Source organism: Plecotus auritus (assembly GCF_963455305.1).
Source record: "Plecotus auritus genome assembly, chromosome: 5".
NCBI lineage: Eukaryota > Metazoa > Chordata > Mammalia > Chiroptera > Vespertilionidae > Plecotus > Plecotus auritus.
The window spans coordinates 151868516-152012694 of record NC_137776.1 but is presented as its reverse complement, the minus strand read 5'-3'; the positions used below and the strand labels follow the sequence as shown (position 1 = coordinate 152012694).

Here is a 144179-nt window from a genome sequence, read left to right as displayed (position 1 = left end):
CCAACCAAATGCTTAGATGGGGGTCTCTACATGGTCTTGAGACACGCCCTCCGTCTCGCCAGCATCGCCCTCTATTCCCATATGCTCGGTACTGACCTTCTTCCCACCGTTTCCCAGAAACCTGGGCTGATTCCTTGGCATCCCAAGGCCTGCTGCTAAATGCTGCAACCCTAAGGCCTTCCTGGTCCTCAGCAGCCCTGAGCACCAACCCGTGTGGTGAGCCAGGCCAAGTTAGCCTCAGCTGCCCTAACCGTCCAGGCGACCCTGCAGCATGAGAAATGTAGGCAGGATGGACACAAAGAAGACCTTTTAATGGGCAAAATCATTACAGTCCTGAACGGGGTGGCCCAGTGAACTAACAGAACCTCCTCTGAAGATCTTTACAATTGATTTAAGTTACAAAAGAATGCTGTGTGTAATAATGAATCTATAATGCCATAAAACCCGAGGGAAAACACATAATAAGAGAGCCCGAGACTCTCTTTCCAACATGCACTGATTGTGTGCATTTTCCTATGCATGTTTTATCCATTCATATAAATGTGCATACGTTACACACCTATTTGGGTGAACTATATGTGCCGTACTTTACACTGCTTTTACCACAACACTAACTCAAAGTTATCAGACAAAATATTTACATTTCTATTTCATGAAGAAAGGAACCCAAATATTAGTAGGTGTTTTTTTTTCTTAATTGATAGTTTCATAAATAATTGGGTCCATTGCAAGTTTTGGCTTTTTGGCTTGTTATATAATGGATCATTTTTAAATCAACCAAAGAATTACCCATTTTTTATGATGTGAAAATGGAAGTAATGTTAGTTGGCAGCATTTGATTTTAAGGAATCTCAAACCATTGTGTTTTAGAAAAATGGAAAAGCCCAAGCATGTACAAGGAAGAAAGTTAGGACTGTGGGATGTTAGAGCTGGTATCTGAGATGTGAAATCCCAATGTAACATTTGTAAGATGGGAAAACCGAGGCACGGGTTGCTGAAGTGACTTGCTCAGGGCTCCTCACTCATGTCTCACAGTGTCTCTGAGTTCTCAATCTCTCTCAGCATCTCCCTGGCTGTGAAATCCCAGAGCATCATCTACTCCCTCGAAGCCTCAGTTCCCATCAGTAATATGAAGAGTTTGGACAAGAGGGTGTCTATGATGCACATACAACTAAACATTAAACATGCATGAATCTGCGTACACGTATCTGCAACATCACCTGTAAAACAGAAACCAGCCACAGCCCCGCGGCATTCGTTTTCAGCAGGGCCCCTCCCATCCCACACACTCTGTTTCCCATCAGCAGGCTGCAGTTGTAACGCAATTTCCTCCAGAGCTGTGCCTGGCCCACCCTCCTTCCCACCAACAAGACCAGGTTAGGGCTAAGGGGCATGATTCTCTGTAGCAGGCTGGGTCGTCCTTCTCAAGTAACTTGCTTCTGGAGATATTTTGGAAATACTTTCTGAAGCCCCTGATGTCAAGCAGAGAGACTAACCCATCATGTGGATCCCAGCTGCTTCAATCAGGGGTCAAGAGGGATCCCACAGCTCATGAAAGAACTCAGGGGTGCTGGCATGCCACCGGGCGGGTCCTAGCCCCCACGAGGTCAATGTCCTCTTTTCTCCTGTGACAGCCAGAAAGGTTTGGGGGAAGTTTAACCTCTGCCTAAGCCTGTCTGTGATATGGATACCTGGTAAGCTCCCAAGGAGGGAACGGGTGTGTGTGTTACCAGCTTCCTGGCCTGCTACATGTAAGCAAACAGCCCTAAGTAACTCTGAGAGAGCCTGTTCCTTCTCACTCTCAGCAGCTGAAGTGCCTTCCTCCCAGCTTCCACCACTTCCAACCAACTCCCCGCCCCCCACTTCCCCCCCTGCACATGCACCTCTTTCTCCCAGGTATGACTACCAGCCCCATCTTCTAGTATTTCTGTTGAAGTTGCCAATAAACAGTTGAGAGCCTTAAATGCCTGAATCAGTGCCTGAATGACAGGGGTTTCTAGAAACAACCGGCAAAAATGAATGGGTGCTTCAGGCAGAACCCACCTTCTATCAGCCCAGCCAGGGCTATCAAAGGCCTCCAGTTTCCCTGCAAAAACAGGTACTTCGAGGTACTGAGTCCTTCCCAAGTTCTGAACGAGCCCACAGAATGTTGCCGGAAGTGGATGGCCATCCAGGAGGTGAAAAGCAGGAGAATGTGTTCCGCCAAGCGTGCGCCTGCAGAGCGTGAGGGTGTGCAACCAGCCGGCTCAGCTCGCAGCCCTGGGCCCTGGCCCGGGGAGTGGACCTTTCAGGGGAGGCGCCAACTTTGCTCTGCACAAAACTGACTTTGGCTCCGAAGCTACATATCCCAGAGCTGCAGTCACCTTTTTCCAGTCATTCATCAGAAAGGGACACTTTATCCCAAAATGTAAACACAGAGGCCAGCAGGGGCCCTCACTCCCTAGAGCCCTCCTTCCCCCAAACCCCAGTTGTGCCCCACCCCACCCCTCTGCAGCCCTCACCGAGCACTTTCTCTCTTTTTTTCTTTTGTTGAATATATGGGGGTGCCATTGGCTCACAAAACCATACACGTTTCAAGTGTACAGCTCAACAGAACATCATCCGCACACTGCATCGTGTGCCCATCGCCCCAAGTGAAGCGTCTTTCCGTCCCCATACGTACCTCGTGGCGTTGTGCAAATTAAGCAAAGGTATACTTGCACCGCACTCAGAGCAATGCTGAGCACACAGTATTAGTCCCAGGGCTATAGGTATGTGTCATCTAAAATTATTCTTCACCTGTCCTAACTGGTTTGGCTCAGTGGATAGAGCGTCGGCCTTCAGACTGAATGGTCCCAGGTTCGATTCCGGTCAAGGGCATGTACCTTGGTTGCGGGCACATCCCCAGTGGGAGGTGTGCAGGAGGCAGCTGATTGATACGTCTCTCTCATTGATGTTTCTAACACTCTCTCCCTCTCCCTTCCTCTCTGTAAAAAATCAATAAAATATATTAAAATAAATAAATAAAAGAAAAAAAAAAACACCAAAAAAATTTTAAATAAATAAATAAATAAATAAAATAAAATTATTCTTCACCTGAGAAGGTTGGTCAGCATTTGAAGACCCCTCATCAGGAATCCATACTCCAGAGGTGTTCAATTAGCAATAATCACAAGACTGCAATCATCAATCCTCCCTCCTGTTCAAGGAAAACCGAGCACCAGCTCATGAAAGGTAGAGGAGTGATTGCTTCACGTTTTACAGTGGGCTGGAGCGTTTCCCAGGAAGCCCGCCTGACCCTCACCTGACACGCCCACGGTCTGTCACAGCAGACCAGGCGAACAGCCCCCAGTAAGGTTGCAGGGAGTTTTAGCCCTATAAGCTTAGAAGCTAACCTGCAGAAATTGGTAAGTTGTTCTGACTGCATGACCTGGTAGGAAAGTGACCCCCAATGCTGTTGCAGTTGTCCTGTGCTGTAGAAAGTTAGCCATGTGTCTGACTTGGCCATCCTGTTGGGCACCCACTTCCCCAAGGACCTCACAAATCCCTCTCCTTCAAATGCTCGGCACCTGCGCTGTGGTCTCCCTGCTGGCTCCCTCATTACACAGTTAAATCAAACCTGATGCCCGGCTGCTATCAATGTTTAGGAGAATTATGTTCCTAACACTCCAAAGGGAGCCAATCTGTGTCAGGGGTTCATGATTTCCCGTAAGAGATGTCTGAAATGTTTTTATGGATGAAAAAAGTGCCACCCAAGAAATGTGATTGGCACAGTGTTTCTCAACCTTTTTATATATATATATATTATTGTCCCCTTTAACGAATCTTCCCCTGATCATCCCCCTGTCATGAAAGTTTAGTATAACAGATATCCTGTGTATCTGTTGATATACTGTGGCCCTTTGGAGGGCCCCAAACCATTGTAATAGCTAATAGTTTTTCACACTGCCTTCAAGAACCCATGTGTTCTTGCCCTGGCTGGTGTGCTCAATGGATAGAGCTTCAGCCCATGCCCAGAAGGGTCTCAGGTTCAATTCCTGGTCAAGGACATGTACCTCGGTTGCAAGTTTAATCCCCAGTCCTAGTCAGGGATCGTGTGGGAGGCAACAATCAATGGGAGAGAAACACATCAATGTTTCTTCTTCTCTGTCTCTCCCCATCCCTTCCACTCTCTCTAAAAATCAATGGAAAAATATCCTTGGGCGAGGATTCACAAAAACAAAAGAACCCATGTATTCTTAATGGGAGTATATGGCCCACAGGGGAATTTCAAGCTCTACCCTTTAACCTATTTGATTTTGAGGAAGTGACTTCCTTTTCTGATAGGGCAGTTGTGGAGCTTAGGGGTTGGGGAATCATGGGGATCACTCTTCCCTGGTGGATCTGTCTGGGCAAAATAATTAGACTCTAACCCCCTTTCCTCCAACACCATTCTATTCACCTACATGTACATACACCCATCCCACCCAGCTTTAGTGTTTTGTTTTTTGGGGGGTTGGGGTTTTTGGCAGGAGGGGGTTGTTTTTTGTTCTGGGGGGGATTTTTGTTTTGTTGTTTTTTGGGGGGTTGGCCCTGGGGGTCACAATGCCTCAAAGCTCTCCTTTTATTTTCCTCTATTAAAAGTATTGCTAACTATAAACTGCTTGTTGATTATTTCAATTTAACTCTATGCTCCTTACAAATGTGAAGCTGGAAGAATACCCAAGTGGTCTCTCCAGTGACCCAGCTTCTGTGTGCACTCCCCATAACCCACTCTGGGAGTGAGAACTTCCATGGGAGACACCATTTCTGTCCCACAGGGGAATGCACCAGAAAGACTGGAAGACCTTCTACTAAAATAATACTTCTATTTAATACTTCTACTAAGATGATAATGGTAGTGATTGAAGTCACCACATCAATGATAATCCTCATATAACTTAGTCAAAGTTACTTAAAAGTCCTGTGATTCTGTCCTTAACATGTAAGATATTTTCTCATTCCAGATTCAGAGCCCCTGACTTCCCAGGGCTAGAAGGACTGGAGCCTCGCTGGGTCCAGGTCCCAGCTCTGCAGAGCCCTGGTTAGCACAAGACTTAAAGGTGAAACCATCTCAGGGAAGGTTCCTAGCCTGGAAATGGAAGGGCAGGCCTGGAAAATGTGACAGGTGCTATCTGCCAAACGAACAAAGGAGGAATGCAGCTCCTTGCTTATGCTCAGGTCATCAGAGGCATGCCCTTTCCCTTCTAGAGATTAAATCTCTAAAATGTGACAAGGAAAGCAGGCAAGCCTGGCCAGCGTGCTCAGTGGTTGAGCGTCAACCTATGAACCAGGAGGTCACCGTTCGATTCCCTGCAGGTCATGTGCCTAGGTTACAGGCTGGATCAATCCCCAGTGTGAAGCATGCAGGAAGCAGCCAATCAATGATTCTCTCTCATCATCGATGTTTCTATCTCTCTCTCCTCTCCCTTCCTCTCTGAAATCAGTAAAAATACGTTTAAAAAAAGAAAAAGAAAAGAAAAGCAAGCAAAAGTTTCCAACAGGCCATGAGTCAATCAATCATCCAACCAGAAAGGAGCAAGAGCATGACTAGTACAGCCAGCAGAGTGGTTTAAATGACACTGAAAGGGGAAAAGTACCTTTTCTTGACGTTTCAGGCTAACCCCAGGGGAAGAGGACAAAGAAGTCCATCCTGGTTCCTCAGACCAGTCTACCTGGTTTTCTTCCCGCTTCTGTAGTCCTTCACACCTGGGCATCTTCCAAATGCTTTGCCATCCATGTGTGTCCCCCACATGATGGAATTTAAATCAGATTCACTTCAATACAGAGAATTTTCCTGAGCATCTAAGTCCACCAGTAACCTACACAGGTTTCCAGCACAAAGAGGAAACTGGAATTGGATTTCTACAATCAGTAGACTATTCCTCCTAAGCATGAGCAAAAGAAAATATATAATGAGTGAAAAATCACGAATACTATCTAGGGTCCAGTCCCAGAAAGCAAAGTTATCCCTGACTATTTATGGCACTCACAGAAATGCACCAAATTTGTCAGCACACTTTCCCTTCGGGTGCAGCAGATCTGTAAGCCTCCCCTACCGCCGTTGAAAATGTATGTTTTTCAGCTTAAGGCTTAAATGCAGTCAATTCATGTTATTTGTGGTAGTTATGTTCTATAAACTCACCACAAACACTGAAGTAGCAAATATTAAACCATTGCTTCTACAGGAAATGTAAGTTTTTGTTTCTGTAAGTTTCTAGTCCCAAACTTTTGGTCAAATGTTCAATCTATAACTTTGTTTTATATGGGTTTCTGTTTAAAGATGCCTTATTTAACATTACTGTTGATTTATTAGCATTGAATGGACAGCCAACAGCACTAGAACTCATGCCTGAAGGCAGCTTATCTAACACACACATCTTCTCCACAAGGTACATCACCACCCTCATGCCCTTAGGGACACTAGCTGCATTTTAGTACTGTGCTTGAGGGCCATTTTAAAAAGCGAAATCATGTGGGATATAAAACTGAAAGCTGTGAACTTGAACAACAGTGTGGTGATTACCAGAGGGAAGGGGGTTGGCGAGAAGGGGGTTCTAATATAAGGTGACAGGAGAAGATTTGACTTTGGGTGGTGGACACATAGTGCAATATACTAGTACAGATCTTGTGACATAAAAATCCACACCTGAAACCTATATGGTCCTATTGATCAATGTCATCCCAATCAACTTAATAACTAAATATTTAAAAATAAAATGAGTGAAAAAAATAAACAAAAGGAGTGTAGAAAACCTCCCTTACAGGTGTAAACAATGTAGAGCTCACTGAAACACTAAAACAAGACTTGTATTGAAGCATCCATCTTATATAAATACTGCTGTTTGAAATTTTGACCCTGCTATTTGGCTTCTGTAAATTCTTGCTTGCTAAGACTACTCCCACTTCAGAGAGGCCATTAAACCTTCCCCAGACAAGGTTATCAGTGCTGGCACCAGGCCAGGCCTCTGGGTGAGGTCTCAAGGCCCCAGCACATACGGGCTCTTTAAGAACTTGCAAAAGGGGCCAGAAACACCCCATATTTGGGAGACAAAGAAGGTAAAAACATATAAATAGGGAAAATTCCTGCATGTTGGGGCCCAGAATTTGAGAGACATTTTCCTCTGGACCTGCGCGTAATAAATGTAACTCCATCTTTCTAAGTATTGCTTTGTTCTTCTTCGGTTTTCTCTAACAGTATCAACAGACTTTGCTGAAGCATGTACAAATGTATTGATTATAGGTTATGTCATAGACCCGTGGTCGGCAAACTGCGGCACGTGAGCCACATGCGGCTCTTTGTCCCCTTGAGTGTGGCTCTTCCACAAAATACCAAGGCCTGGGCGAGTCTATTTTGAAGAAGTGGCGTTAGAAGAAGTTTAAGTTTAAAGAATTTGGCTCTCCAAAGAAATTTCAATCGTTGTACTGTTGATATTTGGCTCTGTTGACTAATGAGTTTGCCGACCACTGTCATAGACTAATACTTGCATTATCTATTTGAATATGTTTCAAACTTTGAACATATACACAGGTGAATTAATATGCAGAATGCTCATATCTTCTGTGAAGTATTTAATATGCTGCCATTTACTGAAGGAGCATAGTAGAACATCCTATCTAATAAATGAGTAATAAGCAAATTGACTGTCACTCCCACACACAAGATGGCTGCCCCCATGTGGTCAAAGATGGATGCCCCCATGTGGACACAAGATGGCTGACACAAGATGGCCTGCAGGGGAGGGCAGTTAGGGGTGACCAGGCCTGCAGGGGAGGGCAGTTAGGGGTGACCAGGCCTGCAGGGGAGGGCAGTTAGGGGCAATCAGGCTGGCAGGGGAGCAGTTAGGCATCGATCAGGCTGGCAGGGGAGTAGTTAGGGAGTGATTAGGCTGGCAGGCAGAAGCGGTTAGGGGCAATCAGGCAGGCAGGCAGGCAAGCGGTTGGGAGCCAGTAGTCCTGGATTGTGAGAGGGATGTCCAACTGCCCGTTTAGGCCCGATCCCGGTAGGATCGGGCCTAAACGGGCAGTTGGACATCCCTCGAGGCGTCCCAGATTGGAGAGGGTGCAGGCTGGGCTGAGGGACACACAACCCCCACACCTCCCGTGCACAAATTTCATGCACCAGGCCTGTAGTTCATGATATAGTAGTGGAAGTGTTAGGGGAAAAAATAGAATATTGGGGACTAGCTGTGATTATGGGAAATATTAATCATGCTCTCTTAACCATGATTGCCTTGTGTTAATTAAAGAAAGGACATTCTGACCTGGGAGTTCTATGTCTGCTCCTCCCCTGCACCCTCAGACCTCAAGCATGAAACAACAGTGCTGCCCAAACAATGGAGTCCCACCCCATCCTGCATAGCCTACTTTCCCATGACTGTAATCCCTATTTCCCCATGTAATCGTTGTCTTACCCCATATAAGCAGCTGGCTTATGGGGGGCTGCAGAGCAGATTTTTGTGGATGACCTGCTGCTCTCCCATCCTGCCAGCAGTATAGGAACAAACACCCATATATGATTCCACCCTGTCTCTGCTTCATTGGCTCAAGTAATGACAGGCAGCATGGATCCATTGATTGTCCAGTTATAGGAGTTTCATTTAAGAACTACAGTTTGTTCTAAAAGTAGTGTTTCCAACCCTAGCTGGGTTGGCTCAGTGGATAGAGTGTAGGCCTGATGGATGTGTCTCTCTTTCTTTAATGTTTCTTTCTTGCTGTTTCTCCCCATCCCTTCCACTATTTCTAAAAATCAATGGAACAATATCATCGGGAAAGGTGAACAACAATGATGGTCCAAAATTAAAATCGTTTTTCTTTTGTTAAGCTGTCTTGTATCAATTTAATTATTAGATCAATCAAAGAACCTCGAAAGTGTTAATGTAAATACATTCAAACCTGTGAAGAAGTTTTGTGAGTTTATTTGAGCCAAACTGCCGACAATTGCAGGAAGCAGAATCTCAACAGATTGGGATAGTGCTCCAGAGAATGGTGGTTTTTTCACCTATTTTTATACATTTCAATCAAAAGATAAGATGTAATTGGGTTACATGAAGGCCATTGGTGATAGATTAGAAAGGCGGGAGAAAGCAAAGCAGGAAAACGTCTGGGATTGGATAAAAAGTAAAATGATAGGAGAGAAACCAAGATGGTGGCATAGGTAAACACCTAAACTGCTGCCTCGCACAACAATTTCAAAACTATAGCTAAAAGACAAAACATCTATCACCCAGAACCACAGGAAAGCTGGCTGAGTGGAAGTTCTACAACTAGAAGAAAAAAGAGCACTGAGACGTGCACAAGCACTGAAAAGCTGAGGTACGGAGGCACGCAAATCGGGCTGGTGGCGGGCGACTGGGTGCACTGCTTTTATCAACCCGAAGGGAGACAAGCTCCTGATTACTCTGAACTCCAGTTTCTGGGGAGACGCTGGGGACCCAAACTCCTACGGGGAGAAGCTGGACTGTCTGCCATCGGGTTGGAAAGTGAGGGTGACTTTCTTGCAGAGGTGCGCCCAGCAATCATTGTTTACTGCCCTGGGGTACAGGACGCGGGGACTTCGAAACACGGAAACGCAGAGACAGCTGACTGGCAGCCATCGCTGTTTGCCACGCACTAGCCTAGTGACTCCCTGAGACCCCGCCCTGCACAATCTACAAACCCACCCAATCTCCACACAGTGGCTTTTGAATATAAATGGCCTGCCCTATCGCAGCTTAACCTAACAAACTGCAGCTCTGGTCAGTCAGCTCCAAAACCTCCAAACCCCAAGCAAAGAGGATAAAACTGTAGTCCTTGCTGTACTCCTGCTGGGTGGCCTCAGACAGTAGCTGAACTGCACCCCATTGGAGTTCCAGAAGCTAGTGTATCTAATGGTCAGTGTGAGACGACACCAGGTTTGAACTGCTCACATCCATAAGTGACACATTCAAGAGGCAGACTCAGTGAGCACCAAAGCCCCACTGAAACAAGTCCTGCCCCATAAGCGTGTCTCCAGCACAGCAGTTCTTCCATTATAGACACAGCGGGTCCTCAAGCCAATTGGCCTGGAGGTCAATTCCTCCCAGAGACACCAACAACAATCAAGACTTAACTACAACAAGGCTGTACACACGGTCCACAAAGGGGTGCACCAAGAGTGTCCACCTCAGGTAACTGGGAGGCCAATCCACTGGGCCATATAGGAAACCTAGCACACAAAACCACCCTACCAACTCAGGGAAGAAGCGAAAATGCAGAGACAAAGAAACAGATCACAAACAAAAGAAATGGAGGAAAACAAACGACTGGATATAGAGTTCAAAACCACGGTTATAAGGTTTTTCAAGAATTTCCTAGAAAAGGCGGATAAATTTAATGAGACCCTCAAGGATATGAAAAAGGACCAACTAGAAATTAAACATACACTGACTGAAATAAAAAATATTACACAGAGACCCAACAGCAGACTAGAGGAACGCAAGAATCAAGTCAAAGATTTGAAATACAAAGAAGCAAAAAAAACTCAACCGGAAAAGCAGAAAGAAAAAAGAATCCAAAAATTTGAAGATAGTGTAAGAAGCCTCTGGGACAACTTCAAGCGTACCAACATCAGAATTACGGGGGTGCCAGAAGAAGAGAGAGAGCAAGATACTGAAAACCTATTTGAAGAAATGACTGAAAACTTCCCCCACCTGGTAAAAGAAATAGACTTACAAGTCCAGGAAGCGCACAGAACCCCAAACAAAAGGAATCCAAAGAGGACCACACCAAGACACATCATAATTAAAATGCCAAGGGCAAAAGACAAAGAGAGAATATTAGAAGCAGCAAGAGAAAAATAGTTAATTACCTACAAGGGAGCACCCATACAATTGTCAGCTGATTTCTCAACAGAAGCTATGCAGGCCAGATGGGAGTGGCAAGAAATATTCAAAGTGATGAATAGCAAGAACCTACAACCAAGATTACTCTACCCAGCAAAGTCATCATTCAGAAATGAAGGTCAGATAAAGAGCTTCACAGATAAGAAAAAGCTAAAGGAGTTCATCACCACCAAACCAGTATTATATGAAATGCTGAAAGGTATTCTTTAAGAAGAGGAAGAAGAAGAAGAAAGTAAAGAGAAAAATTATGAACAACAAATACATATCTATCAACAAGTGAATCTAAAAATCAAGTGAATAAAAAATCTGAGGAACAAAATAAACTGGTGAATATAATAGAATCAGGGGCATAAAATTGGAGTGGATTGATATTTCTCAGGGGGAAAGGGGTGTGGGGTGTACGGGAAGAGACTGGACAAAAAGCGTACACCTATGGATGAGGACAGTGGAGGGGGGTAAGGGCAGAGGGTGGGGTAGGAACCAGGTGGAGGGGAGCTGTGGGGGGGGAAAGGAGAAACAATTGTAATAATCTGAACAATAAAGATTTATTAAATTTTAAAAAATAAAAATAAATTTGAAAAAAATAAAAATTAAAAATTAAAAAGTAAAATGATAAACACATACTTCTTTTACTTAGTGGGGTACAGGATAGTTAACAGTCAACAATTAACATGATAATAATAACAATGAAGGAATTTGTGGTATCTGTCCTGGTGCCCAGGGCATTTGGTTGTGCCCTGAGGGGTCCAGAAAAAAAAGGGAAGTTACAAGTCACCCTGACATTTCAATGATATGTTATCTAGATATGTTGTCTATGTTATCATAGATGCAAAAAGACCATAGGCTCAGGTAATAAAGATTGACCTTGTCAAAGAAGATATCAGCCTAAGACTCCACTACCCACAATAACTGCTTTTAGTTCAAGTTTTAATTTCAGACTATCCTTGTGGTTACTTTAGGTCTCTGAGTTTGCAAGACTGTCATGCAGGCCTTCCCTGAGCTTGTCAGGCTAGCAGTGGCCCCTTTTGTCCACAAAGGGAAGAGAGAAATAAATAAAAATTAAAAAGTGAAATTACCAACAAATAGCACAAAAGATGCTCCAGCTAGCACAGTTTCCCCAGTAATAAAATGAAAAACAAAATTCCATAAGCTGCTGTTGAATCTTGAGTCTGTTTATGGCAGTGGTTCTCAACTAGGTGTGATTTACCTGGGAAGGGGCACTTGGCAATGTCTGGAGATATTTCTGGTTGTCACTAGGTGGGACAGAGGTGATATTACTGGCATCTAGAGGAGAGAGGCCAGGGATGCTGTTAGCAATGGACAATGCACAGGAAAGCCCCACTACACAATTCTCCAGGCCAAACTTCCACTGATGTCAAATTTGAGGAAGTCTGGTTTCCCTTAAAAGCACAGTTCTCCAGGAATGCGGGAGGAAAGAGACTACCGGCCTTGCATGGTGTCTGGTCACAGCCTGTGACTTCCTGCCAACTCTGAGATGGTGAGACCTGTAGCATTACTGCCTACTTGAACCCCCACAAGGCTTAATCCTGCCCTAAACCCCTGTTCCAATGACCAGACTTTTTCCTACAGTGAGATCCAATTAAACAATATTGTTAAAACCAAAAACTAGAAACACTTTGGATTTGGTTGTCACAGACCTTCCACCTCAGTGGAAATAATTACACGGGACTACTTTATCCTAGTAAGGAACTAGCACCTGGTGGGGGACAGGAATGCTGGAAGCTGGAGTAGCTTCAATATGAATATCAGGTTTTTGCGCCATCACACTCACTCTTTCACACTTCTGGCAGGGAGAGAGGGAAAGGAACCATTTATAACTACAAGAGAGCACCGTGTTCTTCTTAACAGGCCCTCAGGAGAAACTGCTTCACCAGAGCTTAACCTACTGGGGTTCTATTAGAGCCTAACTGACCCAGGGAAAGGGCAATACCCAACTCCAGCCCCCTCTGGCCTTGCATGTGAAGGAAAGGAAACACAGAACCCCAGGTCGTTCTAACCATCCTGTCCTTCCCAAGGGAAGGAACACTGAGAAGCACCTGAGAAGGTCACAGTCTAGGGACATAGGGTCATTCAAAGACTGAGAGCTCATCAGAGGACAGTAGAATTCTTCCCCTCCCCCCACATCTTACCACCAAGTTACTCTAAGTCATTTATAACAGTTCCTTTTACCCACTACATCATGTCTGGCTATGAAGAAGAAAACACAGTTTACAGAAACAGAGCATCCCTGGCTGGGTAGCTCAGTTGGTTAGAGCATCACTTTGATAGGCCAAGGTTGCAGGTTCAATCCCCAGTCAGGGTACAGACTGGGAGATAATACTTGCAAAAGACTCATCTGATAAAGGACTATTATCCAAAATATCCACACACAAAAAAAATCTCTTAAAACTCAACAATAAAAACAAACAATCTGATTATAAATAGGCCAAAAACCTTAACAGTCACCTCACCAAAGAGGATATATACATTGCAAGTAAGCACATGAAAAGATGCTCCATATCATATGTTGTCAGAGAAATGCAAAATAAAACAATGAGATACTCAAGTACATCATGTACACGCCTATTACAATGGCAAAAATCCAGACACTGACAACATTAAATGCTGGTGAGGATGTGGAGCAACAGGAACTCTCATTCATTGTTGTGTGAATGCAAAATGGTAGAGCCACTTTAGAATACACACTGGCAATTTCTTACAAAACTAAACTTACTCTACTCTTATCAGGTAGTCACACTCCTTGATATTGACTTAACAAAGTTAAAAACCTATGACTAGCCAAGGCCAGGTGGCTCAATTGGTTGGAACACCAAAAGGTTGTGGGTTCAATTCCTGGTCAAGGCACATACCTAGATTGTGGGTTTGATCCCCAGCCAGGGTGCATACTGGAGGCAACTAATTGATGTTTCTCTCTCACATCAATATCTCTCTCCCTTTCTTTCTCTTTCCCTTTCTCTCTCTCTCCCTCTCTCTCTCTCTCTAATCAATAAAACATATCCTCAGGTAAGGATAAATGAAAAATAAAATAAGAGAAACCAAGATGGAGGCATAGGTAAGCACCTAAACTGCTGCCTCGCACAACAATTTCAAAACTACAACTAAAAGACAGAATGGACATCATCCAGAACCACAGGAAAGCTGGCTGAGTGGAAATTCTACAACTAGAAGGAAAGAGAAAAGCTCACGGAGAATCAGAGGAGCGGCAAAGGGCTGAGGTACGGAGACACGTGCGCAGAGAGGAAGGGCGGCTGAGTGCCTGGCTGACTTTCTCTGGTGGGAGGGGGAAGGAAGCTCCTGACTGCACTGAACCCCAGTTCCGACTGCACTGAACTCCACTTCCGGGCGAGCCCCTGGGAACCCACGCTCTTACGGGGGGAATCTGGACTGTCAGGTGGAAACTCAGGGGAGCCGCAGAAGGCAGAGGTCTGGAGGCACGCACGCAAGGGCAGGGCTGACAGGAAGCCAAGACTGTCTGCTCTGCCCTGAGACTCCACCCCATCCAAGCTGAGCACAGAGGCTTTTGCAATTTTGCAAGTCTGATCCTATAAGGCTGTCTCTAGCACCGAACTTCTCCCAGCGTAGACACAGCTGATCCTCACAGCCAACTGGCCTGGAGGTCAATTCCTCCCAGTGATACCAACAACAATCAAGACTTAACTACAACAAGGCTGTACACACAGTCCACAAAGGGGTACACCAAGAGTGTCCACCTCAGGTAACTGGGGAGGCTGACCTACTGGGCCATATAGGAAACCTAGCACACAAAACCACCCTACCAACTCAGGGAAGAAGCAAAAATGTGGAGACAAAGAAACAGATCACAAATGAAAGAAATGGAGGAAAACAAACGACTGGATATAGAATTCAAAACCACGGTTATAAGGCTTTTCAAGAATATCCTAGAAAAGGCCAATAAATTTAGCGAGACCCTTGAAGATATGAAAAAGGACCAACTAGAAATTAAACATACACTGACTGAAATAAAAAATATTATACAGAGACCCAACAGCAGACTAGAGGAACACAAGAATCAAGTCAAAGGTTTGAAATACAAAGAAGTAAAAAACACCCAACCGGAAAAAAAAAAAAAGAATCCAAAAAGTTGAAGATAGTGTAAGAAGCCTCTGGGACAACTTCAAGCGTACCAACATCAGAATTACGGGGGTGCCAGAAGAAGAGAGAGAGCAAGATACTGAAAACCTATTTGAAGAAATAATGACTGAAAACTTCCCCCACCTGGTGAAAGAAATAGACTTACAAGTCCAGGAAGTGCACAGAACCCCAAACAAAAGGAATCCAAAGAGGACCACACCAAGACACATCATAATTAAAATGCCAAGGGCAAAAGACAAAGAGAGAATATTAGAAGCAGCAAGAGAAAAACAGTTAATTACCTACAAGGGAGCACCCATACAATTGTCAGCTGATTTCTCAACAGAAGCTATGCAGGCCAGATGGGAGTGACAAGAAATATTCAAAGTGATGAATAGCAAGAACCTACAACCAAGATTACTCTAACCAGCAAAGTCATCATTCAGAAATGAAGGTCAGATAAAGAGCTTCACAGATAAGAAAAAGCTAAAGATGTTCATCACCACCAAACCAGTATTATATGAAATGCTGAAAGGTATTCTTTAAGAAGAGGAAGAAGAAGAAGAAAGTAAAGAGAAAAATTATGAACAACAAATACATATCTATCAACAAGTGAATCTAAAAATCAAGTGAATAAAAAATCTGAGGAACAGAATAAACTGGTGAATATAATAGAATCGGGGGCATAGAAAGGGAGTGGACTGACAATTCTCTGGGGGAAAGGTGTGTGGGGTGTACGGGAAGAGACTGGACAAAAAGCGTACACCTATGGATGAGGACAGTTGGGGGGAGGTAAGGGCAGAAGGTGGGGTGGGAACCAGATGGAGGGGAGCTGTGGGGGGAAAAAGGAGAAACAATTGTAATAATCTGAACAATAAAGATTTATTAAATTTTAAAAAAACAAATAGCAAAAAAAATAAGAAGAAAATCTATGTCCACACAAAAACCTGCACATGGATGTTTATAGCAATGTTAATGATCATTGCTAAAACTTGAAAGCAACCAAGATGTCCTTCAGTAGGTGAATGGATGAGTAAACTATGGAATATCCAGAAAGTGGATTATTATTCAACACTAAAAAGAAATGAGTTATTAAGCCATGAAAAGACATGGAGGAATTTTGAATGCATATTACTAAGTGAAAGAAACCAATCTGAAAAAACCACACACTCTATGGTTCCAACTATATGACATTCTAGAAAAGGTAAAACTATGGAGATAATTAGAAGATCAGTAGGTGTCAAGCATTTGAGGGAGGAAAGAAGAAATACACAGAGTACAAAGGACATTTAGGGCAGTGAAATTACTCTTTATGATGGCTATATGTCAATATACATATCTGTCCAAACCCATGAAATGTACAACACCAAGAGTGAACCCTACTGTAAACTATGGATTCTGGGTGATAATGATGTGTTATTGGAGGTTTATCACGTATAACAAATATACCAGTCTGCTTTTAGGGGGGGGGGGCTGGGGGTGGTAGGTAATGGGGAGTCTGTGCATGTGTAAGGACAGGGGATGTATGGGAAATCACTGTACCTTCCACTCAATTTTGCTGTGAATCTAAAACTGCTTTAAAAATAAAGTCTATTTAAAAAAAGAAAATTCCTCTACTCCCCAGGATATACAGATATCGTCACCCTGGGGGGCTCCCCACTCCCCAACAACAGCCCCTGTTATGGCCATTTTTAGAAGCCACTGGTTTATGTGTCATTTAATAGTTCTGTGACCCTATGACCTGGGCAAATTCTTTCACCCCTGGCTTCAGTTTATTTCCCATTGAGCAGGGATAATCACTTCCTCATGGGATTCCAGGAGGGATTACATGAGGATTCCGTGTGGGGAAAGTACCTAACATTGTAATTCCTTTCCCAATCCCTAAGGAATTTGGGTTTTAGTCTAAGAGTATTTAGGAACTCAATAATTTTCAGGATGGAGGTGATATGATTAGCTATGCTTAGAAAAATCACTGTTTGAAAAAAACCATTTAGTCAGCAATGTGGAGATGGATGGAGAAAAAGAGGGCAGTCTGGAGGCCCAGAAAAATTAGCTGACAGCTTCTTACAGGGCTCCAGGAGAGAGATAGTAAGATCGGAGAGAGTGGGGTGGGAAAAAGAGAGATACAAACATACAAGAAGTTAGGAGGATTAGAAGAGCTTTTGGGATCAGAGTCAGCCTTGACCCTTGTCTTTCCTTCACAGCCCACATCTGCTCCAAGAGTAGGTCTTACCTTCTCCACCACAAAGTACCCAGATCCTCTTGCCTCTCGATGCTGCTTACTACTGTCATCGACACTGCTCAGTCCCTGTCTTGGGCTGTTACAAAAGGCTTCTGGTGCTCTTCCTGCTTCCAACCCCAATCCATTCTCTAAAAAGCCCCTAGAATGTTATTTGGAAATGAAAACCAAATCTCATCCACTCCCCACCTTAAAATCCTCAAGTTTCCCACCACACAGAATAAAACAAAACTCTTTAAAGCCCCCCCCCCACCCCCGCAACCCACCCCCAGGATCTGGCTGATTTCCTTTTCCACTTCATTGCTAATTTCCCCTCCCTCACTGTGCTCCAGCCTTTCTGTTTTCTACCAGCTAAGCTCAGCCCCACCTTAGAGTGTCTGCAACCAGCGTGTCCTCTGCCTATAATGCTCTCCATGCCTTCCCATCTACACAAATCCACCTCATCCCCTCCTCCACCTCCCCACTTCACTCCCTCCATGTTTGCTGGCTGGCTCTTAATTCAGATCTGAGCTGCAATGTGACCTCTTCAGAGAGGCCTTCCCTTCATATTTCTATTTTATACCTAGCACTTATTACTACCTATTTTTTCTTGTTCATGATTGATCATGATTGATCATTGCACTGTCTAACTCTCCCTATTGAAACGCCCCCTCTCCAAGAGCAGAAACTGTCTTGTTCCTTGTACCTGGCCCATAATAGACATGCAATAAAGATTGTTGAATGAATGAAACAAAATTATATGGGAGTGGAGACAACATTTGCAAAAATGTCTCTTGTGATCCAACCCCAACAATTACTTTCATAGCACTTTAAACTCTTGTTCAGTACTTAGCGTACTTCATTGTATTATACTAGTATCTTTTGTACATCTACCTTTCCCATTCCTTTTCAGGATAGGGACAACTCTTTTTATTTATCTTTGCATTCCCAACATGTTGCTCAACATCTGTCACATGGTAAGTGCTTAACAAGTATTCATAAAACGAATGAATGTGTGGATGAAAAAAGGGTTCTACAGAAAGTAACCTCATGGAGTGATCTTGCTATAGGCAGTTAGACAGACATGAGCAGAGCAAGGACAATGGGCCAGGTACAGAAGGTCACCAGGATGGAAAGCCCCAGGTGCCTAGCAATGGACAATCGATTGTAGGGTGGGACCTTGCCACCAACGTGACTTTTTCTCCCCTAGCATGTTCCTGACCTTTCCTCCTTAGAGATAACATCTAGGCCTCAGTTGTATTTCAGCGCCAGGCCCAGATAAGCAACAAAACCAACCACTGCTGACGTCAGAACCAGCCACATGGAATAATGACCCCCTGCCCTGGTGCTGGTCTATCAATCAGTGGAGACCACAACCCTGAATGGACACACTTGGAAAATTTCTGACAATTCTATTAAGATCTTTCCCTGGAACCTCCCCTAAAGTCTCCACCCTTAAAACCCTTAGGATGGAGGACCCAGTGGGCCCTCCCTCCAGGAAGCACACCCTTGCCTTTCCCTTCCTATACCAGGCACATTGTCATTAGCTTTCCCACTCCCAAGCTCCAAGGGCCCTTCTTTTATCTCTATAACTTGTTTCCTAAGCCCATTTCTTCTAGGAATTACTTTTTTCTACCTCTGTGATTTACACAATAAATGTTCTCTTACAGTTTTAGGTCTTCCTCTGAATTCTTTCCTAGCCACAACCCAAGTACCAAGGTTGCTGAACCCAGGTTTGGTCTGACTCCATGGGTCAGACACCTGGTGCTATTCCCACAACAATCTGATCATAAATTTCTAAATGGTCAGGTCATGGTGATAACCATGCCCCAGGCATATAACTTCTTTAGTAAAAAAATTACCTTTGCCTTAAGCAAACCCAGTTCATTGTTTCTGTGCATCTATATCAACACACCTTTGAAATAATCAACTCCAAGAGACTGCATAGTCTTGTTAACCATCCTATAAATCTAACCCCCACCCCTTGCCTTCTCCCACCTTCATGTAACCTCCCTTATGTTCACTATTTAATTTCAAATGTATACAAGAAACTGCAAAGCTGTCATTCTCTGGAGCATTTGAGATTTTGTTTCCCGGCAATTGCTATCAGTTTTTACTCAAATAAACTCTTACAAAAATTCTCTGCAGGTTTGAACATTCCTTACATTGATGAATGAGTGAATGCTTCTACGTTGAGGATTTACTTTTTGTTGAGCCAACTTTCTCATGTAGTGGCTTCCTGAGTTATCCCTCCTGGCATTGCTTTAAACTTTATCTCTTGTCCTCAAATTGCAGTTGAGACCTGCTCACCTTCAACATCCAACTGTCCTCATACTATACTAGAAAGGAAATGCCTTCTAACCCCTGCCCCCCAGACTTCTCTCTCTTTCACCAAATAACTTCTCTGGATTCTCTCACTTCCTCTCCTCCATTCTTGCCCAATTTTACCTCCCCAATGTTCCCCTATACACCCTCTGAGGCAACATTTCTCCAAGGATGGTTAGAATCAACTTAATTATTAAAAATGTGCATTGCTGGGTCCCTCCTTAGACCTAATGTATTGGACTCTCTCTGGAGTTGAGGTCAGGAAACATACATTTTTTTAATTTCTCAGATGATTCTGAAGGAAACCAGAATGTCACTCCAAAATATGCTTCTTTCACATGGAAATTATTTTAAGCTCAAGGTGATTAAGAAACAGTAAACACAGAAAAAACTCCTTTCTGTCTAAAGGCAGGAATTAAATTCTCCTTTGACTGGAGAGAGACTCTCCTCAGACCAGAACCAGCACCAGAGGAGTATGCGAACAAACCTTGTTAAACTAAACCTTATCTTCCCAGTTAAGGAAGAGAAGAACTGTCTCGCCCTAGGTGGACCAACCCCAAACCAAACCCCATTGTCTCGTCAATTCTTCACAAATGTATTACTTCTTTGCCTGTAAGGTATAAAAGCTTCCTGCTCTGGTTACTTCCTCGTGTCTTCATGCTCTTATGAAGGCTCCCCTGTACATATGAAAATTCAATAAAAATTATACGCATATCTCTTGTTAATCTGTCATTGTCCCTTTAATTTGCAGACTGAGCGAGGGCCCTAAGAGAGTCAAGGAGATATTTTCCCTTCACTATAATTCTCAAACACATAAACATTTAGGACTCCTAGTAAACTATTTTTAATTGTTTAATAGTTATGTCCATATAAAATATGTCCAAAACTGTAGAGTTTTTACAAGAGTTTATTTGAGCCAAACTGATGACATATGCCAGGGAGCAAGATTTCAAATGCTTCCCAGAATGACAGTTTTGCAGTTTCTTTTATGCATTTGAAATTAAGGAGGGCAGGGAAGGGAGATTGGAGTTAAGAAGACTGTGTGCTCCCTTGAGGGTTAATACCCCTTCAGATGGTCCCATAAAACACACAGCATTCTGCATTCTGTTTTAGATTGTTGCCATTATATTAGACTGTCTCATTCTATAACCATCTCATTGTCCTACTGAGTTGTTGAGCTTTTCCGCATTTATTTGTAGGAGCCCCTTTGAATATTTTTAAATAGCTCTTTTTCATACGCAAATACATTTTCCTCAGTTTCTCTTTTATCTCTTGATTTTGTTTATGGCATTTTTCCATGAAAAGATTTTAAGTTTTAATATTGCAAATTAATCAAACTTTTTGTGGGTTTGTTTATGGTTTTCCTCATGCTCCCAAAAGTCTTTGCCATTCTAAGATTTTTTAATATTCCTCCATTTCCTAGTGATATTTTAATGAATTCATTTTTAATATTTAATATTAAAGGATATTTTTATCCTTCTGCAATTTATTTTGGTGTTTAACATGAAACTGGGATACCATTTCTTTTTCTAGACAGTCGGGTGTTTTCTAGCACTAGGCATTCAGTAAGCCATATTGTCCCCTCTGATTTGATGTCACCTTTTTTCATGTAATAAATTCCTATATGCACTTGGGTCTGATGAATCCATGTTTCCTCATCTGCTGGACCTTGTCTGTTGTCAAACACAACCTATAGCTTTGGAACACAAAGCAAAGAAAACCTGCCCATTTTATTCCTCTTTAACGGCATTGCTAAGACAGCTACTTACAATTAGCTAATTGCTAAGATGACAAGTTAAAGGTGTTCATAAATGTTCATGAAAAGGTCACCTATAGATGGCCCAACCTTCTCCGAGCCCAGTTCACAATGACCAGAAAGCCCTTCCCAGGTTGGGTTTCAATAATGCCCAGCACAGTCTGATGCTGGACTAACAAAGCACATCCTCTCCAGACAGCCGATGTGCTGTGGCTTGCTTGCATTAGCAGCGTTTTCATCTACTGACAGGGATTTGATCTCAGCCCTATGAGAACAGGACTCAGGCGTAAGAGAGCGTTTCTCTCCTCCCTTGCCATATGACTTAGCCTCAGAACCAATCTGAAAACTCAGTTTCTTGGCAAATTTTGCTTTCATTTAAATTCTGTCACAATTATTATTAAACTATCCTTCTCCTCTGCCAAAGGATGTGAATAACCTTGAGAATTCAAAACATGATGATAGGCATTCTTAGTATCACCGACTCCATCATTCAGTTGGTACTTCTCTCCTGTGTGTAAAGGGGCTGTGCCAGGAGCTATGGCAATAACTTAAAGATAAGCATGGCCTTGTCCCATTCCTCAAATAGGCTGTAAGCCACTGGGTAAATAAATAACAGTAATACAAGTCATAACATGATCAGAACCATTCATGCAGGGATGAGGAATTGGCCAGACTCTGTATGAACTTTAGCATGTCTTTCTGGGTCTCCCTTATCTCATCTGAAAAACCATACTTATCTCATATTGTCAATGAGGGGAATGGATGAAACCATACATGTAGAGAGTAAGCTACAGTGCCTGGTGCACTGTGAGCCCTTGATACGTGAACCGTTCCTATCATTACAAAGTGCTATGGGGAAGTGACCCATTCATTATGTCTTGGGCCTTCAAGAGGAATACATTTCACAAAACTGGTCACTTAGAATTCAGGTAAAGGCAACAATTTGGAGGCCAGTTAAGGAAATCCCAAGGTGCCTGAAGGGCCCACTGCCTTCCGAGGTCTGTCTGCAAAGGCAATACAGGACCAGAGAGGACCATGAAGAACATGGTTAGGCACTCAGCCCTGATTCCATGAGCAAGGCGTCAGCTCCTGGATCCAGCCACGGAGCTCAGCAACCAGCCTTGCTGAGTAAGGGGGACCATTCTTTATCTAATGCAGTCTTTTCCCTCTGGCCCTTTATCCCTTGTATTTGAAATAGGAGCATCTCCAGGGCTCTGCCAGTCACTCCCCCATCTTCCCAGGTGCATAATGCTAAGCAGGTTCTCTTTACAAGACCATTTACCATCTTTCCATTTTTTCAATAAATACTCATATCCTCCTCCAGTCTGACATAACAAAATAAGTCACTGCCACCTCGTTCTTCCAGCCACATCAATTCTATTTTGCTTCCTCTTTGAGTGACAGAGGTTAAGACAATACAATAAAAGTATGCCTTAATTATGCTGCCAGAATGCACATTCTCCAAGGCATTAATCAGGCCTACAGGGGTGGAAGAGAACAAACCTGGGAGAAAGCTTTAAATCTTTGACTTCAAAGATTTAAAGATGCATAAAATTCATTTTTAATACAAAACAGATGTACCATAACTAATTAGAATGAAAGTTTTCTGGAAACCAGAGTCCTAACTGGAACCTACCAGCGATGTCAAGTTTAAAGTAGAAGGTGACATGGGCAAAAAATAAAGATAAATGGGGGCTACTAGGGGGAAAATTAGGATCTGACCTCACTTATAATCAGGCAAGACAGGGCCAGTATTTACAATTCATTAGGTTTCAATAACCTAATCAAAAGCAGAAGGTGGCCCTAGAAGCACACCTACTCAGAAAAGATGGGTTCAGTTAGTCTGCTCTCAGTGGACTGCCAGTGATGCTTTTAAAATGTAAATCAGATTGTGTCGTGTCCAATAGGACCCTCCCCAGTCCATTTTCGCCTTTATGATCTCTCCAGAGCTCCACCACCTTGGGCAACCTGTCCTTCTCCTGACACACCTTCATATTCCTGCCTTAGGGCATTTTTTCTAGATTTTCTCAGTCCTCTGACCACACTTCTGCCAAATACCTGCTTGCATGGTTCTCAGTGAGGCTGAACACTGAATACTCAATGCAGCTGAGTGAATGCTGAAATGAACCCTCCTGCCCTTGGCACCCAAATGCCCCTTACTCTTCTCAACTTTTTCCTTTTTTTCCCTAGCACGTAATTGCTTTCTAGCATAATGTAATTAACATATTTCCTCTAGTTGTTGTTTTTTTTTCCCACCTGCACCTTTTAGAATCTAAGACAGAAGGATAGGAATCTTTGTTGTTCATTGATTTATCCCCAGAACAGTGTATAGCATATGGTTGGTGCTCAATAAATATTGTGGGATGAATAGATGGTTTAGATATTTAAATCAGTTCAAGTGTTGCTGTTTATTTGTTTCAAAATTTTAAAAAGAAAATTAAAACCCTCATGTGTTTTTGTCACAGTTCCAAACTATAGTCAACCACTCCAGTGACCTCTTGGCCATCAATACCAGAGGTTTGGCTGATTAGCATGAGTGTCATAAGTAGATTTTCATTGGTAAAATCAGTTGGCTTGTTAATCAGCATAAGAGTTGTGAAAAGTGAGCTCTTATTTAAGGAAATTAATAGTATTCATGATATGCAGATTGGTTTAAATATTCCAGGGACTCTACCCAACCAAGGGTTGCACAAACAGCATAAAAGAATTCCGTAAAGTCTGTTGCCCACAGTCCTAGGGATAATGGCCTGGGCTAAATCCTAAGTGATCTGTGTCCCATCATGATCTCAGATTGTGTTGGTTGCCTGATGCCAGCCATCAGTCTAACAGAATCCTACCTCTACAGCATGCTTTCTCAGCTTCGGCGCTATTGTTATTTTGGCCCAGATAATTCCTTTTGGGGGAAGAGGTGTCTGTCCTACCTGTTGTAGGATGTTTAGCAGCACCCATGGCCTCCACCCACTCGTTACCAACAGCACCCAAGCCTTTCTTCTGACAACCAAAAACACCTCCAAATATTACCAAATATTCCCCAGGGCACAAAATGACTCTCTGGCACTGCTGTTCAATAGCACTTTCTGTGATGATGAAGATATTCTATATCTGCATGGATCCAACACTAGCCACTAGCCACATGTTTTTTATTGACCCTTGAAGAGTGGTTAATGTGCCTGAGGAAGTAGATTTTTAATTTTATTTCATTTTAATTCATTTACTTTAAAATCTAAATGACCACATGTAGCTAAAAGCTACCACAATGGACCACACAGGCCTAGAATATCATCATACCTGACTTCATAGAAGGTGGTGGTCAGATCGCATAAAAAGGAGAGAGCTGGGACTTCATCAAGGTGCCAGAACAAGTTATATGAACTGTGTTTATGGCAGCTTGCTACCAAATGTTCGTTTTATAGATTGAGAGGAAGAAGAAAAAAACACTCCAACCAGATCTGCCCAGTTCCTCTATTTTATGAACCTATTTCCATCCCGTCACACCCCACACATAAACAGAATTTTGTAGGGATTGCACCTTACACACACACAAATGGAACAGAAGGAGATGAGCATAGACTTTTTTGAGATTTGTCAGAACTTTTACTTAGAAATGAACCTAAATCTTACTTTTCTCTCATATTCATAATTTTTTTAATTTCACATTTAATCTATTCTTTATTATCTAGACTTGTAAAAAGTCTGTGCCCCAAAGCAGTAAAACTATGATAGCCTCTCATCTTTCATCAAAACCCCCTTTCATTATATTCAAGTCATTATAACAGACAAGCATATGTATCAAAACAGTGCCTTGGATAAAGATTCTGACTTCTCCAGGGATAGAAACTGATGAATGGATACATTTACAGCAGTTGCTCTGGGACTTTTAAACAAGTGGTTCTAAGGTAGAGAGGAGGGAGGCCAATAGAACAATGAATCATGTCTAGATAAGAATTATGACAATCCTCATACTGTGGATGAGACAAAACTGAAGTTTAAAAAGGTTAAATGACTTATCCAGAACTGGAAAATCACATCTGTAGAATGGACTTGAACTTGGATCTTCTGACCCCAGATGCAGGGTTGCTGCTGCTTCTGTTTTTTGGCATATGATGGAACCAAGGGAATGTATGTTTTGTTTTGTTTTATTTTGTTTTGTTTTGGAATGTGTACTTTCCTGCATCCTTGACAACTGGACTGAAATCATGGAAATAGTATCATTTTAGAAATGAGATTATCATAACATTCAATTATGATATTTTAGAAATGGGATTATTATATCATCCGAAGTGTGAAAGGAATACTTTGTTGATTTTATTGTAATTAATCTATGCAAAGGTAATTTTAAAATCCTGCATGGTGCTAGGTTCCAAACTTTAGTCTGTACCAGAATTACTTGTGCCATTTCTTTAAAACATAGTGGAACATGGGTACCCTGACTGCCCAGTCTGATTCACAATGCCTGGGGTGAGACCCAGTCATCTTTCTTTTTCTTTCTTTTTCTTTCTTTTTTTTTTTTTACTTTGTTAACAAGACACACAGTTCTGATGCAGTACAAAGTGAGAATTATTCAAATAGGGTATAGGTGATTGAGAAAGAGCAGTAAGGTAGGAGAGTGATGAGTCATAGAAACAAAAAAAAAGTGCTTCAAAAGGTGAGTGGACGTTTGAGACATAGTGAAGAGATACAGGAAAGTGGCCATTGAACTTGGCAACATGGAAGTCATAGAATTTTGACAAAAGCAGCTTCAGAGAAATGGGGGTGTCTGAACGTGTTTGGCATTAGATGAAGAGCATAAGGGGAGTCAGAGAAGCCAGAGTGACACTAGACTATATATATATTTGAGAAGTTGAGTTGTTGAAAAAAGCAGAAAAATAGGGTTGAAATAGAGAAAGGGGGATGTATTGGGTCAGGGAGAATATTTTAAAATTTATTTTTATTTATCTTTCAACGGACATACAATATTATTTTTAGTTTCAGGTATACAACCTACTAATGAGACATTTATATAACTTACCAAGGGATCACCCCGATAAACCCATCTGACAATCACACATAGTTATTACATTATGATTGACTATGTTCCTTATGTTGAATTTATATCTCATAACATTTTATAGCTGCCAATTTGTACTTCTTAATTGGATCAGGGAGAATTCGAGATTTTGTTTTTATTTTTCTTTTTTATGAAAGTAATGTACTAGAGAATTCACTGGTATACTGACTCACTAACAATATAAACCACAAGAGAGCAGGGCCTTTGTTGTGTTTACAACAGAGTGACTAAGACCCAGGGCTCAGCAGAAATAAACTAATACTTGAAAAGGAAGGGGGCCAAGAATACTCCATGGGGAAAGGATAGTCTCTTCAATAAATGGCACTAGGAAACTGGACACTCACATGCAAAAGCATGAAACTGGACTCCTATCGTACACTACTCACAAAAGTCAAGTCAAGATGAATTAAAATACTTAAATGTAAGACATGAAATTGTAAAACTCACAGAAGAAAACATAAGGAAAAACTCCCAGACATTGGTCTTGGCAATGATTTTATGGATATGATACTAAAGGCAAATAAAAGCAAAAATAAACAAATGGGACTACATCAAATTTGAGAGCTTCTGTACAGCAAAAGAAATAATCCATTTAAAAGGCAACCTAGGAATGGGAGAAATATTTGTAAACCATATATCTGATAAGGGGTTACGGTCCAAAATATATAAAGAACTCACATATCTCAGTAGCCCTCCCCCCCCCCAAAAAAAAAAAAATCTGATTTAAAAAAATAGGCAAAGGACTTAGATAGTCCTTGAATTTTTCCAAAAAGACATTCAAAAGGCCAACAAGCCTCAGGCCTATAACTTCTTTAAGTGAAAGGTTGTAAGCAAGCCCTGTCCATTGTTCTTGTGCATCTAGGTTACACACCTTTTAAATGTAATACCTTTCAAAACTAATGCCCTGCCCTAACAGGTTTGGCCCAGTGGATAGAGCGTCGGCCTGCGGACTCAAGGGTCCAGCTTGGTTGCGGGCACATCCCCAGTAGGGGGTGTGCAGGAGGCAGCTGATCCATGTTTCTCTCTCATCGATGTTTCTAACTCTCTCTCCCTCTCCCTTCCTCTCTGTAAAAAATCAATAAAATATATTAAAAAAAAAAAAACACTAATGCCCCTTCAAGGGAGTATTAACCCTCAAGAGAGCACAAAATCTTAACTCTCCTGTAATCCAATCCCCACCATGCTTTCTCCAATCTTCCTTACATTCCCTCCTTAATTTCAAATGCATAAAAGAAACTGCAAAACTGTTATTCTCTGGAGCATTTGAGAGCTTGCTCCTTGGCATATATCATCAATTTGGCCCAAATAAACTCTTAAAAAAATTCTCTACAAGTGTGGATGTTTCTTACATGACACACCATTTCCCTATAAGTTATTCTAATGTTTTTCTTTTATGACACTGCAATGAACATCCTTGTACCTGTCCCTGAGGATTTGTGTGTTTCCATAAAAAAGAGTTGTACAAGTTGAATGTGGGGTCATGTGAAATGTGCATTGTTTTAAATGTTCATCTGCTTTGCCCTCGCTGGTTTGGCTCAGTGGATAGAGTGCCAGCCCGAAGACCAAAGGGTTCCGAGTTCATTTTCGGTCAAGGGCACCTACTTTGATTGCAGGCTCCTCCCTGGCCAGGGCCTTGGTTAGGGTTGGTTCAGGAGGCAACCAATCCATGTGTTTCTCTCACATCGATGTTTCTCTTGGTCTTTCCCTCTCTCTTCCACTCTCTCTAAAAGATCAATGGAAAATAAATAAATAAGTTCACCTGAAAAATAAAATAAAATAAATTCATCTGCTTTGTCTGGCTGCCCTGAGCCTTTTGGTGATGGAAGTGCAGGGTAACTGCAGCCGAGGAGGGCCAAGATTCAGCATCAGAATCAAGACTGCTCAGGGTGTTTGGATTTGTAAGGAGAGGAGTCACTGGTGACCTCAGTGGGTGGGCATTCTGTAGAGGGGTCAGGAAGGCGCAGGAAGGTAACCTGCAGGTGATGAAGTGGATTCAGCCAGTGTAGCCCCTTCTCTCAGTAACAGTCCGATTAGATCGGAGGCCCTTATTCACTGATAGGCACTGAGTGCCCTGCACACTGTAGCTGCTTCTACCCGTGACAAATAACCAGTCACTACTATTTATTTAGAAATGAAAGTCAGATTTGGGATGAGAGGACTCTGAAGAAAGAGTGAGGAGATCTGAGAGGTCAGGGAGTGAAGAAGAAAAACAAAAGGCACAGAGATCTGCGTCACAGAATTATGACTTGGTCCACATGGATTCATGATTTTTTTTTTTCCCCTTTAACGACTGAAATCTGAGTTGTTTTCATATGTTATGTGTGAAATCAGAAGTTAATAAACTTGTTTGGGGGGGAGTTGTTTCACTTAGAAGCAGTATACAGATAAGAAATCATTTCCTCTCAGCAAAGAGAGCAGGAGTGCATTTGATTTATAAACTAATAAAAGCAGAAAAAAACAATCCCTCATCTTAAAAATATGCATGTGTTGAAATATTCCACATTTACAATGAGGTCAGAGTGCACACACAGGTAGGGAGGGTTCAATAGAAAGATGGATGATAAGGGCAGCAAGGAAACTATCATTTTAAAAAAAGAAAAAGTCTGATTGGATGGGCGGGTATGAAAACAGCCTTGTGTCTTGCTTTGTGGAATTCGTGCTTCCTGCACGAAAATTACGAATTCTTTCTGAAATCTTTGCCCCCCACCTGGGATGCATGCAAGCAAATGCTCTGGGCATCATGGTTTCAGGGCTTCCCTCCACTTCTCGCTCGTGATCTGGGTCTCCGCGGCGCACTCCACACACCAGGCCCGGTTCCAGGAAGTCTCTGGGCCTTGACAGAACCTCTTGCATCAAAACCGCGGGGTTTCTCTGCAGTTAGAAAATCCCACAAATCCATTTGTTGGTTAACTGACAGTGATATAACCATATTCTTAGTACTAAGAACAGCAGCCACTACTGCTTCAGTACCTGTGACTATGTGCCCAGCATAGATGCTTTCTATATAAACTCCTTCAATCTTTGTAACAACAAGAAAGGGGAGGTTGACTGAGTCATTGTCCAGGGTCACACAAGTAATAAGTGACAAAGCTGAAAATGATCCCAAGTAATCTCTTCCTACCTACCACCACTTCATTCTAATCGATATACTCACCACACACAAAACCCAAGAATCAAATCATAAACAATCACGTTGCCACCAGCCAGAATTGACAATTACCATTCAATCCAAGTTGCTCTACAACATTTTCTTTTTAAAACAGTGCTACACACAGATAAACAGCTCTGTCCTCAAGGGTCCAGGGCCACCGACCCAGCCTTCCCTCTTTTGCTCTAAAGAGGCAATCAGTGTCAGAGTTAATTCCTATTCTCCCAATCTGATCTGTAGTGATACCATTGACAGCGTCAAGGCACACGGTCTCCTGTCTGTTTCAACCCACGACACTGAAACCCATCTTTTTTCTGAACCACAGACTGTGACACAGCCCACTCTGGGGTGCAAGGGCTGCATCTGGAGAGCAGGTTCCAACGCCGAGGCCAGGGTGTGTGGAAGGTTGTTCAGGTGGGACAGGGGAGAAGCAAGAAGTTTAAAGAGCTGGACTTCTGTCTCTGCCCCCCAACACTGCCCATCATAGAGCCCCCCACCCCTCTCGGAAGACAGCAACTCCATCCAGGAGCTCAAGGCACAATTTTTAATGTGATCTTTGGCTTTTTCCAAGTCTTGTAGATCAGATCAGGGATCTTTGTTCGCTGATGATGTCTTGAACAGTGGCTAGCTCATGACAGGTGCTCAGTAAATAATTGCTTGGAAGCTGGAGATGGCAAAAGCAGACAAGGGGACGGGGGGGAGCCCAAGCCTATAAGGCAGACAGCCTGGGTGGGGTTGTCTCCCTCCAGCAGGTTCTAGCTGTGTGACCCAGGGCACAGTGTTTAACGTTTGGGGCCTGGACAGGGTGCTCCATCATGGTTCGCTGGGTGGGGCACCCTTTTTGACCAGGCAGATCTCCCTAGGATACACCCTGTGCCATCTCTTGCCAAGGCTGTGCTAAGCAGTCTCCACTCCCTGACCCCTTTTCCCCGCCCCCAATCCTGAGGACTTGAGATTCACAGCCTTGATAGGCTTCTTGTGGTTAGTCACACACATTTAGAGGAAACCAAGAGAGAGAGGGCTGGGAATCGGAATTCCTACTCACTCGGTGACTAACACAGCAGAGGGAGAGCTATGGGGAAAACCCTAAGCTATTGTGTGCAAGGACACGTATCACATATACTTAACTCAGGCCTCGCATTCAAGCTCCTCAACAGCTTTGGCAAACATTTGCTATGTGTCAGACACTGTCATCCATGCTAGGGATATGTCACTGAACAAAACAAAGATCTCTGCCTTCCGGAGCTTACAGTTTAGCAGGAGAGCCAGCCAATCAATGTAGTGATGAGTACACTGTACTGTTTATAAGGAGATAGTGCTATGGAACTTTTATTCTGGAATAAGAATTATGATCATAAAAAATGTGAAAGATTTAGTAAAACAATGTTATAGAAGGAGTGGAATTTATTTTGGAAAATTTAAGAAAAATAGGGTCAGTGTGCTGCCTCCTGTTGGGGGTAGGGGGGGCACTACATTTTATCTCATATACCTTGTGCCCTGGGATTTTAGGACATGGTCATGCTGAATAATACCTTCCTACTCTGGTCTGTATCATCTGTCTTCCTTATGTGCCACACATTTGAGGTCCCTCCACCCTGCCTACCTCTCTTTCAGGTTCATGATGAGGAAACAGGGTCAGAGGCCTTAAGGGACTAACTCAGGTCCTGTAGATGGGTTAATTATGGAAGAATCTGGAACCTGGATCCTGATACCTTTATGAGTTCTCAAGTTTCCACTGCTGGAAGGCTATGGATAAGGGAGTGGAGGAAAGATAGACATATATAGCTACTATGACTGTCATATTTATTTATTCAGGGAATAACTGGATATTTACAACAATAGCTTGTTTATTGAGTGTTGAAAGTGCCAGGTCTTGGTCCGACAATTTTACAAATATTCCTATTAGGTCCTCACAGAACCCTAAGAGTCTAGGAAACTGTGGCTCTGAGGGAGTGCATACACTACTTAAAATCTCAACCTCGAAGTGGGGGAATTCAGATTAGAATCAAACAGTCTAACTTCAGAACTCTTGGGAAAAAAAAGAAACCAAAACATACAAATGCAAAAATAAACAAACAAACAAACAGAAGTGATCATATGTGCTTCATATTGTCCCACATTGGAAGCTCATAATATCTCGTGGATGTATTGAAGCAAATTGTGCATTTGGATCAGGAGTCCTGTATAGCTATTCTCTGTGTTGCCTCCAGGACTCTATAGTTTGCGAGACAGTCAGTTCTCCACTAGAGGTGGGCTGGCAAGAGGACTGAGTGGTCTGGGAACCAAGCAATGAGAACCAGTCCAGAGGCCAGTCAAGTTCAAGTGAAAATGCTCTGAGGCAGAACAGAGCCTGGAGGGCCTGGAAGATTTGCGAGCAAGGAAGAGAGTTGGATACAATGAGGCAAGGGCCAGGCCTCTGCCCTGTTCCTCTATTAACAGAGAACAAAGGTGCACAGTATCCCAGTACCTGCCATCTCAGAAGAGGAAGCTTGGCCTGGGATTTGTTATTTTCCTTTTAGTAATTGTAATTTGAATTGAGTGAATGAATGAATGGAGTTTTGAATCCTGCTAATGAATGCTAACAAAGCAAATGATAAAGTAACAAAATGAAGTAAACAGAAAATTCAGAAACAGGGGTTTCTTCCTTAATTTTGCACAGTTTTGTGTACTTGTGATTGTTACACTGCATATGTAGGACATGGTCTTTTTCTTCTCATAAATTGTTTGTAGCTCAGTTTTTTTTTAATAGAATTAAATATAAATATTTCCCAAATATACTACATCTTCCAGATGTTCTATCATCTGGTTTAAGGGCCCTGACACTATCTCAAGCTTCCACCAGTATGTGAAATAACAGGGTAGAGATGAGTGAAGCTGAAAATATAAGTGAGCTCAAGATGTGATTTAAACATTTACTTTTAGATTTAAAGCAACTTTTAAGACCAACTTAGAACATTTGGGATACATCCTAAAGTTCTTTAAATTTAACATCACTCATAATTGTTAGGCATCCCTATAATTTTGAGCCAGTAATGGAAAATTTTATCTTTTTATGAATATGTGAGAGGAAACCTCTATACTGTACCAGAAACATTAACCCCATCAATAGCAGAATTGTTGTTATTGTTGTTAATGAATCCATCCCAATTCTAACTGAAATAATAAAATTTGCATGAAATCTGTATTTAATTACATTGGGGGAAATGTGTGGGATAATATACAATTTCAGAGATTTATAAAAGTATGAGATTTATAAAAGTATGAAAAAGTATCAATAGGTGTTGAGGAGCCTGATGAGGTTGGGCACTGAGCATACAGGGTGGCCTGGAATCTTTCTGGTCACATCTGCTTCCTCAGAGGAGGTTATGAGACCTTCTACTCAGAACATCCTGAATGTAGCATGGATGTAAAGCCCATTTCTCAAGAGAAGTTGAAACTTGAGAGAGCCTTTGTTAGCCAGGGTGAGAAACCGGTGCTCAACATCAGCTGCAGGCCATCTTCTGAGCCCTCCCATTCCTCAACCTTGGAAGTGCCAACCATGCATCCAGGTTTGAGATCCTCACCAACCTGCTCCTCATGGTCCTGCTGAGTGTCTCACTGAGGACCTCTGAGGCCTGTCTGGCCCATCTATACTACAAGTGGATCATCGCAGCTGACATTAGCTTCCACTTTTAAGCAACAATAGGCACGGTCCTGGCCCACTGTGAAGCTGGGATCTCTCATTTGCCCACCACCTGCATGGCTTACCTCATGAAGACCAAGCAGCTCCACCTGAAGGGGGCCTTCAATGACATTAAGCAGAGGAAGCATGTGATCTCGCCCAGCTTTGGCTTTTTGGACCAGTTCTTGCAACATGAATCTAAGATCCTGTCTTCCACGCCCACCTGCAGGCCCCATACTGCCCAGGGGAGGCAGCCAGCTCCTCATTCATAGCCCACATGCAGACACTGAGCCCCGGTGGGCAGGGCTCCTACTAAACATGCACAACTGCCCTACCTCCATGTGGGCGCCAGTGCCCACCCGTCCACAGTCTCAGTGCTCAGCCAGAGTCCCATGGCCACGGCCACATCCTGCAAAAACTGGGGTGAGGAACCAGCCCAGGCCCAAGAGCAACAGCAATTTTGTTTTTTAAATTGGTGGACATTTCATACCTGTGTAATACTATGCCAGTGTGACTGAGTAGTCACCAGGCTTACAGACAAAGTTCAGACTGACCTTGGGGCAGGTCTCAGGACCGAAGGAAGGAAGGCCAAGCCTGTGAGAGCACATGGAAGGCTGACTCCTGTACTTGCAGACTTCCTGCCCATTCAGGCTGCCCAGTCCTGGCATCTCAAAGTTCACCTTTTCACTTCTAGTGTAAGGCAATGAGTACCTGCAGCAACAGGGGAGAAACTCTTGCTAGGCTTGAAGAAAGGCTATTACAAAGCCAATTTGTTTGGAAGGAAACACTATTTCCACCTTATTTGTTTTTTACTTTGGTAATCTCAGTATTTGTCTCTGCTTCAGGGCCTAAGCTGATCACCAACATCTGAGGCAAGTAACCCTACAGGGTTCATCAGGACACCAGATATGTTCTGATTTGACCCCTTAAATGTTTTGGAGATTCCCTCTTGGGTCCAATGGAGGCAGTTGGTTGAAGTAGGGAGACGCTGGCCCTTCTGGGTGGCCTTTTCACTGTGGGCTCTTTCTTGAACTTCAGCATGATTCTTATTCACATTGAACCTTTCTCTCTGCACCTCTCCTCCCAGCAACTTTTGGGTCATTTGAAAGGAGTTCTTCAGACTGTAGACCGCCAATCACCCCTTCGAGGTGGTAGCAGTGGGAGGGAGTTGGAGGACAGGAAAAAGAGGTCCCTGCTATGTATTCTGGAATGAAAACTACAGATTTCCCCAGTATGCAGTCCTTACTCGTGCTTGTCTGTCTCCTGTGAGACTTGTTTTCTTCCCCACCCCCAGGGTTGTCTGTAAGCTGTTGACTTCTGGGATTTGCAGATTTCATAATGTGGTACTACTTCTTTTTTGTCTGCAGGTTATTTCTCCAGAGGAAAAGGCAGTAATTTCCTCAAATCCATACAAATGTGAAGAAAAGCACTACTACTGGTTGTTGTTCTTTATAGTGCAAAATAAAAATAGTAAGAGAAAAATGTATCTTATATAAATTAACCATTGCACTGTCCACATACATAACTGACAAAGAGTCTAAATTTATACATTTGCATAAATGTGACTAATTCAGGAAACATTTTTGTAATTTTTCACTCTGATATAATTTCAAACTTAGAGAAAAGTTACAAAAATAACAAAAACTCTCATAATTTAATCAGATTCACAAGTAACAAGCTCCCTCGTTTGCTTCCTTTATCCTCTCTCAGAGTCATTTACATTTACATGGCATTGCTTTTCTTTCTGAACCATTTGGGAATAAATTGCAGACATCATATCCCTTTATTCCTAAATTCTCCAATGTCTAACTAAGGACATTCTCTTACATGACGGAGAAAAGAAAGGATGCTTCCGTTTAATAACCAAGGGAAAACAATGAGCTGCTCTAACATTTCTTACTAAGGCACAAACCATGGGGATGGTCATATCTTGTATAGTTTCTCTTTCTTATTAACTTTTTAAATTGAATTTATGAGGGTGACATTGGTTAATAAAATTATATAGGTTTCAGGTGTACAATTCTATAATACATCATCTGTATATTCTGTTGTGTGTTCACCACCCCAATCTTTTACAGTTTCAACACAAAAGACCAATAAGTATGGAAATCAGTGCCCTGTTCTTGGTAAATCCTGATAAACATTCATCTGACAGGGGAAAAAACAACTTAAATGTATATTTGAAATAAAAAGTACTTTGGGATTTGTTTTATTTTTTGCTGTTGTTGTTTTGAATTAGACATTTTATTTTATTAAATGTCTTTATTAATTAGGGTATTACATGTGTCCTTATTCCCCCATTACCTCCCCCAGCCCCCCCATTCATGCCCTTACCCCCCCTGTTGTCTGTGTCCATTGGTTAGGCTTATATGCATGCATACAAGTCCTTTGGTTGATCTCTCCCCTTACCCCCACCCTCCCCTACCTTCCCTTGGGTTTGACATTCTGATTGATGTTTCTCTGTCTCTGGATCTGTTTTTGTTCATCAGTTTATGTTGTTGGGATTTGTTTTTCTAACAAAATGAACTTTGTGGCTAGATTTTGCTTTTCCACACTCCTCAATTAATATTGATATTTAATTCCATTCAATCTACTGTGCTCTGTGATCTGGAAATACTAGTAAACTAGTTTCAATTCAGTTTAATTACTCTCAGACCCTATCCCTGGACACCCTGACACCAGGGGCACCTTATCTTTCCTATACTATACATTCCTTCCATTTGCTGTAAAACTGTTAATCATTGAAATGTATGCACCATAATTGAAACTTCTGACGCACCAGATGTACTTTTTGCTTACTCCTCTGCCTACATAAGCACCCCTCCACTTTTCCAAAGTTGGGGCACTGTTTACAATTTCTTGAAGTTATTCTCTTGGGCCAAAGTCCTCGGCAAGGCCTAAATAAAAATCTTTCTAATACTTTCAGAGATTCAGATTCTTTTCATTGACATAACCATTGTACAATTATCATGAAGAGGAAATTTTATATTGAGACATTACTATCTCCAAAATTTAAATTTGGTCAGTTGTCCCTACAGGGTCCTTTATAACAATGGATCTACTCCAGGAGGGTGTGTTGCACTTATTTGTCATGTATCTTTGGTATCTTGCAATCTGAGATGGTGTTTGTCTTCTTTGTCTTTCATGACCTTAACAATTTTGAAAACTACAGATCTTACATTGTATTTTGGGCAAGAATACCACAGAAGCAATGTGTCTCCTTCAATGCATCATATCAAGAGGCACATTCTTGGTAGCCATTTGGTTAAGATGGTGTATCATAAAGTTGAAAGGATCTTTCACCCCATTGTGCTTGTACTATTCAAGTTTACTATCAACAGCCAAGGGGCAGAAAAATCAATGAGTTGTTACATTTTTATATTTAATCCTCACCTGAGATGTATTTTTATTGATTTTGAGAGAGAGGACGGGAGAGAGAGAGAGAGAGAGAGAGAGAGAGAGAGAGAAAGAGAGATCTGTTGCCTCCCACACACACCCTGTCACCTTTCAGTGTACATGACACCACTGAAATTAACTGCGCCACTTGGCCAGGGGGGTTGTTGTGTTTTAAAAGGTTCATGTGACAATATCTATAAGAATGTCAGGCATCTGAGTCATGTTTGTGCAGTTATGAATAACCGTAAGTGGCAGAATGAAGATTTTCCTTTTCCTCCAGAGACTAAGTTTCCTCCATAACCTTAAAGTAGATTGAGTCTTGAGTTCATCTATCTGGCTGCAACAACGCGTCTGCTCCAACAATGTTACCATGTAGTTTCCCACATTGTTTGCCTTCTGTTTCTTTGTGTCTCTCTTGATCACTTCCACGCTGACGTTTTGTATTTGGTAACACAAAGACTACTTATTTTGGAAAATCACAATTATGGGGACAGAATTGAAAAAAATTCCCAAGTCTCTTTTCATCAGGGAATCCATAAAAAAATCAATACAGAGATAAAGCATAAAGAAAGCATGGATAGTGTTGAAAAATGGGTAGGACTGGGAACAGGGGTCCAGGAACACAAAGTAAACAAGAAGTCAGGGGTCATCTTTCCCACAGTGCCAATAGGGATTTGGGGGAGATATTGACCTGACCCAATTCAGCAGAGGGTGCTATGCTTTCTTGTGTAAATGCAGCATAACACTTAGGTATACCGAGCTTCAACTAAAAAAATGTACCTAGCCTTGGCAGGGTAGCTCAATTGCTTAAAGTGCCATTCCCATACACCAAGTTACAGGTTCGATCTTCAGGTTGGGCACATACAAGAATCAACCAATGAATGTGTAAATAAGTGGAAAAACAAATCAATGTTTATCTCTCTCTCTCTCTCTCTCTCTCTCTCTCTCCCTCTCCTCTCTCTGAAATCAATCAAAAAATAAAAAGATGTACCTAAAACACATGTAAATCACTTTGTAGAGATCACTTTGCCTTTGTAGCATTTTAAGGTAAGTATTATCTTACAACAAATTTACTATATGCCAGGCATTATTCCACTTGTTTTTGAGTATATTAACACATTTGCCATCTCAATAATAGTGTAAAATGGTTACTATTATTCCCATTTTGTAGATGAATAATCTGAGGCCCAGAGAATACAGTGACTTGTCCAAGTTCACATGGCTATTAAGCACAGAATTTCTGTAAAGGGCCAGGAAGTGAACATTTTAGCCTTGAGCCATGCGGTCTCTGTCGCAACTACCCAGCCCTACATTTGTGGAGCAATAGCCATTAAAGATAATACATAAATGAATGAGTATGTTTATGTTCTAACAAAATTTCATTTATGGGCACTGAAATGTGAATTTCATATCATTTGCATGTGTCATGAAATATTTATCCTTTTGATTTTTTCAACCATTTAAAAATCTAAAAAAAGCATTCTTTTTTTAAAAAAGGATATGCATTTTATTTTTTATCATTATTATTATTATTTAATTCTCATCCAACCACATTCTTAGAGAGAGGAAGGGAGAGAGAAAGAGAGAAACATCAATTGGTTGGCCTTCTGCAGGTGAACCCACAACCCAAGTGTGTGCCCTGACCAGGAATTAAACCAGTTGGGCAACCTTTCAATGCACAGGACTACGGTCAAAGAACTGAGCAACTCTGGCCAGGCTAAAAAGCATTTTTAACTCCCAGGTGGTATAAAAATGTCAGCAGACTGGGTTTAGCTCTTGAGCTGTAGTTTCCTGCAGTAAGTGGTAGAGCCAGGACTTGAACCCAGGCAGTGTGAGTCCAGCAAGCTCTTAACCATTGTGTGTCTGTGTGTGTGTGTGTGTGTGTGTGTACACATGTGCACACATGCACATGCAGGCTATATCATGATGATAATCATACAGTGCTCTTTATTTAAAAAGCTCAGCAAAGTATATAGGAGAAACTAACAGCCATCTATAAAATCACAGCTCAGAAATAACCACTATTAATATTAGATAGTTTCTTTTATTCTTTTGTCCGCTGTATGTAGTATTCAATTTATTAATTCTGGTTTTTCACTTCTCATACGCGTTTTCTACACTTCCACATAGGCCATACAATCATCATAGTTAATAGATATGTAATAATTCATTTTAAATGTACTATTTTGAAAGAATCCTACAGCTAATAATTTCATAAAGCCAAGGATCCTTTTCTTAAGTGAGCGGTTGGTCACCTTTCATTTATCTCCCACACAGTTGCATTTCTACGAGTGGATTTGTAAAAGCAACCGGTCTGCAGACAGGGATGGAGGAAAAAAGGCTTTGGAATCCACCAGACCTGGATTTAGCTTCTCTTCGTGCCTTGATTAGCCAAACGATCCTGAGCACATGGTTAACTTCCCACACCTCCGTTTTGCCTTGCTTTGAAAATGAACCAAGACCACCATACATCAAGTACTGAGCCTCTTCCCAGCACAGCGCAAAGGTCACTTGGTTACAGCCAGCCCTTACGTTCCCTGCCACCCCCACCACTCCTAGTCCCCAACGCAGCCCACAGGAAAGAGACTATTTCACTCATGGATATAAAGAGAGTGTCCTTTTCTGTTTTGTGCAAGACATGAGTTTTCTCCCTGGAGTGAAAATGGGCTGGCAATCACGGGGAAATAGGAAGGATTAATGAGGTGGGTGTGACCTGAGTTGAAAGCCTCCACCCCACCCACCTTTCCTGCCCCGCCCCCATGAGGAGGTTACTCTTGAAATTTTCAAACTGAAGCAGTGCCGGGGTTTCTACAACAGCAGGTGGCATTCTGACATCAGCAGAGGCTGTGTTCCTTTTCCCAGGTACGGAGGACCTCCGACCAGACATCTGAAAGGACTTCAGAGACCAGCCAACTCCATGAGCAGCAAGGAGCCCATGGAGCTGAAGACTGTGACTGCCTCTGAAGCCGACGGCTACAGAAACACCGCCTTCCAGGTGAGCAGAACTTTCATCTATTTTTAAGACCAAGTAAGTGGAAATAATCCTCTTTCCATGTTCTTAACTAAAGCAGTGGAGTTATTGGAACCCAGTAAGATTTTTAATGGCACTTTTTAAACCTATTGTTTTTCCTTCTTTGGGTGGACAAACCTGAAAAGTCTCTTTTAACCAGAATCTATTTTGATTCCTGACTTGCCTTATCACTTGGAAACAAGACTCTTCTGCTTTTGTCCATCTAGCTCCAGGCAGGGACACAGTATGTACCTGCAGGCTGGGTGAGAGAGAAAGAAGAGAGAAAATTCAGATCCTGAATATAGTTCACACTTCAGGGTTTCTTTCTCTTAAACCAGGTCCCCAATCTCTGAGAGATGGTGGCCTGGGTGCCTACACCAGTGCAGCCAGGTTATACAAACCAGGCTCATGTCATCAACCAAAACGCACTGAGTGATTAATGTTGCTTGGCCCAGGGCTGGGTGCCAAAGAGACGCAGGAATCCCATCATTGGGAAACACCAGGCTGCCCCGACTGGGTCTGGCCTGGGGATTTTTCAGGGCTGTTCCTAAATGTGCTTCCTTTCCTGGGCCGACATTCAACATGGGAGCCTGCAATTCCTTGGACTTCAGAGTCACTAAACAGGCAAAACAAACTTTTAGGCATTAGCAAAAGAGGAACAAGGAAGGTAAAAGGGCTATGACACAAATCCTGACTCTTTCACTCACAAGTTATTAAAACTTCCCCGAGCCTCAGTCCAGTTGCCTGCACAGAGGTCACAGTGGTGCCCATAAGTTATAAGTGTAGGGGGAGGAAAAAAATATTTTCTCTATCCTCTTAGATTCAGTGCCTGGGGTCTGTGAATTAAACTGATAAATGATAGATTTACAGAAAAAGAGTTACACAAATTTTATTAATATTTTTAATTTTACCTGCACTGGGCTTTATAGAAAAGAAGTAAGACTCAGGGGCTTATATGCCTTTTTAATATATTTATATGTTTTTATTGATTTTTTTAGAGAGAAAGGGAGAGGAAGAGAGAGATAGCAACATCTATAGAGAAACAGGGCATCATATACCTTTTTAACAAAGAACGGGTAAATGTGAAGAAGTGTCTAAACAAAGAGAGGTTGGACTTTTAGGGCCAATATATTGTGGGAAACCGACTGGGAAGTAAATAGGGGGACTAATGGAAGATAAGGTTTGTTAGTGAGGTTTGCTTATGCAATCTTACCTCAATGCCATCTCTGTTTCCAGTGGTAAGGGGTGTTCACCTCTTTCTCATTTGGGAGAGGGGGACACATGTACAGGGGAATGTATGCCCTGTTTTAGGGCAGATAGGGGAAAAGAAAGAGCTCTTTCTGTGTCTGCTTTTTGTCAATTGCCTTTAGCTCAAAAAATTCTTATGCCCAAGTGTCATATTTGGGGTGGCATATCTTTTTTTAATATTTTTTTATTGATTTCAGAGAGGAAGGCAGAGGGAGAGAGAGAAAAACATCAGTGATGAGAGAATCATTGATTGGCTGCCTCCTGCACTCCCCCCACCAGGGACCAAGCCTGCAACCCTGGGCATGTGCCCTTGACCGGAATCGAACCCAGGACCCTTTAGTCACAAGCCAACGCTCTATCCACTGAACCAAACCAGGGCTGGGGTGGCATATCTTTATCACCTTCAGAAGGGCTAAATGAGAAGAAAAGCATAGAGCAAAGGGCCTATTATGATCCAAGAGTGTTAAAGGGATGGAATGGGATAAAGAGGTAACGTGAACACAACAGCAAGACAGAAGTGTCTGCTAAGGAGAAAGGTCCATGTCACAGCAACTGGCTGCTCCGTCAGTGAGGAGGACACACCAATGGTGGCCCTGCTGTTTTCTCTTTGTGTTGTTTTGTTGGTGGTGGTGGCGCTAATGACTGAATGCCCTGTGTTCTATCCCTCACTTTCTTCTATCAAAACAGAGCATCTCTAGGCTTCAGGGTGCACAGCAGGGCAGCTCAAACGTAGCAGATCACTGCACACCAACACCAATCAATGGTGACCAAGCTATTTCTTCCCATGCTTGCTTTTCAACAAGAATTTCCAGGGACAAGTACTCAGCAAAACCATTAACTACCCTCTAAGACATGGCCATCACTAGGAAGAGATCCCAACTCAAGAAGGAATAATACACTATTCTGGCCCTCAAGGAATAGGGCAGGCAGAAACAAATGAGCAATTGTAATTATAATATAACGTGATGGGAAACAAAAACAAAAGAAATATACCCCTAGAGGTTGGCGCCAAATACCTTGTAAATAAATGTAGGTGGAGCTGGGTGACTGAGTGTGTGACAGCACCACAGAGGGAGAGAGAATATCAGATAGGGCTTAAAGGGTAGGCAGTGGTCCCCAATTGAACAGAGCATCAAAAAGAACTGTCTGTGCACAAGCCCAGGGGCCTGAAAAAGCATGTGTGCCAGGACAAGAGGGCAGGCTGGCACTAGATCACATAGCCTCTGTGTGCGATAAGGCATTTCAGAAGGAACCAATCAGAATTAATACTATCAAATTTTTTAAAATATATATTTTATTGATTTCAGAGAGGAAAGGGGGGGGGGAGAGAGAAAGAAACATCAATGATTAGAGAGAATCATTGATCAGCGGCCTCCTGCACACCCCCTACTGGGGATCGAGCCCACAACCTAGGCATGTGCCCTTGACCAGAAATGAACCCAGGACCCTTCAGTCCGCAGGCCGATGCTCTATTCACTGAGCCAAACCAGCCAGGGCTATACTATCAAAATTTTTAAGAGTACTTTACTACCCCTGTTGAAGGTGGACAGAAACAGAAAGAGATGTGTGTGTATGTGTGTGCAGTGGGAGATTAGTATAATAATCTAAACTAGGAGATTAGTATAATAATCTAAACTAGGTTGGAGGCAGTGGAAACTGATGTCAGGTGGGGAAGCCCGATTGCTGATAAGAGGGCCTCCAGCACTAGAACTTTTTTAAATTAAATTTATTGGGGTGACATTGGTCAACATGAACATATAGGTTTCAGGTGTGAGTTTCTATGTTACAAGATCTGTGTATATTGCACCATGTTCTCACTACCCAAAGTCAAATCTTCTCCTCTCACCATGAATAATGCTGCAATGAACATAGGGCATTTGCATATATCTTTGCAAATACATGATTTTGAGGTTTTCGAGTATATGCCCAGGAGAGGAATCAGCACTGGAATTGATGGGAGTCTGGAATAAGAGCTGTTGGCTCTGAAGATTTCAGTTTTCTCCTCTGTAAGGAAGGATAATAATATCTTATATTAGGGTTGTTGAGAGAATTAAGTGAGCTAAATAAGTTTTTAAAATAATGTCATAAATATGTCATATATGTAGAAAACAAACAGTTCTGTATTATACCATTCAAGCTGTATAACAAAATATCACACAGACTGGGTGGCTTATAAACAGAAATTTATTTCTCACAGTTCTGAAGTCCAAGATTAAGGCAACAGCAGATTCCGGGTCTGGTGAGGACCCACTGACACTGAACTCAAGTTCGGCTGCCGCTTTGATAGCCAATACTCAAGAGACAGATGCTGGTGCAAGGAAAGACACGGTTTATTCAAGTGCCAGCAGCCTGAGAAGAGGGCAGACTCCTGTCCCAAAGACCATCTTAACATCTCAGTGCACACCGGGGTTTTTATTAGGAGGGAGAGAGAAAGCAGAACAAATAAATAAGTGACTAGGGGGTTGACAGTTCTCTACTGTAAGTTAGCACAGTGCATTCTGATGATTATCTCAAAACTGGTAAAGGGAAGATCCAGTTTTTATGGTTGAGAGTCAGCAAGTCTCCTGGAGCCAGAACATCCAGTTGCTGGAGTCAGCCTCCTCCCTGAAGCTAGTTCCAGCAACTCTTACACACATATGCTGCTCATCCGTGGGATACATATTAGTTAACAATTCATCTTTAACAAAAGCACTCTTAACAGAAACAATATTAAAAGAATAGAGGGGTGAGTTACCCTACCTCCTCAGAGACAGCCATCTTTTTGTTGTGTCCTCACATGGAAGAAGGATGCAAGAGCACTCTCTGGGGCCTCTTTTATAAGAGCACTTCTCCTATACACAAGGGCTCTTCCCTCAGGATGCAATCACCTCCCAAAGTGTCCACCTCCTACACCACATTGGGAATTAGGGTCTCAACATATGGATTTGTTGGGGACAGAAATATAAGACCATAGCAAGAGCCTAGCATACAGAATAAACATAATCATAGTGGCCTTTGGTGCTGGGGCAGGGTAAGGAGAGTGGCGAGTAACCATTTCTAGCTTCAGATGTCAACGTGGAAGTTTATTTAGATAGGAAATCTGGAAATAGCGTTGGAGTGAGGAAAAGAGTGAATTGGTTTTGAGGCCTGCTGGTTGAAATTCAGGTGATTTCCTACACCTGGATAAAGAAGGAGATGAAGCAGGAAATGGATGCACAGCTGCACCTGGAGCCTAGAAGGGGACATCAGCCATCTGGGGGCCATGAGCACCGAGATGGGCCACAGGCGTGGATGAGACCTCCTGGAGGGAAAGCTGGGAGGCTCCTGTGTTGAGTGAGCAGAAAAATTGGAGAAGTCAGATGGAAGGGTCAGAAGGGTCGGGGGGGGGCCAAGGGAAAAGAGAGCTACCAGGTCAACAGCAAAACCTCCTCTGGGGAACAGAGGAGCACATCGAATGAGACAAGTTCATTTGATTTGCCAATTGCTCGTGACCTGGGGGAGAGGGTAGGGGCAGTTTATGTTATGAGTGGGAGTTAAGAGACTGGAGACAATGAGGGCAGAAGGGACATCCCTGAAGGGACTGAGAGAACTGGGGAGAGAGAGAGACGGGCTCAGGGGAGACAAGGCTGGGCTTGTAGGCAGGGAGAGATTTTATTTACTAAAATTATTTTATTGTGAAATTTGACATGCAGAAATACACAGAGCCAAGTAGACAACTTATTATAAAGTGCCACCCAGGTTAAGAAACAGGATGTTGCCATCCCTCTGCTCTGAGGCCCCAACTGCGAGCCTTCTGTCATAACTGCCCCCTCCCCCAGGGTCCAGCTGCCCCAGCTTTATGGTCATTGCTTCCCTGCTTTGCTTATACTTTAACTGCTAGTGATGAATCCCCAAGCACCACCTTTTCCTGTTTTTTAACTTTTTGCAAGTAGAAACATACAAGAAAAATGCTTTGCTCACTGTAAAATGTTTATATGGAAGTAAGCAAGCTGAATCATTTTGTAACTGGCTTGTCTGGTTCAGTTTAAAATGTCTAAGATTCGGCTGCTGCAGTGTTGCATGTAACTGGAGTTCATCCAATTCCATTGATGTACTGTATTCTCCATAAATATTACACTGTTTATTTTTACTGTTAGTGGACAGTTAGATTTGGAGCTTTTGGGAGCTTTTACAAACAACAAAGCTATGAATACTGTTTTATATATCTAAGAAGTGGAATTGCTAGGTTATTAGGAATGCATATATATGTTTTCAACTTTAGTAATAAGGCCAAACTGGTTTCCTAAGTGGTTTTACCAAGTTACACTGCCATCCACAGAGTGTGAGTTCCTGTTACTCCATAGCCTCACCAATATTTATCTGGCTTTTTAATTTCAGTGATTCTGGTAGGTGTATGTATAGAAGTATATCACTGTTAAAACAAAATTATAATTGAACTTTAATTCCTGTATGTTATTGGCCATTAGATGCCTCTTTTATGAAATACTTGTTCAAGTCTCTTGCCCATTTTCCTTACTGATTTTGTCCCTTTTTTATTGATTTAAAAGAGTTCTTTAAATGTTTCAAATACAAACTCTTTCTCAGTTATATGGTTTGCAAATGTCTTCTATCACTGAAGCTGTCTTTCACTGGAATATTCTGATGAACAAAGTGAATTACATTGTGTCCCATTTATCAGGTGTTTTTCTGTTTTATATATCCTGTTTAAGACATCTTTTCCTTGGCCCTGGTGGATAGCTCAGTTGATTAGGGTATCATCCCAATATGCCAAGGTTGCAGTTTTAATCCCCAGCCAGGGCACATACAATAATCAACCAATGAATGTCTAAGTAAGTGGAACATCAAGTCAATGTTTTCTTTCTCTAAAAACCAACAGGTTTTAAAAAATATGTTTTCCTTAGAGAGAAAAAACTAATAGTTGCCAGATGGAAGGGATTGTTGGAAGACTAGATGAAAAAGGTAAAAGGAAGAAGAACAAATTGGCGGTTACAAAATAGTCACAGGAATGTCAAGTACAGCCTAGGGAATATAGTTAATAATATTGTAATAACCATGTATGGTGCCAGGTGGGTATTAGACTTACCTGGGGATTACTTCATAAATTATATAAATGTCTAACCACTTTGCTGTATATCTGAAACTAATATAAAACAATATTCAATGTGAACTGTAATTGGAAAATTTAAAAACAAATCGTTTCCTAACCCGCAAGATCATAAAGATACCCTCCCATATTTTCTGAAAGCTTGTTCTTGCTTCTACATTAAGGCTTCTAGTCCCCTGAAATTGATTTTTATGTATAGTGTAAGTGGGAGTCAAGTTTTTTGTTTTTTCTACCTGGACACCCAATTATTTCAGCATCACTTTTTTTAAAAACCCATCTTTTTCCCATTTGAAAAATACCACATTTGCCACGTGTTCATATTTGGTGCATGACTTTTTAGAATAGAGTGACTGAAAGATTTTTCCAAACTCAATGGAGGTGGATGGATCCAGAGAAGAGAGAGAGGGACAGCAAGAGAAGTCAGATAAAGTTCCAAATTTCCAAGGGTGAAAATTCAGGCAAGTTTTTGAAAGAACACCTTTATTGAAGGTGTCCCTCAGAATCCCATATCAGGTTGCCTTATGCTCATGAGGAAGTCAGATGGGTGGAAACCGCTTAGGAAAGTCTGGAGGCAAGACCAGACGGGAAATGTGCCTCCGCCCTGCTCACACACAGAGGAAGGCTGACCTGCTCCGTGAATTGTCTGGTGTGCCAGTCAGGTATGGAGAGTTTGTTCAATGGAGGTTAACATTTGAGAGGTCATATAAGCGCTAGAACATTGGCATGGACTTCTAACCCAGATTCTTTGAATATAATAGTTCTGAGGTTGGAAGAAATTATGCAAAGTGAAGAGGAAGAGTATTGTTTCTCCAGCACACTAGTCAGGGAGGTCAGTGTAATCACACTCAGGTTATTAAGTAGGTTTTCACATAGGTCAGGACAAGCGTGGCTGGAGCTATCCAGATGCTTTTTCCCCCATCAGCGAATTAAAACACAGAAAACCCATGACAATACAGCACTTTGCTTTTGTGAAGGATGTTTAAAAAATAAAAAAAAATTGCATTCTCTGTTTTTCCCCTCAGATCTGTATGATCATCCCTAGACATACTTAATTCTAAAGGAAAATAACCTAGATGACTATAACCCATGTCATTTCCATGACATCTCAGAGGGGATGTGCTTAACGATTTTGTTTTTTCCTCATTCAAGCATTCCTGAAATGATTCCCTTCAAAAAAGGTGTGTGTGTGGGGGGGGGGAGGAAAGGCACTTACTCATTAGTAATTAAGGCATTGGAATGTGGCATAATAATGTGGATAAAAGTAGATATTAACTGAAGACTAGGGCGGATCTGTCCAATACGTATGTACAAGCCACATATGTAATTTTACGTTTTTCTACAAATTCATGAAACATGTAAAATGAGCCCTCGCCATTTTGGCTCAGTGGATAGAGCGTCGGCCTGCGGACTGAAGGGTCCCGGTTTCAATTCCGTTGAAGGGCATGTACCTCAGTTGCAGGCTCCAGACCTTCGTAGGGGACATGCAGGAGGCAACCAATCGATGTGTCTCTCACATTGGTGTTTCTCTCGTTTCTACCTCTCCCTTCCACTCTCTCTAAAAATCAATGGAAAAAATATCCTTGGTTGAGGATAAAAATATTTTTTTAATTAAAAAAAAGTAAAACGAAACAGGTTTAATTAATTTTAGCAATATAGATTATTTAACCTGAAATACTGAAAATATTATCATTGCAACCTGCGATTAATGTAAAGTTATTGAGATGCTTTCTTTACATCCTTTGTTTCATACTAAGTCTTTAAAATCCAGTGTGTTTTTATACTTAACAGTACATTCCAATTTTAATGCTAAATTTTTATCAGAAATATTTAATCTGTATTTAGATTTTATAAAATGTATAGTTGCAAAAGTAGATTCATACCCAAGTTGCAAACATACTTAAATATTTTCCAATGAATGAATCTCTCACGTTCATTTTAAAATTTAAATTAGTTAAAATTTAAATAAAATTGACTTTCAGGTTCTCAGTGGCACTAGTTACTTTTCAAATACTTGGTAGCCACATGTATTGATGACTCAGGTAATATACATATTTTTTGGTTTGGGAGGATACAAAAAAAAAAATCTGATACTATTTATCACTTGATCATACAGATTCTCCCTTGTGACACATGTGACTTTTCTATTTAAATCTGAGGTTGTTGGTGACATTAACAGGATGGTGGAGTAAAGACCTGCAAAGGTCTCTTTCATAAAAGCAACAAGAATGCTGGGGAAATTGTCCAAATCACTTTTTTAAAACTCTGGAAATTAATCAAAGCCTCACAGCAATTCGGAGAGTGTCTTGTGTGTGTTGTTTTTTCCACGTAAAACAACTAAATTCCAATTAGAACAGCAAGCATTCTGGTGTCTTAATTTCCTAGTCCTATTTCACTCTCCTCTGACTCACGATAGTCTGGAAAAACAACTCTGAAATCACAGTGAAAACTAGCAGCCTAACAGCTTATGGAGGGGGCAAAATTCCCAGGTAACTGCCATTATTTGACCTGTCTTACAGTTCCTTTAGAAAATCCCACAAGGCTTATCTGTCTTAGGTCTGACTTACAGCTCACCCACCATGATTTCCCTGGAGCCAACCATTATAAAGGCGTTTACCTGAAGCAGTGATAACAGTTGGGGGGAAAAAGCTTATAACAAGTGAAAAGATTGGCTTAGTAATCACACACTTCCCAACATAAAAAGGTCCAGAAAAAAATTTTAAAAGACCAATGTGAAAAAAAAAAAAAAGAGACAGAAAAGATAAATTACTAAAAGCAGGCAAATCTGAACTTGTTACTTTACTTTTAATTTGGTGACCTCATCTTAGTGGCCAGGCCCTTAAAGGGCAGGACTAAAGCTTTCGTTCCACAGTCCCTTAATTTAAAACGAGGGTGGTGGTGCTCACTGACCCATCTCATCCAGACACTGCTGATGTTGTTGAGAAGCTGGGCCCTGCGTGCTAGCCAAACTGCTATTTGTCAGATTAAAAAAAAAAATCAAAGGTGGGAGTATTTGGAATTTTATATAGAACAGGTTATTGTGAGCATGAATCTGAAGTCCCTATTGTGCCACAGAGTATAGAATTCTTTCTTCAAATTGCAGATTTAGGCAGACAGAGTGCAGCATGATTTTCACTCTAAGCCGGGATCTGGATCTGGAGGCATCTAATTGGACTCCACACATGGGCTAACGTGTTTGACCCAGAAGCCACTTACAGCCTTGGCATGTCTAATTGTTCTTTCTTGTTACTTTAAAAGGGAGGGAGGGAGGGAGGGAGGGAGGGAGGGAGGGAGGGAGGGAGGGAGGGAGAGAGGGAGAGAGAGAGAGAGAGAGAGAGAGAGAGGAAGAAGATGCACACCATGTGTCCTTTGGCAGGAATTAAAGATAGAGGTTTCTTAAGGAAACCCTATGACTCACATGGTTAAGGAGCCTTCCAGGGTGTTCAGGAACAAAATAGATAGTAGATGATTACTAGGAATGGTTAAATCAGGAAGCAGGGCAATGTACTGGGAGACTTCTTAATATTCATTCCAGTTTCCTGGTTTTGCAAAGTCAAGGCTCTGTTTGCTTCTTTTCCTCCAAGAGCCAAAATTCTTTGACATAAACCATGACATTTATTGATTCAACAAATATGTATTGAGCTCTGACATAGTGCCAGGCATTATGCAAGGTGATGAAAACAGAGAGCCACTGTTTGGTTAAAAGCAGTTAATAGTGGCCAAGTCGTACAACGCAGAGTGAAGGTGAGCTCACCTAGGTTGTGGGTTGGAGAATATTTCCCAAATATTCCAAATGAACCCTTACAGGTCTTCATTCTTTCCCTCATTTATTCCAAATATACATTGAGCATCTACTCTGTGATAGGTGGAAGGAAATACCCAGTAGAGCAGAAATAACTCCCCAAGCTACCATGTCAAGAACCATTTTTTCCACATTGCATCGTGTGGAGAAGGCAAGGCCCTGACTGGGAAGGCATGAGAGATGTGAGCAGGGAGACAGAAAGGCTGGTGAAGACAGGCACACAGGAGTAGAGAGGCCAGTCAGGTCTGATTTACCTCAAAATCCTGGTCCGAAGGATCCAAAACCAATGATACGTTTAGGTGTAAAACTAAATTTCTATACTGTGTGGACTCAGGAACATTTCAGAAAAAAAAACTAGCCTGCCAGATTATAAGGGGTTGTAACTCCTCCATGAAACATGATCAGAAAGTAATTCATTAATGTGAGGCAAGGCTCTTCACACCATGAGGAAGTGTCGGTCATAATCCAGAAGGGGCCAGCACAGATAGACCTGCTCTCCTTCCCCACTCTCCAGTCGCCTAAACCTCCTGACCCGCTCATCTTCGGGAGCACACCAAAGTTCCTCACAGCACAACCTGCACAGTTGTGCAGTTGTCCACTGATGGGTTCTACTTCCCTGTCAGTGTCCCGCCCTTTCAATTCTATCACTTTACAACTTTGCTAGCGTTTAAAGAATTTTTATTTCTCTAATTCAAATTACTGCATCATGAGTTTCTCATCCACCCAAATCCATTGGTTCGGGAACATTTGCAGGGAGGAAGTTGGTCAGAGAGCATAGGTCTGACTTGTGCAGCCATGACGATTTAAAATAAAGAATTGCTGCCCCGCCAGCGTAGTTCAGTGATTGAGCGTCGACCTATGAACCAGGAGGTCACCGTTCAATTCTTGTGGGCTTGATCCCCAGTGTGAGGCATGCAGGAGGCAGCGGGTCAGTGATTCTCGCTCATCATGGATGTTTCTATCTCTCTCTCCTTCTCCCTTCCTCTCTGAAGCCAATATACGTATATATAATTTTTTTAAAAAAAATAAAGAATTGCTTAATTGAGGCCCAGACCCATGCAGATAAAGGAGGTGGAGAACAAAGATCCAGTCACATGGTATATTGGATCTAGCAAGGAGGGGAAAGAGATAAAGGCACACAAAGCCAACAAAGTGTTAGGCTTCCTGTTGGCCCACATGTCCACTTCCTCATTCCCCTGTAGACCACGAGGTCTTTAGGTCAGAGAATGGAAACAAAGAAATAGAGGAGGAAGAATTTAGTAATCACAGGTGGGAATAAGAGGTAGTCTGTAATGTTCCAAGCACTGACTCCACTGTATGTGGAAATGACAAGGGGGCTCTCATTAAAGAGGAAGTAGGAGAGCGAGGATAAGGGTGAGCCAGATGGGAGGCCGGGAGTGTGAGGGGGGAAGGGGAAGGGTGACAGGCCGGCACAGATGCTGAGGCTGAAAGCCACAAACTGAATGAATCATGAGGACAGCAAAATTTTGATCCCTTCAGACTACTAGAGATTTGCCTCTAAAAACAAATCAGAGGAGGAAATAAGACTAAGGAGAATTAATAGATTCAAAGTGATTATATACTTGTTTCTTTTTTATTTTCTCAACTGTAGGAAGATATTTTGCTAGTAAGAGTATTTCTAGTTCCCTCATGGCTAAATGGGTTGCATCTTTGGACTTTCAGACACAGCAAGTTTATTCCAGTTAACCAATAGAAGTAGTTAGTACCTTGAATCTTTAAATAGTCCTTACCCTGACTATTTAAATAATCAATTGTATGATTTATGGTTGATAGCTTTTTTTCTAAACTCTCTTAAGAACGGGAATCATATATGCAATGCCAACAACCAGCACAGTAGGTGCACAGTAAATATTTGTTAGAGGAATGGCTGAGAATGCCTGGGACAGAGCCTCAAGGAACTGTATGTGACAATGAAGGGTGAATGAAAAGGTTGATATGGTACAAGAAAGGGAGAAGGAGAAGTCTGGGTCGTAAGAGGAAACTAGCAAAACATGTTATCACAGAAGTCAGGGACAAAAGTATTTTAAGGAACACTTAATACAATGAAAACTGGATTTAGGGAAATGGAAACCATTGATGACTTTGACAAGGGTGATCTCCATAGCATGGTAGGGGTGAAAGCCATACTGGAATGGGTTGAAGAATGAATATGAGGCAAGATATGGACCTAGTATCTTAGCTCATTTAGGCTGCTATAACAAAATATCATAGACTCAGTAGCTTATAAACAATAAAAAATTATTTCTCACAGTTCAGGAAGCTGGAAACCTAAGATCAAGGGCACCATGGTGGCAGACTTGTGAGGGACCTCTTCCTAGTTCACAGCTAGAATCTTCTCACTGTGCCCTCACATGATAGATGGGACTAAGGGTCCCTGTAGGGTCTATTTTATAAGGGCACTAATCCTATTTATGAGGGGTCCACCCTCATAACTTAAGCAACTCCAAAAGGCCCAACCATCTAATACCATCATCTTTGGGGGTTAGAATTTCAACATAATGAATTTTGAAGGAACACAAACATTTAGACCAGTGGTTGGCAAACCGCGGCTCGTGAGCCACATGCGGCTCTTTGGCCCCTTTGAGTGTGGCTCTTCCACAAAATACCATGGCCTGGGTGAGTCTATTTTGAAGAAGTGGCATTAAAAGAAGTTTAAGTTTAAAAAATTTGGCTCTCAATAGAAACTTCAATCATTGTACTGTTGATATTTGGCTCAGTTGACTAATGAGTTTGCCGACCACTGATTTAGACCATAGCAAGCAGTAAGGGTAGAAAGAAGACTGGCTTTTAATGGGAGGAGAGAGGATCCTTATCTATGGATTCTTGGCTTCAGGGTAATAAAAAATTGATAACGATGCAAATATTAGAAAACAAGGGAAGGTAGTTCGTAGAGAAGCACAGACTGTGCCTATGCCTGGTTCAGAGTAAAAATTCCAGGCTCTTGCATATTGTTCTTGGGATTAGCTTCTCATTGGGTGTCTTGAGACTTAGTTCTGGTCTTCTCCCTCTCAAACATATAGTAGAAATCCTTACGGGAATATTTTTCTTTATTCAAACAAATCAGTCTAAGTCAAAGGAACAATAGCTGGAAATTAGAACAAGGCTTAAAGAATCACACCTTATCAAACACAAATTATCAACACAAATACCAAAAGCATAGTGAGAGTGAAAGGCAAACCAGCAGGATAAGGTCAGTGATGTCTTGGAGTGTACAATTCTATTCTTAATGTTACTTTTAGCTAGCTCCAAGCTCTAAAAACTCTGAATGTAAAAAAGAAATAAATACACATACATGCATTTGGAGGAACTTAACTCCCTCCCCTCTTGATGACTGGGACAGGGTGTGATGAGCCGACCACTTTTTTATAAAGGTATACATCTCTCTAATTAATAAGCAAATTGAGGAGGTGATACTTCAAGGCTATGTGAATATCCAGTTTCCCATGCACTTTACTCGATGGTTTTAGCAACCATGATGAACTTTCTCTGAATCAGTTATTACTTGGGATCTGTAAAATGATGATTTTTCATTTCTTCAATATTCCTTACTTCACATTCTTCTGAAAAGAATAGATTTCCCTTTTTTGTCTTGCTCTCTCTTTCTAAGTGTCATTAGAGACTAACATTCCCTTTTATTCAATATTTTATAATCAATTATCAACGATATTTGCTTCAACATTTTATTATGAAAAATTTCAAACATACAGAAAAGTTAGAAGAATTTCATAGTGAGCACCTATATATCCACTACCTGCATTCTATAATTAATATTTTGCTATAGTTGCTTTCTCACATATTTTTTCATTTATGCTACCCTCTACCCATCTATCAATCCATCTATTTTTGACACAAGTGGCAGATACTTTACTCATGTTTTTTATTTTTGGTGCTCAATTTGTACCAAACTTGGCCAGCAATCTCAGAACGCTTTTTGACAAGGATTGAATTTACTAGATATAACCATCCTAGACAATATATGAAATAAACATTTATATTATATAAAATTGAGACCATGGCTTAGCATATTAATGTTTTCTGTTGTTATTATTATTGTTAATCTTTACCAGAGGATATCTTTTCCATTGATTTTTAGAGAGAGTGCAAGGGAGGGAGGTTGAGAAGGAGGAGAGGGAAACATTGATATGAGAGAGACACATCGATTGGTTGCCTCCCAACCAGGGCTGGGGATCAAACCTGCAACCAGGTACATGCCCTTGACCAGAAATCAAACCTGAGACCCTTCCCTGCTCAGGCCAATGCTTTAACCATTGGGCAATACCGACCAGGGTGCATATTAATGCTTTTAATCAGGTACCTGCTTCCAACATACTGCTGCAATCAGAAATTGGGCCAAGCATTGGCCTTCATGGCAGCTGAATCTTACAGCCTTGGTGGAGTGGTGCCATCAAGTGGAGATTTCTTGCAGCGACCACTAGGGTCCAGCCTACATGAGCCCATCTGGTCTGGCACCTGAATTACATTAGTTAATTTGCATTTCATCTTCTAAATGGGACTCGGGACTCTGATGAAGTCAGTGGAAGTCAGCCTTACACACAATTAAGCAGAATGCTTAAACATAACTCATTTGCTGTCTATAGAATTTCAAGATTCTATGTGAAGACAATGCTAAGGCCTTTACTCCTGGGTATTATTTGATTTCCCCCACTTACATTTATGAACAGATCCATAAGTGAAACCAAGATATCCAACTACAAATAAGAAAAAAGATCCATATTCTCCCAGATGTACCCATTTATAGTTACCTCATAACTAAGAGATACTTTGGGTGAAGGAAGGGTGGGACTTCCACATAACTCTGAGGGGGAAAAGGACACATTCCATTCTATACCACAGACCAAGAGGAGGTAGAACCCCTAGTTTCAAATGAACGTTCAAGGTGCAAAAGCACCCTCACTCCATGGAGTTAATACATACAGGTAGTAAAAAGAATTCATATCTGTGGCAGATATCTCAAAATATTGAAATTATCACCTCATTATTTTAATATTTTAAAATTATCTCAAGGCATTGAAATTAAGATAGTTATTAAAACTTCTCACTGGACCTTGTTGGTTTTTTTCCTTGTTTTTAAATGTGTTGACAAAGATTCATATACACTATTCTATCACAAATTTATTTTAGTAACTACTTCAATATAACTGGTTTTCTTTGAATCCTATATGTTTAAATTTGTGTATTTTAAAACACCTAGAAAGAGATCTAGAGGCTCCACTACCTATCCTGCATGAGAACATTTCCCAGAAGTTGCCCTCAGCATCAACCACACTGGCAGAACAATATCGAAGCCACAGGGAGCTTGAGAAATGTATCTTTATTCTGGGAAATCTTACGCTCCGTAAAACTCAGAGTTCTGTTTTTAAAGGAAATGGGGAAGAATAGATTTGGGGACAACTAGCAGTCTTGGCCAGAATATATTTTCTATCCAGGTTATAGAGTTCAATGGATGTTAATTAGATTTCTATTATTCATTGTGATTTTGTCTTCCTTATCTTTGCCTTTGCCCACTTGATGTCATAGATAGAACTCTTTCTAAATGCATTTCTAGATATTTCTGTGTTTCCTTTATGTTAATCTATGCCATTTGTACATCTCAAAACGTGAGATTGTATCTCCCCGCCCCCGCCACCCCCTTGCTTCTTTTTGGACATGTTTATTGTTTGGGAGGTTTTGTCCTGTATTCAGCTTTGGTGGCTTAAAGTCATGACCACTGCATGTTTCGTCTTCTTGGATCATCTTCAGTATATGCTTGTGGTGTGTTTGCTATATGACTCAATCAAACCCAATGATTGATTTTCCAGATATATTTGTTTGCTCTTAGCTCCTCTCATCATATTTTATGTTGTGCTTTTAAAAAATCTTTTCACTGTATGTTTTGTGTCCTTTATTTTTGTTTGGTTTCTACTGAAGACTGGTGTGGTTTTTTGTTTGTTTTGTCTTAATGGTTCCTTTCATAACCAGCTTAAAACTATGAGTAATACAAAATTGGTATGTTTTCCACCTTCCATAATTTCTTTCTTTCTCTTCCACTACTTGATTTTAACTGAATATATATCATGTAGTGTTTACCTTTCTATCTTAAACACAGCTATTTATAATCTCTTTCAGCTCCCAGAAATTAACAGATGAGGAAATGGTACTTTACCTGTGTACTTCACCTTCTCCCTCTTCATTCCTTCTCCTTCAAGTAGTGTTATGATCATCTTTCTACATTGTCAGGGGTAGAATGTTTAAAATTTGTTCTGGAATCCCTGGAAATGTTTTTTATTTTACTTCACTAATTAGATCCAAAATATATTATCACTCCTTTTGCTACAATTTCTCCATCTACCATTTGTTTGGCTGAAGTTCTTCCTCTAACAGTTTTTTTTTTTTTTCAAGAAAGGTCATAGAAACCATATTCTATGAGTATATGCATACTTAAAGCTATTTATACTTTTTTTAAAATTTTTCAATTACAGTTGCCATTTGCAGCAACATGGATGGACCTAGAGGGAATTCTGTTAAGTGAAATAAGTCAGACAGAGAAAGACAAATACCATACGATTTCACTTATATGTAGAATCTAAAAAACAAAATAAATGAATAAACAAACTCATAGATTACATTTATTTTTTTTTAATCTGATGATTGTAAACCTTTCATTTTCTCCTTTCAGGACAAACCTCTGACACTTATCCCTTTTTCTTACATGGTTTCGTTTGCCCCTAGCTCGCAAAGATCACAAGGGGAGAATGTTGCACCCAATTCAAAGCTCCCTTCAGAGCATTCAGAGATGACAGGGAACTGTGGCCAGGCAAGTGTGACAGTGTGTCCCAGGCTTACCAGGTGGTTTCTGCCCACAGCACTGCTGCTCCTTTCCCAGTCTTCAAACCTCACCGACCTGCAAGAAGAACAGGAGGATCGCAGGGAGGAAGGGTCTACCAGCTGTGGGCAAACTACGGCCCGCGGGCCGGATCCGGCACGTTCGGCTGTTCTATCTGGCCCACGGAGCTGAAAGAATGGAGGGTTCTCTTGCTCTCCCCTCCGCTCCTTTACTTTGAATTTATATTAGTTCACACAAACACTCCATCCATGCTTTTGTTCCGGCCCTCTGGTCCAGTTTAAGAACCCATTGTGGTCCTCAAGTCAAAAAGTTTGCCCACCCCTGGAGTGCCCATTAACTCACTTGAAAGATTGCATAAACCCAAGACCTGTGCCAGAAGGTTACATGAGCCAGGAAGGCCAGGAGCAATAGATAAAGATCAAAGGCTTCTGGAATATTTCTCTATGTTGCCTTTGAAGGTGCAATCCTTCAAGGTATAGCCCATGCAATCAATTTAGAGGACGACGTTATAGAGAAATTGCCTTAAAATATTTGACATTTGTAGCTTTGGGAAATAAATAAATAAATAAATAAATAAATAAATAAATAAATAAGGAAGGAAGGAAGGAAGGGAAGGAATGATCTCAAACAATTTGGAGAGATCAGATTCACAAAACAGATGTTGACTTTTACAGGCCAAATCTTAATAGAGAACAAAGTGACTATATTAGTACATGACACAGAGCAAGCAAGCAAACAAGTACCAAACTAAACCATAAAATTATATAACCTAACAGTCAATGACCTCTGACTATGTGTGGCTCTGCAACAGCCACACAGCCCCACAGGCAAGTAATGAGTGCTACATTCCCATCTAACAGGGTACAGGGCCTCAAAATATTAAGGCTAAATTTGAACCATGGTATGACCATGGAACCCATGCTTTATATTGCAATGCAGAATCATTTAATATAGGTAATTTATCAATATTCCAAACAGCAGTCATATTAAGGCATATGTTGAGCCACTCCCTACAATCTCTTTACATGGCATTTTGGAATTAAGTTACTATTTGAGGCAGTTGCTCTAGTCTAGTCTCATTCAATGTTCAGAGAAATGAACACAGAGAGGTTACATCACTTGAAAAAGCTCAGAAAAACAACAGAAATTAGAGATGTATTTCTAACACTTTCATTTAGATACCTAAGGCTTAGAATATTAGAACATAAGGTAACCTTATGGAGAAATAGAGAAAGCAGTCCTATACCATTTGGTCTCTACTTAATTGTAGAGACACTGTTTCAGCTGCTACTATAATCAACTCAGCAGCCCCTGAGAATATCTTCTCCATTCATTCAAAAACAGTATCAAGCATTTCTGTGTATGGGCACATGATATTCAGCAGAGAACAGGGGACAAAGTAAAGTATCTGGCTTCTTTGCTTAACAGGTGAGTGGGTGAAATATCCCAAGTTCAACTGACATCATATTCCCATTTTGGTCCTGGGGATTGAGACTTTGACATCCATGGCAATATTTAAGGCATCACTCCCTCTCAGAATGTTCCACATTGACTGTTTCTAGGAAGATTGATTTAAAGGTATACAGAGAAGTGCAAATGATAGCTAGAGAGATACATATATACATACATATACACAAACATGTATAATACAACAAACAACTTTAACCAGCAGTCTAAATCTGTTCTGGTGGTATGCCTTCCAGCTAAGATATATTCTCAAACACCTCATAGAATTCTCTATGAAGTGTCAAGTGCTAAAACAAGTTGAAGATCTTCATAGCAACTCTTCAGGTTCCATGTCCACATTACAGTTGCCCACTGGGCCATTCCCATATTCCATAAACTTACATGATCTATGTCCCACCAAAGGTCAGGATGAAAGTCTCCCTGGGGTATCGGTTGCCATTCTTGCCCCAGGCCTCAAGCCTGGCTGTATCCCCTCAGCCATTCATACATTCAGAGCAACGCCAGGCCGTAGCATTTTCTATAGAGAAGGGGGAACAGAGGCTCTCCTGTCACAGTAGAAAAATCCTGGTCACAAAACTGAGAAATGGAAGTCACCTTGTGAATTCAGGGCCACCGTGGTGGGAGACACTGAGTGAGTGGAGCAGACATGTTGGAAGGAAAAAGAATGTCAAACTAATCACAGAGACATGACATGTCCACAAATGCAAGAGTTTGCACTCATGTCGTTTAAAGATAGAATCTACTTAAAATCAGACTGTATGGTGGGGCTTGAAAAATTCTGGCTTGAGAAATGACTTCCAGAGCCCAAATTTGTTCAAAAGTGGCCGCGAGCAATTCTGAAATCTTTCACCATCTCTCTCATTTCTACTCTTGTCTTTTAAGTTTAGGGTTCAAATCAAGTTTCCTAATCAAAAGGGGATTTACTTTGTCGGTATACCACTGTGTCTACATATCTCCAAAGCCAAAGGGCCTTGGCCCAAGGGCAAAACTCTGCAGACACAATGTGGCCTGAGATCCCATCTCAGCTATTTCTGGTTGTGCAAACCGAGTCAAGTGATTTACTTATTTTTGCTTTTGTTTCCTGATCTGTATAAAGAGGAAACTTTTTACAGACCAGGAAACCCATCTCACAGTCCTCTTAGGGTCAAATAACAAAACGTTTAAAAGGTTTAATCTAGTATATCAGTCTAGGTGCACATAAAAGCAAAACCCAAAAGAGACAAAAGGAGACGTTGTTTCCTGCAGATATAAGTCAGGAAGTGGGTAGTATAGAGCTGGGGTGGGAGCACTGCTCAAAGCTCTCAGGGACCCAAGTCCCCGCCCTCCCAACTCACCACTCGGCTATCACTAGGATGGGCCCTTGTGTTCTTGGTCCAGATGGAACCATCCACACACCAGGCAGCAGGACAGAAGACAAGATCAAGGGGATAAAGAGTACCTCCCACTTCTACTTATATTTCCTTGGCCAGATCTAGTGAAATGGGACTCTAGGAAATGTAGCCTTTATTCTGAGTGGCCATGTGTTCAGCTAAAATTCTATAGAAGGAGGCATCACAAATAGGTTAGGGGAAGGGAACGATTTCAATAATTTCCTATATTCTAGAAGTTACAATATGCTTTAGAAACTGAGTAAAAAGAAGAAATCAATAAAAAGGTCTCTGTCCATCTGTACTCCCCGTAACACCCACTGCGGATCTGTAGTTGCTCAAGCACCATGGAGAATGCAGCATCAAAGAGAAAAACCCGCCCTAACCGGTTTGGCTCAGTGGATAGAGTGTCGGCCTGCAGACTCAAGGGTCCCAGGTTCGATTCCAGTCAAGGGTATTTGGTTGTGGGCACATACCCAGTGGGGAGTGTGCAGGAGGTAGCTGGTTGATGTTTCTCTCTCATCTATGTTTCTAACTCTCTATCCCTCTCCCTTCCTCTCTGTAAAAAATCAATAAAATATATTTTTTTTTAAAAAGAGAGAAAAACCCCAGGCACATGTTCTCTTTGGTCAAGGATCTGCCCTTCAGAGGGAGCTCTATCCAGAATCATCACCTTCAGAATTCCAGCAGCGAACGTTGATTTGAGAAATTAAAAGTGTCGTGCTGCAAACTGTTTAGAAATGCTCACACACACACCCACCGTGTTGTAACTCATTCTGTGCAGTGACAGGTTTGCACTTAGAACACAGTCAGGATTGTAGGAGTCCAGGGGACTACTAAACTGCTAGTAATCTGAATTGCTAAATAGATGGGGAAAAACAAGGGGCTCAGAAGTAATTATGAGCCACCTATTACAGCCTCCCGACTCCAGTTTGAAAAGAAGCTGAGAAGCATGTGTTTTAAGGGTCATTTTTCAGGCACCAATCAACACCCACACAACACTTCCATTACTTCTGTTGGAAATCCTCAAATAGGATGCATTTTTCTTCCTGAAAACGCTAAAAAGCTAAGGTGTGCACTCTACCGGGGGTAAAACAACCCCATTGCATGTTGCAAAATACATTCAGAGGTACCCTTGTTATCATTCATGCCCACTCTGCACCCCCACCTCACACCCCACCCCCTACACACACACACACACACACACACACACACACACACACACACACACACACACACACACCTTCCTCTCTTTTTAACTCTGAAAAGGCAGGCTCCACCCTTGTTTCACAAGGAAGCTTCAGATTCTGCCACCAGGTGGCAGGAATAATCAGCATCGAGAAGCTGAAGCTCCTCATGTAACCGGAAAATGTCAGGATTCTGGAAGGAACCATGAGAACACCGAATCGAAACTGTGTGGTATAGATGAGTGGACTGAGGCTCACAAAGATATGACCTGCCCAGGATCACACTTGTAATTAGGGACCCTGAGGACCAGCCCCTTCTGTTACCTGTGTCCCATTTTTCTACCAACTCCTGCTGGATTTTATGTTTAATGTTTTGTTAAAGCAAATTTCAGCATCCATGAAAGTAAGAATAGTAAAATGAGTCCCTAAGTACACATCAGCCAGCTTCAGCAATTAGCAATATTTTGTCATCTTTCTATATTATACATATTGTCCCCACACACCTATCAGATTTGATAGGAAATTCCAAGAGATACTACATTGCTGTATCAGTTAGTGCAACATTAAAATCACTGTGGCTTATTAATGTAACAAATAATTGTTCGTGTCTGCTAAGCACAAGGAATTATGCTAAAATAAGATATAAACAACTAACACAAAAGAGCATTTTGGCAACAAGACATGCATAAGTCATGTATGTGCTGGAAGTTAGATTTTATTTATGTTTATATACTCTTCGGTTTCAAAAAATGGAAAATGCAACACAAGTTGGAGATGCAATATTTTCTAGATCCTTGGGGCCATTCAGAGATCGAAAGTTAAAATCAAAGTTGGGGACTTGTTCTTTTCTCAAAGACAAGGTCACAGCCAACAGAGCTATCAGGACATTTCCTAAAAAGACATAGGGACTTACCTGGCACTATTTATCTATCATGTGCCTTACTTGGAATGAAGTACCATATAAAAAGGCAAGTTGGGATGAGATGAAAGGAAGATTGGACCCCCCAAAAAAGGTAAAAGAGAAACGAGCCAGGTGTTTGTCACACCTGGAAACAGCACTAAAGGATCAGGAGACCCCTCCAAGAGCAAACTATACTCAGTTCCTTAAAGTAAAATCAAAAGGGCCTCACAGAAGAAGGCATTTTCTAATTCTCATTTCTACCAGAGATTGCTTTAAACCAAACAAGACACATTTTAATATCTCATAAATCAAACGTCTATGAATAAAATGATTGGTCTATGGTTTACTATATTTTGTTTTAGAAGTTGAAAGCCTGTAGGATATGATAGAAAGGGACTGAAGCCTGCACCCTCAGCCTCAGCTCTGCTTTTAGAAGTTTATATGGCCTAGAAAAGGGCAACTGTCTTCCTTTCTCTCTATCTCAAGTTGGACCACACCAATCCTTTCTATCATAACAAAACAGAACAAAACTCATCTATGTTTCTTTATTAGCCAAAATGCCCTGGTTCTTTCTTTAATCAGCTGACTCATCTAAACACTTCATCTTGGCCAACCCACCTCTAGATTGCTGTTTGTCCCCATATACAAAAATTAACTCAAAATGGATCAAAGACCTAAATAGAAGACCTGGAACAATAAATTATACACTGTGTGGCCAGATTATTATGATCTCTGAACGCATAATAATCTGGCCACTCAGTGTATATCCTATATAATAAAAGGCTAATATGCAAATTGTCCCCTCAACCAGGAGTTCAACCAGCAGGCAGGCCGGCCAACCGCCCATGTCCCCTCCCCCTGGCCAGGCTGGCCGGACTCCACCCATGCACGAATTCATGCACCAGGCCTCCAATATATATATATATATATATATATATATATATATATATATATATATATTTACTGAGTGTATAGAAGAAAACATAGATACTAAACTTACATTGGTCTTAGAGAAGATTTTATTAACTTGACCCCAAAGGCAAGGAAAGTAAAAGCAAAAAAAACAAAAAAATGAATGAGACTATGTCAAATTAAAAAACTTCTACACAGCAAAAGAAACCACCAACAAAACAAAAAGGCAACCAACCAAATGGGAGGAGATATTTGCAAACAACAGCTTTCACAAGAGGTTAATATCCAAAATATATAAAGAACTTACACAACTCAACACCAAACAAATGAACAATCTAATTAAAAAATGGGCAGAGGACCCGAAGAGACACTTCTCCCAAGAAGACATACAAATTGGCAACAGATACATGAAAAGTTGCTCCACTTCACTAGCTATTAGGGAAATTCAAATCAAAACTACAATGAGATACCACTTCACACCTGTTAGAATGGCTATTATCAACAAGATAAGTAATAACGTGTTACAGAGGCTGCAGAGAAAAAGAAGGTGGGAATGTAAACTGGTACAGCCACTCTGGAAAACAGCATGGAGGTTCCTCAAAAAATTAAGAATATGACCCAGCAACCCCTCTTCTGGGTATCTACCCAAAAATTTGAAAACATTTATTCACAAAACATATGTATCTCTACATTCATTGTAACATTATTCATAATGGCCAAGGCATAGAAACAACTCAAGTGTCCTTTGATAGATGATTGGATAAAGATGTGGTACATATATACAATGGAATACACTCACCCATAAGAAAAGAAGAAATACTGCCATTTGTGACAACATGGATGGACCTTGAGAATATCATGCCAAGCAAAATAAGTCAGAAAGAAAAAGTTAAAAACCATATGATTTCACTATATGTGGGATATAAAACTGAAAGCATGAATGAACAAATAAGAAAAACAAACAAACAAAAACATATACACTCAGACAACAGTGAAGTGGTTATCAGAGTGTAGGGGATGGAGGAGGTAGGAAAGGGTAGAGGGTATCAAATATATGGTGATGGGAGATGGTTTGACTTTGGGTGGTGGGCACACAATGCAATATGAAGATCATGTATCATAGAAATATACACTTGAAACCTATATAATCTTATTAACCAATGTCATCCCAATTCTAATAAAAAGAACATAAAGTCTTCTAGGCACCACTTATTGAAAGAACATATATTTGTTTGACTCTGAAATTTTATTTTGCAAACTGTACTTTGTTTTTAGAATGAAGAAGACATTCATGAAAACCAGAACACATCAGGAAACAACTCCATAAGGAATAGAGTTGTACAAAACAGAGAATATGTAAATGCCAAACAGGTATGGCCCAAGATTGGTTAGTAAGTATATTACTATGGTAACCACTGTGTGACAGGTACTTAGAGTGTATAAAACCAAGTCATGAAGAAAATATTCATGCCCAAACAAAGGTCTTGTTCACACACCTGTCCTCAGAGTTCTCTGATGGAGACAGTACCCAGGCTTTCTCCGACATGTCACTACTACAGATTTCAATCTCCATACTGTGCAGAAAGCATGGGCTTAAACAAAAGCATTTTAATTTTAAGGTAAAGAAGGCAGACAAGAAAGATTCTAAGAGGTGGTTCTAAAACTGTGTCCATCAAGCCCTAGGGCTCCTCAATGACACCTCAGTTACATAGCAGTCCGAGGTGCTCCATCACAATGCCACTTTTGTTTTTCTTATATATTGGATCTGGGTAGGATCTCATTTGAAGAAAGCCTTCTGCTATTAAAAGTGAGCAAATTCTCCCAGTCAGTCATCCTTTTTTCTTGTTCTTTTTAGTAATTCTGGCTCTATAGTAATTGCCTACTATGGAGCCATTTCTTGGGGGATAGTTATTCTCATGATAAAAAGAATAAGTTGTTTGAATTAGAGGAAAAAAAGGAAAATTATTGCAGCAAAATTTGGAAGACAAAAAAGTAACTCAATTTCAGAAAAAAAATCAGTGCATGGCTTAAACAAAAGCATTTCCATTTTAAGGAAAATCATCTAATAAGGCAAATACTATATATATCTACATGCACGTGTTACCTAATTGGGATCATGCTATACATATTATTACTATTTTATTTACTGTATTATAAAAAGTGTCCATTTCACTAAATATTATTCAACAAAAAAAGAGAAAACAAGACTCCTGTCCACATAAAACCTGCATATGGATGTTTATAGCAGCTTTCTTCATAATCACCAAAACTTGGAAACAACCAACATCTTTATCCAAAGTTGATGGATGTTCCCTATGAAATGTCCTTCAGTAGGTGACTGGTTCAATGAATTGTGGTCCATCCAGGCAATAAAATATTCTTCAGCACTAAAAACAAATGAGTTGTCAAGCCATGAAAAGACATGGGGGGACATTAAATGCATATTATGAAGTGAAAGAGGCCAATCTGAAATGGCTACATAGTGTATGATTCCAACTCTATGACATTCTGGAAAAGGGAAACTGTGGAGATGGTGAAAAGATCAGTGGTTGCCAAGAGGGGAAGGAGGATGAATACGAACAGGATTTTTAAGGCAGTGAAACGACTATTTATGATGGTTGATACATGCTATTAAACACTTGTCTAAGCCCATCCTATATAATAAAAGCATAGCATGCAAATTATCCCCTCGGGAGTTCCTCCAGGAGTTCGACCAGGGGGCAGGGCCAGCCAGGGGAAGGGAGGGAATACCCGGCCAGCAGCTGCTAGGGACCCTACCAGTGCATGAATTTCATGCATTGGGCCTCTAGTAGAATATAAAACACTGTTAAACAAAGACCTTTGTGGCCAAAAGATTTTCTGAAAGAAAGTGTTTATTAAGCCATGTGCCAGCCCAAAAAAGGACTGGGTCCTGGGGCACGCAGACCAAACCACCACCAGCAGAGCTAGATGGACAAGACAACATGAGCACCATCCTGAGGCCAAGGGGGCTCTTTTATACAATGAATTTGGAAAGAAAGATGTAAGTTGTTTTAAAAGAATTAACATTGGCTATAGACAGGGATAGGGTAGGAGAAGGGGAAGCAAAGAAAGTTCTGGGATAGGTGCATAGTCCATAAGGAGGAAGTGTTTGCTGCCTTTGGATTGATTGTAGGCAACAGTCCAGAAAGGTTCCATTATGCCCAAGATTCTCTTCATAGCATCTTTGTTCCAATGTTTTATTTCCAGGGTGAAGAACAGGTCACCATTGAGCAGGATTCTCTAAAAAGCGAAGAAAATGAGGAGGATGATCAAGTGATGCATCCAAAAGGGTACAGGCTTAAACCAGAGAAATAACCACACCTACCTCCTAAATAAATGGTTTTGCTCCTTTGTGGGGGTTTTTTGGGGGGGAGGGGCAGGGGCAATATGTTTTTATTGATTTTAGAGAGAGAGAGTGAGAGAAAACCATCTATGTGAGAAAGAAACATCTGGCTGCCTCCTGCACACCCCCTACTGGGGATCAAGGCCAAAACTAGGGCATGTGCCCTGACTGGGAATCGAACCAGTGACGTCTGGGTGCATTGGACGATGTCCAACCAATTGAGCCACACCAGCCAGGGCACTCCTTTGTTTATCCTCACCTAATTTTTTAACATTTATTATTTATTATTAGAGATGGTCACCACCACCAATTCTATTTCCTACCATTTTCAGAAAAATTAAATGGAGTTCTACAATAATCATTGTGGTAAATTCAAATTGCTGATGTCCTGGAAACTGAACAGAATATCCAGGACAGTCTTTTAATTACAGGTGTAAATTACCCACAAATTGCTCCAGTCCACACAAAAGTAGTTAATTCATCTTCTCAATGTTAATCAATAAGCAATTGGTTTCTCAAAACCCAATCTACTTGCTATTACTTTGAGATATCCTGAAGGTATTCCAAGTCTTTATCACCCTGTGAGGTAGGAGAGGCAAATTGTATTTTTTTTTTTTTGGCGGGGGGGGGGGGGGTGGGGAGGGCGTGCACGGAGGGGGAGAGACCAAGAAATGAAGCTCAGAGAAGTGACTTACTCAAGGGTAGTCAACTAGAGAGGAACAAAGCTAACTTACAATTTCAGCCTCTGATTCCTAGTCCAAGATTATCTGGTATTCTTTCATAAGACTCAAATATTTGTCAATTTTCTAAATTCTGATTTAAAGTTAATTTAAATTCCTAAGTGTCTGAGGAACTTTGCTTTTATGTATCAGAGGCTATCTCTGGAGTTGTTCAGAATTAGGATTGAAAGATCTTGTCACATATACCCCATCAAGATATATTTACCACCTGAGAAACCTGAGCTTAGTTCCATCCTTCCTTGCACTTCATGAATCTCTGACCCTGGGAGCTGAGAAAGTCTCCTGGGTGGTCAGATAATTCAGGTTTCACTAATGTTAATGGCACAGAAACAACCACGGGACGGTTGGAAGTGGCTCAACCCAGATAACCAAATGGCAGAAGCATCTATTTCTAGCTACTTTATTTTATGCAGTGTGAGATTGCTTTAATGGGCTACAGCTGCTACACACATTCCATGCAATTAAAAAATCTGATAAATCCAACCTAAAGTAGATGGATGTTCCCTATGAAATGTTGCCCTCCACCACTGCTACTTTTTAACACAACTGAGGATAATGTATTATCCTCGATTAGATATAAAGACTTAGGCTTTACTGTACTTCTCTTACCTCAACATCTTCTAAAATAGTGTTTCTAATTCTCAGTGCACACATTCACACACATACATAACGACAGAAGTCTCATGAAATAATACCTGTCATCACTAAAGGTGATCCACTCTGATATGTCCTATTTCTTTTAGTGATGCTTATCATTCACAACCCACTAATGGGTCCCCACCCACAGCTATAAAATACTGCTCCAGAAAAGCAATATACACTCCCATTTCATTTATCCAGTAATGTAACAAATGCCTAATGTCCAAGATGCTGGTGCTATAGGGCTCACAGAGGTCTATTCCCCAGGAAGTCAGTCAGATCAAGGCTTCATAACAAATACAATAAAAAAAGACAATAGGGCAAAGTGCAGAAGAATGCCTCTGTCCGAGCATATACAAGAAGGCCTTGTAGAAGCAAAGAACTTGAGCTGTGCCCTGAAACATGAAGGGGACTGAGGCTTGGATATGTGGGCATTACTGCTGGAAGGAAGGGAACTAGAGGCACCAACCAAGGAGAGAGATGTCCCAGCAGGGAGCTGTGTCCTTTGAGGTCCTGGAGATTGGGATCTTCTACATGGACAAGGAGTGCTTGTTTTAGAAATGCTATCCAGTGGCCTGGAAGTGGCAATGGTTAAACATGTGAGTAAATTCCTTCTGCCCGGCCTCAGGTGGGAAGAGAGGCCTCCGTTAGATGTGGCATTGAGGAAAGAGACACCTGCAGGGAAGCCAGGTTTCAGAGCAGGTGTGGAGGGACCAGGAAAAGTAGAGGACAGTTGTTGTGGGTCTGGCCCTGTGGCCTCTCCAATCTCACTCACTGGTGGCCATGATCTTCCCAAAGAAGTGATCACATGCACGCATTGCTCACACACTACCCACCACTCCACAACAAAGCCCTGAACAGAAACACACAATTCTAGAACTTTTTGAGGAAGCTGCAAAACAACCTACTGGTTAAAGCTCTCAAATCCACAGAATCCTGCTTTACATTTTGAGCACTCAGTGAAGTCTGTCAGCTTTCCACTACAAGGTGTGGTGAGCGAGGACAGGGAAGTACCACATTACTCAAACTTTGTGGAAACAGAGAGATGAGAGTTCATTGGATTTTTTTAAATCGACATTTCATAACGGTGGCTTAAAAGCTAATGGAGGCCCTCAGGGTCCAGTGAGAAACAGTCTCGTCCTATGTATTATTTCCAGCTTTTGGTTAGTTATCAATCTTCCCCACTCTGTTTCCAGGAACATGTTTTCTGTCTCTCTGGGATCTCTCAGTGCTTGGCACATCCATTCAGCAAAGGTGGATCCAAGCCATGGCTGAGTTTAGCCTACCATAAAATGAGTTCCCATTTCCATTATGTAGGACATATGCTTCATGAATTTGTTTGTTTGCTTGCTTTATTTACAAAGGCTCATCTAGCCATAGCATACGGGTTTACTTCATTTTTTGGCATTTACTTCTGCCTGCCGTTTTGTTTTTGTGTTGTTGCAGGTGTCTGGCAAGGAAGTATGGTACAGTTTGTGATTTTTGTAGAAAACACAGAAGCACCATTCGATATATCATCTGGGGCATCTTATTAGCAGGTAAATAACAAAAGGAGGTGGGATATCAGTGTCTCTCTTTGAGGGTCCCCCAAATATTATGCTGAGATTTCTGTGAAAAGAAAGTAAATCCTTCCTTTGCCCTGGACCTCATGAATCATCCAGAGAAGCAAATCAAGAAGGCCCTGAATTGCAGGTCTCAGCGTGGGGTACCTATCCGGATAGGCTCCCTTGTCTGGTTAACTTAGTTAATTTATGTCACCTACTTTGTGGCCTTTGTTAATGTGATGTGGATTTGAAAGTTGGTTAACCCAAATCCAGGTAACTGGGAAATATGGTAATCACAGGTAGGACTTTACTTGCAGGAGGAAAAGTAAGCAATGGATACTCTATGTGGATACAATGCTGGGAGCTGCCTAGGGCCATGTAGCCCACTCCTCTTGCTTGAAGGCAGAGCCATAACTGTCTACAGTTGACCCTTCTTTTTTTTTTAATGTTTTGTTTTGTTTTTCTTTTTCTTTAATTTTTGTGTGTGCGTTTTTTCTACCTTTTACAGTTGACCCTTGAACAAAGCAGGGGTTCAAGGAACGAACACTCCTCATCCTCTACCACATGGTCCAAAAATCTACATCTAATTTTTGACTCCTCAGAAACTGTACTAATAGCCTACTGACAAACCAAGGTCTTACCAATAACATAAACAGTCAATTAACACATATCTGTATGTTATATGTATTACATACTGTAAGCTAGAGGAAAGAAAATGTTATTAAGATCTTAAAGAAAAGAAACTACATTTACAGTTTATTTTTAAAAATCTGTGGATAAGTGGACCCACGCAGTTCAAACCTGTGTTGTTCAAGGGTCAATGTACACAGAAGAGCAGGTTTTTGTTTTCACTCTCTCCAAAGCAGAGGGCTCCACCCATTTAAAGAATATCCCTATCTATAAAACATGAACTCTACTGCCCAAGTCTATAGATATTAATCCAAGAATGCTGCACCCTCAAGGGCAGTGGTTTTGCTGGTGCTCACACAGCCTGAACAGGGAAGAGCAAGGTTATAAGGTTCCTCTGAACTGGGTGGGCCAGGTAGTATTTTACAGGCCATACATTGAAACCACCCATCTCTGCCTTCAGAGTACAAAAGCAAACAGACACACATGGCTGTGTTCCCAGGTGACTTTATTTATAGAATACAAATACAAATATACAAATACAACTGTACTTGCTACCTACAAAAACAAGTGGCAGGCTAAATTTACCTTGCAAACAAAACTGTGTTTGCTGACCGTTAATGGGAAACCTTATTGTTCTTATTCTAGAACAGGGGTGGGCAAACTTTTTGACTCGAGGGCCACAATGGGTTCTTAAACTGGACCGGAGGGCCGGAACAAAAGCATGGATGGAGTGTTTGTGTGAACTAATATAAATTCAAAGTAAACATCATTACATAAAAGGGTACGGTCTTTTTTTTTTTATTTCAATAGTTTTATTCATTTCAAACATTTTAACAAGAAGAATGTAAACACTAATTATTATAATTTGAAACTTCAAAAAATGGAGGAATCATAGCACAATAACATACCTTATATTGAAGATGGCAAGGCAAAATAAAATTGCCTAACAAAGGAAAGGTACAAAAGCCTTTCAAATTAAACTTAAATATAATAAAATAATTTAAAACTAAAACAAATAGAAAAGAACAAAATGTGTAAACAGTAAATTAAACATTTTCTTTAGTGCAACTTCCAAATTATGCCCGGGACGTAGATGTAGATGGCAATGTAGACTGGGTTGAAAGGTTTTTGGTCTTTAAAACATCAACTTCAGTGGGAACAGTGTTGTTGATCTCCCTTTTGAGCTAATGCATCAAAGTCTGGAGTTAGTTTTGTTGTGGCTATTCTCAGGATAGATCTGAGGTGTTCGTCAGTTAAGCTGGATCTGTGAGGGGCTTTGTTGATGTTCATGACGCTAAATGTCTGCTCACAAACATAGGTTGACCCAAACAGCACCAGTATCTTCTGTGCCATCCTCCGGATGTTTGGAAAAGTGGCTTCATTAAGTGAAGCATAAAAGTCTCTTAGTTCAAGAGAGCTGAATTTCTCCTTTAGGACAAAGTCAGACTGAAGATCGATGAGTTCCAGTTGCACCTCTTCTGGTGCTGTTTCAGGGTTTTGTGACAAAGGACAGGCCACCTGTTGAAGTGACTAAAAGCTGAAAGTCTTTGTTGTTTTATTAACAAGTCATTGTGATATACAGAATGTGGGAACAGGAAAAAATTGTGTTTGAGTAGAGCTCTTAATCTTACCTCAGAAAGGCTCTGATACTGTGCTCTCCCGGGGCGTGTCTCCCTACATCACCACGATAACGTGTCTACGCATTCCCAGGGTGATGTCGGGGGACGCGTCCGCGGGCATTACAAGGAGCCTCTGGAAGATTGAGAGGTTGTTCCTTCTACTGAATGGGCGAATATAAATCCGCCCACTCAGAAGAAGGAGCTGCGGCCGTGTTTCCCGACGTTGCCATGTTAACACTGCTGCTGGTGAAGGAGCGGAGGGGAGAGCAAGAGAACCCTCCGCTCTTTCGGCTCTGCGGGCCAGATAGAACAGCGGAACGGGCCGGATCTGGCCCGCGGGCTGTAGTTTGCCCACGGCTGTTCTAGAATCTCCTTTTCAAAAAAAAAAAAAAAAAAAATACAGCTACCTTGATTACCACCTCCACCACTTTCCTTTAGAGATTCTGTGGCACTTAGCAATTTTCCTACTCAAGCTTAGGCCAAATCTGAGCTGCAAACCAGGTGAATCAATGTCTTTTTGCCAGTGGTTGCTTCAACACCTGGGTTTTCTCTGATAGAAGTTCACCTGCTGAGTCTGGCTGGATACGAGAAAAAGGTGGTTAGTACTAAGTGGGAGACCCAATGACCAAGCAACAAGATTCAAGAACTCAGAAGGTTACATAAGGAAAAAAGACCTAGGACCCTGGTCTCGTGGCATTCATGGTGAGATTGTTCGGACCCTGGTCTCGTAGCATTCATGGTGATCAGAGGAGACAATAGCCATATCAAGAATATGAGGAGCACTCTTGTGTTCAGTGGTTTGTTCCCTGAACCTGCCCTTGGTTGAGCCAGATCAGCGCTGGAGGCTGGTATCCAGCCAGTGTTGGTGATGTTCACTGTCTGCCTTTGCTTCCTGGACAGGCTACCTGGCCATGGTGATTGCAGCCTGTGTGCTGAATTTTCACAGAGCCCTTCCTCTTTTTGTGATCACCGTGGCTGCTATCTTCTTTGTGATCTGGGATCACTTTATGGCCAAATATGAACATCAAATTGATGAGTTCCTGTCTCCTGGCAGAAGACTTCTGGACAGCCATTGGTTCTGGCTGAAGTGGTAAATGCAATTGCTTCTCTTATTACAGTTGAGAGGGGTGTTAGTTTTTCCAACACTGTTTCAAAAGTTTGTTCTGAAATTGCCTCCTCATTTATGGGATATTGCAGCTAGAAACTTAGGGGGTATCTGTTAAAATGCCTTCATTTTACAAATAGGAAATCAAAGCTTAGATAAGACAATGACTCATTTGAGATGTGTTCAAATGTCCCTATAAACTACCGTAATTTCAGGTGCTACTAAATGAAAAAAAAAAAATGGTGTCCAATATATGGGATAATTCCACTTGGGAAGGTGGCTGCCTGCTCTGGCCTCCTTGGGAGGAAAATCCTGTAAATTCCTAAAGCCAACTTTTCCCTATAGGACTCTGTGTCCTGCAGGTGACCACTCAGGGCTCTTCCCTCAGTCTCTGTCTGTGGGACCTCCTCTCCCTCCAAGTGACCCTACAGGATAGGATCCAGGACCAGTTTTCTGTGGCATGGCCCACATAGGATCTACTAGGAAACTTCACATATATCCTTGGCCTAATAAACCAGGATTGTGCAATACCAACACAGCACCCTTTCTGGCTCTGCCACCCAAGTCATGAATTAGACTTGTCATACCTGCCAGATTCCCCAGGGAGTCATAACCCAGTCTAAACCTAGCTCTCTGAGGCTCGAGTAAGTTCCCTCCACTACAGAGAACACATTTCAATTTCTTCCTTAAAAGGTATTGCCTCACCCATCTCCCAAAACAAAGGTGAGGACTCCCAGGAGATCTCTCAAAGAAATCACCAGACTTCCCTCTCCAAACATTCTTTCTCCTCTCTGACCCCTTTATAGATCCTTGAATCAGCAAAGAGCCCAAGACTTGTGGAGTGAGGGAGACATATTGCTTAATATTTTGGCTATTTGCCTTTAGAGCCACAACCAAAAAGGATCTGTTGCAATGTCTAGAAGCACTACTTCCTGGTGCCAGGGTGTGTTACTCTTGTTTTTGTTTGGTAGTTTTAGCCTGACTGAGATTTTCAAGTTAGCACAGAAAATGATGCCAATGCCTCTTTGCTGGTTCTTTTAGGGTGATTTGGAGCTCGCTGATCCTGGGGGTTATTTTCTGGCTGATCTTTGACACCGCCAGACTGGGCCAGCTGCAGCTGGTGTCCTTCGGGGGGCTCATCATGTACATTATCCTGCTATTTCTATTTTCCAAATACCCAACCAAAGTAAGTACAAAATCGACCTTTTTTTGTTTTTTTCCCCCTCATGTGTTAATTGTTCAGATTAATGAGTGTGAGCGAATTGAACTGTCATTCAATATTTATCTCACCTTACTATTATATTTTAAGTGGCCAGGGCCTTTTCCCTGAACTTCCATTGTACAGTTGCTCTCTCATTTTTCACTTTCAGAGATTTTTCAGTTACACAACCAGTAAGATGTTCTCTCCTGTCAAGTCCAATCGCTACTCATGTACCCCACCTCCCCCTGTGAAACACACATATAAAGAAAACTCATCCATTTTCATCCAGATTTCCCCAGACCAGCAAATAATCTAATAGTCTACCATTGAATTCCGCATTTTATCAAATTTCTATTTGCAATTTAGGCTGTTTTACCCCAAAACTTTGTCCTTAAACAGTTTTATTCTTATGGAATTCAATTCTCATCCTTGCCTGTAACGCATTAAATGGGCAAGAATTCTGAGACATTGAAGCTTTCGCATATGACTCATATGGGCCAACTCTGGAAGATTTTACTGGCGGAAAGATTGACCAAAGGAATAAAAAAGTCACCTAATATGATCCCACTTCTTTGCCATGTTCTGGTGAACGTCTCCACTGTGTTCTATGCCTCCAATCCCATGGTTCTTTGCAAGCCACTCATCTCTGCACCAAAAATGAAAGCAGATGATTGTCCATTACCGCTGCACTCTCTGGGTCTGCATTAGAGTTAATTGGTGCCTTTTACAGTGAAATGAGAGCCCTCAACAGGGTGGAATTTCACTTAATTCACTTACAAATTGTCAGATCAACAAACCTTGGGCACACAGAGAAGTCATGCTCTGCCTTTCCATTTTCCAGGCAGGGGAAATAATGGCACATATCTAATATGAACAGCATGGTAGGAAGGCCAGGTCCTTCCTCCTTTAATGACTCTTCTAAGCCTACTCTTGTATCTAAGTTAATTTAGCATGACATAATAGTTACATATTCTCCCAGGACTGAAGACTTCAAACTCAGGATTAGGAAGAGAGAATGCAATCCTGAGATGTTTAGGTCTGATTCTATCAAGGGATTCTCTGCTCAGGACCATTTTGGTCTCCCACAGAAAGCCAGTCATAGGCTGCATGAGAGAAGCTTCCAAGGAAATAGATCCTTTGGGCATTGATGCTGAGTTCAGTATTCACTTTCTAATGAGTTCTATCTCTTCATCTTTCTGCATAGGTTTACTGGAGGCCTGTCTTTTGGGGAATTGGCTTACAGTTTCTTCTTGGGCTCTTAATACTAAGGACTGAGCCTGGATTTATAGCCTTTGATTGGTTGGGCAAACAAGTTCAGGTAAGTTGGGTTCAAATGAACACCTTGCTTTTAGAATGCTTTTAACATTTGGATACAATTTTCAAGACATGTCAGAAATAGGTTTATTTGTCTGCATTAGTTGACCCAAATTTTAATTCTATAGCATGAGTTAGACAAATAATTTGGTTTATGTAGAATATTAACAACTGTCTAGTTTATTAATAGTATGGGTGTCCCTTACCATATCATCCACTACATCACACCCTATCCTGATTGCCCCCTTTATTCTGCCCAAAGGGTTTCACATTTTTAAAATGGTTCCACAGATAGAGAAGAAATAGGCTTTCTTTGTATCTAGTGGTAACTAGTGCCACCTATGTGATATCTGTGACTTGCTGGAACAATTTACCACACCTGACTCATTCTTGAGCATTCTGGAGCCAGATTGAATGTCAGAAATGACAGGAAATCTGTAACCATATAGAGTTCAAAAATACACTTCCAGCCCTAGCCAGTTTGGCTCAGTGAATAGAGCATTGGCTTGCGGACCAAAGGGTCCTGGGTTCAATTCTGGTCAAGGGCACGTACCTTGGTTGCAGGCTCCTCCCCAGCCCAGGTCCTGGTTGGGGCTTGTGCAAGAGGCAACCAATCAATGTGTTTCTCTCTCTGTCTTTCCCTCTCTCTCCCACCCTCCCTAAAAATCAACGGAAAAATATCCTCAGGTGAGGATTAACAACAACAAAATACACTTCCATGCCATCCACTGGAGAAGGGGGGAAGCTGAGAAATTAACTTTCCAAGTCTACCCACCAAATCCAACAAACGTGCTGGGCCCCCGCCTCTGCAGATCCTGGTCCTGTGAATTGTAACCGCCACTTCAGTGGTTGTAATGACCTTCTCTTTTCTTTTCTCAAACTCAGACGTTCTTGGAGTACACGAATGCCGGTGCTTCATTTGTCTTTGGTGAGAAATACACAGACCACTTCTTTGCATTCAAGGTAAAGCCAAGCTCCTTTTCTATGTAGCCACTTTCTTTTCAATAACTTCTCAGTCTGTGTAGCTGTTCAGGTAGAACCTAACCCACCATAAGCCAGGTGTAAGTTGTAGGTGTACAGCATATTGTTGCCCTTTTTCATTTACAATGATTTCTGAAGTCAGTGGACTGCAAACATTGTACTTTGTAACCACAGCATTAAGGAGAACATCTAGAGGAAGTCAGAAATATTAAAAGAATCCTTTGGAAAGTGGGCTTGTAGAATGCCTGAGATACTTATGAAAATCATATGGGGTAAAAGTATCTGAAATTTCAGGGAAAAGGACATTAGGTACCTGGCAGTGAATAGGCCACTAATGGTTCCAGGTCTAGGATCGGTGACAGCTCTGTGCTCAGGAAACCCTTCAGTCCCAAGCAAACCAGAACAGCTGGTTACCCACATCAACTTCGTCTTCCAGAACCATCCCCATGCTAAATTTCTCCCATCTTTCCTTGAGCACAGCTTTTGCCTATGCAGGCCTAGAGGCAGGGCCTTCTCCCAACCAAAAGAGGGATGTTATTCTACAAGAGAAAGGCCAGCTTGCTCCATGGCCTGCCCTAATAGGTTCCCTCCCAAGGCTCCCACAAGCCCCAGGAAGCTCACCTTCCTTGGGGGAATCCCTATAAATCCTTGTTGATGAGCCGGAAAGATGCATGTGGCTTTTCATTCCACTTTATTTTTTTGTGGAATGTTATTGCTCCTACACTTCTAAATTGTTTGCTCACTTAGTGACTCCAAATTTACCTCCAAAGAACCCCAGCATCAGTTAGGCCAACTGTTAACAGTGAATCTTTTTTAAACTGCTGATCTTTTAAACCGTTGATTTGATGCTTTGGTGCTGAGATAACTAAGCCATCTTGGAAAGGTCAATTGTTTATAAATTGAGACTGAAGTGTGCTCATATCATGAATTTAATTCAGAACTGGAAAAAACAAAGCCACAAGGAAGATGAAATTTGCTGTCCAGACTGTCTGAGTGTCTTCAGACCTTGTTCTCCGGGGGCAGCAACATCTATCCTTTCCACCGAAGCAGAATCCCTGTGGGAACACTGGAGAGATGAACCCCTCCAGCTCCCTGAAGCTTTCAGAAAGGCTCTGCCTTCCCATTAAAGCCAATAAAAGGACATGAGTGAGCTCTCAAGAATGGCACAGAATGTCTTTTAATATATATTATTAATAGATTTTTCTAAATTAGATCTTGTACAAATTGTCTTCAGTCATTCTGTGCCTCTGGTGGAGGCTTATCTCTAGCCATTTAGCTGGGGAGCAGAGGGCTTGAAGGGGTGCGGTGGAGTAGGAGTGGGTGCGGAGGTCGTAGACCACAGCTCGGTGTGATCTCCGCAGGGTAGAAGCTGCTCCCTGTAGACACACAGGCTGCACTGAAGGCAACAAAAGAGCATCAAGAAAATAGGATCCAGAAAAAAGACAACGTTTTGTTAGCACAGACGTTAACTAGTTTCCCAAGTTTAATCATTTCAGTGATTCAAAAATCTATAAGTAAAATAATTATTACCTTCAAAGCTAAATGAATGAGTGCTTACACTATAGGAGGCACACTATGTAAGCACTTACCACACTGTAGCTGATCTGTGTAGCCGCTATGAATAAGGATCTAAGGTTGCTCACATTTAATCTCCACCACTGGTGAATGGTGGCACCCATGTCTGCTAAATATCAGAACAAGTATATCTCCCAGTAGCACCTTCAGTTTGTTGATCTAGTTATTACAAATTCCTCTCAAACTTCATTCCTTCTCCGAGAAACTAAAGTAAAAAGAGCTCATTGTAGCAGAGAAAAAAAAAAAGTCAATTTTCCTATGAAATATACTCAAGCTTACCCGGAACAAATTAGAATAAGAGACAGTCAATGGAGAAGCTTCCCAATAAAAGTGTTGTTTTGTTCAAGAGGAGTTCCTAATATTGTTATGATGCCTCAGAGGAAGGCAGAAAGGAGACGGATCTGAAACCTACTAACACCAGGAGGGCCAACATTAACCCGTGATCACTTTCATCTCCACCCACCCAGATCCTGCCCATCGTGATTTTCTTCAGCACTGTGATGTCCATGCTCTACTACCTCGGGCTGATGCAGTGGATCATTAGAAAGGTACCTGGACTGAGAGGGATTGGGTGACAAGTGTAGAGCTGAATTATTTCAAGGACAAAGTCTTACCTGCCTTTTATCCAGGTTTTTTCAAGTACTTTTCTCTTTGTGCCAAGATGCACCACCACCACCCATATAATTTGATTGAAAATCCCCCATGTTTCCATGGAGGGAAGGCTATCTCAGGGACTTCTATTAGCCACTACTTCTTTAAGTCAAAGACTTGACGCCAACAGGTCAGACACCTGCCGGGGAAAGCAGCATTGTTCCTTCATCCTGGCTGCCCACCTGGCACCTTACACAGAGTAGGTCTATGTAAGGAGGTCACAAAAGTGGGCGCTCCTGGTCTAGGAGCTGCTAGAGAATCAAAGCAAGAAGGAGGCAGGGAAAGCTGCTTTTTTGCTCCTGGGGGTGTTTTATAAGCACACAATGTTTGCTTTAAATCTAAAAAGTTTATCTCCTTCCTGCTGCCTCAGCAACTGTCAGTCCTACACTCATATGTTTGATTTTTAAAAGTAGGAAATTTGTAACAGAGCTTGAATGCACATGAGAGTGAAAGCAGTATATACAGGGCCTTGGCATAGTCATGGCCCTCCTTTTATTTCTGTAAATAAATAAAATGGATCAAGGGAGGAAGGGAGAGAGGAGGAAGAGAGGGAGGGAGGCAGGAGGAGGGGGAGAGAGAGAACCAGAATGAATACCAGCAGATTCAGAATTTCAACAAGAGAGCCAGGGCCCATAATTATCTGCCTGTCAATTTAAACATTCAGAATTACTGTGTCTAAACAGAAAGGAGAAAAAATGCAATTGGAAGTCCTCATCCTGAGGTTGGAAGGACCAGTACAAAAACAGGACCATATGCTATGTTCATTTGAGTTAAGTAGGAAAGGCCAAACCTCAACTACATGCCACTACTTAGTAGCTGGGTGATCTTTGTCAAAACAACTAAACTGCCTGGGCCTTGGTTCCCCTTCTATAAAATGGGCATCGCCCTGGCTGGTGTGGCGCAGGTTCGATTCCAAGTCAAGGGCACGTACCTGGGTTGCAGGTTTGATCCCCAGCTCTGGGTCTGGGCACATGGGGAAAGCAACCAATCAGTGTGTCTCTCACATCGATTTCTTCTGTCTCTCTCCCCCTATCTCTCTCTCCATTCAGCTATCTCTAAAAAAAATAAAGGAAAAAGTATCCTTGGGTGAGGATTAACAAAATAATAAAATAAAATAAAAATAAATAAAATGGGTATAATTATGGGACCTCCCTCAAAGGGTTATTATGAGTATTAAATGCATTACTCGGACAAAGAGTTTTAAAAGTGCTTGGAATGCAGTAAAGCCGGCATGACTGTTTATACTATTTCAACAGAAATTCATTTGTATAATGTTCAAAGTATATACAATGACTCAGACTTATGACTCAAACGGGAGGATTTGTCAGCCTACTCTGGACTAGATATGATATACTCACATGCAGCACCATCACAGGGTGCCCAGTCACAGCATTTTCCTCCAGCTTAAAGATTCTTATCCCTGCTTTAAAGTTTTGTGTATATACAAATAGTTCTGCATTGACTTTTCCCATTTAGGTTGGATGGATCATGCTAGTTACTATGGGATCATCTCCTATTGAATCTGTAGTTGCTGCTGGCAATATATTTGTTGGACAGGTAAGTTGTAATGTTAAAAATAAAACAAAACATCTGCTCAAATGGATACTCTTCCCAGAAAGTAGGATTTTAAAACAACTATGTTTTTTCTTTCAGTGTAAGTGGAAGGGTGTCAAAATAGAAAACAGTCAGTATTGACAATGTCCAGGATTCCAGAGAAAGAGAAAAAAAAAAAAAGTGAGAGCAAGATGGGGAGGAGGGATTGAAATCCATTCCAAGAGTCTGGGGGCACTAATATAGTATTTCGGTTCTTGAACGTTCATGGACAGGAAGCAAGATTGACTCATTTACCAAATATAGCTTCTCAGTACATCTTTTCTGAATTTTTGAACTGGTGAGGTCTCTGGCTCACCCTTCCGAGGCTAGCCGCTCATCCTCTCGAAGGGAGCTCACCGTGTATCTCGAAGCTGCAAACGTGCACAGGCATCCCTAGTGTAGTGCCCGTAGTAATGAAAGAGACCAAGAAAGGCTTTCAACCAACAACCAGGCAGCTGTATGAATACTCGAGCTCATTCTCCCTTTTCTGAACTGGCCAACACGCTATCTTTGCTGAGCCTGAAGAAACATGCTGATGAACAAAAGCATTTTCATCTCTCTGACCCATCAGGCAAAGTGTCCTTTTGCTTAAAGTCCATTTAAGAAAGAAAGAAAGAAAAAAAAAGTGCTGACAGGTATCCCTCAAAACAGCAGCATTCCTGAGGGGTGGACACGTAATAAATGGTACTGATCATCTCATCACTCAGATATGTAGCTCCAGGCAGAATGGCATCACACACCACAGAAACCCCATATGAATGCTTGCTGTCAGGGCTGCCCAAGGAAACTGGATTTGAAGTGAAAATCACGTCAGCCAGGAAAGCACACGGCCCAAATCCTAGGCTTGCAACTGCTCCAGGCAGACTGGGCCTTATTGGTAAGCCCAGCTTGCTAGCCTGGAGCAGAGTCTTTAGAGTGGGGCCCATATTCCTCTGTAGGAATTGAAATTATTATAATTATAGCCATAAACTCTCTCAGGACTAATTAGGGCACCATCTTGAGTTGATTACTCCTACCTGCAGGGTAAGAGAGCTCATGTATGGAGTTTCAATTTAGTCCATAAATTGGAGCTCAACACATTCAATCTTTTAGAACAATTAGAAATAATGAGGGGAAAATTGTAAAATTGCACACATGCTTCTTTGGTGCTCAATTTGGCACTTAATATGCTAAAAGTACAGCTATTATTTATGGAGAGCCCCACGCTGCAGGCACTGGCTCTCCTTAATGGGACTCAAGCCTTTACAAGTATACCCTCTCCAATTCCTTTCCGCCCAAGAGGAAGAGGGCTGTCTCTGATTCTCAATGAGAAAAGGGCCTGTGGGCCCCTGTCCTTGTTATTGCTGGTATTTTTTTATACTTGTGTTTCTATCTCCCTGTGGTATTAGCAAAGTGACTTGGGGTCTGTCTCAAGAAGCTGGAAGACGGGAAGTTACAGAAGCTTGGGAATCACAATTCACAAGGCCAGGCCACTGGGTAGAGTTATTTGGCCAATGATGTTCCCACCTTTGAAAACTGTACACAGCCATCAGAATTCAATCCTAGGTTAGGTGGGGGCCTTAGGTGAATTGGCCTTTGCAAACAACACATGACTCTATACTGTAACTGCATTGCCCAAGAGTTCAAATGAGACAGACACTTATGGTGGGGGTCCTCAAACTCAGCATGCATCAGAGCCACCTGGAAGGCTTATCAAAACAGGCTGCTGGCCCCACCCCCAGAGTCTCTGATTCAGCATGTCTACAAAGTTCCCATGTGCTGCTGATAGAGCTGGTCTGAGATCCACTCTTAGAAATACTGCATGTAGACAATGGAAATTTCAGTAGGTTGTCATAAACTCCCAAAATTTAAAAGGGAATGTTTAATCTGGTCACACTTTCTTTCCAGTCAGAGTCCCCACTGCTGGTCCGACCATACTTACCATACATCACCAAGTCCGAACTCCATGCAATTATGACCGCTGGGTTCGCTACCATTGCCGGAAGTGTCTTGGGTGCATACATTTCTTTCGGGGTAAGAATATTTTGGGATTGACTTATGAAAATACAATCTTGTCTTTCTTTGCTATTACTATTTCTTTTTCTTTTCTCTCCCATTGCTGCTGGATAAGGAGACCAAAAGAGTATCCTTTTTGCTGTATAGTTGGTCACAATTCCTTTAGCATTTGAATGGAGTGACCTTTTGGGGGCTTCACTTTCATATCCCTGTCACCTAAATGTGGATTATATCCACCCATAATAAAATGAAATCATATTATGAGGTTACTTTTGCTGAAAATTTAAATTTTATTAAAAATTAAAGTATTACTGACATTAGTAGAGGCGATCTAGACCAGGGTCAGCAAACTAGGGCTCATGAGTCAAATCTAGATCACTCCCTTTTTTTCTAATAAAATTGAAGTTTTATTAGAAACCAGCTACTCCCATTCATTTCTGTACAGCAGCTTTCATGCTATAGCATTGAATAGTTGTGGCCCCCAAGGCCAAAATTATTTACTCCATCACCCTTTACAGAAAGTGCTGTCTGACCCCTGGCCTAGAGTAGTGGTTCTCAAACCTTACCATACATTAGAATCACCAGGCAACTTTTAGAAGCCCTCATGCCCAAACCCATAACACGGAGTAATTAAACCAGAATCTCTTGGCATGAGACCCAGGAATAAATACTTTTTAAAACTCCCCAGATTCCAATGTTCAGCCCAGTTGAGAGCTGGTGGCCTATGGTATGGGGCTGGAGAATGTTATGATAGCTGGTGCACAGAGCTGCACATAGGTGGAACCCCATATTGGAGAAATGGAATAACACATCAGCTGTGTGAACCAATGATTGGCAATTCTCACAAGACAGACATGTTTCATTCCAGGACTTGATCTGGGCCTTGGAAAGCCAGTCAATAAAAAGAAGGAAGAAGTAAAGGAGCAAGGAGACCTCAGGAATAGCAGTTTAACCAGATCCCCAGATGGGAATAGGGAGAGAGATGCTGATTCTAGAATTCTGAAACTATAAGTGAGAATGCAGAAACAATAAGGGTGAGGGGTAGGAAAGGAAAAAGAATTTAAGTAGACCAGCAGTGAGGAAAACAAACAGTTTGCAGATTAAAGGGATTCTGGGTAAATGAATATTATGTAAAGACTCAAAGGATAGCAGAAGAAAGATGGAGAGGAGTACATCCATGCCTGTAACCCCTCAGGTAGCCCCTATCTAAATTGATGACATAATGAAGTATGGGCTTTAGGGACTATTTGAACATTCAAAAGGACAACAGAAAGGTGGAGGAGCTTCTTTGAAAGTTCCTACAGCACAAGATTAATTCTCTTATGAAATGATCTGAGTCGTTTGTACTTCTCCCCAAGGATGTGATTAATTCACACAACTCCCTTTCTTCTCCCTCTGACTCTCAAGGTGATGCCGACTTGGCTAAGTGAGCTCTTCCAAGCCTCCAAAGAAACATTGTTTTCTGGCATAGAATCAATTCCTGCCCATCTTCTCCCTTAGAAGACTTTTGGGTCCTTTATTCTGAACACAACAGAAGAGCTATACCTAAGTTGGCCTTTTTTCTCCTGAAATCACAGGTTTCGTCCACCCACTTGTTGACGGCTTCAGTTATGTCAGCACCCGCATCACTGGCTGTTGCTAAACTCTTTTGGCCTGAGACAGAAACACCTAAAATAACCCTCAAGAATGCCATGAAAATGGAAAGTGGGTAAGTGGAACACGTTCACCTAGTTCAGAGGTCGGCAAACCGTGGCTCGTGAGCCACATGCGGCTCGCGAGCCGCGGTTTGCCGCTCTGTTGACTAATGAGTTTGCTGACCACTGACCTAGACTCTCGATTCTAATAATTACAGGCTGTTGTTCCTTGTGATTAAGCCCCTATCCCAGTGGCTGGCAAACTCATTAGTCAACAGAGCGGCAAACCACAGCTCGCGAGCCGCATGTGGCTCGCGAGCCGCAGTTTGCTGACCACTGACCTAGTTCATCACTACACAGCCAGAGGGGGAGGGAGGTCCAAATTCAAGATGATCATCAGAGAGCACAGTGAATTATGACAGTAAACCAAATTTAATTTCCCAGTGACTATTTAGACTTCACCCAAAAAATCTTGTTTTCACACTGGAGGAAAACCTTTCTAAATACCTGAATGTCAGTACAATTCCTTGACTGTTAAATGTAGATATTTCACTTTAAATACAGTATGGTGTTTGTTGAGCTTAAGACCATTGGAAAGCCATGGAATAAACACTTCTAGAAGTTTATTATATAACTAGAGGCCTGGTGCACGAATTCATGCACGGGTGGGGTCCCTAGGCCTGGCTGGCGATCAGAGACCATCGAGGCCGGCAGGCCACAGGGAGGGACCGCAGGAAATTGGCCGGCCGGGGGAGGGACCATGGGAGGTTGGCCAACCACAGGAGGTTGGCTGTGGGAGCACACTGACCACCAGGGGCAGCTCCTGCATTGAACATCTGCCCCTTGGTGGTTAGTGCATGTCATAGCAACCAGTCAACCAGTCGTTCAGTCTTTCGGTCACTTAGGCTTTTATATATAGAGATAGGGCAGAGACAATGTGATATAATAATCCTTAGCCCCTCATGATTCATTTTCTTTGGCTCTATGGAAAAGAAAAAATAGGTGGAAGAGACTAAGGGATTTAGGATGTTTAAGAGTGTTTCATGAAATCACAGAATTAACCAACATGTTTTTGAGATTCATCCTTTGTTTGTATTATAGGGAAAGTCCTAACCATGAGTGAAAAGCAAGTTGTTGAATGTATATATGAAATATGTGTGTTCCATTTATAAAGTTAGCAAATGTGTAAAACTATACAGCATATTATTTAGGGATACAGACAAGTAGGAAAATTGAAAAGAAAGGGAATGATAAGTGAATTTTAAGGGAGCGAGGTATTTCTGAGATTAGAGAGAAGAGGATGAGACTAAGAAAGAGCACTGCGGGGGGCAGGAAGGTGGGACTCAAAGGTGATAGTCACGTTCCATTTCTTAAGTGAGGTTATGGATATTCAGACCTTCCTTGAACTGTTAGTTCTTATATAATGAATATTTTCTAAATATTCTCTGATAGCTATTTTTAATTAGATATAATTTTTAGAAAGTTTTTTTAAAAATATATTTTATTGATTTTTTTACAGAGAGGAAGGGAGAGGGATATAGAGTTAGAAACATCGATGAGAGAGAAACATCAATCAGCTGCCTCCTGCACACCTCCTACTGGGGATGTGCCCGCAACCAAGGTACATGCCTTTGACCGGAATCGAACCTGGGACCTTTCAGTCCACAGGCCAACACTTTAACCACTGAGCCTAACCAGTTAGGGCTAGATATAATTTTTAAAACATAAAGTTTTATCTTTTCCTAATTTTTATATTATAATGACCCCATATGAAAAGAGTAATATAACACATACCCATCACCTATACTCTGCCACCATGATTTCATAGAATTCAGGTGAGTATTCTGACTCAGACATGGACCTGAGAGCTGGTCTCTCCATCCAAATGAGCTTTGATTAGGCCATTCCTATACATGTGGTATCCATCCGCGGAAAACTCGTCGGTAATTCTGGGATTACTATTTTTTGATAAAGTGATTCAAGGAATCTCCTAGAAGCCGCAACACAGGGAGCCTCCTCATCCATCTCCCTGGTGGCAAACATTGCTGTGAATCTGATTGCCTTCATAGCCCTGTTGTCTTTTATGAACTCAGCGCTGTCCTGGTTCGGAAACATGCTCGACTACCCACAACTAAGTTTCGAGGTATAATTCTACCATGATTCTCCTCCATTTTATTTCTGCCTATCTTTCTTAAAAATAAGAAAAGGTTTCTGAACAACTTTCCCTAACTGCCTATAGCACACTCTTACCTAATGTACGCACTTACCATGTAACCCCCATCTTCTCACCCTCACTTCCCTCTCTTAACATCTTCCTCCCCCCAACATTCAGTCCTTCTCTCCTGACCCCATCCCAAGAATCCAGATTACTTCAAATGACCAATTACAACCTTGATTCCTAATGGATAAAGATGGGCAAGGGCATGTGAAGGGATTTTTATGCCTCAAGGAAACATAGAAGGGGCAGGAACAATCTTGTCCAGAGGGTGAGGCAGAAGCTAATCACCACTCTAATAAAGTATCTTTTTTTGGTTTCTGTAGCTAATATGCTCCTACATCTTCATGCCCTTCTCCTTCATGATGGGAGTGGACTGGCAGGACAGCTTTATGGTTGCCAAACTCTTAGGTTATAAGACATTCTTCAATGAATTTGTGGCTTATGAACATCTCTCAAAATTGATCAATTTAAGGAAAGAGGCTGGACCCAAATTTGTGAATGGTGTGCAGCAATATATGTCGGTGAGTAAATATTTTGATGTTCAGTGCACCTTTTCAACATATACATACATTCATTAGATAGTTACTGGTGCCTCTGTGTGTCAATCAGCATGGCAGGCACTTGGGAGGCATCAAGAAAACAAAACATACCAAAATCCCGGGTCTCATGGAGCTCATTGTGTACTTAGCACCTCAAAATTTTCAGTTATGTTGAGTTAATCAGTGTGTGTGAGTGTGTGTGTGTGTATGCGTGTGTACAGAGAAACACAACTAATCCTTATCACTGTGATCATTTACTTTTGAGCACTATGGAGCTGGGACTGAAATTAATCAACCAACAAATACTTATTGAATGCCTTCTATGTGCAGCATACTTAGGTATTGAGGCCACAGCACTGAACAAGTGATGAGGCCTAAGCCCTAATGATCTTGCAGGTCCCTTCCTTCCAGCTTAAGCAATTCTATGAACTTTGAGAAACCACAACATAGTGCCTGGACATCCTATGCACAGTCACCACCCTCCAAGTGGATGAGAGAAGGTCAGGGTCTGTGGTCGGAATCTCTGAGACAAGTATCCCATAACTATGTCAGAATTTGAGGTCAATAGGCTGCAAGGAGATGCTCATTTCTGCTAGATGGGATAAGAGAACTCAGGAGAGGCCATTATTCAGGCCCTTTTTGCAGTTGAGTCTCCAACTTTTACTTCCTAGAAGGACAGAATTGTCACACAAGGAAGCTCTTAGGGAAATGGTGAACATTTCTGACCATTACTCATTGACACAATCCATTTGGAATTAATGTCCTAGGCTTTCAAAGGAAATGGGGAGGAAAAGCATGCTGCCCAAGGTTCTAATGGAGACAGACAACCCACCTGAATAACAACACCATCTCTCCCAGCCCCTCAAAGACCAAACATGCAAATTTACTCCCACATATTACACACATATAACAGCATACCCCAGGAGAGTACTTTTCTATTTTAGGTTGGGAGCATTTTGACCCACATATCTGATATGAGCAGTGGCTCTGTAAGTCTCCTGCTTCTCAAATGTTCATTCTTCAACTGGCAGCACAGTGGTGTTTGGCCCAGTGACCTCATTGCTTAGATGCCACCACTAACCAGGTTGCTCCCCTGCCAAAAGTAAACAATAGGCTAGATGAAGTGAAATGTTTTCCATCCCCAGCTGCCAGCTGCCAGGAGAAAGTGGTTCTGTTAATGAGCACAGCAAGCTCACAGTTCTGGCAATGCTGAGCAGGTTTGCCAACAGGTTATTAAGGGGATGGAGGAAAGAACAGTAGAGCTGATTTGGGTTGGGGGTGAGTCCAACCAGAGGCAGGAGCACAAAGGACATTTGGAAATATGAGCTCAATGTCTTCTACTAATGTTGAGTTGTGACGGGAAAAGGACTTTTTTATTTTCCAGATTTTATTTCCAATCAACAAAGTGGGGATGAGTCCCTGCAAATTCTTGTTTACTAACCAAGAAATGTGTGTCGGGGGACGGGGGGGGGATGGTGAGAGGGGGAACCGGGACAGGACGGCAACAGTCTCCTAGGAAAGGTATTCTGTAACTGTAGCTGGAGTGTGAGATCTGGGTGCAAGAGGCAAAAACCCAATGTAATCCATTGAATTATGGCCACTGCTGATCTCCGTTTAAGAGATCAGAACATGTATGCAGCACCCCCATACACAGAATGAGCTCTCTATTTCTCAATCATGTTCTCTTTCTTAACTATGATATCTTGCATGTTTGGTTACATGTAATACAAACTATGGTACAGAATTCAAAGGGTACAAAATGATGTAGAGGGAAAAGTAAGTCATTCTCCCTATTTCTCTGCCCCCAGCCCCTCTCCCTGTAACATATTGGGCTCTCTGTTCTTAACCTTGCTCATCATACCTAATGACATATTTCAGATGCCTTTCCATAATGTTGTCTGTGACATGGTATTCTATTGTACAAGCACACTGCAATTTATTTTAACCAGTGTTTTAATAGACACTGCTGATGAACAATATTAACAATTTTTTGCTGTTAGAGGTAATGCTGCAATGAATGTCCTTGTACATATGGCATGTTTGCAAGGAGAGCCATAGGATCTATTATTAATTTCCTAGTACAGTGGTCGGCAAACCGCGGCTCGCGAGCCGCAGTTTGCCGCTCTGTTGACTAGTGAGTTTGCCAACCACTGTCCTAGTACATGCAGCCCATTCCATCATGTAATCTTGCACATTTATGGGAAAAGGCAAAATGCAATCATCCCAGCCCCCTTTTACTCTTATTATAAAACCCTCCATAGCTACATCTGTGTACCCCCTTCCCATCACTCCCCAGAAAGGGGAAAGAGGAATTTCAGTCCTTTATGCCATTTCCCTCCCTATGGTCTCTTAATAGGCTTGCCTGTTTTTTAAAATGACTGAACTAAATGAAAAGCACTAGAGGAAGCAGGGGATGAGAATGAGCTTGTCCAGAAACATTAGACTGCTCAAATACTTGAAATATTTTTTCCTGCCTGCTATAAGCACACTGATTGAAAACCAACAAAGGAGTTCTCAGAAATCATGAACAAGAAGAGGGGCCTTATAATCAACAAAAATTGCCATGACCACTTGAGTCTTAAATATGAGCTTTGAAAAATTCCAGTTGCCCTGACCGATTTTGCTCAGTGGATAGAGCATCGGCCTGCGAACTGAAGAGTCCCGGGTTCTATTCCAGTCAAGGGCATGTTCCAGTAGGGGATGTGCAGGAGGCAGCTGATCGATGTTTCTAACTCTCTATCCCTCTCCCTTCCTCTCTGTAAAAAATCGATAAGATATATTTTTTTAAAAAATTCCAGTTAGCGCCCTGGCCAGTGTCGCTCAGTTGGTTGAGCATCGTCCCATGCACCAAAAGATCGCTGGTTCAATTCCCAGTCAGAGCACAGGCCTGAGTTGCAGGCTCAATCCTGCAGTTGGGGTGCATGCAGGGGACAACTAATTGATGCTTCTCTCTTTCTCCCTTTCTCTCTCTCTAAAATCAATAAAAACATATATATTTTTTTAAAATCTAGTGAGTGGAAAGGAAGGAAAAGACACCACCACTTTGTAGCATTGGCCTCGTTTGTTCTTTGAACGAAATCATAGATTTTTCAGGATTTTGGAAAAGAAAATTATTGCCTCATTTGGGGGGGGGTGCCTTTACCAGATGGGGTATACCTTTGGTGAACAACAAAGTCCACTGAATCTCTGAGCCTCCTTCCTACAGTAGGTCCCTCAGTCTGAAAAAGAATCATCTGGCCAGAGCAACACCTCTTGACTATCAGAATAGAGGCAGAGGGCCATGTTCATGGTTTTACAAATACACCTTCCTTCATCTCACTGCCCTGTGAGGAGGACTGTTCACTCTCCCACTTCTAAGCGGGCACCTAATATTCCCATGGGATGTTCAGAGCTGAGGAACAAAGAAAGGAAAGCAAGTACACACCACACCCATACTGAGAGGAACTCCTGAGGTATCTCTGAGCTTCCTCTTGCCTAGTATAATTAATTTTAACACATTCTTTTTACTGAAATATAGTTTACATACCAAAAAGGCCCGTTTTGGGTGTACATGAGTTTTGACAAATGTGTCCCCTGTGTAACCATGACCACAAGCAAGATATAGAACATTTCCATCACACCTAGAAAATGTCCCACATCCCACTGTAGTCAACAGCCGTCCTCCCCAATCCCAGGCAGCAATGGCCTTTCTTTCACTATTGATTACTTCTGTTTATTTTAGAATTTTATATAAATGGATTCAGTTGGCATTCATGTTGTTGCATATATTAGTTATTTTCCTTTTTATTGCAGAGTAGTGTTCTATTTTATGGATAGCCACAATTTGTCCATTTGCCTGTTGAAGGACATTTGAGTTATTTCCAGCTTGGGGCTATTATGAATAAAGTTACTACAAGTATTCATGCACAGTTTTCTTGTGGACATACATATTTCCTTATCCTGGGAAAATTCCTAGGAGTGGGATTTCTGGGTCACACAGCAATGTTATGTTAACTTGATAAGAAACTGCCGAGTATATTTGTATTTTACAAACAGGCTATGTCAGCTTACATTCCCACCAATGATGTACAAGAGTTCCAATTGCTCCACATCTTCAACAACATTTGCTATTGTCCATCTTTTTAGCCATTTTAGTGGACTCAGTGGTATCTCATTGTTTTAATTTGCATTTCCTGGTGAGTAAGGATGAACATCTCATGTGCTTATTGGCCATTCATATGTCTTTATTTTTTAAAATAAATCTTTATTGTTCAGATTATTACAATTGTTCCTCTTTTTTCCCCCCATAGCTCCCCACCCTCTGCCTTACCCACCCCCCACTGTCCTTATCCATAGGTGTACGATTTTTGTCCAGTCTCTTCCCGCACACCCCACACCCTTTTCCCCCAGAGAATTGTCAGTCCACTCCCTTTCTATGCCCCTGATTCTATTATATTCACCAGTTTATTCTGTTCATCAGATTTTTTTTTATTCACTTGAATTTTAGATTCACTTGTTGATAGATATGTATTTGTTGTTCATAATTTTTATCTTTACCTTTTTCTTCTTCTTCTTCTTCTTCTTCTTCTTAAAGAATACCTTTCAGCATTTCATATAATACTGGTTTGGTGGTGATGAACTCCTTTAGCTTTTTCTTATCTGTGAAGCTCTTTATCTGACCTTCAATTCTAAATGATAGCTTTGCTGGGTAGAGTAATCTTGGTTGTAGGTTCTTGCTATTCATCACTTTGAATATTTCTTGCCACTCCCATCTGGCCTGCATAGTTTCTGTTGAGAAATCAGCTGACAGTCGTATGGGTGCTCCCTTGTAGGTAACTAACTGTTTTTCTCTTGCTGTTTTTAATGTTCTCTCTTTGTCTTTTGCTCTTGGCATTTTAATTATGATGTGTCTTGGTATGTTCCTCTTTAGATTCCTTTTGTTTGGGGTTCTGTGCGCTTCCTGGACTTGTAAGTCTATTTCTTTCACCAGTGGGGGAAGTTTTCAGTCATTATTTCTTCAAATAGGTTTTCAGTATCTTGCTCTCTCTCTTCTTCTGGCACCCCCATAATTTGGATGTTGGTATGCTTGAAGTTGTCCCAGAGGCTCCTTACATTATCTTCATATTTTTTATTCTTTTTTCTTTTTGCTTTTCCAATTTGGTGTTTTTTGCTTCTTTGTATTTCAAATCTTTGACTTGATTTTTACGATCCTCTAGTCTGCTGTTGGATCTCTGTATATTATTTTTTATTTCAGTCAGTGTATGCTTAATTTCTAGTTGGTCCTTTTTCATATCCTCGAGGGTCTTGCTAAATTTACAGGCCTTTTCTAGGAAATTCTTGAAAAACCTTATAACCGTGGTTTTGAACTCTATATTCAGTCATTTGCTTTCCTCCATTTCTTTCATTTGTGACCTGTTTCTTTGTCTCTGCATTTTGGCTGCTTCCCTGAGTTGATAGAGTGGCTTTGTGTGCTAGGTGTCCTATAGGGCCCAGTGGCTCAGCCTCCCCAGTTACCTGAGGTGGACACTCTTGGTGCACCCCTTTGTGGGCTGTGTGCACAGTCTTGTTGTAGTTAAGCCTTGATTGTTGTTGGTATCATTGGGAGGACTTGACCTCCAGGCCAAATGGCTGTGAGGATCAGCTGTGTCTACGCTGGGAGAACTTCTGTGCTGGAGACACCCTTATGAGACAAGACTTGCAAAAGCCTCTGTGCTCAGCTTGGATGGGGCAGAGTCTCAGGGTGGAGCAATCAGCAATGGCTTTGTGGGACGGGATCTCAGGGTGGAGCAAACAGTGATGGCTTCCCATCAGCCCTGCCCTAAGAGGGCCCTGGTTCTCAGTGTCCCGCAATAATCACTGCAAGCACCTCTGAGAGAAAGCTGCCCTCGAGTTCTGCCCGCTGCCAGACAATCCAGTTTCTCCCTGAATGAGTCTGGGTCCCCAGAGTCTCTCCCAGAACTGGAGTTCAGAGCAGTCGGGAGCTTTTGTCTCCCTCCTGATTGAGAAAGCCAGACGCATACTTAGTTGCCAGTCCTTCCTGCGTGCGCGCCTCATTACCTCTACCTTCCACAGCTCCTGTGAGTCTCGGTGTGCTTTTCTCTTTCCTTCTAGTTTTAGAATTTCCACTTAGCCAGCCTTCCTCTGGTTCTGGATGATGTCCGTTTCGTTTTTTAGTTGTAGTTTTGAAATTGTTGTGCGAGGCAGCAGTTTAGGTGTTTACCTATGCCACCATCTTTGTTTCTCCCATTCATATGTCTTTTGTGAAATCTCTTTATCTGTTTTTTTTTAATTGGGTGCTTGTCTTCTTACTAATGAGTTATAATAGTTCTTCATACATTCTGAATAAGTCCTTTGTCAAATAAATGTAATGTGGATATTTTCTGGGATCAATTTTATATCTTTAGTAGTTAGTACTGTGCCTGGCACATTATAATAGGTGGCCTGGTCACATTGATGTTAGAAGCTATCATTGTAAGCAGAAAGTAGCAATTTGTAGAGGCCACAACCACCAATCTCAAATATTTTTTTTTCTTAAACAACTTTTTAAAATCTCTTTTCTATTGATTTTTAGAGAGATAAAATATTGATGTGAGAGAGAAAAATCAATCAGCCGCCTCCCATACACACCCTGACCAGGGATCAAACCCTCAACCTGGATATGTGCCCTGACCTGGAACCGAACTGGCTACCTTTCAGTGCATGGGATGATGCTCAACCAACTGAGCCACACCAGCCAGGGCAAACCTCAGGTCTTTTATAGAGTGTCTCTGAATCCACATAGTCCCTTTTCCCTCCCTCAAAATTCAAGGGGAGATGGAAAAAAAGTATCTAGGAAGCAACAAGTGTTGGACACCATGCATTGCACATTTAGTTGTCAATACTGTTTCCATAGTCACACTAGGAAGCATGGTTAGGATGTCATATTTATAAGCTGGGTCACACCTTATAGACACCTGTGTGTTTATGCTTATTTACAGATTCGTTCGGAGACCATTGCCACTTATGCTCTCTGTGGCTTTGCCAATATCAGTTCCCTAGGAATAGTGATTGGTGCACTCAGTAAGTGGAAAGAATATTATTCAACAATAGATGTGATGTAAACATGCTTCAGCTCTCCATTTTGCTCTGTGACATTATTCGTATTAGAAAAAAAAAAGCCCTGCCACAGCAGTAAATCTTTTGGAGTCTATTTTTTATCCCGGCTCTGCAATGTAGTTTTCCTGTGTATACCCAAGCTAACTTGAGCAAGAATTTGCTCCAATGGACAGGTTCTTTTCCACCTGAGGATGACACATAGGTTTCACTTTGCATGCCAGTTCCCAGAGATTTATAATGGCCACCTGGAGAAGGATGCAAGGGTTCAGTGGAAGTTCAGTGGGAAAATGCTGTGATTAAATTTTTATTTCTCTCATGGGCATAGAAGTAGATGATGATGAATGGATTGCAAATATTTGAAATGCATCCTTGCAATGCAATTGCCTTGCCATGCCCCCAACATACCAGGAGCCTTCCTGATGAAACTGAGGACTTGTTCCTTTTTGTGGACAAACTTGGTCCCTTCCTCACACACCAGAGAACTTCTCTGGTTGTGGAGCTCATCACTAAGTTCTTGAATCTTGAATTTCCCAGCTTAATTTGTTTTGTTTTGTTTTTTGGTTTTTAAGTTAGCTGACCTGAGACCCCACCCCAGAACGATTCTCAGAGGCTGGGAATTTGGAATTCTACTCAATAGTCTCAACATTAATCTCTAATTCTTGCTTCTATGTTTCCCAGCATCCATGGCTCCTTCCAGAAAGCGTGACATCACCTCAGGGGCAATGAGAGCTCTGATTTCAGGGACCACCGCCTGCTTCATGACAGCCTGTGTTGCAGGTACCACCTCCTGTCCTCTGTGTCCTGTTTCCCTGTGCCCATAGGATGGCAGCTTTCAGGGGGACAGTGCTTCCAACCTGCATATGCTGCTGCAGAAAGTTGAGAGGCAGAGCTGCCTGTAAGCATGTTGTAAAGTGAAATGTGTGGGGCACGGTGGAGAAGCTAAGGAACCAAGGAGAGTTCAGGGGCTTTGTTAATGAATACACTGAATGTTCCACTTCCAGGCATTCTCTCTGGCACTCCTGTAGACATCAACTGTCACCACATTTTAGAGAATGTCTTCAACTCAAGTTTACCTAGAAATACTACCAATGTGGTATCTTGTTGCCAGAGTCTAATGAGCAGGTATTGTATTCTTGATTATTATTTCTTTAGACCCCATTCACTTATCTTTATATCTTCATAAATCTTACTTTATTTAAATATAAGAATGTGTGTGACAATTCTAACCACCTTTCACTTTGACTTTTCTCAGCTAAGGCTAGGAATCATAATATTAAACAGTGCTGCTCAAGCATTTTATACGACTCCAGCTATGTATGAGGCACTGTGTCTGAATTAGCTCTCTTGAACTTCGAAACCACTGTTTAAGTTAGGCACTGTTGCTTGGCTAAGCATCGGTTAAAATCAGGGCTTGGAGAGGCTATGTCACTTGCCTAAGAAAAACGAGTTCATGCACAATCAAGACAGAAAGACCTAAGAAAAATTGGGTATTTCTGCCACAGAACCCACACCCTTAACTAGTATCCTAGTTTCATTACTTGGTACTGCCTGCCTTTGAAGGCGATCATGCAACGCAGGTTATCCTGACAACATGGTGATGAGGTACAGTGCATGAGGGCCCACCAGTGGCCCATGCAAGCCACCCCCATCCAGTACAGTTTCTATGTACAAAATCAATATCCCCACGCATCTGCCCTTCTTAATATGTAAGTGTTCTATAAGGATTGATTCGATTCTCCCTTTGTTTATTCTGGAGGAAATAGGGGAAGTCCTTAAGTCCAAATAGGATTTGAGAGTCAACTAATTCTCTGGGGCCTCCGTCCTTAACCTACCCTAACTAGAATGTGAGGGAGAAAATCAGCTTCCTCCCCTATGCTTTTTTCTGATGTGTCATTTTCTGCTCACCTACTGTTTCTGTTTTCTAAGGCTCAACTAACTGTTTCATTCCACTTTCCACTAGCACTGTTGTCAACAGTACCGGCAAGGTCATCCCAGGAGGAAACCACAGCCTGTATTCACTGAAGAACTGCTGCCAATTGTTGAATCCATCATCACTGAACTGCAGTTGGATCCCTAATGCATTCTGAGTTCAGTTACTTCTCCAACAGAACTCTTAAGTACAGGTGCTGAATTTTCTACTTTGGAGAGAGAGAAAAAAAAAGCTATTCTCCACAGATTGATACGTCCATCATGAAATCAGCTTTAATTGGAAAGAAGAACAGGAGTGAACCCTAGCATGTATCCTGACTGGGAATCAAACTGTGAGCTTTTGGTTCCTGAGTCAACGCTCAACCACTGAGCCACACCAACCGAGCCATCACGAGTGCTCTTCATACCACAAAGACCATTTTGTGTGAGAAAACACAAACACTAATGTCTGGACTCACAGAAAAATGAATGTGAAGAAGGTTTTGAAATACCTTAAGTAATTTATTTATATTTTCCTTTTTGTTAATGTACAAGAATAATTTTTTAAAATCTATGTGTAAATAGTTGATTTTCTTTTGTGCTGGTGTTGGTGGTGAAAGAGCAAGCTAAATACCCAAAGAACTCTTTATGTCAGAAGCATAATATACCAGGATATTTCTAGTTATTGATCATTTGTATCAAATTTTTCTTGGAACTCAATGTGCCCTTTTGGTATATGGACTTAATTTTATGGAAACATATTTATATGTCTTTTCCCTCTGTTCTTATGTTCTGGTGTCAGCCTTCATAAAAGCCTTTGGCTTAGTGTGTCATGGATGCCAATTATTCATATGTTGGTTCTCCTTTGTCTGCTATGTCTATTGTTTTTCTCTCCCTTTTTAACTCTTTGCATTTTTTTCTATTCTGCTTTATTTTAAGGAATCTCTAAGAAAATCTCTTTGCTGTTTCTAGTGTCTCTCTCTGACCAACTAATTTTCAAATTATGTCTGTTACCATTACTATTCCTTGGATGTTTGTAGCTCTTAGCTCTTCTCTGAGCTCTTTTTTAAAATTATTATTTCAAGGAAAATAATTACTGCCCTGTTTTTTGTTAAGCATTTTTCTTTTTCAAATTATAAAAAGTAATACCAATTTTAAAATGATGTAATTTTTAAATGATGATGTTACAATGGTGTTCTATCCCAATAAACTCATTGTAAGTTGAAAATGTAAGTCAAAAATGCATTTAATACACCTAACCTAAACATCATAGCTTAGCTTAGTTTAGCCTACCATAAATGTGCTTAGAACACCTACATTAGCCTATAGCTGGACAATCATCTTTAGTTTCATCTCACGAGTAATTGCCTTCCCTTTCTCGCCAGAACTAGAAGATACAGATGGGTATTTTGTAGACCTGATGGGATGGGAAAATACAAAACACAGTATCTAAAAATGCTAGCAACACAGTACACTGTAGAGTATCAGTTGTTTACCCTTGAGATTGTGTGACTGACCAGGAGCTGTGGTTCACTACCATTGCCCCGCATCAAGAGAGAGTATCTTAACATATATTACTAGCTCAGGAAAAGGTCAAAATTCAAAATTTGCAGTACAGTTTCTACTGAATGTAAGTTGCTTTCACACCATTATAAAGTTAAAAAAATCGTAAGTTTGGCACTATCTGAATACACACACACACACACACACACACACACACACACACACACGTTTCTCCTCACCCTATTGACTCCAGCTCTTTCCAGTACCACACCCCTGAGACTAATATTGTTAATTGACTGCCATATGCACCTTTCTCCAAACATATAAGAATGTGGAAGATTTGTTGGTTCTATACAAACAGAATGAGTCAATTTACATATCACCTTCAACTTCTTTTCACTTGGTAATATAACCTTGCAAATTCCTATAAGTCATTATGTATAGTTCTAGCTCTATCCTTCCCTTCCCACCATTGTGTGTGTGTGTGTGTGTGTTCAATTCTACATAAATGAGATAACAAACTACATGCTCCCACTGAAACCTCTTAATGGAGGTTTTTGGTGCATGGTAAAGTCTACACTCTTTTTTTAAAATATATTTTTATTGATTTCTGAGAGGAAGGGAGAGGAAGAGAGAAATAGAAACATCAATGATGAGAGAGAATAATTGGTTGGCTGCCTCTTGCATGCCCCCTACTAAGGATCGAGCCCGCAACCTGGGCATGTGCCCTTGACCAGAATCGAACCCAGGACACTTCAATCCGCAGGCTGACACTCTCTATCCACTGAGCTAAAGCAGCCAGGGCGTCTTCACTCTTTTTTAGTAGACATAGAAGCTGAAGGGATGTTTGCACACACACCCAGTTTATCCTTCACCCTGCTCACCAGTGTTCTAAGATGGTATGTCCATGTGTTTCCTATGTGCTTGCTCAGTTGTTCTCTGAGGTCACTCAGTGATGACAACATGTTGCTGTCAGCCTAGGTATCTGGACCTGGTTTTAAGCCAAAGCTGGGATATCTATAGGGTGTCCCCAAAATATATATATACACACTTTAACAGCTTACAGCTAAATTTTGAAAACAAAATGTGTTTTAATAGACACTGCTTTATAATTATTCAAAGTGTGTGTATACACTTTTTGGGGCAACCTATATTTTGAAAAACTCTGCACTCTGTCTTATCGGCCCACGAAATTTGAAGCACCCGGCCTTCTCTCCGAGTCTGTGTTTATACTGATACAGTTCACTACTCCGAAAGTCCTTTTCAAACACAGTATTATAAGTCCAGATATGAATGTCTCCTAATTTCAATAAAGATGGAAGTTTGCTCTACTGCTTATTACTCTCCTTATTGTTTTCCATTGGTTTGCAAAAGGAGAAGGGGGCAGACGTGGCATTTCTTTCCCCGATACAGAAACTATGGTTATAAACAAATTTTCTGACCCTATAGAAGCTTTAGGGCCTCAGCTAAAAATAAATTGCAATCATGGACTATGGGGAATTTTATTTGATCCCCCCCAACCCCCATTGGTAAAATCAGCACATCCAAGCAGTTAGACCTGAGTGGCAAAGTCTTTGCAACTACACTGCTAGCTAACATGCATTCATTTTGCAAATGCTCCCAACTAATTGTTTTTCTGTTTCTGTAGTTTATTTAGGCTGATAGGCTACTGTGAAGGGCGTAAGATGTGCACTTGTCCAGTGAAGCTGACTTCCAATTACAGAACAATTACAAAATCAGGTATGCTTTTAAAGAAGGTACTGAAGGACACAGTGTGCTAGGAAAGATTAAACTCCCCTGAATGTCCTGGAGTGGAGAGGGGAGGCAAACATTCACATTTTAAATAGGCAGGAGCACAGGACTTAAGGAAGAGATGTCTGGTACAGGCACGCCATATGGTGCTAATGAACCACCTGGTCCTGAGAATAGCTACTTTCTACAACCCGTTGCTTATTTATAAAACATTTTTTTTTGTTTTAAGCTGAAGCAGGAAGGAAAGTATATGTTTACCAATTCTTTCTCTGGGTCTAAAGATAGCACAAGCTTGTAACAATTGTTTGCCTTTATGTCACAAAGCAATGTGACTGCCTCCTGGATGTAGAGTGAGTATTTTCAACTGTAGTCATTAGTGGGACTCCTTGGCGTTTTCATTTCAAAAGACTCTAGAAAATAAACAATGAATCTGTACCAAGTCAGCCCCTCTTACTCATTATATCTTTTGCAAAATGGGAAGACAGTAACTGATGTTGAGGAGCATATAGCCAGTAGTCATGCAACGGAGGAAAGCATTCAAATTACAACCTTAAGATTTAGTCCTCCGACAACTGACAGCAACTACTTGACCATGAGAAACCAGGACTGGAATAAAACATATGTCTTACAAGCCATGTTAACATGTAAAATCAGCCCTACATTTCCCATGTACAAACATGCTTCTGGTAATATTCATAAAACTAGAGGCCCGAAGCATGAAGATTCATGCAAGAATAGGCCTTCCTTCCCCTGGCTGCTGGCACCTGGGACCCAGGCCTTTGCTCTGGCCACCGCCTTCTGCCTTTGCTCCGGCCCAGAGCTGCTTTCCACCTTCACGTGCTGCCCAGAGGCCCGGAGCAGCCGGGGTGGGGCAGAATGCCTGTGTCATTGCCATGGCGACGATGCAAGTGTCCCGGCTCAGCCGCCACCATCTTTGTCATGTCAATTTGCGTATTCCCTCCTTAATGACTGTGGGTGTCACCATCTTTGTTGCTAAGTGATGGTCAATTTGCATATTCCATCTTTATTAGGTAGGATAAGAGAATTGCAGAACCCTACATCATTCAAAAATGTTTCAACTCCCCTCAGCCCCCCTACTCCCTGCCCCCAGACATGTAGAGCCACCAAACCCATGGCTTATAGCTGAGTTGGGGCAGTATCCCTGGTATAATCTAAAGCCCTTCAACTGCAGAGTAACCACCTCATTGTTTAATTGTTTACACACATGTCTGTCTGACCACTAGACTACTAATTCCTATGTATCTCCAGTACCTAGGATCTGGCATCTAGTAGACATTTGGTAAATGTTTATTCAATGAATAAATGAAGATTGCAAAATGGCTAACCTTCACATAAGCAGACAGTTAACTGGATCACTGTTGAAAACTTTTAAAAATCTTATCAAAATTACACACTCATAAAAATTGCAATGGCTATGTAAGTGTATAATTGAGAAGTTGGAAATTGCCTCCCACTTCAATCTCATTCCTATCATAAGTCAGCCACAGTTAACATTTTGGTGTTACCGCTAATTTTTCTCTATATATAATAACCAATACTATAAGTGATAACTAGCAAACTGAAGTGGTGAGTCGTCTTTATTTCTAAATATGGAACATTTCAGGAAAAAAAATGGCGGTGGAATAGACAGATGTGTCCCAAGCCTTGTCCCGGAGCAGAAAGAAGGAACAGCTGAGGGTCGCACGGGGAGTGACTGTTGGTGAGTTAAGGGACAGCTATACTCCAGGAGAAGGTGGGGGACTGCTGGACAGGGCTCCCGACTGGGCAGCCCCCACAGCTGCTGGGTTCCCTCCTGAAGCCACCGGCTCGGACGCGGAGACCGCGCCATCTTGAAGGGGAAAGTGGATGTTAGCAGAAACCTGAAAATCTACAACTGTGGCACCCACTGAACAGCTGCAAACCCCAGAGCACCAGTCCCCAATTGGCACAAACAGGCAGATTCAGAGGAGCTCTACACTCCACCACAGAAAGATCAGATTTTGCCAGGGATAAGGTGAGATCTCTGGTCCAGGCAGGACAGAGAAACGCGTGCACTGCGGGAGCTGGAGGAACGGGGCAAGTCTGCGCCTAGAAAAATGCATGGCTGTTGGGGCTGGCGTGATCCATAAATATGGAAGGGGGTTCTCAGAGCTGCTAACAGAGGAGATCTCTAAAAAGCAACCCATTTTGATCTGACACAAAAGGGCAGCCTAAAAATTTTAAAAGTGTGCTGGCTGCTTGGATACGGGGTGGGGCGGTCAGGAAGGACTGTGCAGACTTGTGCACAGCCCTGGAGTTCACACACTCATGCTTTGTCCTCTTTAAATCCCTGATTCTGATTGCTGAGCCCAGTGCATGGGATCACCCAGTTGGGGACACCCTAGGAGACTGCAGGGGAAAGTTGTTTTTCTGGAACCTGGGGATCAGAGCTGGGAGTGACCGTCGGAGAACCAGCTCTGGGGCAGCCCACTACCACAAACCTGTATTGAGTGCCACATGGAAAGCAGGATCTAAGCACAGGCTAGAGAGGACCTATAGACCTGGAGGTCAATCCAGAAACACTGCCACCCAGGGACTGACTCACAAATTGACTCGTGTAATCACAAATAAAGGAATACAAGAGAGTAAGATACACTGCCTGCTTAAAATCAGGACTGGCTTACAACACTGAGGAGCAGTGGAATGCAGGGAACTGCAATACTGTCGTGACTGGGAAACAGGCGTGCCAAACAATAATAGAGGAAGTGAATGACCTTCACTACTGCACATTTTATTTATTTTTTTATTTTTTTATTTTTTTTTCATCTTTTACTTAAGAAACTAATGTTTTTGTTTTTTCCTCACTTGATTTTACCTTTTCAATTATTACATTTTTATTTTCAATCAGTATTATTACCACTACTATTTTACCTCTTTTTTTTAAAAGTGTCATTTTATTTTCTCTTTATTTGACTTTGAGATTAGTGTTCTACATTCTATATTCATCTTTCCTTTAGCATCATTCTACTCTATCGCAATTCTACCTTTATGCCATCACTCTCTTCCTAACTTTTCCCCTTTTGTTGTCCTGTTTCTCTTATCCTTCTCCTGCTTTAGATTCTCCCTATTCTTTCTTTTTATCCCCTGTTAAAATTTCACCCTACTTATATATCTAATTTCCAATCCCATGCTCCGAGTTTATACACACCTCTCTCTTCTCTGTCTTCACTATCCAAAAAATTGTTTTTCTCTCTGTCCTTTTGTTGTTGTTTGCTTGAATGTTGATTATATCCATTTTTTATGCTTGTTTGTGAGATTGTTTTGCTTATTCTTTTGTTTTGTTTTGTTTTTTTATTTGCTTTGTTTTTCTTTGTTTTTTGCTTCTGTTTTTCCTCACCTTGCTTGATATTAGTTGTTGTTTGTAGTTTGTATTCATCTCCAGGTACTTGTTGCTGGCATTTGCTGGGATTAGTGGCTGTTCTATTGGAGTTTTCTCCCCATATATATAGTTTGTTCCCCCTTTCTTTCTCATTCTCTTTCTTTTCTCTCTTACTTTTTTTCCCCTTTTCCCAATTTCATTTTGGCACTCCTTTCTTTTTTTTTTTCCTCTCTTCTTCTTTCTCTCCTATCCCCTAATTTGCCTTTCTCTGGTGGTCACTTTATTTGGGGTTATTAATATCATAAATACATTTCTGTTTAGTGCCTTGTGTGTTTTACCTGGTTGTGTTGTATTTTGTGCCTTTAAATCAACACAGGAGAGAGAGAACTACATAACCAGACACCTGGAGAAGAGAGACCATGGGGAGACAAAGAAACAGCCCACATATGAAAGAAAAGCAGGCATCACCAGAAAAGGAAGTAAACAAAATGAAGGCAAGCAACCTCTCAGAGAAAGAATTCAGAGAAATGGTCATAAGGTGGCTGAAAAGAATGGAAGACAAATTCGACAATATGAGTAAGAACAAAGAGGAAATGAAGAAGAACCAAGAAGAAATGAAAAATGACATCGCTGCTGTAAAGAACTCAATAGAAAGCATCAAGAGTAGACTAGAAGAAGCAGAGGATCGCATCAGTGAGCTAGAAGACAAGGTAGGAAAAAATACCCAAGTAGAGCAGCTTCTAGAAAAAAAAATTAAAAAGCAGGAGGAGAGCCTAAGGGAACTTTGGGACAACACAAAACAAAACAACATCCGCATAATATGGGGTTCCAGAAGGAGAGGAAACTGAGCAAGGAATAGAAAACCTGTCTGAAGAAATAATGACAGAAAACTTCCCTGATATAGGGAAGAAAAAAAACACACAAATGCAAGAGGCTCACAGAGTCCCAAGCAAAATGAACCCCAAAAGAATGATGCCAAGGCACATTAAAATTAAATTGGCAAACACCAATGACAAAGTAAGAATCTTAAAAGCAGCCAGAGAGAGACAGAAAGTTACCTACAAAGGAACCCCCATTAGACTAGCAACTGATTTCTCAACAGAAACTCATCAGGCCAGAAGGGAATGGGATGAAATATACAAAGTCATGCACAGGAAGGGTCTGAATCCAAGAATACTGTACCCAGCAAGGCTATCAATCAAAATTGAAGGTGAAATCAGGAGCTTCGCAGACAAAAAATGACAAAGGGAGTTTATTACTACCAAACCAGCCATGCAAGAAATGCTAAAGGGTCTGCTGTAAAAAAAAAAAAAGAAAAAAAAAAAAAAAGAAAGAAATAGGAAACGAAGAAGGAACACAGGGGTAAAGAATAAAAATGGTGACAAATAAGTACCTATCAATAATAACTTTAAATGTAAATAACTAAATGCCCTAATCAAAAGACATAGGGTAACGGATTGGATAAAAAAACATGACCCATATATCTGCGGTCTACAAGAAACCCACCTCAGAAAAAAAGATGCACACAGACTGAGGGTGAAGGGATGGAAAAAGGTTTTTCAGGCAAATGGAAATGAAATAAAAGCTGGGGTAGCAATACTTATATCTGACAAATTAGATCTCAAAGTGAAGGACATAACAAGAGATAAGGAAGGCCACTTCATAATACTAAAGGGAACAATCCAACAAGAAGAAATAACTCTGGTAAACATATACGCACCCAATACAGGAGAACCCAAATACATAAAAAAACTCCAGGAGGATATCAAGGGAGAGATAGACAGCAATACAATCATAGCAGGAGACTTTAATACCCCACTATCACCATTGGACAAATCCTCTAAACAAAAAATCAGCAAAGAAACATCAATCCTAAATGACTCACTAGACCAGATGGGATTAATTGACATCTTCAGAACATTTCACCCCAAAGCCACAGAATATACATTCTTCTCAAGTGCACATGGGTCATTTTCAAAGACAGACCATATATTGGGACATAGGCAAAGTCTCTTCAAATTCAAGAAGATAGAAATCATATCAAGCATCTTCTCAGACCACAGTGGCATAAAACTGGAAATCAACTACAATAAAAACAACCCAAAGAAATCAAACACATGGAGACTAAACAGCATGCTATTAAACAATGATTGGGTTACCAGAGAGATCAAGGAAGAAATAAAAAACATCATGGCAACAAATGACAATGAAAACACTACAATCCAAAATCTATGCGACACAGTGAAAGCAGTCTTGAGAGGGAAGTTCATAGCTCTACAAGCCTACTGAAAAAAAAAAAAAAAAAGAAACAATGGTAATAAATTACCTAACCCTACAACTCAAAGAGTTAGAAAAAGAGCAACAAGAAAAGCCCAGTGCAAGCAGAAGGAAGGAAATAATAAAGATCAGAGCGGAGATAAATGACCTAGAGACCAAAGAAACAATACAAAAGATCAACAAAACCAAGAGCTGGTTCTTTGAAAGGATAAACAAGATTGATGAACCTCTAGCCAGGCTCACCAAGAAGCAAAGAGACAAAATCAGAAATGAAAGAGGTGAAATAACAACAGATCCCACCAAAATACAAAGGATTGTTAAAAAATACTACGAACAACTCTATTCCAACAAACTGGACAACCTGGAGGAAATGGACATATTCCTAGAAAAATATAACCTTCCAAAACTCAATCAGGAAGAATCTAAACAGCTCAATATGCCAGTAACTATGGAAGAAATTGAAGCAGTCATCAAAAAGCTTCCGGCAAACAAAAGCCTGGGGCCAGATGGCTTCACAGGGGAGTTTTACCAAACATTCAAGGAAGAACTAAAACCTATCCTCCTCAGACTATTCCAAAAAATTCAAGAGGAAGGAACACTTCCAAGCTCCTTCTATGAAGCCAGCATCACCCTAATACCAAAACCAGATAAAGACAACACAATGAAGGAGAATTACAGGCCAATATCCCTCATGAACGTAGATACCAAAATCCTCAACAAAATTCTAGCAAATTGGATCCAGCAGTACATCAGAAAGATCATACACCATGACCAGGTAGGGTTTATCCCAGGAATGCAAGGATGGTACAATATCCGCAAATCAATAAATGTGATACATCACATAAACAAATTGAGAGATAAAAATCACATAGTCATATCAATTGATGCAGAAAAAGCATTTGACAAAATCCAACACCCTTTCTTGATAAAAACTCTCAATAAGGTGGGAATAGAAGGATCATACCTCAACATAATAAAAGCTATATATGATAAACCCACAGCTAATATCATACTCAATGGACAAAAACTAAAACCATTTCCCCTAAGAACAGGAACAAGACAGGGATGTCCACTCTCACCACTCCTGTTCGACATAGTACTGGAAGTATTAGCCATTGCAATTAGACAAGAAGAAGAAATAAAAGGCATCCAAATTGGAAAAGAAGAAGTAAAGCTGTCCTTATTTGCAGATGACATGATATTGTACATAAAAAACCCGAAAGACTCCATCAAAAAACTAATAGATTTAATAAATGAATTCAGCAATGTAGCAGGACACAAAATTAACACCAAGAAATCTATGGCATTTCTATACAACAATAGTGAACTTACAGAAAGAGAGACTAAAAAAGAAATCCCATTTACCATCGCACCAAAAAAATTAAGATACCTAGGAATAAACTTAACTAAGGAGGTAAAAGACCTATACACGGAAAACTACAGGACACTGAAAAAAGAGATAGAGGAAGACATAAACAGATGGAAGAACATACCATGTTCAACATCATTAAAATGTCCATACTAAACAAAGCAATCTATAGATTCAATGCACTCCCCATTAAAATACCAAGGGCATATTTCACAGACCTAGAAAGAACTCTCCAAAAATTCATCTGGAATTAAAAAAGACCCCGAATAGCCACAGCAATCCTGAGAAAGAAGAACAAAGTAGGTGGGATCTCAATACCAGATTTCAAGCTGTATTACAAAGCCACTATTCTCAAAACAGCCTGGTACTGGCACAAGAACAGACATATAGACCAATGGAATAGAATAGAAAATCCAGATATCGACCCAAACCACTATGCTCAATTAATATTTGAAAAAAGGAGGCATGAACATACAGTGGAGTCAAGATAGTCTCTTCAATAAATGGTGTTGGCAAAATTGGACAGATACATGCAAAAAAATGAAACTAGACCACCAACTTACACCATACACAAAAATAAACTCAAAATGGATACAGGACTTAAACATAAGACGGGAAACCATAAAAATACTAGAGGAATCCACAGGCAGAGAAATCTCAGACATATGCCAAAGCAATTTCTTCATTGATACTGCTCCTAGGGCAATGGAAGCTAAAGAGAAAATAAACAAATGGGACTACATCAAAATAAAAAGCTTTTGCATAGCAAAAGAAACCATCAACCAAACAACAAGAAAGCCCACTGTATGGGAGAACATATTTGCAAATGTTATCACTGATAAAGGTTTAATCTCCAACATCTACAGGGAACTTGCACAACTTAATAAAAGGAAGATAAATGATCCAATAAAAAAATGGGCAACGGACCTAAATAGAATCTTTTCGAAAGAAGACAGAAGGAAGGCCAAGAGACACATGAAAACATGCTCAAAGTCACTAATTATCTGAGAGATGCAAATCAAACAACAATGTGGTACCATCTCACACCTGTCAGAATGGCAATCATCAACAAATCAACAAACGACAAGTGCTGGCGTGGATGTGGAGAAAAAGGAACCCTCGTGCACTGCTGGTGGGAATGCAGACTGGTGCAGCCACTGTGGAGAACAGTATGGAGTTTCCTCAAAAAAACTAAAAATGGAGCTCCCATTTGACCCAGTAATCCCACTTCTAGGAATATATCCCAAGAAACTAGAAACACCAATCAGAAAGGATATATGCACCCCTATGTTCATAGCAGCACAATTCACCATAGCTAATATTTGGAAACAGCCTAAATGCCCATCAGCGATGAGTGGATTAGAAAACTATGGTACATCTACACAATGGAATACTACACTGCTATACAAAAGAAGGAATTCTTACCATTTGCAGCAGCATGGATGGACCTGGAGAGCATTATGTTAAGTGAAATAAGCCAGGCAATGAAAGAAAAATACCACATGATCTCACTCATTTATAGAAAATAAAGACCGTTATAACCTGATGAATAAAAAGATAGATACAGAGGCAGTAAAGCACCAAACAGACTGTCAAATTACAGCAGGAAGGCTGGGGAGTGTTGGGGAGGGAGGGAAATAGATCAACCAAAGGACTTGTATGCATGCATATAAGCACACCAATGGACACAAGACACTGGGGGGGTTGGGATGAGGGCATGTGACAAGGAGTAGGGGAGGCTGGGGAAGGTCAATGGGGGAAAAAAAGGAGATATATGTACTCATATATGTAATACTTTAAACAATTAAAAAAAGAAAAAGAAATAGAAAACAACCATCTGGTTGCTACTTCAGCAGCTAAGGTTTCAGCTCTGGAGTGGAACTACCAGTGTTCAAATCCTGGTCCCTTACCTTTGATATAACCTCTCTACCTACTCAGTGTCCCCATCTGTAAAATGCAAATAAACATATCTTCTCTCCTATATTTTTGTGATAATTAAATAAGTTAACTTAATGTAAAGCACTTAGAAGCATGCCTCACAGAGAAAAACTATATAATACACTTTTTTTTTCATTGAGGTATAACTTATATACAGCAACTACACAGAATTGCAGTGTACAGTCTGATGACTTTTGACAAATGTATACACTCATGTATGCGACTTCACCCCAGTTGAGATGAGTGCATTTCTGTCATTTTAGAAAGGTCCCGGTGCCCCTTCCCAGTCAATCTCGCCCCTGTCCTCCCAGTTTAGCCTGATTTATTTTCATTCCCCTGGAGATTAGCTCTGGTAGGTTCAGATGGAACTTCATATAAATGGAATCATACAGCACATGCTCTTTTGACTCTTGCTTTTCTCATTCAGCATAGTGTATTCGTTTTTTATCCAGTAGGTCTTTCTGCTTTTATTGCTGAGTATTATTTCCTTGTATGAATATAACACCATTTATGTATCCATTCTACTCTTAGTGAACATTTAGATTCTTTTCAGTTTTTGCAAAATTGTTTTTTGAAAATAACTTCTATTTACCACACATTGCTTAGGTGTTTCAGAACATCTGAAGTTTAGGAAATGTGAATTGGAAGGTAAAGAAGGTGTGGCTTCCCCACATTAGGGTTTGCTCCTTAACGCCCTTTCTCTCCCACATTATCAAACTGAATCTCTTTACTCACATGCTGTTTTTCACAGGTATTTTCAAGCTCATTGGCTTCGGGCCACAAACTGGAAGGTCAGTGATAACTGAGCCTTAAAAGAGAATAACAGGGAAGCTGGAGTACCTGTAAGGTCATGCTTGGTTGAAAAGAGTGGTGATTGATCTGTTCCTGCACACTACATAATGGCACTTTCACTGTACTGGGTTTTGAAAAAATTCACTTGGCTTTTCTAAATCTCCAATAGATCTACTTTACATTAGCATTTGACGTCATTGGGCTGTAGTACAGAAACTTGAATTTTTAAAGACAAGTAATATAAATCACTTTGTAGTTTGAAAGCATTGTGGGCAAACCTGGCGTGCACGCGAAATGAGCTCTGATCATATTATAATATTTTGGCTCCAGCAGCTCGCAAGATACAAAAGCATCCATCAGCTGAAAATTTTGTTACTTGGGAGCTACAAAAAATGTAATCCCATTTATGGGGATAGCTGGCCGGTTCTTAAAAGCACCTGTGTGAAACAAAAGACTAATTCTCAAACAGAAGGAAACACGGTGTTCTTGGGGGCTCAGGGGAAGTTCTCCTGTCAGTGTGACTTGACTATTGTTTCCATAGCAACAGACTCTGGAATTCTCAAAAGCTGCCATGTGCCCACAGGAGGCTGCAGCTGGACACTCATAAAACTTCTTTCTCAAAAGTTACTGAAGTATTCAGAAAGAATTCAATCAAAATTTCATCTAAAATTGGCCTTCTAGATGACCTGAAAGTATTTCTTAAATACTCTCTCTTCCTTCTTACCAGTAACATCAGGAATGTGCTTGAGGGGAATTGTATTCAGGGTTTAGGTATTTACCCTGAAGTGAGCACAGAGCAGAGATCCAGATAGTTCCCGCAGCAACTGGCCAGAGCCCGGAGGGCCCTGGGAGGACAAGGCAGAGATCCCTGTTCTAGGGGTGACTCCCTGCATTAGCCGCTGTAACTGGATTGGGAAAGGCTCTCAGAGGCATTTCTGTCTCTACCACTTTTATAAGATGCTTCATTGCAAAAGTAATCAATCCTTTGTTGTAGAAAAATATTCATAATGTAAAGGAGAAAATAAAAACTTTCCCATACCCCATTACAAAAATATAACTAGTACTAATAATCTGTAACATATAGTCATTCAATGTGCACGTGTGAGTGTGTGAGAGTGTGTGTGTGTGTGTGTGTGTGTGTGTGTGTGTGTAACACCATTGTAATATATTTTGAGGCCAGCTTCCCCCCCACCTCCAATGTATCATGAACACTTTTGCATGTTGTTAAATATTCTTGTACATTATTTTTAAATGGCTGCAAAGCATTCCATTATATGACTTTACTATAATTTAACCTACCTCCCATGGCTGGCCACTATGGATGTTTCCCCTTTTCTTTCATTAGTTTCTCCCATATATTTACCTTCCCACAATTTACTGCACCTAGAAGCACAGTTTACTTCCTACAATTTACCCCACTCCCTTTGTCTTGCTATTTCACAATCTTTGTTAGAATGGGATATGAGCCTCCACATCTAACCACTTCTTTGGGTTTTCACTTCTTTCTTGTGAAGCCCCCATATGCATGTAATATAAACTGTTTCTCTTGTTAATCTCTTTTGTTAATTTAATCTGTGGGCCCCAGTCCCAGAACCTAACAGGGTAGAAGAAAAGATCCTTTTTTCCCCTATAATATCTAAAATGGAGATTATCATATCTAACCCAGAGAATTAGCCTTAAACATTAAATAAATGTGGAATGTTTGGCCCATAGAAAAATTTGGTAAGTTTCAGCAATGATGACAAAGAGAAGGAAATGTCGCCTACTTCACTCTTGTGCAAAGAACAGCAGATACCCAGAGGGTTCACAGCTAAGGATAGCCTTTCCACTAGACCTGAACTAAAGACGTCTTTACATGTGGAAAATTATATCATCAATGATCTGGATAATAGGTTTGAGATTATTTTAGTGAATTTTTTCACTAATTCAGTTTGAAAGTGAAACTCAAGGGCTGTTATTCCCCCTGAAACTGGCCTGCCAAGGCAAAATGTCAGGTAAGACCACATTTGAATTCTAGTTTAGCCATTCATCTCTAAGACTCCATGTCCTTCTCATTAAAAGAGGGATAATTTTACCTCTTTCTCATTCTGACAAATAATGAGATAATAATATAAGAAAAGTGGCTAGCACTATGCTTATCATATATTATTTGTTCAGTAAATGATAATTATTTTTATTATCATCACATTCTTCACTGTATCATTAAAGATAATGGCTATGGATGGATGAGAACAAATAAAAGGAGGGGAATAAATGCCAGAACTGGAAGGAAAAAAAGAAGAAAATAATCGGAATATTAACATCAAAACTATCCAAAAAAAATAAGATATATTGATGGAGGAACAGAGGGATGTACAGATGGATAAAATGTGATCAAGTAGCTAAAAAAATATTAATGATAGAATCTAACTAGTATGTTTCACTATAAATTCTTTCAAGTTTGCTATATGTTTGAACATTTTTTTATATTAAAATGTTGGGAGAAATTCAAGGCTACCATGCTTCTCCCCCTCTAGTTCTAACTTTACCACACCTCCCTCACCCCTCACAAACACTCAGAGGCAATGGGTGATGGGTTTTCCTTGTGTCTTGATATTTCACGTAGAGTGCAGAACTTATAATTCACCTCCTGGCCTAAATTTCAAGCTGTCTTTGTGAATGTGATTCATTCCCTTCCCCTGAGATTCATACTTCTTATTTCCTGCTGGTCCAGCTGACAGCTCCAATTTACACATATCTGCCACCAATTTCGCTCATGTCCCAGAATCCCCCTCTGACCCTGTTTCTCTCAGGCCCCAATTCCCAGAGTCCAAACAGCTTCTCACCCAGAAACTGCAGAGAAGAAGTTGGGTCCTGAGATTGAAAGCCCTGTTTCCAGGACAGTTGGACCACCAAAGCCAGCTCTGCAGCTTTCTCCTGTTGCTATGACTCATGTGACCCTGTAGAGTTGTCAGCCTGGAAACTGACAGAGATCAGTGTGCACTGGTTGCCATGGTGAGGAGGAACCTAAGGATGATTTCTCCATGCACATTGCTGCCTGGCATGTCAGGTGCCCAGAGTTGCAAGAGAGTGCTAAAAGCCCCCCTCATCAAATCATTAACATGGGCAGGAATTCAATTGTACGCAATGGGTCTGAGGGTCGTGCTTCACAAAAGAGATTGGGAGGCGGAGGAAAACTGGACCCTTCAGAAACCTAGAAAATTTAGTACTGAAAGCAAATTCTGTATTTTTTTTTTTTACTGTTTCTATACCTTTTTGTGTCTTTTTAACTTTTTTAAATTACAGTTCATATTTAATGTTTTAGTAGTTTTAGGTGTACAGCATAGTGGTCAGACATTTATATAATTTACTAAGTGAACAAATTCTGTATTTTTTAATGACATGTTCTCTTTTGAAAAAATAAATGTTTAATTAACTCCATTCAGGAATGTTAAACTTTGAGCAATCAGCATCCTCCAGTACAGTATTTGTCAAAATGCTGTCCCCCAAACTATCGAATTAGAATCTCTGGGGATGAGTCCCAGGTAACTGCAATTTTAACAATGTCCCTACAGTCTTCCATACAGTTTGAAAAATATTGCTCTAGGGTAGCTATATAACCTGAAAGTCTCATGACAAAACAACAATTCTAGTCAGTAGCACCCAAACTTTTCACTATTCTGGATCCTTTTTGTCATGTTCTTCCATCCCATGGCACCACAAGAGTCACACTCTTTGGAGGATATTTGTCTACCAAACAAACTGCATGATTCACCTAGCTACAGGCCCAAATCTCAAAACTTTATCACACTGGTCTAGTTGTTACCCGCAGTGGTCCAAAGTCATCTTTTCATTCATATATTCAATTCATTTCCAAAAGGAATCTCTTATTAGGATCAGCTTTTTTTGAAATTATACAGCAAATGAGAAAATTAGAGAACATCAGTAATGGCAACTGCAAATAACTGTTAAATCATCTGGATATTTCTCTCCAAGAAGTCACTGTTCTCTTCCATTTAGGAAATAAAAATATCTTGCCTGCATTGGCAACAATCTCAACAGCATGCATAACAATAGTAACAATGATAATTTCTAAAATGTCAATCAACATCTGGGTAGATCCTTTTCAATACAAAACACTTTAGTTGCATATGCATCTTCCTTGTGTGCAGTAAAGTTGGTGTTTTTACATTATTTCACAGACACAGGACAGGGGTTCATAGTGGGGGCTCATGTCACTGGGGTTTGGATCTCAGTTCTAACACATATCACCTCAGTAACCTTGGACAAGTTACATAATGTCTCTGACCCTCAATAACCCTATAAAATGAGAATAAAAATAGTACCTGTCCCAGGCAGATGCTGTGATATGCAGTACAGACATGAAGTAACCCTGGTAAAATGCTGTCACTGTTAGTTGAGGACAGAGAAGTGAGCTGGTCTTCCCAAGGCAGAACCAGATCTGGCCTTACCTGAAGCAGAGAGGGTGCAATGCAGACATTTGATGATCAGTGGAAGAGTCTGTAATGAATAGAACCCACAGAATCTCCAAGCCTGGAAATGCCTGTCACAGACTACTTCGCCACCAGGCTCAGCCTAGAGTAGCCTGTGCACTTAGGGGACAATGCACGATGCTAAAGTCCGCAGCTGGCCACAAGGTGGCAGGATGTCACCAGCAAGGACACCCAAACCCAAATTTCACTGCGGAACAAATCTCCATTGCTCAAGTCCCAACTTCACAATCGGCCCCGGCGCTGATTGATGTCTGCTGTCCAAGATGACAAACTGAAATATCCCAGTTAACATCAGCCCTAAACCTAAATTAGTGACAAAAATTCTGAAAATGCCATTCTTCTGCCTTAATGCTCAGCTCTTATTTAAGACAGTACCATAGGCACCTCATCAGTCTACACAAAAAGGAACCTTAAGGTGACCAGGAACTTATTCCAACACAAATGACCACTTCTGTTTGCATGAATTTCAAGCATCAAATGTATAAAGGAATTGAGAAACTTTAGATATCAGCAGCAACCCTCCAGAATCTCCAGAACCTTCTTATTATAGCATTTTCTTTTTTAAAACATTTTTTATTAATATTTAGAGAGAGAGAAACATTCATGTGAGAGCGAAACATCTATTAGGTGCCTCCTGCATGCCCTCTACAGGGGATGGAGCCCACCATCTGGGCATGTGCCCTGACTAGGAATCAAATCGGCAACCTTTTGGTGCACAGGACAACGCCCAACCAACTGAGCCACACTGGTCAGGGCATTTTCTTATAAAGATGAAAATGTCTTTAAAAATAGTCACATTTAAATTATTTCCATATAACTCAATTACGATAAACATTTTAAAACCTGGCTTTTCCTACCAATCTTCCTATTTCTGAGCTATCTTCTCTTTTACTCGTTACAAAAAAAAACGAATGTCTAAGGATTATAGAATAACTTAAATAGAGCCTAATGATATCCAAGGTTTTACATAGACTCATACTGTTTTAGAGTCAGATGGTAACTGGGAGATTATCTACTTTAATGGCCTCATTTTCCCAAAGAAGAAACTAGTATTTCCAGAAGTTAGAACTTGCCTAAGATAACACAGAAAGCCAGTTCAGAACTGAGGCCCAAACTTTTGTTACCTGATTCTCAGGATAGTTTGGACTAATGTGGATCTTCTATTTAACTACGTCAGGAAAGCCGTGATTTTCTTTACCCTAAAGTGTAGAGAACCACTAGCAAGGAGATGATATCAGTCCAGCTCTGTATCAGAAATTCAATGGCAGTTAGGACAAAAACTATCTGAGAAGCATCATGATTATTCCAATAGCAAGGCCTTAAAAACAACAACAACAAACCCTGATGATCCAGGGCTAATCTCTTTGGAACATGAAAAAGAACTTGCCAGGCCACAGCCACTCAACTAGGATATGTGATTGAATAAAATCCAGATGGAAGGAACAAAGTCACTTTCCCTGGACCCTGGAGACCCTGAGCCGGTATCACAAGGTGTGACAATAAAGTAATGGGTCTGATGTTAAAATAAACACAGCCAGCACTTTCCAAGTGAGCCCTGTGCCCTTGAGGCAGAGCTTGGGAAGCTGTGTATTAGTGCCAGATACACTGCAGCAGCTCAGATATTAACTCTCCTGAGGGACTTGCCCTCAGCGCTTCAGCACATTCCCCAAATCTCTACCCCAGCATAAAGTTTGGTCACGTGAAGGTGTGCTTGTTTCTGGAAAACGTGCAGAATCAACTCTTGGGGGAAATGTGGGTGGTCAAGGCAGATAATAACATTTTCAGATAAAACTGAATTGCATATAATCATTGGGTCGATTTCCCTTGTGACTTATAAATTGAACCATATGGTTCATCAAGTGAGAAATAGATTCACCTTCATGGAGGCAGTCAGGAAAAACCTTACAGTATTCCTACCACCACATGCATTACTGGCTTCAAAATAAAAGCCTCTGAATTCCAGGTCTTAATCATATGTACCTATTGGTAAGTTAAACTTCTGTCTCCCAACTCATGTCTAAACTCCTCTAAGGGAAAGACCACTTACTAGCTTGAGTTCTATGAAATTGCTCCCATTTCACCATATTGATCTACAAAAATCATATGGTTAATTTGACATCTTAATATCTTACATTTGACACCTTATTATTTTAGCATGATAGTGAAAAGGAGTCCAACAGTGTTGATTAATATCACTGTGCTGACATGGACAATCCTGACTGTCCACACTGAACTGCCAGAGAATGGGCGAGGGATGATGCTCCACAACCGAGTAATAACCTGCAGATCATGGCCATAATCCACATGTCTGGGAGCAGGTTTGCTGGCCTGGTCCTTCTAGGTCCTGGGACTCAGCTAGACAGGCCGGATAATCTGATTTGCCCTTAACCAATTTCACTAAGGAACAAAGTGTGCTCTCGGTCTTCCCACCTCTCTCCCTCAGGGCAGATATGACCCTGCAAATGAGGGCTGAAGTCACTGTGCTGCAAGCCATCTTCTTCTTTTTTTATTTTTTTTAAATTGACTTCAGAGAAAAAAGGAGAGGAAGAAAGAGAGACATCAATGGTGAGAGAGAATCATTAATCGGCTGCTTCCTGCACACCCCACACTGGAGATACAGCTCACAACCAGGCATGTGCCCTGACCTGGAATCGGACAGTAACCTCCTGGTTCATAGGCTGATGCTCAACCACTGAACCACACCAGCTGGGCTTGCAAGCCATCTTTTCCCTCTGGTTCTTCTTGCTTTTGTTTCTCCTTATCCTTAATTTACCACCAAAGCACAATTAGAGCAGCTGCCTCACCATCCATTCATTTGCATATCCAGGAGGTGTCATCCAGCATCTCTAACCTACCTGGGAGAAAGGACTCATGGGTTAGAACACAGAACCTTCTGGCTATGATTTCAGTGCATAATGTCATTTAATGTTTGCATGGAAAACTGTGTGCCATCTATCTGCCTCTTAGAGAGTACTCTTCTCAGGGAAGGCATTTACTAAGGAAAAATGTCACTGATCAAACCTGGCCTGAGGCATTTACCAGGTGATAGGCAATGCCATCGAGATGCTCCAAGAAATGCTTCCCATCTAGAACAAAGCCTGGCCCGAGCAGAAACAGGCTGGCAGCACAGCCACAGCACACCTCTTCCCACGAGCACGCCCTGCAACTCCACCTCCACAGCCTCCACACCTCCAAAGTCATCGTCGGTGGGAAGTCACTGCACATTCCACTTACATTGTGACAGATTTTAAATTGTTCACCCGCGCCTCAAAAAGAAAAACGTGGGGTTTCATGGTTGTGAGATCATGGTCTCCACTGGGGTCTCCCTGAGAAGTCCCAGGCTCAGGGGGAGATAGTCACGCGTTCTTTGTGGCAGCCCATGAGCAGCTGGGCTGACTGGCTTCCAGGGCCCTTGGCATTGTTGCTGTCCCCAAAGATAGGTCTTGTTATTTTTAAATAATGTTTTGTGATTACAAAAGCAATATTTTTTCAATATTAAAAAGTGAAAGCATTTTGCAATATATGTGTCAAGTCATCACGCTGTATGCTTTAAACGTACACAATGTTATATGGCAATTATATCTTAATAAAACAGCTTCAGCTGCAATCCCATGGGCTGGGTATTATCAAAGCAAGTTTGCAACAGCAAGGGCCTGATCCACCTCTCACCTACTACTTTAGTCTCGCTCTCCATCCTGGGGGCAGCGACTCTGTGACAATAGCTTCATGCATTGAGGTTGGTTGTTGAATTATGGTTGCTGAGTTCACTGCTACACAGGAGGTGTGGAATGGGTCCTCTCAAGTACAGGCACCATCAGGCACCAAGGGACAGGGACCCAGAGGTGATCTGCTGGTCTTGATAGCCATGCCCAGTACATGATGTACTGCTTGCTTTTTCAAGATGAGAGTGGCACAATATTGAAAACAGCAGAAAAAACAAAAACAAAAACAAAACAGGATTTGTCAACCCTATGAGCCAGTACAACTGGAAAGCCTCAGAAGGAAGGAAGATGCCTCTGAAGACATTTGCCTCTGTGCCCCTGAGCAAAACACTCGTGCAAATCCTCAGAGCCAAGGCGGCTCTGTCTGAGACTGCCAGGATGGCCTGGTTTCCAGAATAACAACAAAGATGTGCAATTAACCTGGATGCAGCAAGTTGGCCTACACCAGTGGTCGGCAAACTGCGGCTCGTGAGCCACATGCGGCTCTTTGGCCCCTTGAGTGTGGCTCTTCCACAAAATACCACGGCCTGGGCGAGTCTATTTTGAAGAAGTAGCGTTAGAAGAAGTTTAAGTTTAAAAAATTTGGCTCTCAAAAGAAATTTCAATCGTTGTACTGTTGATATTTGGCTCTGTTGACTAATGAGTTTGCCGACCACTGGCCTAGGCCATGAAAGGAAAAAAAATAAATACCACACACGCAAAGCCCACCCTCCCCCCCACCCCCCCACCCCCGCCACATACCCAGCCAGAACTTGGCCTCAAGCCAACATTATATAGATTTAGACAGTCTGCTTCAAGTGAAACTTGTAAGTCATCGCATGGGTGACTTCCCTGCCATATAGAAAGAAGACTTGAGCCGAAACCGGTTTGGCTCGGTGGATAGAGCATCGGCCTGCGGACTCAAGGGTCCCGGGTTCGATTCCGGTCAAGGGCATGTACCTTGGTTGCGGGCACATCCCCAGTGGGGGGTGTGCAGGAGGCAGCTGATCGATGTTTCTCTCTCATCGATGTTTCTAGCTCTCTATCACTCTCCCTTCCTCTCTGTAAAATATCAATAAAAAAATATATTAAAAAAAAAAAAAAGAAAAAAGAAAGAAGACTTGAAACGGCTCCCGGGACCACTTGGTGAATATCAGACTGCAGGAGCCTTCTGAGTGCTCAGTTAACGGGGAGTCCTTTGCATGCCTGGTAGACACACGGCCTTCGGCCAAATGGAAACTCAATAACTCTGTCTAAACCATCCAACCAGGTAAATTTCCCCCTAATGGACATCAAGTTGAAAAGTTAAAGAAAAAGAGCACGGTATTTAGAAAAATGGGTCCTAGAGGCTGTTCTACCTGCTGCTTCCACTCTGGGAGGGCTCCTCCAGCCTCTGCTTTTAGTACAAGAAGCTTGTACAACCAGTTCGGCTGGAAGCGTGCCTGCTGCCCGCCAACAGCCCTCATTAGCTGCCTCTGACCTGCGGGAATGCTGAAAATAGAACCTTGGACCATTTTCTCTGCAGCTCAACTCTTATATTCCCTGTCTTTCTAAATACTAGCAGCAGCCCAGTAATACCATCATTTTTCAAAAGTACTGACACCCCCGACCACCATATAAACAGCTTTTCTTTAGAAAAAAAGCTCTTTACGTGTGAAGTGCCTTTCTTTTGTTTGTTGGTTTTTTTTCCCTGTGTAGCTAGGGATGCCACTTTTTTTTTTTCTTGATGGCTTTTATACCTGGTTAAAGTCACCTGGAAAAATTAATAGGGAAAAATGGGTTATTTCCTTAGTTACCCACTGGCCAGAGTAACTAAAGTCTATAGAAATCCACTTCCCATTTCCTATTTAAATTTTATAAACATTTAAAATATTCACTTGGATGTTGTGTGTTTTCTTTTACATCCCAGCTGAGCTTCTTTCCCACACTTAGGCCTAAAGGCTGGCTGATTTTCCTCTGTTGCTTTACTCACTTAAAATAAATTTTTTTTACTAATAAGTAAACACCCAATTCTGTTCATTAAATCAGTGACCTTTGGCTTTTCTGACATTGTTCTCCTCCTAAACTGGAGCCAGTGCTTGACAGCCCTTTGGGTGATGGGCACACACAAATTAAGCTCTCTGCCCAGGATGTATTTTTCTCCCTGACTTAGCAGGATTCTCTGCATTTGAGAACAGGCTCCCTAAACATCATAGTCAAAATTCACCACAGCTTCCCTTTCCCAGCTTTAAAGCTAACACAGACACACCCTCTCTGCCACATCAGTAGCCTGGAATTACCCAGCCCCCCACCCCCTGTCAGCACTCTCCAGATCCTTATCCTAAGGGGACCGAACCCCAATTGGACAGACTCATCTTCATCTTGTAAGTCCCTAGAGACTCTCAAAAACCAAACTTCTCAGGGATCTTATTCATATTCCCAGGCCTCACCTCCCACAGACTCTAACCCAGCCTTGGGCAAACTACAGCCTGCGAGCCAGATCCGGCTGTTCTATCCGGTTCTCTTGCTCTCCCTTTCGCTCCTTTACTTTGAATTTATATTAGTTTACACAAACACTCCATCCATGCTTTTGTTCCGGCCCTCTGGTCCAGTTTAAGAACCCATTGTGGTCCTCGAGTCAAAAAGTTTGCCCACCCCTGCTCTAACCCATGAATCTTAGAGTAGGTCTTTGTAGAATCCATGAATCTGCATTTTCAACAACCTTCTGTCTCCATCCAAACCAAGTAAAAGGGCCCCTGGAACTCACTTTGACAAGCCAGTGACCTCCAAGAGAGTGCATCTCAATGGCTTCTGATCAATGCTGTGTTCGTTCATTTATTCAACAAACTAGGGGCCCAGTGCACGAATTCATGCATCTTGAAAGGAACTGTGGGCCACAAGGCTGCAGTAGGCACAGGGGTGGGTCTCAGCCCATCCTCCGTGCCCCACCCGGCCCCTCCTGCCACAGCGCCCCCCCACCCTGTCCCGTCTGCCGGCAGCCCCGCTCCTGCTGCCGCCACTCCCATGTGCTGATGGCGCCGGCCCCGCTCGCACCTGCTGACCATGTGGAGTGTTTGGGGCGGGCGCCAGCAGCGGTGCAAGCGGCAGCTGCTGCCCCAATCGCCCCTCAGGAGCAGGGGGAGGTGGAGAAGCCCTCAGGGGCAATTGGGGCCACTCACACCCGCCAATAGTGCTGAGTGATTGGGACTGACGCCAGGCACCGGCAGCGGGTGCAAGCGACAGGTGGGATCATAGCACATGGGAGCAAATAATTTTCAGTAACCACCAGAGGCTCACCCCGATGACAGCAACCAGTGCCCCGCCTTGGTCTGGTGCCCCCGTTCACGTGCTCCACCATCCCACTGCGGCCAATGCCCGCCATGTTCCGTACACAGGCCCTGGTGGTCAGCATACGTCATAGCAACCGGTTGTTCAGTTGTTGCAGTTGCTCGGTCTATTTGCATATTAGCCTTTTATTATATAGGATAATGACTTGCTATGTATAGGATGTCACTCAGAGGGAGTAAGAGATGTGTCATGAGAGAGGAACAGAGTTCAGAAGAGGAAGAAGTAACATTGAGCCAGAGGGGGAGGGGGCACGACTTTGTGGAGAGTTGACGTATACATTAAACCTGAAAGAATGTGTAATATTCAGGCACATGGAGGGAGAAAAGAGAAGGCAACCTGAAACACAGCAGGTGTGAGTAATGGCATGGAATGGAGAAGCATGGGGCTGTGTGGGGAAGAGGGAGACATTTAACTGGCTTGGAGCCCAGGGGACAAGAAGGGGCATAAAAGCAAATGAGCTTATAGAAGAGGCTTGCAGTCAATCCTGGAGGGTTTGAATGCCAAGCACAATGCCATGGTCCCCAGAAATGCCTTGGGGTGCACCTGGCAAAGGGATGGACTATGAGCAGAGTTTCAACAGCCCCAAGCTGCCCTAAGCATGCGGCATCATGGTGGGCCTGGGAGGTGGGAAGAAACTACCCTCAACTCCGCATCCAGCCAAGAGCCTCAGACCTTATTCCTCAGACTAAGATGTCCATTGTAAGCTCACACCTTGCCTCTCAGCAGCCCATTAATGTTAGAAAAGGGCTAGAACTTTTATCAGTGGGTTTTACCACCACAGAACCTGCAAGTGCTTCTTGCGATGAAAGGATGAGGGAAAATGCAGCGTGTTCTCCATGCTCTCACACTTTTATCCTCTTGAGAACACTGCTGCCTCTCCAGCTGTGCTCCAACACACACACACACACACACACACACACACACACACACACACACACACATGTGCAAAATTGAGGGGAGCCTGAGATAGGCTCTCCTGCAGGCTAAAAAGTAGGAACACAATGGTATTGAGATTAGACTTTCCCTAGCAAAATTTCTATCCCCAGTTTAATGAGTAGGTTTTACTTCTGTGTAGAGCCCTTTGTAGACTTGCAAGGCTTTGCAGCCTGCCTGATAGCCCACCCAGGAAAAAGGTGCACCATAGCTATTAAATGTATCATGCTTTCTGTAGTCGTAATAGTGATGCCACCATCCTCAGCTAGAGTTCCTCCATCAGAGGCCGACTCATCATCTGCATATCAAAGAATCCTGTGAAAACACATAATTTAAAAGCTAATGCCTCAGAATGTATTTCTGAATCACCAACAGCATAGATTACGAGAGTAAATTGTGCCAATAAATTAGCTGCCACCCTACTTTTCACCTTAGTCTAATCAGAAATACAAAACAATATGTGCCAGAGAGAAATGAATGCAGACAATCAGAAGCAGGGACACAGAGGAAGCAGATGGGCACCAGGATTACGTGCCCAGGCAATGGGTCATTTCTTCAGGAAATCTAATCAGACGTGAGGATAACGTACTTTTTTTCTACTTGCTTCACGACAGCAGCACAACCTTTAGCAAGTGCAGCAGGTCCCTTGTATCTCTCTTGCACATCAAGTATTATAGAGAGCCATTCTAGGAAGAGAGTTAAGGGTACCGTGCCCGCTGCTCTCCGCTGGTTTTGCCAACACATAAATGTATCAGCTGCCTGGTGCTGCATCCAGGCTGGCCCATTCCTGTGTATGCAACTTCGGGAGAGGCCAGGAAGAGTGATCTGAAGACTCATGTCCCCCTTTGTATGGGTGTGCACTGACATACATATCCTCACCCATCTCCGTCTGCCGGGGTTTCAGCCACACTGTGGTGTTCCCCCACAACTTAATGAAGAACTGGCGGAAAATGCAACTTCTCAGTGAAAATCAGACCTGACAAAAATACAGTTCCCTGCCCTAACCCAGTGACACATAATAGTGCTGTCATTCTCCTCACTGTCCTACTCAGGAACTGTCACCACAGTGGTGTGTGACGCTGGGGTGGCTCCCATGCAGGTGCCAGCGAAAGCAGATCAAAACAGAATGTGGACGACAGTTAACCATACTGTACTGTATACTTCAAAGTTGCTATGAGGGTAGAGCTTTAACGTTCTCACCATAACAACAACAAAATGGTAATTACGTGAGGCAATGGGTATGTTAACTAATCTTTACAGTGGTAAACATTGACAACATATACGTCTGTCAAATCATTGTACACCTTAAACTTACACAATGTTATACATCAATTATAATCTCAATAAAGCTAGAATTTTAAAACATATATTAATAAAGTGGTATGTGGACCCTCTACAAGTAGACACTGGCCTCTGTGCAGATCGGGAATAGCTGCCTGCCAACATTGGCAGGACTGGGGCAGTGACGAGGGATCTGTAGGAGGAGATCGGTTTGCAAGCTGGTTTCTATGGGATGACCTCTAGGATCTGAAAAAACTGTCCCTTTCTCCCTGGGCATCTGGGATGTCTGCCAAGGCTGCTGGCCCTGCCCCACGGCCCACAGACACAGCATAAATGCTCATGGAGGCAACCCACTCACACACACACACTTCCTCACACAAATGCAAACTGCCACAGCTATCTGCAGTTGAGCTGAGATTAGTCAATCCTGGGCACCTCAGATTTCAGAATCCTTGGGCAACAGATCTAGAATGACGCCTTTCAGTATGGTAGTCACCAGTCACATGTGGCTTCTGAGCCCTTAAAGTGGGGCTAACCTTCAGATCTCAGAATCGAGATCTGAGCTATACTTTAAATGTAAAATACATGTGAGACTTTGAAGACTTAGTATGAAATAAAAAACATAAAATATCTCACTGATAAATTTTATATGTTCAAATGTTGAAATGAGAATGTGTTGGATTGCATTGGTTTCTTATTGCTAGTGTAACAAATTGCGACTAAACATAGTGGCTCAAAGCAATACTACTTTTTTTTTTTTTTTGAATTTTCCATCTGACTTTATTTTCAAATACACTTTCTGTTTTAAAAAACCAATACACTTTCTGTGGGGATGACAAATATCAGTATTAGGAAATCCAATTATACAAAAAATACTACATCTAGTTTGGGGTAGATATATTTATTTTTTGGTAACATACATTAAGTGGCACTAATTACACAGTAACTATAAGGTAACTAACATGAAACCACAGAACTGTAACTTTGCCGCAGCTGCATGAACTTGGCCTCTCTGGCTGAGCACACTTTGAAAAAACTGGATGCCCACTCCAGAGGCCCGACAATGAACTCTGCTCGGGAGTAAAGCTCTGAAGTGGTAGCTCACCAGAGCGCCTGGCAGCTGACAGATGACAGGCGAGGCATGTTAGTTATGAAGTAGTTACAGCCTAACTCACAAAAGTTACCATTTCTCTTTCTAGAAAGAAGCAAGAAGTTAAGGAATTCCTTGAATTAGCGCCTGGTGTCAGGTGGGAGTGCAGAGGAGGGCTGTTAGAGCGGTGTCAGAGGACCGGGCGGGTCAGGTGGGCTGGATCATTAATAATCATGGTTGGCTTCTAAATACTGGTAGCAAGATGACGTCTGATTTGTAATCGTAGGTAAATTATAGATAAATGGAAAGGCCAGGAATCATACACTAGGATTAATGAACAGCACTTCAAACGAACCGCGTTGAGGCTGTGCTGCAGCGGCTCACAACACAAGGCACCCAGATTTTTTCTTCCCGCGTCTGGCTTGCAGAGCAGCTCTCGTGGCCATTTCGAAAACCTCCCTCACTCCATCTTTGGTCTTTGCTGAACACTCCATGTACCCAAAAGCGTCGATCCTGTTTGCCATATCTCTGCCTTCCTACGGTTTTACCGGCTCCTGCTTCATCTTGGCCAGCTCCCGCCTTGTGTGCTCATCATTTCGAAGGTCCTTCTTGTTCCCAACCAGGATGATGGGCACATTGGGACAGAAATGCTTGACTTCCGGAGTCCATTCTTCTGGGATGTTTTCTAAACTATCAGGGCTGTCGATGGAGAAGCACATCAGGATGACATCCGTGTCCGGGTAGGAGAGGGGCCTCAAGCGATCATAATCCTCCTGCCCAGCTGTGTCCCACAAAGCCAGCTCTACCTGCTTTCCGTCCACTTCAATGTCTGCCACATAGTTCTCAAACACCGTAGGTACATACACCTCTGGGAACTGGTCCTTGCTAAAAACGATGAGCAAGCAAGTCTTGCCACAGGCTCCATCACCAACAATCACCAATTTCTTCCAGATGGCAGCCATTGCTTTCAAATGTGCTGCAAGACCCACGCGCGGCCTGTGGCAGAGGCTCTACAAAGTGCCTTGAACTTCTCAGACGAAAGGCACTCGGGAGACGCTCCGACTCCGGCCTCTCTGCGCCGACGACGCCGGTCCGCGTGTCCCAAGCTCGGAGACTAGGGCGGGCGGCTAAGGAGGCGGCGGACTAACGAGAGAACCGACGGAGGACGGCGGGCGGCGGGCGGGGAGCGCGAGCGAGCCAATACTACTTTTTATATTACAGTCATGGAGGTCAGAAATCTGAAATGGGTCTCACTGGACTAAAATCAAGGTATGGACGGGGCTGTGTTCCTTCCAGAGGCTCTAGAGAAGATCTGTTTTCCTGTCTTTTCCAGCAGGCTGCCATTCCTTGACTTGAGCCCCTTCCTCCATCATCAAAGCCAGCAATGCTTCATCTGTCTGACCATTCTCCTCTAGTCATGTCTTCCTCTGACCACAGCCAGAAAAGGCTCTCAACATTTAAGTATCAATGCAATTAGATCAGGCCCAAATAATCCAGAATTATCTCTCCATCTCAAGGTCCTTAACTTAATCACATCTGAAAAGTCCCTTTTGTCAAGTAGAATACAGACTGTGAAAATTACAATGTGGACCTCTTTGGAAGCCATTGTTCTACCTACCACATGGATATATTGGATTAAATATAATATATTAAGGTGAATTTCACCAGTTTCTTGTTTACTTTTTAATAAGCCTACTACAAAAAATGTTCAATTACATATGTAGTTGGCATTGCATTTCTATTGGACAGCATTCTGTAATCTAGGGTCTTTCTAATCACCGAAATTCACTAGATGGAGCATTTTATGGTGCCCAGACCCTCTCCAGGGCCCAGGGGGACAGCCCTGAAAAGACCAGTCCTAGAATACATGGCATGTACTCAGGGTTGTGTGAGTTTCCTATGCTTAAGAGTGACCATATGCCCGTTTGCCAAGACATTTCTTATTTACAATGAAGTCCCAGCAGAATTACTAATGTTCCCATTCACTCAAAATGGACTGGCTTGGCCAATACATTAAATGTTAGCCCTACTCCTGTGTTACATGTGACGATTAAGCTGCTCCCTCACCATCAGTCAAGGAGAGGTTCCAATCGATTTGCTAGTGGTGGTAATGGGATGGCATTGATCTGCACGTCCTGCCCCACTGGCCTTTCCCAGCCCTCTGTGTGAGCCACGGTTCCATCAGCAAGCACAGCTGACCCGCACATCCACCTCCAAAGGCCACGTCAAACTGATTAGCTGGAAGCTAATCGACTTCTGGGTTTTTAAATTATACTTTGTTGTCATTTCATAATTACAAAAAATAGCACACTAATTATAAAAGTAAATCATCATAATAATCCATCATGTAGAAAACAGAGTCCTCCTATAATTCTACACACACACGCACGCACACACACCATAGTTGACCACTGTTAACAGCCTGCTGAATTTTCCTTCAGGTATTCTCCTCTCTATGCAACTGGTTGTGTTATGTGAAGCTTGCTTTACTGTTCTTTGATGGGTTTTCCACGCCTATTCCACATCAGGAAGACTGAACATAGCTCAATCAGTCAAACTCAATCATCCAGTAATGATTAAATCACTTCCATCTTAAACTTTATCTCTCTCTCTAGTTAACACTCAGTGAATTTCTCCAAAACTTCCCATGCATCCTTTTTAAGGACTCTAATGAGGATGAATGCTAACAAAATAATAGCTAATATATAATCAAATGTTATTACTAATTTTCAAATATATACAGAGAAAAAGATGACTAATAAGAAGTATGGAAAAAGACTACCAACCCAAATATATGGGGTCTGACACATTCTGCATTTCCAGAATTCAGATATGTTAATGATTTTTGTATACATGGTATAATATGGAATATTATGATATTTAATAAGTTTAAAATATATAGAGTCATTAAGGACCTTTCATTTACTATAAACATATCAAGCAAATCAACTGTTCAACCCTATGCTTGTAGCTCATGGCTTTGATGTTTCTTGTGTTTAAAATTAAAAGGTAAAGTCATCATTTGGGTGTTAAGAGAGCATGTCAGGCCTAAAATTTTTCATTTAGACTTTTTTGAATTTTTCTAAATTTGCTTCTATTAAAATACACTGCTTTTCCAATAAAAAAAAGTTTCAAAGAGAGAGGGAGATGTTTTTAAGAGCTTTGGTAATGCATTTGAGTTTTAAAATTAGATTCAGACACTACTCTGATAAAAACAAAAATTTAATTAGAAAGGAAAGAATTAAAATGGAGAAATTAATTTCTTTTTTAAAGAATAGAAAGGAAAATGTTCCTGTATCATACAAGGATATTTCATTTTTCTAAGTGACTCAAACCCACCTTAGCACACACTAAAGAATTTCTTTCACATGTTTTACTGTATGGGACTCTCACCAATGTTGCTCAAAATCCTCCATTACCTTAATAGAGACTGCTCACAGTAATATAAAGTGGAAAGAAATACTGGCTGCCTCCTGCCAATGTATAATTCCAAGAAGGAAGGGAAAGAGAAGAGAGTGAAGTGATGGACAAACTCCCTGCCCTTCACACGGCTCCCCATGCATGAATCTAAGAAACCCAGAAGCATCACAAATGCCTCCTTCTCCTTCTCTAGCCCGAGGCATGGCTGTTACACAGAGGGCTGCAGGGAGTTTCAGGTCAGAAGGTGACAGAATGGAACCCTCTTCCCTCACCAGTAATTCACTTAAATGTCAAAAATCTTAACGCAGCCTGTCAACAACTCCATATAACATTTAACACGTGTGGCCTCAATTGAGTCTCTAACTCTCCTTAAGTACTTTAAAAACACATTATCATCTCATCTCAATTTACAGCAAGGCCTTAAAGAAGTGACATTTCTTGAAGTAAAATGTTACATGAATCATGGCTGCAAAGTGCTGTGACAAAGCCGACCTGAGTGCCGGCATCCCACAGTACACACAAAGGCAAGAAACCAGCTCTCAAGACAAAGAGAAGAGATGTCTGTCTGTTACAGAATGCCCTGCATCAGGGAGTAGCCTCAAAGAGATACAAAAGATTCCTGTTCAAAATAGAATGCAGCTCTAACCGGTTTGGCTCAGTGAATAGAGCGTCGGCCTGCAGACTGAAGGGTCCCAGGTTCGGTTCCGGTCAAGGGCATGTACTTGGTTGTGGGCACATCCCCAGGAGGGGGTGTGCAGGAGGCAGCTGATCAATGTTTCTCTCTTATCGATGTTTCTAACTCTCTCTCCCTCTCCTTTCTTCTCTGTAAAAAAAAATCAATAAAATACATATTTTTTTAAAAAATAGAATGCAGCCGAAACTGGTTTGGCTCAGTGGATAGAGCGTCAGCCTGCGGACTGAAGGGTCCCAGGTTCGATTCCAGTCAAGGGCATGTATCTTGGTTGCGGGCACAACCCCAGTGGGGGGTGTGCAGGAGGCAGCTGATCGATGTTTCTCTCTCATCGATGTTTCTAACTCTTTATCTCTCTCCCTTCCTCTCTGTAAAAAAACCAATAAAATATATTTTAAAAAAAAGTTTATAAAAAAAAATAAAAAATAGAATGCAGTTTCTGGATAATCCTGGTATGTTCCCCGAAACCTCCACACAGCCACTCTATCTGTGGCAGGATAGTAAGGAGCTGGGGAAATTCCTTGACAAGTGAAATAAGAAAAACTAAGACAATATAATTAAACAAGGCCAAATATTTGAGCAGTCTACAGCCAGTTAATGACTCACAAGTTTATCTTCCTTAACCAAGGACACTTAGGAGCAAATGGTTTACATATTCCAGACCTAACCAGGACAGAACGGCCTCAGGCCCAGTCCCTCTTCAATGGTGTTCTTTGAAAATATAACTAATCAGAAAATAACCCTGACCCCTTTATTCACACATTTTGATGAATCAACATATTGAAGGGCACACCTGGAAAGCTAATGAATATTCTGTTAAGCTCTCCCCTGAGATTTCTCTTGGGATTCCAGCCAGCCAAAGAAAGATTAAGAAGCCTCAAGACAAAGGACCCAAGGAGCGCTCTTGCTAGAGTCCACCCACGCCTTGCATCTTTGCTCTTTTTATCCTCAACTCTAAGGGTCCCCATGAGACTAGCAATGAGGGGAGCAGTGGGCAGCAGCAGCTCCTCCCGGGCTCACCCGCTGATCCTGTCTCCATGGGCCCCCTTTTTTCTGACTTCCCGGTGAGCCAAAGCAGCCCCACCTAGGCTCTCCCCTGTTGCTCCTTCTACCTTTAGCCCGTTCTTTGTTCCAGCTTTAATAAACACACTCTCAAAACCACCTGGACTCAAGTCGTGACATCTTTCCTGCACAAAGTCAAGAACCCACACACCACTAGCCGGCCCGAGACAGACCCACTCTGGGGCCAGTCCCCGTTTGGTAACAGCTCGAAGTGTGGGGAAACTTGGAGAATGGCCCTGGGATCTGGGATGTCTTCCAAGGCCATGAGACTGCCTGGAATAGAGGAATGGGGCTTAAAATGTCCCTAGAAAATCTGGTCCAATACTAAGAGCACTGAGCCCAGAGTACCTTGGGATAAAGTTCTGAAAAAATGACTGAACTAACCTTGAAGAAGATCCTCTAGTATCTTCAGGTAAACGTGTTCCCAGAAGGTCTGCTGTGATAACCTGCAGGGTCCCAGGGTGAGCACAGGCTCTGAGGAACCCCCAAAGGCACTGGAAGCACCCGAGCAGAGCAGTACCAGCCCTCATGACAGAAAACCATACCAGATGGTTTATGGCATCTGCTATGACAGGACTAGAATAACCTGACACTTCTTAGAATCCATACTCAGCTTTTGAACTTGTCTTCCAGTGACCACTTTCTGACCGGCTTTGATCAGCACCTTCCCCGAGTCCTGCCTATGTGCTGGGTGAAATTCAAATGTTTGCCACAGGCTTCACTCTCCCACACACTCCACCTCCATCCCTATGGCCCATTATGCTCCCGAGGAGTGTTCGATGCTCCAGCCTGGTGACCCAGCTCTCTACCAACCAGCCTCCTCCACCGCCTCTGAGACCACTTTCTAAGTTGCAGTTTGCCAAACTACAGAACAGGTTCTATCTAGTCCCCCTGGTTACATAGGGTCATACGAACTCAAAAAGAGCCTGGAGGCTTTTTCTAGAAATAACTGATAAATATATATTCAAGGGTCTTGGAGTTTGCAGGCTGAGAATACATCTAGGCAAAACCTTAGAAGTGTTCCAAACGAAGAAAAGTTAAAGGTTCTTATAGTGAAAAGTACATTCTTCGAAATAATCAGTCCTGCACTCTTAGTCCTAGGATTGGTCCAGGACCATTGTCAATCAGATGTCAGGCAGTCAGGATGACGGATGCCAGGTGGTTTGGAAGATGGGCACCAGGAGGCCTGGTCAGTCCCAGGGATCTGGATAATGGATGTCAAGTGGATGTATATGTGAGTCCTCCTGGGGTTAATCAGGTGGCCTGGATATGTGAGTCCTTCAGGTGGTACTTAGAGGGTTATTTGGAGGTCCAGATGCATAACCAGGCATTGTTGCAGGAGTGGAAAGTTCAAAAAAGTTGAAGTTCTCAGGCTAGTTAGAACAGTAATGGAGTCCTTCCTCAAGCTTCAACCTTCATAATATTAATAATTTTAGCAGCTTGCTGAAAGTGACTTCATTTTATATATTCCCTATCTTCAGTCTTTCCTCACTGGAAAGTGCTCACCCGTCCACTTTGTCCCATGCCCCATGCTCCATGCTCCATGCTCCATACAGGCGGGCAGGGGAGTGAGGCGGGGCGGGGGGGTGGGGGGGGAAGGAGGGCGAGGGAGAATGGCGTCACATATCTTTTATTGCATAACTCAAATGCAATCCCTCTCAAGCCTGACCTGATGGGAAGTTCAATGTCTGTCCCTTTTCTAATCGCATTTTCCTTCCCTCCAATCATCAGGGGCTTACAGAACCCAGAGGTGGTGGGGACTCTGGGCATCTGGTTTCCTGGTTTTCCTTGCTCCTTGCAGAGAGCAAGTGGCCTGCCATTTGGCCAGCCTCATGGTTCTGCCAGGAATGGGCTTCCTGACAGGCCCAGCCCACGCCAGAGCACTTCAGCGCGCAGGGCCTGCCATCTCCGGAGCCAGGCTCAGAGCTCTTCAGGCCTTGCCAGCCTTGCCTGAGCTCCTTCCTCTTCAGGCCCTAAAATCCAACCCCACCCTAGGGCCAACCCGCTTTTCCAATCCTGGAAATACAAGGCCTCTACTTGCTTTCTTTTCTTTAATAAAGGGGCAGAATTGCCCATGATGAGGCATTTGATAGTCCCAAGGCGGGCCTTCCTTAAACATAAAGTTGGGAGGGAGGAAGGAAAACAGAATCAGGTCAGTGCAATTTGTACATAACATTTCTATAAAATGGGATTCTTTTGGAATGCATGTGTTCATTCATCAACCATTTATGGAGTCTGTTATGGGCCCATTTGACAATGGAAATGCAGACAAGAGACGCAAAACCAACCCTCAAGGTAGCATCTGGAGAACAGCCATCAAAGAACCTCCTCCCATCCACCATGAAGAAATACTGTTTTATTATCATTTAAACAACGTATTATTACTGTTCTGTAGCACACAGCTTAAATTTTTCAAATCTTAAATTACCTGTTAGTTACTTTACGTTTTACAGAGAGGATTGTAGAGCAGATTTCCTTAGGGTACAACCCACTGGCACCAACAATTACAGGAGTTTGCTCGGACTTGGAGCCACAAGATGGATACAAAATGCCTTCACTCGCATCATTGATCCCTCTTACTGAATTACAGGTGGCAAGCCTGTCAGCCCTCTGATTACATGTTACAAAGAAAGAAAGAAAAGCTCATAGAAGTTAATTAGTTTCCAAGGAGGAGGCCAACTCTGGAGAAAGGCCCAGGTAGGTTATCTAACCAATGACTCATCTACATACATAAGCAATTCCTCATCCCACTTCCCAAAACTTTATCTTCCTCACTGGAAGCTGAAGGAGAGTGGGAGCCTGGAGCTGCTGGGATGGGGGTTTGAAAGGTCGGGGTGTGGTCACCCGAATGAGATTTACCATGAAGCTGAAAAAGCTTAAGCTTTGGGGCTCTGCTCTAGTCCAAGCTCCTTTCGAGGCTCATAATATTAAAAAGTACCCTTTCTATGCCTTCCAATTAGGAAACTGCAATTTCTCACTTGTTTTAAATTTATAATTGCTTAGGTTCTATTTTCTCATTTTAAACTTCGGGAATTTTTTTTTTCTTTTCCTTATATAAGCACCCCAAAATTGTACAAGTTCCAAATAAACTGCTTGCCCATCTGGTGGCTGGACCCACAGCCCTGTGTTTGCTCAGCAGAGGGTGGGGCTCACAGTGTACTGGGGCACAGAGAAGGCAGCTATCAGCCCCTGCAGATGTCATCCTTTACCTCACTCACCCAAGAGAGAAACCCATATGTAGGTGTGGCTCAGTCATGAAGCCACTGGTTTGATTCCCAGTGAGTCCCAGTCAGTGCACATGCCTGGGTTGTAGGCTCAATCTCCAGTAGCGGGTGTGCAGGAGGTAGCCAATCAATGTCTCTCATTGATGTTTCTATTTCTCTCCCTCTCCCTTCCTCTCACTCTAAAATTAATAAAAATATTTTAATAAATATAAATAAAATGAAACAAATAGCACTTAAATTTAATAAAAACACCTATTAATTGACTTCCTACATGCCAAAGAATGAAACAAAGACCTTCAGTGCCAGGGGGAAATTTGCTAGGCAAGGAAACACCCACTAATGAATAAATGAGCTGAGGAACTCACAGGGATTTTTAAGTGTAATGAAGGCAGTTTCACACTGGTTACTAAGGATTGAAATCTCTCTAGATGACTGAATGAGTTGGTTATAACAGCCTCATTGTTTATTGGTCAGGAAAGTCTTCAGTTAGGTCTGGGGTCCCCCAAGCCACTATGCAGGCTCATGGTCACTTATCTGCTTCATAACCAACTTTTCTTCCCAACTATCTGCCTTATGGACCTACAACCACTTCAGGCCAATCTCTAGGCAGCTCCCCTCCATGGTCCCTGGTTGGCAATTTGTCTCTGATCTTCCAACTAAACTCCTTCCAGCACTTGATTTTCTTAGCGCTTCCATAATTGTGTGAAGTCTAATCGTTATAACAAATCCCTTTCTCCACCCCACCCACCCTGGTTCTGTTCTCCTGACTGAACGCTGACTGATGTGCTACTGAGCAAGCTGATGGGGAACAGAATGACAAACTAACCCGAGAAATAGGACTCCAAATCTCAGCTTGTTAATTACTGCAGTCAAGCCAACACTCACTTGGGAACACAGGCAGAAAGCAAGTCAATGCACCTCATTCCTCACAGTCATCAAACTTCACATATTTTATACTCTCTGATATAGCCATCTCACCCCTAGGAGTTTATTTCAAGGAAATAGTTATGGATTATATAACATTTTGATAATCACTTGGTGAAACTTTCCAGGGACATATTTCAGTGAAAATAGATGCTCCAGGAATTGCTGTGTCAAGATGGGTAGTTCTGCTGACGGCAGAACTTTTTGTATTGCTGAGGAAGAGCGCAGAGATGAGTAACTCTGAACTCCAGACTTCATGGGAAATATTTGGAAACGGTGCCCAGGGAAGAAAGAGAAGAGAGAAGAGGCTGTTGTCTGGGAAGAAGAACAGAGGGTAGAAAACACAAATACCAAAGGGCTATTGAGCCTGAGTTTCCACTCTGTGCTGTGTGCTGTGTGTTTCCCCATGAAACATTCATGTCTGTTCATTCACAGTGGAGCTGGTTCTAGCTGGAGACAAGTCAAAGTGCTGAGTCCTTCAAAATGAGAAAAAGTAGAAAAAAAAAAATGAGGAAATACTGGGACCAGTCAAGTGTTGAAAATTAGGAATGATTTGAATGAATTATGTCATTTTCAGACAACAAATATTAAGCTACCCTTCAAAAAGTAATAGTTTAGTAAATGTAGTTTAGTAATATGAAAATACATCTTAAATGAAGAAAGCACATTTCAATAGAATGTAGAGTGTTCGCAAACAAAAAAGACAGAGTAAATAACAAATACTGACAGTTATGGTAGGTTAAGCTGATTTTTATTTTCTTGTACTTATTTGTAATGTCTATAATAAACATGTATTTCTTTTGTAACAAAACAAAAACAGCTCCTGCATGTGAATTTTTGTAAACTGGGTGAGTCTTATACCCAAAGCAAGGGCTTGGTAGGTAGACTTAAGCAGGTATTCATGTTCTAGAAATTGCTCATCTGATCCAGCTGTGTCCTATCACACTTCAGTAGGGACACAGATCAACACTTTCCTTCTCAACCCACACAGAGTCACACACCCCAGAAGGTGCAAAAAAGGCCAGCATAGAGGTTGAACTCCTTGTCCTCAAAGTGAGGCAATCTGAGTCTGACCTGGTCTCTGTCTGCGGCTGCCATGGACGCTGGGGAGCCCCTCTTCACAGGCCAGGGAACCTGAAGCTGCACTTCTCAATTTATGACCTGAAGAGCTATGTACCTGCATGTTCATTTCAGTACTGCATTCTTTGCATTAATGTGTTTTCTATGGGAAGTTACAAACACATACAAAAATTTACATAGAAGTTTAATAAACCCCCACATATTTGTCACTCAGCTTCAATTATAATAAATTCATAGCCAATCTCATCTCATCTACCCACTCACCACCACTCCTATATTATTTCAGAGCATATCTCAGATCATATTATCTCACCCGTAAATATTTCAGTATAGATATATCACATACACTAAATAGATGTATGTAAACAAATATAATATATACCTCAAAAATAAAAACTCTTTTAAAAATACCAAAAAACAGGGAGGGAATAATGGCGGCGGAATAGACAGACGTGTTCCGAGCCTTGTCCCGGAGCAGAAAGAAAGAACAGCTGAGGGTCGCACAAGGAGTGTTTGTTCGCCGGTTGGGAGACAGCTGAATTCCAGAAGGAGGTGGGGGACTGCTGAACTGGGTTCCCCTGACCTGGCAGCACCAACTGCGGCTGGGTCCCCTCCCGGAGCTGCGGGCTTGGAAGCGGAGTCTGCGCCATCTTGATCCGGAAAGTGGAGCTTATCTGAAGCCTGAGAATCCACAACTGCGGCACCCCAGGAACAGCTGCGAGCCCCAGAACAACGCTCCCCAACTGGCGCAAGCACACGGGTTCAGAGGAGCTCTACACTCCACCACGGAAAGGTCAGATTTCGCCTGGGATAAGGTGAGGTCTCTGGCCCCGGCGGGAGAGAGGAACGCGCGTTTTGCGGGAGCTGGAGGACCAGGGAAGTCTGTGCCTAGAAAAATCCGTGGCTGTAGGGGCTGGCGTGATCTGTGATTGTGGAAAGGGGTCCTCAGAGCTGCTAAGAGAAGGGCACTCTAAAAAGCAACCCATTTTGATCTGAAGTGCAGGGACACCCTAAGGATTTCAGGCAGTCCAGACTTACGCGCAGCCCGTGCGCTCCCTGGGTGCCTGGGCTTACGCGGAGTCCCGGAGTTCGCACAACTGGGCTTTTTCCTCTTAAAGTTCTTGCCTCTGATTACTAAGCCCAATACATAGGATCACCCAGTTGGGGACACCCTGGGAGACTGCAGGGGAAGGTTGTTTTTCTGGAACCTGGGGATCGGAGCTGGGAGTGACCATCAGAGAGTCAGCTCTGAGGCAGACCACTCCCACAGGCCAGTGGCGAGTGCGGGAAAGAAGGCTCTAACACTGCCTAGAGAGGCCATAGATAGACCCGGAAATTAATCCAGAAACACTGCCACCCAGGGGCTGAATCACAAATTGACTCTTGTGTAATCAAAAATAAAGGAATACGAGAAATTAAGACACACCGCCTGCTTAAAATCAGGACTGGCTTACAACACCGAAGAGCAGTGGATCGCAGGGAACTGCAATATTGTCTGGACTGAGAAACAGGCGTGCCAAACAGAAAAACAGAGGAAGTGAATGACCTTCACTACTTCACATTTTATTTTTACCTTTTATTTTTTTATTTTTTTATTCTTTTTTATTTTCATTTTTTGCATCTTTTAATCAAGAAACTTTTTTTTTCTTTTTTCATCACTTGATTTTACCTTTTTAATTATTACATTTTTATTTTCAATCCGTATTATTACTACTGCTATTTTATCTTTTTTTTTTTTTTTTTAAGTGTCATTTTATTTTCTCTTCATTTTATTTTGGGATTAGGGTTCTACATTCTATTTCTATCTTTCCTTTAGCATCGTTTTACTCTATCTCAACTCTACCTTTAGGCCATCACTCTCTTCCTAACCTCCCCCTTTTCAGTGTCCTGTTTATCTTACCCTTTTACTGCTTTAGATTCTCCCTATTCTTTCTGTTTACCCCTTGTTAAAATTTCACCCTACTTACATATCTAATCTCCAATCCCCTGCTCCAAGTCCACATACACCTCTCCCTTCGCTGTCTGAGCTATCCATAAACTTGTCCTTCTCTCTGTCCTTTTGTTGTTGTTTGCTTGAATGTAGATTATATCCAATTTTTATGCTTTTTTGTGAGATTGTTTTGCTTATTCTTCTTTTGTTTATTTTTTTTGTTTGTTTTGTGCTTCAGCTTTCCCTTGCCTCACTCCATATTAGTTGGTGTTGTAGTTTGTACTAATCCCCAGGCACTTGTTGCTGGCATTTGCTGGGATTAGTGATTGTTCTATTGGAGTTTTATCCCCAATATATATAGTCTGTTCCCCTATCTCTCTTAGTCACTTTCTTGTCTCTCTTACTTTTTTTTTCTTTTTCTTCTCTTTACTTTCCCTTTTCCCAATTTCATTTTCACACTCCTTTTTTTTTTCTTTCTTTCTTTCTTTTTTCCTCTTCTTCTTTCTCTCCTATCACCTAATTTGCCTTTTTCTGGTGGTCACCTTTATTGGAGGTTATTAATATCGTGAATACGTTCCTGTTCAGTGCCTTGTGAGTTGTACCTGGTAGTGCTGTATTTTGTGCCTTTAAATCAACCCAGGAGAGAGAGAACTACATAACCAGACACCCAGAGAAGAGAGACCATGGGGAGACAAAGAGGCAGCCCGCATATGAAAGAAAAGCAGGCATCACCAGAAAAGGAAGTAAACGAAATGGAGGCAAGCAACCTTCCAGAAAAAGAATTCAGAGAAATGGTCATAAGGTGGCTGAAAAGAATGGAAGACAAATTCGACAATATGAGCAAGAACCAAGAGGAAATGAAGAAGAACCAAGAAGAAATGAAAAATGACATCGCTGCTGTAAAGAACTCAATAGAAAGCATCAAGAGTAGACTAGAAGAAGCAGAGGACCGCATCAGTGAGCTAGAAGACAAGATGGAAAAAAATACCCAAGAAAAGCAACTTCTAGAAAAAAAAATTAAAAGGCAAGAGGAGAGTCTACGGGAACTTTGGGACAACACGAAACAAAACAACATCCGCATAATAGGGGTTCCAGAAGGAAAGGAAGCTGAGCAAGGAATAGAAAACCTCTTTGAAGAAATAATGACAGAAAATTTCCCAGATATAGGGAAGAAAAAACCCACACAAATCCAAGAAGCTCACAGAGTCCCAAGCAAAATGAACCCCAAAAGACCGACGCCAAGGCACATTATAATTAAATTGGCAAACACCAACGACAAAGTAAGAATCTTAAAAGCAGCAAGAGAGAGACAGAAAGTTACATACAAAGGAACCCCCATCAGACTAGCAACTGATTTCTCAACAGAAACTCATCAGGCCAGAAGGGAATGGAATGAAATATACAAAGTCATGCAAAGGAAGGGGCTGAATCCAAGAATACTGTACCCAGCAAGGCTGTCAATCAAAATTGAAGGTGAAATCAGGAGCTTCACAGACAAAAAAGGACTAAGGGAATTTATTACCACCAAACCAGCAATGCAAGAAATGCTAAAGGGTCTGCTGTAAAAAAAAAAAGAAATAGGAAGTGAAGAAGTAACACAGGGGTAAAGAATAGGAATGGCGACAAATAAGTACCTATCAATAATAACTTTAAATGTAAATGGATTAAATGCCCCAATCAAAAGACATAGGGTAACGGATTGGATAAGAAAACACGACCCATATATCTGCTGTCTACAAGAAACCCACCTCAGAAAAAAAGACGCACACAGACTGAGGGTGAAGGGATGGAAAAAGGTTTTCCAGGCAAATGGAACTGAAAAAAAAGCTGGGGTAGCAATACTTATTTCTGACAAATTAGATCTCAAACTGAAGGACATAACAAGAGATAAGGAAGGCCATTTCATAATACTAAAGGGAGCAATCCAACAAGAAGAAATAACTCTGGTAAACATATATGCACCCAATACAGGAGCACCCAAATACATAAAAAAACTCCTGGAGGATATCAAGGGAGAGATTGACAGCAATACAATCATAGTAGGAGACTTTAATACCCCACTATCACCATTGGACAAATCCTCTAAACAAAACATCAGCAAAGAAACATCAATCCTAAATGACTCACTAGACCAGATGGAATTAATTGACATCTTCAGAACATTTCACCCCAAAGCCACAGAATATACATTCTTCTCAAGTGCACATGGGTCATTTTCAAAGATAGACCATATGTTGGGACACAGGCAAAGTCTCTTCAAATTCAAGAAGATAGAAATAATATCAAGCATCTTCTCAGACCACAGTGGCATAAAACTGGAAATCAACTACAATAAAAACAACCCAAAGAAATCAAACACATGGAGACTAAACAGCATGCTATTAAACCATGACTGGGTTACCAGAGAGATCAAAGAAGAAATAAAAAACATCATGACAACAAATGACAATGAAAACACTACAATCCAAAATCTATGGGACACAGCGAAAGCAGTCTTGAGAGGGAAGTTCATAGCTCTACAAGCCTACTGCAAAAAACAAGAAACAGGGGTAATAAATTACCTAACCCAACAACTCAAAGAGTTAGAAAAAGAGCAACAAGAAAAGCCCAGTGTAAGCAGAAGGAAGGAAATAATAAAGATCAGAGCACAGATAAACGACATAGAGACCAAAGAAACAATACAAAAGATCAACAAGACCAAGAGCTGGTTCTTTGAAAGGATAAACAAGATTGATGAACCTCTAGCCAGGCTCACCAAGAAGCAAAGAGAGAGGACCCAAATAAACAAGATCAGAAATGAAAGAGGTGAAATAACAACAGATCCCGCTGAAATACAAAGGATTGTTAAAAAATACTACGAACAACTCTATTCCAACAAACTGGACAACCTGGAGGAAATGGACATATTCCTAGAAAAATATAACCTTCCAAAACTCAATCAGGAAGAATCTAAACAGCTCAACATGCCAGTAACTATGGAAGAAATTGAAGCAGTCATCAAAGAGCTTCCGGCAAACAAAAGCCCGGGGCCAGACGGCTTCACAGGAGAGTTCTACCAAACATTCAAGGAAGAACTAAAACCTATCCTCCTCAGACTATTCCAAAAAATTCAAGAGGAAGGAACACTTCCAAGCTCCTTCTATGAAGCCAGCATCACCCTAATACCAAAACCAGATAAAGACAACACAATGAAGGAGAATTACAGGCCAATATCCCTCATGAATGTAGATGCCAAAATCCTCAATAAAATTCTAGCAAATAGGATCCAGCAGTACATCAGAAAGATCATACACCATGACCAAGTAGGATTTATCCCAGGAATGCAAGGATGGTTCAATATCCGCAAATCAATAAATGTGATACATCACATAAACAAATTGAGAGATAAAAATCACATAGTCATATCAATTGATGCAGAAAAAGCATTTGACAAAATCCAACACCCTTTCTTGATAAAAACTCTCAACAAGGTGGGAATAGAAGGATCATACCTCAACATAATAAAAGCTATATATGATAAACCCACAGCTAACATCATACTCAATGGGCAAAAACTAAAACCATTTCCCCTAAGAACAGGAACAAGACAGGGATGCCCACTCTCACCACTCCTGTTTGACATAGTACTGGAAGTATTAGCCACTGCAATTAGACAAGAAGAAGAAATAAAAGGCATCCAAATTGGAAAAGAAGAAGTAAAGCTGTCCTTATTTGCAGATGACATGATATTGTACATAAAAAACCCGAAAGACTCCATAAAAAAACTAACAGACTTAATAAATGAATTCGGCAATGTAGCAGGATACAAAATTAATGCCAAGAAATCTATGGCATTTCTATACACCAACAATGAACTTACAGAAAGAGAGACTAAAAAAGCAATCCCATTTTCCATTGCACCAAAAAAATTAAGATACTTAGGAATAAACCTAACCAAGGAGGTAAAAGACCTATATGCGGAAAACTACAGGACCCTGAAAAAAGAGATAGAGGAAGATGTAAACAGATGGAAGAACATACCATGTTCATGGATTGGTAGAATCAACATCATTAAAATGTCCATACTACCCAAAGCAATCTATAGATTCAATGCACTCCCCATTAAAATACCAACGACATATTTCACAGACCTAGAAAGAACTCTCCAAAAATTCATCTGGAATAAAAAAAGACCCCGAATAGCCACAGCAATCCTGAGAAAGAAGAATAAAGTAGGAGGGATCTCAATACCAGATTTCAAGCTGTATTACAAAGCCACTGTCCTCAAAATAGCCTGGTACTGGCACAAGAACAGACATATAGATCAATGGAACAGAATAGAGAATCCAGATATCGACCCAAACCAATATGCGCATTTAATATTTGACAAAGGAGGCATGAGCATACAATGGAGTCAAGACAGTCTCTTTAATAAATGGTGTTGGGAAAATTGGACAGATACATGCAAAAAAATGAAACTAGATCACCAACTTACACCATACACAAAAATAAACTCAAAATGGGTACAAGACTTAAATATAAGACGGGAAACCATAAAAATACTAGAGGAATCCACAGGCATCAAAATCTCAGACATATGCCAAAAGAACTTTTTCAGTGATACTGCCCCTAGGGCAATGGAAGCCAAACAGAAAATAAACAAATGGGACTACATCAAAATAAAAAGCTTTTGCACAGCAAAAGAAACCATCAACAAAACAACAAGAAAGACCACTGTATGGGAGAACATATTTGCAAATGGTATCACTGATAAAGGTTTAATTTCCAACATCTACAGGCAGCTTATACAACTTAATAAAAGGAAGATAAAGGATCCAATAAAAAAATGGGCAATGGACCTAAATAGAATCTTTTCGAAAGAAGACAGAAGGAAGGCCAAGAGACACATGAAAACATGCTCAAAGTCACTAATTATCCGAGAGATGCAAATCAAAACAACAATGCGATACCATCTCACACCTGTCAGAATGGCTATCATCAACAAATCAACAAACAACAAGTGTTGGCGAGGATGCGGAGAAAAAGGAACCCTCGTGCACTGCTGGTGGGAATGCAGACTGGTGCAGCCACTGTGGAGAACAGTATGGAGTTTCCTCAAAAAACTGAAAATGGAACTCCCATTTGACCCAGTAATCCCACTCCTAGGAATATATCCTAAGAAACCAGAAACACCAATCAGAAAGGATATATGCACCCCTATGTTCATAGCAGCACAATTTACAATAGCTAAGATTTGGAAACAGCCTAGGTGCCCATCAGCAGATGACTGGATCAGAAAACTATGGTACATCTACACAATGGAATACTATGCTGCCGTAAAAAAGAAGGAATTACTACCATTTGTAGGCACTTGGATGGAATTAGAGAACATTATGCTAAGTGAAATAAGCCAGTCAATGAAAGAAAAATACCACATGATCCCACTCATTTGGGGATAATGAAAAACATTATAAACTGATGAACAAAAAGATAGTTACAGAGGCAGTAAAGCATCAAACAGACTGTCAAATTACAGTGGTAAGGTTAGGGAGAGGTGGGGGAAATAAGAGATCAACTGAAGGACTTATATGCATGTATATAAGAGTAAGCAACGGATACAAAACATTGGGGGGTGAGGGCATGTATGGGAGTGGGGTGGGGGTGGGGGGCAATGGTAAGATATGTACACATATAATACCTTAATAAAAATTTGAAAAAAAAAAAAAAATACCAAAAAACAACAATCATAATATTATATATAAGACACAGTAACAATCATTTTTTAATATCCTTCATTATCAGGTCAGTTTTCAAATTTCTAATTTTTTCATAAATATGATAATTCTTAAGACAATTGGGACTCTAGAATTCATGGAATATTTAATTATATTTGAAAGCTATTATTAAATTTTTTAGCTATGATAATGATTTAGAATGTTTTAAGTTTTGTGCTGAAATATTGGGGGTAAAATGATATTTATCTGGAATTTGCTTCAAAATGGGGGGATAGAGATGAAACAAGATTGGTTATGAATTGGTCATTGTTGAAGCTAAAAGATGGGTATATGGAGTTTATTATTATACTATCCTCTCTGCTTTTTACATATTTAAAATTTTCTATAATAAAAAGTAAAAAAAAACAGATCTAAATAACACAGTATTTATACATATAAAGAAAGATAGAAAGACAGAACCAAAAAAAGGGGGAAAGATAAACATCAATTAAGGGCCTGGTTACCTGGGGGCAGTCAAGGTTATTGGAAATGTTCTTACTAGTTCTTAGTTGCCAATGACATTTATATTATTTTTCTAATTAAATTATTAAATGATACTTAAAATAAGAGTGCTTTCGTGTACCAATGCCAATATGTGATGTCACAAACTGAGGATTAGCACTGGTTTAATTTGGTGTACTTTAGTCTTCTATTCCAGTTTCCTTTTTTTAAATGCTGGTCAGGATGCAATAAACTGATTTCCTGACCAGCCATGACCACAGTGGAAACACACAGGACCACATTATGATTGGTGTCGCTCCAGACTCTCAAACTCTAAAGGGCTAAAGCTGGTTTAATCTACACAATAGGTACTAGCCCCGATTACAAATACCCGCAGTAAACAGGGGCTTCTGCTGTATTTCCATTTAAGAGAATATAGGGAACTGCTCTCTTTTGCTGGATCCTCAGCCTCTTCTTGATCTCTAACTGGTGGAGGACCTTTGGACTCAGTCCTCAAACTCTTTTCTTCTCTTCCTACACCCAAGCCCAAATGATATCATCTAGTTCCTGGGTTTCATATACCATTCACATGCTAGTGACTCTCTAATTTATATTTCCAGCCCTGACTTTTCTGAATGCCAGATCCCTTTATCCAACTATCTGCATGACATTTCCACCAGGATATCAAATACTACTCTTAAACCAAACTCTAGATTCTTCCCCAAATCTTTCCAGTCCCAGGGAATAACCATTGTTGATCCAAACACACAAACCAAGAACTGTGCTATTGACTCCTCTTTCTCTCACGCCCCACATACAATCCATCAGCAAATCCTCCTGCCTCTACCTCTCATATCTAGAGACATCTCTATTGCCTCTACCTCTAAGACATGTTGCAGATCTGAATGCTATTGACCACGTCCTAGTAATCACCACTTCCACCTTAGTCCACCCTGTCAATGTTCAGAGTTCCTGGAAGGAACGTATCTTTCTACATCTTCCTTTCACAACTAGAATATTTCCCTGCACTCCTGACCTCTTTTTATACTGAGCTCCCTAGCAGGAACCAAGTAGACACCCGCACATTCTTCAGGGGCTTCTATCTCCTCCCTATCTCCGTCCCTTCATCCTATCCCCATCCTAAGCCTGACCCTTATGACTCCAGCCTATCCTTCTTTTCCTTGATTCCTTTTACTCACCACAGAGCTAATCCCCCCCCACCACCACCACCACCTATTATTGGGTGCTACATCCCTTACACCTCATCCTCTTTCCCTCTTCCAACTCCTGGCTTAGTTTTCATGGTGGACAGCATGCAGAGAATTTACCAATAAGAGAATTACTAATCTGGATAGATGACAAAAATACTTATGCCCACTGCACTCCTCTCAGCATTCCCACACCTGGTCATTTTCACCACAGGTCAGATTTGTGAAAGGCATGTGATTACGCGGTTTCAGTGGAGGACTTTATTTTCTCACTAAACTTTTCTCCATTAAGAGATTGCATGTGCAGTGTATTAAAAGGGACCATTTGCTCCCCCTTCTTTTATCTCTCTGGCGAATTAAAAGAATGTTCACCCACCCTTAGAAAAAGCTTTAGCCTCAGGAAACCTTTCCACCTTCCTTTCCCTAGTCCAGGGGTGGGCAAACTTTTTGACTCGAGGGCCACAATGGGTTCTTAAACTGGACCGGAGGGCCGGAACAAAAGCATGGATGGAGTGTTTGTGTGAACTAATATAAATTCAAAGTAAACATCATTACATAAAAGGGTACGGTCTTTTTTTTTTATTTCAATAGTTTTATTCATTTCAAACATTTTAACAAGAAGAATGTAAACACTAATTATTATAATTTGAAACTTCAAAAAATGGAGGAATCATAGCACAATAACATACCTTATATTGAAGATGGCAAAGGCAAAATAAAATTGCCTAACAAAGGAAAGGTACAAAAGCCTTTCAAATTAAACTTAAATATAATAAAATAATTTAAAACTAAAACAAATAGAAAAGAACAAAATGTGTAAACAGTAAATTAAACATTTTCTTTAGTGCAACTTCCAAATTATGCCCGGGACGTAGATGTAGATGGCAATGTAGACTGGGTTGAAAGGTTTTTGGTCTTTAAAACATCAACTTCAGTGGGAACAGTGTTGTTGGTCTCCTTTTTAGCTAATGCTCTGATACTGTGCTCTCCAGGGGCGTGTCTCCCTACATCACCACGATAACGTGTCTCCGCATTCCCAGGGTGATGTTGGGGGACGCGTCCGCGGGCATTACAAGGAGCTTCCAAAAGATTGAGAGGTTGTTCCTTCTACTGAATGGGCGGATATAAATCCGCCCACTCAGAAGAAGGAGCTGCAGCCATGTTTCCTGACGTTGCCATGTTAACACTGCTGCTGGTGAAAGAGCGGAGGGGAGAGCAAGAGAACCCTCCACTCTTTCGGCTCCACGGGCCGGATAGAACAGCCGAACGGGCCGCATCCGGCCCGCGGGCCATAGTTTGCCCACGGCTGCCTAGTCCCTTCTGCACCTTCCATCTTTTCCACTGTAGTGTCTCCTCACGCTGGGCTCTAACACTCAAGAATGGCCCTTTGCTGGAAAATCTATTGCTTGCTCTGCAGCTCTCTGTCGCCATAGCTGCAGCTTCCTTTCTCCGCAGGTCCTCAGCCCCTCCACGCCACTGGCTTCCTCTGCCTTCACCCCGCCTTGCTTTCTCTAGCTCCTCCAGAACCAGCTGCCACTGTGGCTTATGATGTTCCAGTGATATTTGTTCCATTTACAGACAGAAACCTGAAAAACAGGGCCAGAGCGACCTGCCGGAGACCACAGGATCAGCTGCCACCTGGATTTCACACCAACACTTTTTCATTCACAGGCCACCGGAGGCCTGGGATTAGAGCGGCAACTCCAGAGAGCCCTGCTTTAGTCATCACCTTCCTGGATGATTGCAGGCACATCCATGTCTGGGTCTCTTAACCCCAAGCAGGCACAAGCACTTGGAACTGCACAAGGAGCCCAAAGCAGATGCACTTCACCGTTTAATAGGAAATATCATTGTTCAGTCCTGCCTTACATACATGTTACGTGTGGACAGCCACACAGCAGCAGGCTGGAGAAATGTCCTTTATATCTTTTGTCCTGACCATGACC

The 144179-nt window shown here is 41.6% G+C and overlaps 1 protein-coding gene and 1 pseudogene across 2 annotated transcripts; one reads left to right on the top strand and one right to left on the bottom strand.

Moving 5' to 3' along the window:
• Window positions 1-39440: 39440 nt before the first annotated feature.
• On the top strand, window positions 39441-94865 carry SLC28A3 (solute carrier family 28 member 3; the record flags this gene model as incomplete). Its single annotated transcript, XM_080669095.1, has 18 exons — window positions 39441-39518; window positions 63638-63733; window positions 65591-65673; window positions 68552-68643; window positions 71799-71988; window positions 73045-73189; window positions 74409-74522; window positions 75404-75481; window positions 77542-77622; window positions 79202-79282; window positions 81206-81331; window positions 82891-83021; window positions 84922-85090; window positions 85489-85686; window positions 92661-92742; window positions 93457-93555; window positions 93780-93900; window positions 94739-94865. 18 exons carry the CDS (start codon window positions 39441-39443, stop codon window positions 94863-94865), a joined length of 2091 nt encoding a protein of 696 aa, XP_080525221.1.
• Window positions 94866-122178: 27313 nt separating this feature from the next.
• Window positions 122179-123692, bottom strand: LOC308248120 (transforming protein RhoA-like; annotated as a pseudogene). The gene has a single exon. The product of its transcript is annotated as a transforming protein RhoA-like (transcript).
• Between the last annotated feature and the right edge of the window lie 20487 nt (window positions 123693-144179).